Consider the following 144,179-nt stretch of genomic DNA (forward strand, 5'->3'; position numbering starts at 1 on the left):
CCTGTCTCTTCTGAATTCTCCTTAAAAGGCTTCCAGTGATCAGACTGAACATCAGTCATTGCAGAAGACACTCTCCTTAGTTGATTACAAATGGAATCAGCTGTGGATGCAGCTGACATGCTCATGATTTAATTCTATAAAATGTCCTCATTGCAACAGACAGGCCAGCACTTGCCCAACCAGACAAACAGGTACCACCACTTGGCCAAGTTGACATATGAACCTGACCATGACAATCAGGTGAAATCTTGAAGGAGGTAGTGGAAGGGTGTAGGGAATCCAGAGCACAGTAGGTAAGAAGGTGTCCCCTCCACTCTTACAGAAAGAAGGGAATATGGATACAGAGGTAAATAACATTGCAGTAGTTCCTATCTAAAAGCTTCTGTTTTTTTTCAGTGCAGTAGGAGGTGAGGTTATCTGCTTAGAGTGAGTAGGAGGTAGTGGGGTAGAAGATTTGAGAAGTATGGAGAAATTTGAAATAGCTGCTCTAAAGAGTGGGAGAGAACTAACTCAGGAAACTGAGAGTCACTTCTAGAAGTAGGAAGGCCCAAGATGAGGCTGGATACCTTGAGTTTTTAGTGGCACCAGTCTGAAAGCTTCTGAGATTTCCTCCTCTAGGGCTCCATAGCCCAGGCATGGACATGGAGAAGCCAGACAGCCTGGCCAACTAAATGTTGTGAACTTGGCTATGACAGAAGCACCGTGGACTCAACAAGTTGAAGCTATTAGCAACAAGGATAAGAAAGTCATGAATTTTAAGGTCCAAGTGATACAGAAATAGAAACAGGAGAAAGAGTTGAGAAGAAGGAAGCCAAGAAATTCAGGACCTGAGGACTTTTTGAGTCTAAAGAACAGATGTGGTAGAAGAAACCAATTGAGAGTCTTGGAAAGATTTGAGGTTGTATTCAGAAAGTAGCATGCTTGGGTATGAAATTTCTTCAGGGGAAGAGTTCTAGGTCATACAGAGGCCATGAGAGTGCCCTCATGGGCAAAGAGGACATTAAAGAAGGATGTTTGATGGTGGATATTGGATGGTGGTGTCCATATGGATGCTGGACTGATCCTTGACACCAGGAGGACTTTGGAGGAATGGAGAGGGAAAATGGGAAACAGAAACTTGAGTCCTTAGAGAGGACAGCATCGATGGGTGCATTGGGAGAGAACCAGCAATGAGGAAAGGGAAAGGACTACAGAGCCTCACTGTGTGAGGCTAAAGGCAAGGGGGGTTCATATTAGGTTGAGGAATGATGATCTAGAAGTGGGAGAGGGAGAAGAAGAAATGCCCAAGCTACTTTCTCATCTGTAGAATGGGTGTGTAGAAGAATGAGGAGGAGAAAGCCATGCCTCTACTAAGGAAGATGATGGAGTGAAGATTCAAGGAAGAGGCTGAAGGTGTATGGGGGATTATTTCCTCTGAAAGAAGAATCCAAGAAACATCTCTGAAGGATATGGCAAAGAGGAGAGCAGTGGAAATTTGGTTCAGGAGAGAAGAAACACAGAGAAGAATAGAATGATGACAATAAACACAACAGCAACAAAGCAATGATAACATCTAATACTCTTTATGAAGGTCCACTCACCAAGTGTTCGTACCTGTGTTCTAGGCATTGAGTTTACAGTGGTGCAAAAGGCAGATAATGTGCTCTCCCTCCTGGAGTTTCCTTTTAGTAATGGAAAATGACAATTAACAGATACACAAACATGTGTGTATATGTGTGTGCATGGTGATTTCAATGGAGATAAGTGTCATGAAGAAAGTAGCAAGTTAAAGATGATAGAGCATGAAGGACAATGCTATGAGTGAATTCTTAAGGAAGGATTCTCTGTGGAGGTGACATCTGTGCATATACCTTAATGAAGGGAGAGTTGAAAAAGGCAAATGAGGGGAAGAGCCTTCCAGGCAAGGGAAGCACAAGCGCAAAATCTCTGAGATGAGAAATGCTTGCTGTGTTCAGGGAAGAGCAAGGAGACTGATGTGACTGGAGAATGATGAACAAGGGGTAGTGAGAGAAAGGAAGTATTGCCAGAAATTATGTTAGTAAGGGACTATGAAGAGAGATGAAAAATGCTAGCTCCCTGAGAATATCACCAAACAACCTGTTGATAATACAAAGATGAATTTATTCTTTCTTACCCCAGTAAGGAAGAATAGCTCCTCCACAGTGTGAGGAGCTCTCCTCCATGCAGTGTTTCAGAGGAGCTCTCCTCTAGGCAGCATGTCAGGGACCCAGCCTCCTTCATCTGTGGTTCTGCCATCCCCCAGGACTTTGGAGTTCTTTGCTAGCCCATTTGGGCTAGGCCTGGAAGTGGCACATCTCACTTTTACCCAACATTTTATTGGTCTGAACTCAGTCCCATGGCCATGTCCAATGGCAAGGGGGCTGGGAAGGTTGAGCCCCCAGGAGGGAGAGGAAGGAAGTTTATGATCAATTAGTTGTTGTCTGCCACAAACTCATGAATACATGATACAGATTCGATTATTCCTATTTCATAGTTTGGAAACAGAGGCTCAGAGAGATTAAGTAACTTTCCCAAAGACATACAGCTTCTAAGAATAGTTTGAATTTGACTTCAGGTGGTCTGACCTTAGGCCCTCTCTTTTAATTGTTACATTATATTGCTAAAAACCATTGATTGAGTTGAAATTTGATTTTCCTTGGTGAAAATCAAAGCTGTGGTTCTGGGCTTATAGATATAAATTCTTTGCTTAGCTGGGTGATTCTGGCTCATGAGGTTGCATGCATTTAAGCTCTCAATTGGGGTTGCCGTCATCTGAAAGCTTGATTGGGGCTGAGAAATCTGCTTCCAGGCTCACTCACGTGGCTATTGACAGGAGGCTTTGATTTCTTGCCGTATGAGTTGTTCACAACATGGCAGCCTAGCTTCCCAGAGCCAGTGGTATGCCTGTCACCTTGGCTGGAAGGTTGGGCTTGGCTGAGCTTCTCTCTTTATCCATGTCAACTCTACCTAGCCTCTCTATGTAGTTTCTCCACATGGTCTATCTAGCAGCCTAGTAGCAAAGTAGCACGAGGTTAAAGATCGCTAAGCAATTTCTAGCTCCTTCTTTCTGGCAAACTTGACTCTCGTTATCTTTCTGTGTGGTTGGCCACTTGTCTGACTCAGAGAACAGCACCATTGTTCTCTCTGGATGTTCTCCATGTAGCTCAGGAATTGGCGTGCAAGAAGCTACTACGAATGGTAGCTGACTCATATGGGCATTTTTCAGGAGCCATATAATTCGTCCTCTAAACATTTGTGTTATTTAGGATAGTGTTAGCAGCTGTACCCAATCAACCCATGATCTCTGTGGCTTGACACATACAAGTTTATTTCCTGCTGCGTATGCCTGGTGGGCAGGGAGCTCTCCTCCATGCAGTGTTTCAGAGACCCAGGCTGCTTTCATCTGTGGCTCTGCCATCCCCCAGGACTTTGGAGTTCATTGCTAGCCTCTCTGAACTACATTGCTAGCCCCTCTGGACTAGGTCTGAAAGTGGCACATCTCACCTTTACTCATTGTTTTATTGTTCTGAAGTCAGTCACATGACCACATCTAACAGCAAGGGGGCTGGGAAAGCTGAGCCCCAGAGGGAAAAGGAAAGAAGTTTTATGATCAATTAGTTGTTGTCTGCTATAAACTCATTAATGCATAACACAGATTCTATTATCTATATTTTATAGTTCGGGAAACAGAGGCTCAGAGAGATTATGTAACTTTCCCAGAGATACCGATTCTAAGAATAGTTCGAATTTGACTTCAGGTGATCTGACCATAGGCCCTCTCTTTTAATAATTACATTATATTGCCAAAAACCACTGAGTGAGTTGAAATTTGATTTTCCTTGGTGAGAGTCAAAGCTGTGGTTCTGAGATTACAGATATAAATTCTATTTTCCTTTCTAAGCAGGGCCACAGCATCCCCTACCTCCAGGGCGGGGAACTACATGAATGTTCCCGGGGATTGTGCAGTGCAGTCTGTAGCGTCCTTGCTTCTAAGTGCCAGGTAACTTCAACACCCATTTCCTGTACATGTGCTATTTACCATGTACCAGGCTATGCACTTTCATGCAAGTATTTTAGCAGGGACTCCTAAAAATGAGTTTGATTAATGAGCCATGCTTTAAGAAGCGCTTCTTGTCATGGAATTTTCTGGTCAGCCGTATTTCACCCCAGTGGAAAAGGCTTTGCTCTTTTGAATACTTGACATCTCTCGGGAACTAGCCGAATTCCCTTTGGTACCTGCACCTGTACTCTTGCCTCCACCACAGGCTGGAACAAAGACACATTCCCTTCACATCTCAGTCTAACCGATCATGTTATGCACAAAAGAGGTTGACAATGCCATTTTGCCACTTTTCTCTCTTCTGTTTGGATAATTGCATTGTCAAGAATTACTTATCATACATTTAACACTTAATACCTATTTATTATGAGTTCATGTAACTGCTATTTAAAGAATAATCCGTGCTAACTCCCTTCTACCCCATTTGATGCAATCGTGATTCTGTAATTGCTGGTTTCTGCTATATTATGCCACAAAACCTGAAAGCATAATTGGTTGTTTCATTCCAGACAATACGTTTTCGAGATGCTTAAAGCTTAACTGGCAGATTTGAAGTGAGAGCAAAGGCAGTCAGGCAGGCGTGCTCGCGGCAGGATGGTGGTACAGAGTAATTAATGCAGAAACCATACAGGATGACAAGTAACATTGTTTCCAAAAACTAAAAGGGAGGGGGACGAAATCCTTTTGTGCAGACCCTTTGTTTTAAGTTTCTGGCTGCTGGCAGTGCTTTTTGTTGGAGCAAATCTGCTTCAAACATAAGAAGAGTGTAAAGTAATATGAAAAATGGGCACATCTCAGCAGCGAGAGGATTCCGGACAGAGAAATCATTGAGGCTTATGGGGCAGTCCCTCTGCAAAATGGAGGAGTGTCCCCAAATTGTCCTTTGTAGGTCTGCCTTTCTATGACCTGTAACTTGAGTTCTCTTAAGACTTCTTTCCCAGAGGCTCTTTAGGCTCATTTGCTCCAGGATTCTCGTTCCTTATTTCATCAAGTAATAGCACACTTATGTAAACTGAGGTGTTGAAATGTAATGCACGTGTCACTTCCTAACTCAAATAACTGGCTGCCTATTTCCTCCCTCGCTCTCTCCATCCTTCCTTCCCCTTTCCCCTCTTCCTTCCTTCCTTGTTGGGGAGGAGATGCAGCTTGCCCACTGACTCCTATCTACAAACCCCTTGGACCAGTGCCATGTGTGGGCATCAGTCCTGCCAGCCCTGGATCAAATCAGACTCAGCCTGAATTCAGAACACCACGCCCTAATTCACTCCCCCGGAGGTGTTATGATTTGCTTCAAGGGATGAGAGTTTCATTCTGCTGATCAATAAGTTGATACATCCGAAATTGTGTATTGAACCTCATGCCAGGCCCTGGGGCAGAAGCTGAGAGGGGCCCAAAAGATAAGACAGGGCCCTACTCTTAAAGCTTGCTTTTATCTTACATTTTGTCAAGACATACACTTAAACTGTTGACAGAATCTTTGTACAAACCTACTTTCTAGGAATAGTACCTTTTCACCCTTTGGGATGACTGTTTCAAGCTCAAGTGGTATTGTAGCCTAAAGTATCAAGGGAAAAAAACCAACATTCTAATGTAGCGGGTTTTTGACGTGTTTTTCCTTGGACCAGTAGCACAGGCATTCCCTCAGAAGTTCCGAGAAATTAAAACTCTCAGGCCCCACCCCATTCCTACTTAAACTCCGTGGTCAGGCCCAGAAATCTGTAACGAGCCCTCCAGGTGATGCTAATGTTATGCTCGAATTTAAGAACCACTGATTTAAACAGGGAGAACAAGCAAAACATGGAGCTGCCCACATATTGTGACTTAATGGTTCCACGAGAACCCACCCAAATTTTTCAATGGTTGCTGATATTCTGCTCAATGAGTTATTTCTTTTGGTTGCGGCATTGTGTTGATGTAGTAAATAATTTAAAAACGGCATCTGTGCATGTTATACATTATGCATTAATGATTTTTAGCATCTAGCTACTGGGTTTAGTAAAGACACTAATAAATAGAGAAAAAAGAAGACAGTGCTTAAGAGACTACAGATTTTGCTAACCAATCTCACCTATCTCACTGTTTTGCTGAAAATTACCTTAGTAAAAAAGCAAATTCTCTTCCTCTCCCATGATGGCAACAAACAATGGCTATTTTTTCTCTGTTCATCTTTATCAGCTATCCTAAACAAACAATAACATAGATATTGTGTGTTACTTGCAAACACAGACACAATAAGCCATTAAAAAAAAAAGCGTGTGTCCTGGATGCAGGTAAAAAATACCTGTGCCTTAGTTTTCTCACCTGTAGAAGGGAGCATAAAATGATATATTAAATGAAATAATAAGTATGAAGTAGAGTGCCTGTTCTAGTTTGCTAGCTGCCGGAATGCAATATACCAGAAAGGGAATGACCTTTTAAAAGGGGAATTTAATAAGTTGCTAGTTTACAGTTCTAAGGCCAAGAAAATGTCCCAATTAAAACAAGTCTATAGAAGTGTCCAATCTATGGCATCCATCCAGGGAAAGATACCTTGGTTCAAGAAGGCCGACGAAGTTCAGCATTTCTCTCTCAAGTGAGAAGGCACATGGTGAACATGGTCAGGGTTTCTCTCTTGGTTGGAAGGGCACATGGCGAACGCAGTGTCATCTGCTAGCTTTCTCTCCTGGCTTCTTGTTTCATGAAGCTTCCCAGGAGGTGTTTTCCTTCTTCTTTGCCAAAGGTCGCTGGCTGGTGGACTCTGCTTCTCGTGGCTATGTCATTCTGCTCTGCTCTCTCTGCATCTCTTCTATTCTCCAAAATGTTTCCACTTTTATAGGACTCCAATAAACCAATCAAGACCCACTCAAATGGGTGGAGACATGTCATCACCTAATCCAGTTTTGCAGCCACTCTTGACTAAATCACATAATCCAGGGAGATGATCTGATTACAGTTTCAAAATACAGTATTGAATGGGAACTACTCCACCTTTATGAAATGGGATTTTGATCAAAACGTGGCTTTTCTAGGGGGGATACTTCCTTTCAAACCAGCACAGTGCCTAACAAATAGTGAGGGCTAAATATTAATTTTTCTTATCATTGTTATTATCCTACTAAAATGCAGATAACCAAACGAAGTTGGGAAGGCCACAGGAATTGCACAGGGCCAGAGAGGTCCCTGCCCTTACATCTGTCAGACCCTCCTGCATGAGACCGGATGGGGGTTGCCCCAGAGCTATGCTCAGTGGAAGAGTTCCTGGGCCAGAAGGTTGTCCTGTGATGGTGGGCCAAGAAGGGCAAAGGAGATAGGTGTCTTAGTTTGTCAGAGCTGCTTGACAAATACCATACACTGGTTGGCTTAACAGCAGGAATTTATTGGCTCACAGTTTGGAGGCTAGAAGTAAAACATCAGGGTGTTGGCAGGGTCATGTGAGTCTGTACTGTCCGGGTGGTGGCTGCCCATAACCCTTGGGGTTCTTTGGGATGCATCTCTGCCTCTATCACCAGGTGAGCTCTTTCTCCTTCTCTGGCTTTGGCTTCCAAGACCCAGTTTTCTTTACTCTAGTCATATAAAGGCCCACTGTGCTGGTTTGAAAGGATGTATGTCCCCTAGAAAAGCCATGTTTTAATCAAAATCCCATTTTGTAAAGGCACAATTATCCCTATTCAATATATGTTCGAAACTGTAATCAGATCATCTCCCTGGAGATGTGATTTAATCAAGAGTGATTGTTCAGCTGGATTAGGTGATGACATGTCTCCACCCATTTGGGTGGGCCTTGATTAGTTTTTGGAAGTCCTATAAAACAGGAAACATTCTGGAGAATAGAAGAGATTCAGTGAGAGCAGAGAATGCTGCAGCACCACGAAGGAGAGAATGGATGAGCTGATGAGCTTTGGTGAAGAAGAAGGAAAACACCTCCCGAGGAGCTTCATGAAACAGGAAGCCAGGAGAGAAATCTAGCAGAGGACGCCATGTTCGCCATGTGCCCTTCCAGCTGAGAGAGAGAAGCCCTGACTGTGTTTGCCATGTGCCTTCTCACTTGAGAGAGAAACGCTGAACTTCATCGGCCTTCCTCCCAGGCTCAGTGGTATTTCAGCTGCTTGGCGATCCTTGGGTTTCTTGGCTTTCCCATCTCGTGGCCATGTCCTCTCCTTTTGATTCTAGGTTCCATTGACTTCCAGATTCCGGCCCTGCTCTGTGACTTTCTCTCTATGAAGCCTTGGGTAATAGGATTAAGACCCACCCTGATTCAGTTGGCCAATGGGTTCACACCCACAGAAATGGATTAAGATTAAAAATGCACATTTTCTTCTGGGGCGCATAACTCAATATGCCACAGGTGGCTGCCAGAAGAGTTAAAACCACACAACAGATAGCTCACATTATCTTTCTACCTGGTGGCACTGAACTAGAGGAATCTACCATGAACTGGTAGCGATAGCACAGAGAATAAGCTCCCTGTATCTCAATGAGGTGTTCCAACATTTTGAGTGGGACATGTCATCATTGGGAGGGTCTCCCCACTCACCACATGATTTTAACATGTGACGCTGATCACATTTCAAAGGCTCTATAGCCACATAGGGCTGGTGTGGTTATTGCATGAAGAGTAGTGGGGGCCACTGAGAAAAGGAAGGTGGCTCCTTTCAAGTACCAGGTGATCTATGAACAGGTCCCTGTCAGATGGACACATGTTTCCAGGCAGAGAAGGTGGAACAGGCATGGGGACAGGAGGAACTAAGTTAGGCAAGTATGGGGAAGAAAGAAAAGGAAATGGAATTGTCACACTGAGCCAGTTGCTCAGAGATGGGGAAGCACATTTAGTCCTTGGACCAGAGATGGGTAAGATTTTTGGTGTCCGAGAAAACGCAGGAATGAAATCTCCAAGTCTCCTTTTTCCATGCCATTTCCCTACCCAACCCCACCTAATTTTCGCAGGCTGGAGGCAGTGTCCTACCCTGGGTTACTTCCAAACATTTTGTCTGATGGCATCCATGGCAGCCCAACCCAGGGGGAGATGTTGAGGGATTCTTTAGTAGGAAGATACACAGGGTTTAAACTTCATCAAAGTTTAGGAATTATCCATCCCTCCCTCAATGAAGAGAGAAAACCTTCCAGTGAGTTCATGTTTCACATTAATTAGCAGCTCTTTATCTGAAATTCACAAAATAGGAGTGATGAAAAAAGGGAGTTGCTTCTGGACGGTTGATAAGAGACACAAAAAACATTAGAGGAAGGTTAGACAGGCATCTCTCCAATATAAGAAAGGCATCAACCTTGAAATACATAAGGGAAAAAAGAAATTATGACTGTTTGAGCTTTAGTCTCCTCCTAAAAATGCTTCCAGCTCTCAACTTCTGAGTGAGTGAATTTATTAGAACCTGAACTGTCACTTGCCACATGAGTCTTGACTTTGAGAGATGAACACAATATGAACTTTTTGGCAGTTCACAAAAGTTCACGTGGTTGTTTTCTTTGGAGTTTTTCGTGTGTGTGTGTGATGTGATGGCTCACTCGTGCTTTCACAATTTGGGGGCAAAGGGGCATCACATCTCTATGGAGAAGCTGTTTCCACTACACTCTCTTCCTAGCTCTGCACGTTTATGAGTTTCCAATACCCAGTGGATTCAGAGAGCAATGTTTGGTGGGGATCCTCGTGCTCAAAGGACTTTCTGTCCTTGAGCTACTGGGCAGCTCTGCAATCACCGAGCCTTAATTGGCGTTGAGTCCCTTTGATAGATATTCTTACTGTTTAAAGCTGTTTTTTTTTTTTTTTATCAAAGGAGCTTTAAACAGAAAACAGAAAAGCACATAGTAATTTTATTTATTCTTTAAAGTACACTTTGAGTTAAGTATGATTATGGCTCAGTTTTAAAGATGAGGAAATTGTGGTACTGAGAAGTTAATTCACTTGTTGGAGCTAGTGAGTGGTAAGCCCAAGATTCAAACCTAGGAGGCAAGGCTGGAACTCTCTCTTTTTTCTTTTTTAGAGATCAATGAACTTTTTTTCTTTATAATTGTAATTTTTATTACAGAGACAAAACAGTACTTTATACTACTAAGGAGACCTAAACATCTGTAAAACTGCAACTACTCTTGCCAATATCAGATTTGAAAGACAGTTTTGGCTCCCCTAGAATACTTGTATTTTCTTTTTTTGGTCTGATTTTAATATCTTTATTGTAAAAACAACATACAAATGTACAAACATTGCTGACATCCCAACATTCCTTACATGGTGTACAATCAATGGCTCACTATATCATCACATAGTTGTGTATTCATCACCAGGATCATTTTTATCACTCCAGCAAAAGAAATAAAAAAAAAAAAAAACTCATGCATACCATATCTCTCACCTCTCCCTCTCATTGACCACTGTATTTCAATTTACTCAATTTATTTTAACCTTTGTTCCCCTTATTATTTTGTTTATTTTTTTAAATTTATTTTATTTATTGAATGTACCAACATACAAACACATTCTTACCATACGATCATTCAATCTACATATATAATCAGTAACTCACAATGTCGTCACATAGTTGTATATTCATCATCATGATCATTTCTTAGAACATCTGTATCAATTCAGAAAAAGAAATAAAAAGAAAACAAAAAAATTCATGCATACCATACCCCTTGCCCCTTCCTTTCATTGATCACTAGCATTTCAAGCTACTAAGTTTATTTTAACATTTGTTCCCCTTATTATTTATTTTTAATTCATATGTTTTACTCATCTGTCCATAAGGTAGATAAAAGGAGTATCAGACACAAGGTTTTCACAATCACACAGTCACATTGTGAAAGCTATATCATTCTACAGTCATCTTCAAGAAACATGGGTACTGAAACACAGCTGTACATTTTCAGGCAGTTATCTCCAGCCTCTCTGTTGTGCCTTAACTAAAAAAGGGGATATCTATTTAATGCGTAAGAATAACCTCCAGGATAACCTCTCGACTCTGTTTGGAATCTCTCAGCCATTGACACTTTATTTTGTCTCATTTCTCTCCTCCCCCTTTTTTGTCAAGAAGGTTTTGTCAATCTCTTGGTGCTGAGTCCCAGCTCAGTCTAGGATTTCTGTCCCACATTGCCAGGAAGGTCCGTACCCCTGGGAGTCATGTCACCCGTAGACAGGGGGAAGGTGGTGAGTTTGCTTATCGTGTTGCCAAGACGGAACTCTTGATTGACATGTTGTGTTGCTTTAGGTTTCCAAGAGGAAAATACCTTTCATTTTGAGTGCCTCAGACAATCATCTCGTCTCAGAAGTGGCGCTGACAAATATTAAAATCTATTTTTGATGATAAAGTCACCATGGCCGCTGCTTTTTTTGTTTTTCTGAGAATGCTGTCTTGGTAAAATACTTCTTCCCCTTTCCTTCTTCCTCCCTCTCTTCCCCTCTCTTTCCTTCTCACTAAGCCTCACCTTCTTTTCTTCCTAACTCCTTTCCCTTCCCTCCTTCCTTCCTTTCTTCCTTCCCCCAGCTCCATTCTTATTCTCATTGATAAAATTACTGCTTCTGAACACTGAGAAGTGTTTTGAGTGAAGGCGGGTTGATGCCACTGAGAAAAGGGTGTGTCTTAGTTTTGTCAGTCTGCTATGACAAATACCATGCAATGGGTTGGCTTAATCACAGGAACTTACTGGCTCATGCTTTCGGAGACTTAAGTCCAGAATCAAGGTGTCGAAGAAAGCCATGTTTTCTCCCTGAAGTCAGATGTCCTGGTGCTGGCTTGCTTTGGTCCTTGATGTTCCTTGGCTCACATCTCTACCTTCTGTTATGTGGCCATCTCTCTCTCTGTGTCTACTCTTGTGATTTCCACTGACTTTCAGCTTTGGGTTCCCCTTTATAAGACCTCCAGTAGTACAAATTAAGACCCATCCAGATTTAGCTGGCCACACCTGAACTAAAAATAACCTCTTCAGAAGGTACAATAGGTCTATACCCACAGAAAAGGTGGATTAAAATTAAGAATATGCCTTTTTGGGGGGGGGGGTTCATAATTCAATCTACCGTAGGGTACAAGTCCAGGTCTGGCTCACCCATTACAAATGTCTGTTTGCTCTGTGGCAGTGAACATTGGCAGATGGGGCTCCAGAGCCTAGAAACCAGCAATTCAATTCTGAGCACTTCCACTGGTGAACACAAGAAGGCCTCTGTGCTCATCTGTGACCATCAGCACGTTAGTATAGCAGAGACCACATCAGTAATAATTAGAGCGCTAACAGAGGGATAAATGAGGATGAAGGCTGAACAAGCTCAGGCTGGCTGAGTTACTTGTGATTCACTTGGTCCTGAAGCTTCCAAGGGTTGCATTTCCCACCCAGTTATTTTGCTGTACAGGGAGAAGTGAGAAGGCGCTGTGTGCAGCTGGCTCCTGGGCTGCCTCGCCGCTTTGGGTCCCTCAAATGCTTTTGCAGGGTGAAATGGAAAAGAAAGCATGAGCCATGAGCAGCAGGCATAGCTGAACCTACAAGAAAGCTAGTGACCCTACTCCTTGGGATTCTCACTAGAACAGAAACGATTTCCCCGTCTCTGCTCTCCCCCAGCCCCGCACGACTGAAGGCCGATGTGCTTGTGGCAAGCAGTGGATCAGCTGGCGGATGGTAAGAAACGACTACATATTAATGTAGCTGTCAAAATACTGCTAAAAATAGTGTACTTGCTTCTCCATAGTGCTGCTCTGGAGCTTTGGGTTGCTAGAAGCTTGTAATTACCACCCGAGAAACAATGAAATGGCTTTCCTGCATATGGTGCAGGAAAAACCATGTGTCTCTGGGCTTAAACGTAGGGAACCTCTCTTAAATGTGGCTCGCTTCCATTTGCTGATGAAGCATGTAGTATTTTCAGGGGTCAGGAGAGGCTCTTCTAAATTCACCTCTTGTGTGGCTTTATCAGCATGTATTTATGTGTAGCTCTTCTTCGTGCTGAGATAGTGCTGGGGAGACAGAATTCTCAGCCTGGTGAATGATGATAAAAATGATAGCAATGAGTCCCCTAGGAACTGTTGTAAGGGTTTTTCATATATTAACTTGTGTAATTCCCATGACTAGGACCCAATGGGATAGGAAATTTGCCCGTGATCTCTCCTACTGTAAGTGGCAAAGCTGACATACAAACCCAGTCCATCTGACTCCTGAGCCTGAGGTCTTAAATATAATGCCATACAATAATCACAGGACATTGTCAATGCTTTAATAGAGAAATGTCCATGGTTCTGGGGCAGCTGTGAGATGGCTGATCGGCTTCCAAGAACCTATGAGTATTGCGCAAGGGTATCTGAATATTTTTTATCACATAGCACTATTAAGTAAAAAGAAAAAATTGAGCAGTTGTTTTTTTGTAGATATTTTACTTTACAAAGTATCTGTTTACACTACTGTACCAACATTTCATATTTTAAGAAACACACACACAAAGTAGAAATTTAAAAAGGAAGAGATAAATTTAATTCAAATAGAAGTTCTATGATGCTCCCCTGAACATCCCTGGGAGGTTACCCTCTTCCTTTTTAGAGTCTATGCATCAGAAGTCAGGTGTTTGCTTTGCTAATCCCTCTATTTCCAGGGTCTGTGGAGGTCCTAGAACATAGATCATCTTCAATGAACCTCTGTTGGTTGGATGGGTGATTGGATGGATGGTTGGATTGGTGAATGGGTGGATTTGAGAAAGGCGTTCTTCAGATGATGTTTGAAGCATAGATTGATATTTAACAAGTGGGGAGAATGGGGAAGGATATGCCAGAGAAAATAAACAGCTGTAATAAAAGGCTAGAAGCATGTTTCTGAGAGTTGAGAGAGTGGGACACAGAGTGTGCAGTGGGGATGGGGTGCTGGATTATAGAAGAACCTTGACAATCACACTCAGAGTTGACCCTTGTGGTGTAAGGGCAGAGGCTGTCAGAGGACAGTGGACGGGTCAGGATGGTCACTCCATCCACTGGAACTGATGGGTTGGAAGGAGAAGATGCTGGGCCAGTGAAGTAGTGGTTGTGGTATTTGGATGGCAAACTTTTCTAGAATAGAGAGTAGGAGACTTGCTGACCAACTGCATAATTGGGGCAGTAAGTAAGAGACAAGTGTCTGCTAGGTCTCTGAATGGGATAGATGGAGGCTGAGGCCAGTGACTCAGAAGGGAACTCAGAATGGACAGCAGATCTTATGGCAGATGGCAAGGACAACCACAGCTAATATTGTCTGAGTGCTGATTATGTCCTCGGCCCTACCCATACATCGACTCCTTCAATTCTCATGAGAATGTATTATAACTTATCATGATTTTATAGCTGAGAACCCTGAAGATCAGAGAAGGTAAGTAACTTGGGCTGATGTCCAGCCTAGGACCAATCTGTTTTGAACACAGAAGTGAGATCACGTGAAAAGATAGCCTAAGTAAAGGGAAGATTTCTAGGCAGATAACACCATGGAGACCCATCACATCTTCATTATAAAACTTACCATTCTCCACTGAAATGGTCTTTTTTTTTCCTAAATGGATGAATATTTTAAAAACTGTCTATTATTGCATTTTTTACTTTGTCCATCAACATCCTTTATTACTTTTTAATTAAACAAATCATGCATAGATGCACTTTCCACATAAGACATAATTCCACATTATAGATAAAGTTACCTTCATTTGAGCATCCCCTTGGTCCTACTCTCCTTCACCACTCATCAGAGAAAATGACTATTAACGCCTCGGCATGCATCCTTCCAAACCTTTTTCTATGCAACTGCTATCTATGTATGCCCATGGAAGATAGATAATATTGTTTTTGTGTGTATTTTTACATCACATATACTTATTCAAACATTTACTTGTGTCTACAATATGCCAGGTGTTATCCTAGAACAGGGTTTAGCAAGCTTTCTATAAAGGGCCTAATAGTAAATATTTCAGACTTTATGAGTCACACATGGTCTCTATGGCATAGTCTTCTTTGTTTTTTTATAGAACCTTTAAATGTGTAAAAAGCTTTTTTAGCTTGGAGGGGTGGGGTCAGATTTGGTCTATGGGCCTAGTTTGTTGACCCCTTCTCTAGGAGACTGGGGGGTACCAGTGAACGAAATAGATCAAAATTGCTTTTATGTAATATTATACCCTTAAAACATTTTCATTATATATCACGTAGTTCTATCTCATTCTTTTTTATTGTCACATGGTATTTCTTAGCATGGATTGTAATTATTTCTCAGGCCTAGATTTTTTTTTATTAGTCCTAACACCAGCTGCTTGAGATGGAAACCATGGGTAAGTCATCTTGATATTTTAAGTGCCCAATACAGGGCTTGGCACAGAGCAGTCACCCAAGGAATACTGTTTGGATTAATAAATACACAAATGAAAAATTTCATAAAATGCAGAATGATCAGCTGCATAGTAATCCCTGATGTTTTGGAATCAATTCCATGAAGAACACCATTTCCTGGCTGGAATGGACCACAGGGTTGACCCTTTTCTTATCTCTTAGGTCAGTTTGTGTCTTAGTTTGCCGGAGATACTATCACAAATGCTGCACACTGGTTTTGGCTTAACAGCAGGAATTTGTTGACTTACCATTTTGGCACTAGAAGAAGTCCAAAATCAAAGTATTGGCATGGCTTGCTTTCTCCCAAAGTCTGTAGTATTTTGGAGCTTGGCTTGCCCTTAACCCTTGGGGCCCCAAAGCTAAGACTGCCAGTTGCTTTGGGGGGAATGAGAAGCAGTGAGAAGGTGTGGTACTGTAGCTGAGCCACAGCAGAAAAGGCAGGGAGCCATCATGGTGGAGGATGATGGACTAGGTGGGGCATTTTAACATTTATGATAAAAGTCTAACATTAAAACAAGAGCTCATGGTTCTGACCACAGAGGGTCTAAAACAGAGGTCTAACAGGCTGAAACACTTGCTTATATTCTCTGCTCCATGTGGATTTGTAGCCTGAGTTCTGGGAAATGGGCCCTGGATCTTGGGAGGGCCTGAAAGCATGACAGGCACTAGTCTTAGTCTGTTAAACTCATCCAATTCCCTGACTCTCCCATGTGGTGCCCAAAGGTTCAGACCCCATGTTGAGTATTTCCCTAAGGGAAATTGGAATTGGAAGCTCCTAGAAAGTGAGACAACCCAAAGGACTCTCTTGACTTCTGTCTTGGGCTCCATTTCCTAGTCTAACATTTTCTTTCTGTGTATCTGTCCTATTTTCTTTTCTCTACCAACAGGGCCCTGTGAATTCATGTGGTGTCTCCACCTCTCAACTGGAGCTTGTACATGGCTTTGGTGGACCCCTGTCCTCTCTCCACCATCACCCATCAGCATTGGCTCCCTGAGGTTCTCTCTTTCGTGGCAGTTGCAAGCTCTGACTCCAATGTCTTACTTGCATTCTAATTGGCTCACTTATGGGCAGACTGGGTTCAGGTCAGGCGCCCACCCACCTCTGGGTGGTCCATCTGTTGGTCCAAGATGTTAACCTACCCTACTGCTAAATCAAGCTCCACTCCTGCACTACTGTTACATCCTCATACCCAGGGAAGAAAGTTTCAATTGCTTTCTTGGTGTTTCATTAAAATAAAAAGAAGATGCTAGAATTTATGTTTTCCTGTCTCCCATCTAACCCTAAATGAAGTTAAAAAAATCAAAAGCCTGAGAATTATTTAGGACCCTTATACATAATTTGGAAACTAACAAATCTGAGCTTGAATCCTGGCTCTACCATTTACCAACTGGGGACCAATGTCCTCATCTTTAAAATGGGGTTACAAATATATATCTAGAAAGTCTAATTGTTGGGGACAAATTTGATAAAGTTGTATTATGAAGGCTCTTTGAGTTGTAAGCAAAAGGAAGTTAATTCAAACTCCTTAAGCTGGTGAAACTATGACTCACATAATGGGAAGATCCAATGAGTCTAAATAGAATCATTGCCATCTTGCTTCTTGACTCACTGCAACCAAGTTTCATTCTGAGACAGACTTTCTTCACACTGTGTTAGGATAGTTACAGGTAGCAGAAGGCCTGTGTAATAGGTAATCTCAGAGAAAGTCATAGAATCTTTGCTGAAAGCTCCCGAATGCATCCCAAAGGAGATTCTGATTGTCTTTGAAGAAGTAGTGCCTTAATTTCTTTAAATTTTTTTCCTTAGCCAGTTTTTTACTAGAGAAGAATTTTATTACAGACCAATCATGCATAAAATTCAGGATTCCATATACCACTCCACCATTCACACCTTGCATTGGTGTGGAACATTTGTTACAATTGATGATAACACTTTTTTTATAATTATCCTAATTTTTTTAACGTTAGTTACTTTTTTTTACAGTTGATGAAAGATGATTAAAATCATACTATTAACTAGAGTCCATAGTTTTAATTACATGTATTTTTTCCATATACCTTATTGTTAGCACCTTGTATTAGTGTCATACATTTGTTAAAATTTATGAAAGAACATTCTTATAATTATACTATAAACTATACAGTCCATCATCAACAATAAGAATTTATCATTAGGACTGTGTTAGATAGTAATATATGTTATATTTAATTTTTTTTAGTAACATATATGACCTAGAGTTTCCCTTTTAATGACATTCTCTTATATAATTCAGTGCTGTTAGTTACATTCACGATATTGTGCTACCATCACCTCCATCCATTTCCAAACCTTTGTGATCAACCTAAATAGAAATTCTGTACAAATTAATAATCAACTCCTCCTTCTCTAGTCACTGTCTATCTCCTGGTAACCTATATTCTTGATTCTAACTCAATGAGTTTGTCTGTTATAACTACAACAGTTCGTATCAGTACGTAGGACCGTGAGGGAGAGACAGTGGACTAGTGAGTCTGGGCCTGAAGTTTCCTACCTGCTATTTTCCTTTTTTTCTTTGATTCAGTGTTTGTGGCTCAACCATCCTCCAGAGTTTTAAGGAGGTGGAATTTGTTCTTTTATTCATTGAATCACTGGAGACGTTGTTTTCAGGGATGCCTTATATCACCATATTGATAATGTTTGCTTAGTTCTTGTGGCTACCACAGCAAAGTGCCACAAATTGTATGGCTTAAAACAAGATAAATTTACTGTCTCACAGTTCTGGAGACTAGAAATCTAAAATTAATTTGCCAGTAGGGCTAGGATCCCTCTGAAGCCTGCAGGGGAGATTCTTTCCTTGCTTCTTTTAGCTTCTGGTGGTTTCCAGCTTTCCTTGGTGTTCCTTGGCCTATGGATTCATCAAACTCTACTTTCTGCCTCAGTCATCTCATGGTCTTCTCTCTGGGTCTATTTCTGTGTCCAGGTTTCCCTCTTCTTATAATGACACCAGTCATAATGGACCAGGGTCCAGCTTAATCCAGTTTGGACTCATTTTAACTAATTACATCTTCAGAGATGCTGTTTACAAACAGAATCACAGTCACAAGATATGGGGTTAGGACTTAGTCATCTATCCTTTTTGGGAGACACAATCTAATCCATAACAAGGACTAAAACACATGATATAAGATCCCCAGTTTCTCCCTTGCCTTATACTTTTGCTTCCTTTTCCCCTTCTTTTGTTACTTCTCTAGCCCTTCAACCTTAACTAGCTGAAAAACTGCAAGGCTTTCAAAAGCAGCTTTTTGCAAATTCTTACAGTTAAGGAGATTGCCTTTCACATGGGCTCCTGCATGAAAACAGCAGTAACCTCCAAATACAACTTGAGTCAACTTGCAGGCTCTTTCTCCTTCTCATCCTGTAAAACTCTAGCCCTGCTTTGACTTAGCAAGTTACCCAGTCATAAGGGGTTCCCTGGTACGCTTGGGTGGATAAAGGCTTGAACTTCTATGTAGTTGCAGAATTTTTTTTTTTTGAAATCCTTACATTGACAACGTGATTCTCCCCCAAACAGTGGACTTTGGCTGGTGTATCTGTGTGGGTTTGGAGACAGAGATTGGAATCCTTGGGTAGGCCAAACAGGCTGGAAGTGGGTCAACCACATGGACTGAAAAGGATAGAATGGGGGTGGCTTGTTCCCCAAAAGAAGGAATGCAGGCAAGAGAGTAGATGTTCCCCCTCCCAGCACTTAGAAAGAGCTCAATAACAGGCACCAGTTCTGTCTTCTTTCCGGTATTTTGTGAAAAAGCAGATGCTAAGGTTTAGGAGCATTTGAGAAGCTCACTTCCCTGCTAACCACCATAGGCAGGAATTTGAACCAAATGAAGCTCCAGATCAGCTAACACTCCTAATTTGATACACAGGGAATCACACCCAGATATTACTTCACACCTAGTTGAAAATGAAGAGCAGGTATTTTGGGGAGTTAGAGACCACTTCAAAATGCAGAATATTTCGGAGTCTTTTGAACTGGAAGAGAGTAAGAGCTTCAAAGGAGTTGGTGGACCGAACTGTGGGAGGTATTGCAGAATGCATGGATGCTGGTTTTCAGGAATGTCCCTTCCTCTAGTTCAGAGAAAAAAATAAGCAGGAGAGAGATACTAATAAACTTGATTTGATGGATATAAAACCTCAGCTGGGAACTGTAGTTGGGAATATATTAAATGATGCTGCATAATTTAGTCAATTAATTAATGAATGAAATTTTAATAACCCTAAGAGTTTGGTATTGTATCTGCATTTTATAGCTGAGAAACTTGAGATTCACGACTTTTAAATAACTTGTCTAAATTTATGCCGTTACTGCTGTAAATGGGTTTCAAATCCATGCCTTAATAATCTGTTTTTTAAAAAAATTCTCCTTTTCAAACGTGTTCCTCTGACATCTTAAAAGAGCTACTGATCTTTGTTTTATTTAACTTCAAAAAGAGGCAGAGGCAACCCTAGCTTGAACCTAGCCTAAAACCAGACAAACCTGGATTTAAATCTCAGTTACATCCTTGCAGATGAGGGATCCAGACAAGTCACCATAGTAGAAGTTCCCCAAGGATTTATGGAGACATTCCCCATGGGTTCTCCTTAGGAATCAGGAATTCCTCCACTGTCACTGCTGTCTGAGGGCAGGGTTGGTGCAGAAGTTCTTAGTGTAGGTGAGCAGTTTTGTAGTCCCTGGCATAGGTCAGGCTCAAGGTACCTGAGACCTGAAAGTATCAGGGTCCAAGTTTTAGGGCTGGGGTTGAAATAATGACTAAATTTCATAGGCATGGGATGTACCCTGGTTTCCTCCAAGCTGGAGAATGATGGTTCCCCCAAACAGAACAGAAGGACATAAGGGTATCATAAAATCCCTTTTCCCTCTTTTTGGGATTAAATCATGCCCATCATAAAAGACACTTTCAGGTCGTAACTCACATTTCTGTGGCTATGAATCCATTTTGTAAATAGAATCTCTGAATATGTTAAGGCCAGTCAGGGTGTTAGCTCATTTGTGAATAAGTTCTTTGAAGAGCCTATTTAGATGAAGCCAAATTGAATCAGGGTGCCCCTTATTCCATATTACTGGAGCCCTTAGAAGAAAAAAAGAAATTGGACAAGAAGGTGGAAGCCAGAAACCAGCTGAAAGAAGAGAAACAGACCCAAAGAGAGATGGAGGCAGAGCTGTGAGTCAAGACACCCAAAAACTATGGCAAGCCAGCACCAGGACACTACAGACTCTGGGAGAAAGCATTGCCTGTGGAGACCTTGATATTGGATGTCTAGCCTCCAGAATTGTGAGACAAAAATTCCTGGTACTTAAGCCAGCCAGTGTGTGGTTTTTGTCATTAGCAGCCCTCCGTTTAGACTCCCTCCTTTACTCTCTTCCTGTATCTTATCAGTGAGAGAAGCCTAGAAAGTCATAGTGGGGAGACCCAAAGGGATTTTAAACTTTTTTTAATGAAAAAAATATATAAAATACAGAGATAAGTGCATAAAGATGAAATGTACACTATAACAAGTGGTTACTAAGCAAACACCTACATAATCAGCACCCAGGTCAGGAAAGAGAAAATGACAGCCCAACAGAGCGCTGGGTTTCCCTCCAGATCACAATTTTGTCCTTCCCTTCTGGTGTCAATCAAGATATTGACTTTAATGGTAATAATCTTCTTGTTTTTATTTTCTTTCATTTACAACTTGCAAATGCATTGAAAAAACAGCGCAGCTTCTATTTCCTTGGGTTGAAGCTCTATATAAATGAGACTGAGCTATATGTATTATTTCGTATCTTGCTTTTCTGCTCAACTATATGCATACATTGACGCACAGCTTCCAGGATATGAATCTACCGTTGGGTGCTGAATTGAAACTGTTAGGTACCCCAGAAAACCATGTTCTTCTGATCCAGTCTTGTAGATGCAGACCAATTATGGGTGGGACCTTTTGATTAGGTTGTTTCCATGGAGATGCGACCCACCCAATTCAAGGTGGGTCTTGATCCTTCACTGGAGTCCTTTATGAGAGAACACAGATAGCTCAGAGCTCAGAGACATTTAGAGATGGAGGAAAAAAATGCCCCCAGAGAAGCTAAGAGAGAAAGAAACACCCAGAGACATTTTGGAGCCAGGCATTGAAACCAGGAGAAAAGGATCAGCAAACATCACCATGTGCCTTCCCATGTGACAGAGGAACCTCAGATGCCATCAGTTTTTCTTCAGTAAAGGTATCTTCTTTTTGATGCCTTAGTTGGGACATTTTCATGGCCTTAGGTGTAAATGTATAATCTAATAAATCCCATTTGTAAAAGCCAATCCATTTCTGGTATATTGCATTCTGGCAGCTTTAGCAAACTGAAATACATTGCAACATATTTATACATTCCATCATTCATGGGAATTTGAGCTGTTTCTAGTTTATATACAGTGCAGTTACAAACAATGCTAATAAAAGCATCCTTGTAGATTATCCTGTGGCATGTATACATTTCTTTGGGGTATATACCAAAGGGCGGAATTGCTAAATCATTGGGCTCTTGCTTCCTCACCTTTACCGCATAATGCCACACTGTTTTCTAAAGCAGTTTTTCCAATTTACACTTCCTACAGAGATTGGCAAACTTCTTAAATTTTTCAAATTGCACAGGAGTTGTGGTTTTAACTACTATTTCCCTGATTACTGGTGAGGTTGGACACACTTTAATCGGTATATTGGCCATCAGATTTTTTTCTTTTGTGAAGTGCTTGTTCAAATCTCCTGTGCATTTCCTCATTTGATAACCCTGCCTTTTTCTTATGGATTTGTATGGGTTTTTCATATATTCATATATTTTTGTCAATCATCTATATTGCATGTACTCATTATCAGTTTATGGTTTGCCTTTTGGCTCTTTAAAAAAATAGTGAATTTGATAAATAGGAATCCTTATTTTAATGGAGTTCAATTTCTCTACTTTACTTTCATGATTGTCCGTATTTGTTTGCTGAGAAATCTACCACCCTCTGAGATTATGAGGATAGTATTCGTTATTTTCTTTCATAAGCTGTATGATTTTGCCTCTCACAATTGGTTCCACTTAAAATTCATTTGCTACATAGTATAAAGATAGGTACAATTTATTTTCTTTCTTTCTTTTATCTTAATGGAAAGTTAATTGTCCTAAGACCAAATATGGTTGCTCAGATTGTCTATAACCTTATTAAATTTTTTGGTCTGTTCCAGCATTACATAAAGGAGTCTATTAAAATTGCCCACTGTGTTTGCAGATTTGTCTATTTCACCATTTGCTTCTATAAATTTTTGTTTTGTTTTGGTTTTCTACTTCTGTAAATTTTTGCTGTATTTGTTTTAAGGTTATGTTACTATGACTTCGCTAATCTTTAAATTAGGCCTTCTTGATGAATTGAAACTTTTATCAGTATTAAGTGACTTTCTTTTCTAGTAGGGCATTTTGTCTTTAAGTCTACTTATTTCATAATAAATATCTATAGCATCTTCCTTTCAGTATTTGTATCATATGCCTCTTTCCATCCATTTGCTTTCCACCTCATTATATTCCTTTGTTTTAAAAGCATGTTTCGCTTGTAAATAGTACAGAGATAGATTTGGGTTTTTTATGTTTAAATTGACAATTTTTGTCCTTTGAATGAAGTGTTTAGTCCATTTACATTTAATATATCTAATGATATACCATATGTTATTGGTTCTTAGGTGCAAGTTTTTCATATCTTAACATTTCTGACACTAATATCCATTTCACTGTTGTACACTGGGCAGTTGTAATGTTGTTGTCATTGTCTTAGCATGTGCATTAAAATATAGACTGGGTATCAGAAGCTTAAAGGAAAATTTCTAAGACAAGAATGGAACCTTCTTTTATGAAATGCTGCATCACCCAAGCTCTTACAGCACAGAGTTTGACGTTGTATGAAAAAGCACAGACATCTATAAAATGATTTAGGAAAGATAGATTCTGAGCATGAAGAAATTTTAGAAATATCATAACCCATTTATTTCATTTACGATATCCTCTTTCTGTGTACAGAAGAGTAATATAGGCTAAAAACTTGCATCTAAATATCCTTGAAAAAGCTCTTTCAATAAATATAAAGTAAGAAGTCTAAGTGATAAGAAAGCATTCTAACAATTTAAATGGCAAGTTTTTTTCTTTACTAATGGTACACAAAGTAATATTGGATCTTACAATTAATTCTCCTTAGAGTTTATGAAATACAGTTCCTTGGATGTTTTATACCATCTTATTTTGGAATTTCTATTTTTCTTCTGTTCTCCTTTTGTTTTCCTTCTTACCCTTACATTTGAACTCTCTACAAGTTTGGAAGTAAGATACTCTGGTTTTTTTTTTTATATATATATATTCATTGTTTATTTGAATAATTATCACATGCATAACTAACTTATTAAAGTTGAAATTAATCAGTACCTTTACTTTTTTTCCAAAAAATATACAAACCTTAGTGCTATTTCCATTTACCCACTTCTTGATGTAAATGCTATCGAGCTTGTTTTTTTATTCTAACTTTAAAATTCTGATATTATTAGATGTAAGTACAACTTTGAATATGAAGATTCTTAATTTCCATTTACCCATTCATATAACAGTTTCCTTGATCTTTAATTGCTTCTTACACCTCACACTCTCCATTTGGAGGCACTTCCTTTTTACCTACAGTTAATCCTTTTAGGATTTCCTTCCATGAGGTTATACTGGTGACTAAGCTCTCTCTCTCTCTCTGTTTTTTTTCTTTAATGTTTTTACTTTTGCTGAGTCTAGAAGTCTAAATTGGCTCCTATATTCTTTCAGCATATTTAAAATACAATTCTACTGCTTTTCTATGGTTGCTATTGAGGAGTGAGTTATGTTTTCATTTTTCCTTTAAAATAAAATTTTTCCTTGGCTGCTTTTAAGACTTTTCCCTATTCTCTGTTTTTTTGGAAAGCTTCACCATGCTGTGTCTAAGTCTAGATGTCCAGATTTCTTTTTGGTATATTTTGCTTGAGAATTTCCTGGACTTCTAAAATCGATGCATAAATGACTTTTTATCAGTTCTGGAAAATTTTCTCTTCATGTAGTGCCTCTGCCTTACTGTCTTCCTGCTCTTCTTCTGGAGCTTTGAACAAATGTGTGTTGGACCTTCTGAAAGTATCCCTTTTACTCATTATCCTTCTGTTTTACTTCTTTTTCTATCTTAAAGTCTACTTGCTTCGTAATTTTACATTATGCATTCCAGATAATTTGTTCTCTAATTCTCTTTCTGTGTCCAATCTGCTGCCAAACATGCCCAATGAGTTTTTATTTTAAAAATTGTTTTATTTTATTTTATTTTAAAATATTTTATTTTATTTTATTTTAAATAAAATAAAAATTTTTATTTATTTTATTTTATTTATTTTATAATAAAATAAATAAATAGATAATAAATAAAAATATTTTATTTAAAAATTATTAAAAATAATAATAATAAATAATAATATTTTTATTAAAAATAATAAAAATATTTTATTAAATAAATAAATAAATTTTATTTATTTTATTTTATTTATTTTATTTTATTTATTTTAAAATATTTTAAAATATTTTATTTTATTTTAAAAATTGTTTTAAAATCTGAAGCCTGTTTCCAGTCTCTGTTAGCTTTCCTTCATATCCTTTATTTCTCTGTCTGCCTGGTTATCTTTGATGGCTTGTTGTTCATTGACCTTGAGCAATTATTTGTGGAGTTCCCAGTGTCCTAGAAAGGACTTGTCCCTTTGCAGAGGTGTCCTGCCTTTGCTTCTTCTAGATGCCTGGTGGTACTGGCAGTCAGAACCTTCTCATGCCAAATTCACAGCTTAAGGTTCCTGGGCTTATCCAGCATCCTAGGATGCAAATCTGTATGACACCTAGTCTACAACTGTCATTTCTCAGGATCATTTTCCCCTCTTTCATTTCCTTCCCTTCTTCTTTGTTCTATGCCACAGTACTATTCTACTGTGACTTTAGATCTGCTTTCCATTATCCCGAAGGTTGAGCCCTTTGGACACACATTTCAAGGTGGGGAGGGTGGCCTCTAAGTATTCTCACTTTGGTTCTTGCTCTCTGACCCTCCTTGCCTTTCACAACCAGTTTATGAAATCCCAGGACAAATGCTCTCAAGGATAGGTGACGTTGGTGCTTTTAAATCCCCTTACCTCTCTTGTTATAGCTAGCATGCAGGAAAAGACAAGCTCATTGCCTTTTCAACCATCATTCTTTCTAAATTGGTATGTTTTTTAGATATTATGCAGTATTTTCTGCTGTTGTCAGTGGGAGGATTGACCCAAATAATGTAGCTTCTCATTGTTGAAACCCAGAGGGGACATTTAGAATTTATTAAGATTAGCATTTCAACATGAAACATGAGGGCGGACTGTGATATAGATTTCTCAGCCTCAGCATACTACATCTTGGGGAGATTCCATTTCCCCTCTAGAAAAGATGAAATCCTTATGCCACTGGGCTTTTGTGAGGATTAAATGAAATAGCATATGAAATGGCTAATTGAGGTTCCACAGGTGCTCTAGAGATGTTTAAGTATGAAATGTAACCAAAACCTGAGAATTTAATTTTTCCTCCCACTATTAATCCTCGGGACAGTCACTAAGGGGTTAAAAAAAAATGATATGCCGTGTACTTGAGCAAATCATTAGAAAGACTCCCATCCCACCCCTTAGCCTTTGGGGAGTTTCCATCAGAAAGGATCAGAGTGGGAGCTCTGAGCTCTCCCAGAGTGGCAGACCTGGAGGAAAAGTCAAGCTGAAATGCCTAGGGGATTAAAATAAATAAAATGCCTCAGTAGAAATTAGGATTCAAGTATCGGTTTGATTTAATGATTCCAGAAGGTTAATGCACATCCCAGACAGGCAGCCAATTGCACTCAGCTGGTTTGGAGCCAACAGAATTATGGTAAGGGATGATGGGGTCTCTTTGGCCAGTCTGACTCATCTGAGAAACTGAAAGAAACCAGGGTGAACGGAGAACAGGGAGTGAGATGAGGTCTGACAGGTGTGCAGAGGTCAGGTCATCAAGACCTCAGGGGCCATTGCAGGGGCTTATGTTTGATTCTAGGTGCAATGGGAAGCTAACAACAGCTTTTCAGCAATGCATGGATATTCATACAATCTTTATTTATAATAACCCCCAAATGGGAATAGGCTAAATTGTCCCTCAACAGGCAGATGGATAAATAAATGTGGTGCATCTGCACAAGATAAAATAGTCATAGAAAAGAGTGAATGACTGATACGCACAACCACAGGAATCTCAGAAACACTGTGCTTAGAAAAAGACACCAGACACAGAAGAGCACATATAATATCGGACTCCAACATGTTGCTGTTTTGACAACAGTCAAAACTAATCTATAGTGGCATAAAGTAGATCAGTGGTTGCCAGGGGCTTGAGATGGGAGGGGAATCGACTGTAAAGGGGCATGAGGGGACGTCCTGGACTGGGGGTGGGGTGGTGGGAATGGAAATGTCTATATCTTGATTTGGCGATGGCTACATGGGTGCATATATTTGTCAAAACTCATCCATCTGTGCACTTTAAATGGGTGCTTTTTATTTTACATGTCATACCTTAGTAAAGTTAATTTAAAAAAATCACCAGCAGGTAAAGCATGGATAACATTGACCATATGTTGAGTCACTGTGATAGTTCAAGGGTGATGGAAAGAATGAATTCACACACATTCAAGCCACAGGGCCCTTCAAATATGAACGTTACCAGGAGAATATTGGTGGTAACTAAGAGGATGTTTGTCTTCTTGCTGCAGCGTACATGGGTACAAAATGAATGGGTTTTGGCATAAACTCCCTACACCATCATGGGAAAATGATGCCCTTGGCTGAGAGGGGTGAAAGAGGAGGCACTGAGCAAAGAGGCAGTGGGCAGAGAGTGGGTCTGAGGTCAGTGGTAATATTCATCATCCTGAGAAAATACTTTGGAAGCCCGGGGAGATCTTTAAATACTCTCACTGTTGACCCAGCACAAGGCAGCTATTGGGGACACTGCAGTGATGTAGGAACAGATCCCTGCAGATCTGCCCAGAGGGCCAGACCAGGTGAGGTTGATTCTGCTATCAGATGGAATTTTGCTATACTCCTTGTCCCCTACTATTTTCTGACAGCTGCTGGGACAAAGTTTCTCAGCTGAGCCCTATTATTGGCATTTGGGAGGAGCAAGTTTTTATGAGGGACCATCCTGCAAAGTGTTCTGTCTTCCTGGTCTCTGGTCACTAAAGTCTAACAATAGCCCTCCCCCAGCATTTTACAATGCCAAACACCCCTTCCCCTATGTGACCACATGATTCCTAGAGCAGCAGAGCACTCCTAAGCTATGGAAGAACAAAGAGGTGCTTTTTTTGGGGGGGGGTGGGGATGTGAGTGTAGCAAGAACTACTGTTTTATAAGCTTTGTCAACCCAAGCACTCAATGAGTGCTATTACCTTTATATCAGAGATCAGAGGTCAGCATAGCTGACCCAAATCTGTAGGCCAAAATCAGCCCACCACTTGTCTTTGTAAATAAAGTTTTATTGGAACCCAGCCATATATTGTCTATGCCTGCTTTCATGCCACAGTGCAATTGTTGAGTCCCCATGGGGGAGACCATATGAACTACAGAGCTGAAGACATTCACTGTCTGGTCCTTTAGAGAAAAATCTTGCCAACTTGTCATAGACAATAGATTTGAAAAGGGGCCTGGCCTTCTCATGTTTCTGAAGTAGATCAGGGCTCTCCTACTTGGGGAACAGGGGTTAGAGGGGAAGCAAAAAACACAAGTTCTCATCAGTATGTATTCCCCACAGTTCACAACTGGTAGGGGTAGGGGTGATAGACCCCAAAACAGTCAAGAACAAGGGAATTTAAATCTTATTTCTCAGGTGAAGCTTGGGGCACTGCATGCCTATTAGAGTTCTCCACTTCCCAATGTAAGGTGGGAAAGAAAGGTGGCTTCAGAATGTGTATGGGTAGTGGGTCTAGACTAGCCTCATAGTGTCCCCATTTGGCCCTCATGTGGTGTGGGACATGAGAGAATGACTTTCCCTGAATCTGGGGTAGCATGGAGGTAGGGAAGCCCTTAAGCAGTTTCTCCAAGCTTCCTGTAGCTCTAGAGGACATGAGAAAGTTGGGAGGATAGTCCAGGTCTGGTGAGGTTCATGTTCAGGATGAAGAGGGCACTGGAGAAGCCAGCAAGGACTGGCTGTGGAATCTAGCTGGGAATGTGGATAGAGAGTGACGTCCAGTGTCCACACTCCCTCTCCCATGATGCCTTGCATTGTGAAGCACCAGCCCCTGCCCCAGCCTGGCTGTGACCTCATGTGAATATCACTTAATGAGCTTTAGTTTACACCTCCAGGTGGAATGGATGCACAAATTAAAATTGTTTGCTGTTTAAAAGATAAAGTTATTTCACTGTCCACCCAAGTTTGTAGTGACTAAGAATTGTACCTACAAAATCTCATTCTTACATTTCTTTTGCATTGATTTGTGCTGGGGGCTTAGAAATGAACAAGGTAAGGCACCTGCCCTCCATGAGCTCTCAGGCGTGGTGTGGAAGCAGCTAAACCCGTTTCCATCACCAGACTGAGTGATAACTTCTCGTGGCTTTTCCATGTGTGATGATAGTTCATTGTGGTACAGTGAGTGGGAGGTGAAGTTGAAGGGGTATATGTCTTGATTTTGTTACTTGAACAGTTAGGTATATAGTGAGATCTTTTACTAAGATGGCAAAAGACTGAGGGGCAGGTTCAGTCTAAGTTCAGTTTTGTTCCCCATTATACATTGCTTTGGAGGTGCCCATCAGGTGCTCTCAGGTTCTAGATAAAGGCCAGAGCTGGAGCTAGAGATCTTGGAGTCACTGGAATTAGTTGGAGTCATTGGAATTAGTAGGAAATTGGATGGGTTCTCCACGGAGAGTGCATCAATAGAGAAGATGGTCCAGAAGAGAGCCCTAGATTATTCCAAATAAACTCTGGAGGCCTAGAAAAAAGGAGCAGTCAGCTAGGAGGCTGAGAAGGAACGGCCAGGGAGACAGAAGAACAGCAGGAGAACAGTGTTCAGTGGCAAGAGTGTTCATGGAGTGTTAGGAAGTTTGAAGGAGAAAACAGATCTGGAAAATACTTTGAAACACAAATACCATAGCCCCAAATCACATAGGAGTAAGAGGTAAGGCCAAAACCTCAAGCCAAAGTCCTTAAACCCAACTAGGGGATGAGATAAATTGGGGACTAGCATTGAGGTGCTTTGCCCTCTTTTGTCATCCTATAAGGTAGATATGATGCTCATTCCCATTTTACAGATGAGAACTATGAGGTCCAGAGGGATGAAGCATCCTGCCTCAGGGTGAACTGTGGGTGTTCCTTAGGGCTTCATCCTGAGTTCTTTTCCCTTCTCTATCCACTGTCTTTCCTTAGATGATCTCGCCCAGTCCCAAGGCTTTGAACAGCTCATTAAGCTGTTAACTACTAACATTATATCTTCAATCTACACCTTTCTTTTGAGCTCAGGCTCATTTACCATGGTGTTTTGGACTGCTAAAGCTGACAAAATGCAAAGCACCAGAAATGGACTAGCTTTTAACAATGGGAATTCCCTAGCTTACAAATGTACACTTTTAAGGCCGTGAAAATGTCACTATTAAATGGTCATCAACAGGATGATGCCTTCTCTGAAGACCAGTTAACTGGTGAGCTTGGGCTTCTCTGTCAGATATCAAGGCCCACGACAATGTCTGCTGGTCCTTCTCTCCCAGGTTTCTGTGCTTCAGCTTCTGGCTTCTGTCTGCAACTTTTTCTCTAAATTTCTCTGGGTGTTTCGCTCTGAACTGCTCTTTTTTATTTTCTTTAATTGTATATTTATATATATATTTTAACTTATCCTAGAAAAAAGGTTCTTAGCATTAATAGAATTAATGACAGTATATAAATAATACCATTACAAAGAAAATAACATTGCAAGAAGAAAATGATTGCTAAATCTAGTTTAAATCGCTTACAATCAACTAAAATGTAGTTTGTTCATTCGTGTGTACTTCATATTCAGCCACTTTATTATATTCTCCTTTCATTTAGTCATCTGTTAAATTTCAAGTCATTTCATTTAACACACAACATGGATTTTGATGCGGTTCTGGACATTCAGAGTTACTAAAATGGTTTAAGGCCATTTATGGGATGGATGTATTTTTCATGTAGGAAGAACATGACTTTGGGGAATCTAGAGGACAGACTGTAGTGGATGGAATCATGTGCCCACAAGGACAAGTTCAAATCCTAACCCCTGTCCTGTGGGTGTAAACTCATTGGCAAATGGGATCTGTGCAGATTCTGTTTGGGTGAGGCCAATCTGAATCAGGCTGGGCATTAATTCATTGTGACTGGAGTTCTTATAAGAACAGGAGTAGAAACCACAGAAGAAGACAGAAAAACATGTCAATGTCACCTTGTGATGTGGACATAGATTGGGCCACCAGCCCCGCATGATGGACTTCAGAGAAAACATGTCTGTGAATACCTCGATGTTGGGCTTGTAGCCTCCAAAACTGTGAAAAGAAATTCCTGCTGTTTAAGCCAACCAGTTTGTAGGATGTCTCAACACATTCGGTTTCACTGATTTTTATAAAATTGATTTTCCATTTCCAGTTTCATTGATATCTGTTTTTGTCTTTATGACTTTTTCTTTCTACTTGTTTTGAGTTTAATTTGGTGTTGTTTCCCAGTGTCTTAAAGTGTCAATGTATTCATTCATTTTAGACCTTTCTTTTTTGTCATGTTAAGTATTTAATGCTATAAAATTTACTCCTAGCTCTGTTTTAGTTTCATTCTACTTTGATGGTCTGTGTTTTCATTTTCATTGAAATTAAAGTATTTTCCTCCTTTTATTTTGACTTTTTCTTCACCCATGGATTATTTAGATGTGCATTGTTGACTTTTTAATGCAATTTTATATATTCACACACCCAGTAATCTATCCAAAGTATACAATTAATGCCTCACAGCATCATCATAGAGTTGTGCATTCATCACTGCAATCACTTTTAGAATATTTTCATTACTCCAAGAAAAAATAAAAATAAAAATACAAAAGAACACCCCAAATACCCCATACCCCTTATCCACCCCCATTATTTATTTATTTATTTTTGCCCAAACTTCTCTTAATTTCATCTCTTTATAAAGGACTCCAGTAAAAGGATTTAGACACACCTTAGAACAACTCCTCAATTGAAAATATAACCTCATCAAAAGGTCCCACTGCAATAGATCTATACCCATAGGAATGAATTTTTAAAACATGGTCTTTTCTGGGGTACATCATAGCTTCAAACTACTACACACAGTTTGCTTGCCTTTTTCACCTGGCTGTTTCTACAACTCATGTGCAAAACTGAACCTTGGCTCTCTCCCCAGTACACTCTTTTCTTCCCAACTTGTTTTTCCTTCTAGTTTCCTCCCTCTTGGAAAATAGCACCAAATCCATCCATTTGTGTCCTTTTAGATGCTTTCCTCTTTTTAGCCCTCAGAGCTCATCTATCACCCAGACCAATTAATTTTTTCTGCACCCTAAATTCCTCTTGATTATATTGACATCTCTCCATCCGTCCTGCCACCACCCTGCCCAAGCCACCATCCCTGTCTCCTGAGTGCCCACAGTAGCCTTTTAAGTTGTTCTTTCAGCCTCCACTCTCACCCTCCCCCCACATAATTGACCAGCAGCGAGAGTGACCTTTAAAAAAAAGGTAAAAATGAATTATGTAATTCCTTCGCCTTAAAAAAACCTTCACCTTATTACAAGGACAAAATTCCAAAGTCTAATGTTCATGTATCCTGGTCCTGCCTGCCTCGTTACCTTTATCTTGTGCAAACTACTTGCTCCCTACCTTGGCACTCTCTTCCAGCCACCTACTTTGATTTGTTGGTCCTGCCAAGCTCTTTTTTGCCTCTAGACCTTTGTTTGTGCCAGACCCTCTGCCTGGAATTCCTTCCTTCCTGCTCTTCATGTGGCTGGCTATCATCCTCTAGCTCTTCTTTCATATCTCTATGGAAAGGCATGTCCTCACCATTCTCCCTAAGGACAGTCCCCTTCCCATTGTTTCATCTCATACCGTCATTCTTCTCTATCTTGACACTTATTGTATTGTTATAATCTATAATTATACACTTCTTTGTTTGTTGACTTAGTAATTAACAATCTTTCCTACTACTAGATGATAAGTTCCATGAGGACAGGTTTTTAAGATTTTTTTTTCAGTGTCATCATCATTGTATTCCTGGTGCCTTGCACACTGTCCAGCACACAGTAGGAGCTCAACAACACTTACTGAAGTGAAGTCACAGATCCAGTAAATGGCAAAGCTGTGATTAGCATGTCTCCATGTTGTCTTCCATTGCTCTATTCAGATTCACGCTCGGTAGTTGCCTTGAAAATATGCCAGTATTTATAAATATCCCTTTGAGTCTGTGTAGCCTGACCCAGAGTGAGAATCTCCTCCCAGCACTGACTGTCTGTTCAGTCTCCTCACAGAAGGCCCATGCTTGGTATTCTGGGCTCTGGAATGCCTTCTGGCATTTTCTGCTCAGTGAGCCCATCCATTCCCATTTTCTTCAGAGCAGCTGAAGATAAAAATTGTGAAAGACTGTCATGCAAATCGCTGGGAGAGGGCATGCTCCTGACCAGGAAGTCCTCTGGCTGCTTCTGCATGGGGTGGAGGCAAGCTCCAAAAGGGGGTGCTTTGTCTATACAGTATGACATCACTCTGGAAAATTCGGGAGCTTTGGCAGCTGCCAGGCTTGGCTCTGGGGACGTCAGGAATGGATGGGTGAAGGAAAACCAGGATCTGGGACACAACACACCGAGCTGAAATGCAAGATTGGTGCCCGTACACCTTCAATTCAGCAGTTGGGACCCTGTGGGGTTGACTGTGAGCTGTGGTCAGTGCCAGCCAGATGGGGCATTCATCACCTAGAGATGAATCTATCTAAGAATATAGGATTCCTTATAGGAATCTGGCCAGAGCCTGGTGGTCCTTGAGCACTGGCTAAACTCAGGAGACTGACGAGAGGTAATTGGGTACCAAAGTCCCATACAACCACATAGGGTTCAGAGGAAGGGTCTCTGAGATGTCAGAATGATCTTGAGTTTTGGAATCAGAGAAGCCTGAATAAAAGTCTTCATTCTTGCCCTTACAAGATGTGTGACGGTAGGCAAGTCACTGCACCTCTCTGAGCCTAGTTTTCTTTTTCTTTTTTAAAAACATTTTTGTTGAAAAAGCGTCACACATATTCAGTCCATACCATAGCATACAATCAATGGGTCACAATATCCTCATTTAGCTGTATATTCATCATCATGATCATTTTTAGTAATAAAAAGAAAAAGCTCATCCATCCCATACCCCTTACTCTTCCTTCTCATTGACCACTGGTATTTTGATGCACCCAATGTTTTACCCTTTATCCCCTATCCCATTATTTATCTTTATTTTTTATTCATCTGTCCATACCCTGGATAAAAGGAGCATCAGACACAAGGTTTACTACAATCACCCAGTAACATGTAAAAGCTATAGTTATACAATCATCTTCAAGGGTCAAGGCTAGTGAAATCCAATTCAACAATTTCAGGTACTTCCCTCCAGCCTCTCCAATACACCACAAACTAAAAAGGGATTTCTATATAAGGCATAAGAATAATCTCCAGGATAATGTCTCAACTCTGTTTTAAATCTCTCAGCCACTAAAACTTTATTTTGTCTCATTTTCCTCTTCCCCCTTTTAGTCAAGAAGTCTTTCTCAATCCCACGATACTGGGTTCCTCACATTGCCAGGGAGATTTACACCTCTGGGAATCATGTCCCACATGGGGGTGGGCAGTGAGTTCACCTGCCAAGTTGGCTTAGAGAGAGATGAGCCCTGGTTTTCTTAACTATGACATGGAGAGAAGTATTCTGACCCCAAAGGGTGTAACAATGACTGGAGACAATGCATGGAAAGCAGCCATTGTGTAATCTGGTACTCAGAAGGCCCTCAGTCCTTGGTAGCTATTTTTATAGCAGGGCCATGGATTGAAACTCAAGAGGAACTGGTGAGGTGAGTGTGACAAGAGCCAGGCCCCTGGAATTAATAGGGTGGTGGGGAGCAAGGGAGTGGAATCACCTCAGGGACACCTCAGGTCCCAGATTTTATTGGTAGCACTTTGGCTGGGGGCAGGGGAGGGGCAACTTGAATGTCCTGAAGGTGCAGCTGGGTCCCAGGACTATTCTGTACTTGGAATTCAATAGATGGTGTTGGGGTGGTATGCCAGTTTGAGTCTGTTGTATACCCCAGAAAAGCCATATTCTTTAATCCTCATTCAATATTGCTGGATGCAATCTCTTTCATTGTTTCCATGGAAATGTGACTCACTCAATTGTGGGTGGTCCCTTTTGATTAGGTGATGTCCATAGAAATGCATCTCTACCCATTCAAGGTGGGGTTGCTTACTAGCGTCCTTTAAAAGGAAACCATTTTGACAAGAGCCAACAGTGCCGACAGAATCTACACAGCCAGAGACCTTTGGAGATGCAGAAGGTAAATGCCTCCAGGGAAGCCTTAGGAAATAAGGAAGAGAAAGCTAGCAGAAGTAGCCATGTGTCTTCCCAGCTGACAGAGGTATTCCGGACCCATCAGCCTTTCTTGAGTGAAGGTAACCCTCTTGTTGGTGCCTTAATTTGGACATTTTCATGGCCTTAGAATTGTAAATTTGCAATTTAATAAATTTCCTTGTTAAAAGCTGTTCCATTTCTGGTATATCACATTCTGGCAGATTTGACAAACAAAAACAGGTGGAATGGCCAGAAAAGACAATGACATGATCCTGGATCTGTTGTGGGGGGTCAGGATGAGCAATGGGGAGTAAGTTTTAGGGACCCACAGTTGGAAGGTCATATCCATTTTTCTATTGTGGTCTATTTTATTCAATAAATACTCATACAGCCACTTCTATATGCTGATTCCTTTATTCAGAACTGCTTTAGGGTAGCTCACATGTCTAAACAAATCATGTATCCATTCATTCATTCAGATAAACATGTCTACCCTGTGGATGGCCCCTCACTGAGGCCAGGAACAGAAGGGTGAAGGAGACAGTCCCACCTTGGGGGGCTCATGGTCTGGTATGAGAAGGAGTGCTAGAGAGTGGCTCTGGGTGGCAGTCCAGAGCCCACTCCTCAGAGATACAGACCTGGGCTTGCTGTGCTACCTCTACCACATACAGACACGTGACCTTGGCTGACACCTCATCTCACTGGCCTTGGTATTCTCATGGGATTGTTGTGCGCAATGAGTGCGAAGTGTCTGAGCAAGTCCTGAACGATATTAAACTCTCAATAAATGTTAATGATGGTGGTGATGATGGTGATGATGGTGATGATGGTGATGATGGTGATGGTGGTGACGATGGTGATGATGGTGATGATGGTGATGGTGGTGACGATGGTGATGATGGTGATGGTGGTGACGATGGTGATGGTGGTGACGATGGTGATGATGGTGATGATGGTGATGGTGGTGATGATGGTGATGGTGGTGACGATGGTGATGATGGTGATGATGGTGATGGTGGTGATGATGGTGATGGTGGTGACGATGGTGATGATGGTGATGATGGTGATGATGAGCAGAGGAAGCAAAGAGAAAAGAAGAAAGCCCTTGGAATGATCCAGAGAAGATCTCCTAGTCTCACCTTCCTAAGAGGATTAAAAAGTGAGTAAAGGCAGCTCTGGCAGAATGGCACGTGCAAAGACCTGGAGATATGATGACGCAGCCTAAAGGACTAGTTGAGTAAAAGACACCTAACTCCATCATCACTTCCTTTTGAAAAGCCAACCTTTTGCTCTCCTGGCAAGCTGCACAGAAGGAGGATTAATCTTTAAGGTCAAATCTTCTAGACAGAACATCATTCACTGAGTCCTGCACAGAAGGACAGATTTTTAGATTTGCTCCCACATAGCTTGAAGCTCACATTCCATCCTCCTCTTGGACTGGGAATGTGGATGAGCCTCCAGCAAATATTGATGCTGCGATATTTGGAGACTGCACAGGATTTTCAGATATTTTCATAATCTTTTTCACGGTTTACACATCGTGCCACCTGTCTTCATCTCCTGAAAAGAAAAAAAAGTTTTTAAAGAAAATGGGGTGGGATGAGGGGAAAGAAAGTCACCCAGCATATTCGTCTGACAGAGATTTACCGCTGAGAAATGGAAATTGAACCCATGCAGAACAGGAAGAATAAATTCTAAGTGTAATAACAGAACTTTGTGTAGATGGCCTGCTTTACAGTGTCCCCAGCACTTCCACATTCCTTGTCTCTTATAAGCCTCACAAGAATCCAATCTTTATATTACAAATGAAGAAAACTGAAGCTCAGAGGGGCTGTGGAAGCTGCACATAACAAAATGATTAAGTGACAGTTCTGTCTCTGAAGGAGAGGAGACCGTGGTTTTACAAAACTCTGGCTTTAGAGCAAGCAAAATATGAATTGTATTAAGTTATTTTATTAAAAGTTTACCTGAGCACCAAAAAATCGTACGGTAGGAGGATGGATCTCTTGTGCCACCCAAAGGAAGCATGGGGTGACCAGGCCCCACATTTCAGCCTTCTGTGGGTACCCCACATGTGTACTTTCTTATTTCTGGACTTCATCTTCCTAATCCCATCTGTTGGCTGGATGACATCAAGGAAGTACTGAAGCCACAATGATGGTAGACACATGGGATAGACACAGCCTGGGGTCTTATGTCACCAGTCAGAAAATAATTAACTTGACCTGAGTTGGATTGGGATAGGAATGGGAAATAAACTTTTATGGTACTTAGCCACTGAAATGTTGAGTTTTATTTGTTACTGCAGCATAGCATAAATTATCCTGGCTAATATATCCCTTTATTGTTCAGAATTTCTCCCTATTTCCAAGGGAAACTCTACTCCTTATGACATGAGGAAAGAAAGACCCAGTAATCATATTCTCCTTGACTCATGCACATTTTACTACTTCTGGCTTCATCTGGGCATTAGAGGGTGTTAGTTCTGCCCGGGCTCTGAGTGAGGGAAAGGTGACGGCTCTACAGTTAAGTTTCTGCATCATCCAAGGCTGTGGTCAGGTTTCTCCTGAACATTGTAGATAGAACACACTCACACAAGTTCTTTCAGAACCATACACTCTGGTCTCATGTGAGGAAAGCACACTTCTCCAACTAATGTGATTCTGACCCACCTTCTTGAGAAAGAACCACTCTGCCATCATTATATTAAAGAATGCTTTTCATCAGAACCACCTGGGGAAGGCAAGCAAAAATGTGAACAAGCACTCTTGGGAATAGTTTACACTTCTCTCATTTATAGGTGGGAACCAAAAGCCCAGAGAAGGGAAGGAAGCTGCCTAAGGACACATAGCCCAGAAGAGAAAAGTAGAATCAAGATTTTTTTTTGTTTTACTTTTAACATACTTCTCTTTATTCTCTACCCCCAAGGGAAGCCCCCAAAGATAGATTTGTCCTAGGAGTTTAATGGTTCATCTAACCTTGATATGGCAAAACAGAATATCCATATTTATTTTTCTATTAAGAACATTGAAACCAACATGGTTTTTGGAATCAACTTGAGGTAGGTTCAAAGTCAAAACATCGTTCTGGAAATGGCAAGTTGTATGACCTTGAATAGGTTCCTTTTCCTCTCTGAACCTCATTTTCCTCATCTGAAGATGGGAGTAATAATTCCTGCTTAGCTGAATTAAATAGCCCATGAAAAAAGTGCCCATCACATTGTAAGGGCTCAAAATATGTGACTTTTTCCACTATATGCAAATCCCTGTGCTCAGGGTTATAGGAAATCACAGAGAGTCATCCTCTCAAGGCATGAGGACAGCAACCCTTAAGAGACAGCACAGGATGGTGGCAAGCGTGGGAGCTCTGGTTCCAGATTATATGGTTTCAAAGCTTGGCTGTGACATTAGGCACATTAATGAAACTTTTTGTGCCTTAGTTTTTGCTCACTTGTCATAACAATAATACCATAAGGCTGTTGAGGGAGATTAAAAGAGTGAGCACATCTGAATCACTTAGCACAGTGCCTGGTATACAGTAAGACCTCCATCTGTGTTATTTTTATCAGCTTTTATTGCATGCTTCTTCTGTGTCAGGCACTGTTTCTTTTCATCTGGTAAATGACATTGTGATAATGCTAGGAAGGTGACATTGTCCTCATTTAGCACATGAAGAAACTTCTAATCACTGTCCAAGGTCATACACCCGGTATGGGAACCATGGGCAGGATTTGAACCCAGGTTTTCCTGGCTCCAAAGCCTGTGCTCTCATTTACTCTGTTAAGCTGCTTTTCTTCAGACCAATGTACATTCCAGATGCACAGGGATACCAGCAAATGAATCAGACATGCTCCTGTGATGCTCTCTGGGGATTCAAACAGCCAAGAAATAGCAAGCATGTCGGGTGCCTGGGGTGAGAAGAGCAAAGGTGGCAGGAAGGAAATCGATGGCAGGCTGGGAAGGGCCTTACGGTCTTGCTGAAGCATTTTACTTTAATCGGAAGGCAAAGGGGAGACCCCAAAGATGATTAAACAAGACAAAACTGGGGCAAATACTTAGTGGAGAACTTCAAAGAAATGCCCCGAAGAACAGCCATGTTAGCTGATTGACAGCCTGTTTGGATTTGAAGCAAGGAAGAGTGGCCTGGACGCCAATGGATAATTGGGGATCCAGGGTTGAAAACACCTTGTTAACATTAAGAGGGGGGATCAGAGAAGTTTAGTGGAGATTAAAGTGAATGTCAGGGTGGATGTGATGCAGGCTGCCTCTTGCTCTCCCTTGAGCACCCTCTGACCCCCACATGTGCCTTTGATAAAGACGTCAAAGAGGAAGACGGAAATCCCTTGATACTGCAAAAAAGGAAAACAAAATGGAAAAAAAATATGTGTATGATAGTTTGAAGCTGTTATGTATCCCAAAGAAGACCATGTTCTCTTCATCTACTCTTGCTGGTATGGACCTGTTGTGGATGGGTTGTTTTGATTAGGGCATTTCAGTTGAGTAGTGCCCCAGGGTGGGTTTTAATCCTCTTACTGGAGTCCTTTACTTTTTCTTTCTTTCTTTTTTTTGCATGGGCAGCCACCAGGAATCCAACCCAGGTCTCCGGCATGATTGGTGAGAACTCTGCCACTGAGCCACCGTTGCACTGCCCTGGAGTCCTTTAAATGAGGATAAAGTACACCTAGAAAACCCAGAGATGCGAAGAAACAAAGATACACCCCAAAAAGCTAAGAGAGACAGAAGCTAAAAGAGAGAAACATGCAGAAGCTCAGAGAGGAAGCCACCGAAGCCAGAAGCTGGAAGCAACACAATCCAGGAGAGAAGGACCAGCAGACACCAGCCATGTGTTTTACCATACGACAGATGTGTCCATGATGCTGGCAGGTATCAGATGCTGGAGAAGGTATCGTCCTGTTGATGCCTTAATTAGGACATTTTTCATGGCTTCAGAACTGTAAACTTGAAAGTTAATAAATTCCTATTATAAAAACCAATCCACTTCTGATATACTGCATTTTGGAAGTTTTAGCAAACCAAAACAACATGGGAATTACATTTCTAACATGAATTGGCATTTTATGTCCTAAAGCTCTTTTGGAGAATAAAGAATTAAAAGTCAGGTCTTTGGGCTTCTTTATTTTTGTAAACACTCCTATTACAACTGTGCTTCTTGTCTGCCTTAGATTCATCCAGTCCCAGAGACAGGTTAGAATGGGCCCTGCGGTTGTGTTGTTATGTCAGTGACACAACAGGAGTTTGGACCCTCCTGGGAAGAACCCAGCTGCCATGTAGACTTGCATTCCTGTCTCCTTGCTGCATCTCACTTTGGTCCGAGCAGGACACTGAATTGGCAGTCCTGCCCCAGAGAGCTCAGACCCAGGACATTGGGGTATTTCCCTGGAGTAGACAAAGCCATGGAACCACGAAAGAACCTACATCATGGTTCAGGAGTGCAGCCAGAGATGTAGAAGCAGCAGATACAAGTAGAGAGACTTGTTATAAACAGGCATTCATCCCCATGTCAGAAGCCAGAAAGGTGAGATAACAAAGCACAGAATGAAAGGGTAGGTCAGAGTTACAAAAGGGTATCATGGGCTGGTTAAGTGCTTCTAAGGCCTTTCTTCGCTATTTCAATCAGCTGTTACTGTGTTAAAAACCACCTCAAAACTCAGTGGCTTAAGATAATAATTACTTAACTGTTTCTCATGCCTGTAGGTGTACTAGAGGTTCGCTCTTCTAGGTTAGGCTTGGTTGGGGTGTCTCTGCTCTTCACAGGGCAGTGGCAGAGATGCAAGAGGACATGCCCTGATGCACGAACACATTCCAAGCCATTGACTGTGTCATGTCTATTAACATTCCATTGGCCAAAGTAAGTCATGACATGACCAAGCCCAAGGTCAAAGGAGTGGAGAAGGACATTTCCCTTCACTGGGAGACTGTAAATTCATATGGCAGAGGGTATGGAGACAGGAGGGGTGAACAATTGGGGCCGAACTACCAGCATGGCCTCGGATAGGACCTGCAGGTCTAGGGACCTGGCAGACTTCTGAAAACACAACAACAACAACGCATATATATATTGCTTTACTTTTTGTTTGTTTATCAATTGTACTAGTTTCCTAGGGCTGCCATAAAAATTATCACAAACAGAGTGGCTTAAAACAATAGAAATTTATTTTCTCATCGTTTTAGAGTCTGGAAGTCCAAAAATCAAAGCGTTGTAAGAGCCATGCCTCCTCCAGAGGGTCTAGGGGAGAAACTTCCTTTGCCTCTTCCTGCTGGTGGTGGCTGGCAGTGCTTGTATCCCATGGCTTATAGCTGCGCAACTCCAGTCTCTATCTTTGTCTTCACATGGCCTTCTCCTCTGTGTGTCTATGTCCTAATTTCCCTCTTTTTGTGAGGACACCACCAGCCATATTGGATTAGGCCCCATCTCTATCCAGTTTGACCTCACCTTAACTTGTTTATGTCTGCACAGAGCCTATTCCAAATGAATTCACATTCACAAGTTCTGGGAGTTAGGATTTCAATATATCTTTGGGGAGACAATTCAACCTGCAACACCAATCTACCCTGGTGATTTCACCCATCCTTGAATAGAATGCATTTACTCAGATTTTGATTATCAGCCTCCACTGAACTTTATTTTTGTGTTGTCTTCACGTGATGTTATTTGTGGAGTGTGGTCAGGATGAAGGAAATTATCACCTGACCCTTTAGGTATAGGGTGTGTAACTAAGTAATTAGAATTTAAGGGATAATTTTGATTACTGAATCATGATATAAGTATTCCTTTTTGCTTTCCTTTATATTGGAGTGGACAGAGGGGAATACCTGAAATCCCTAAACTAGAATTCAGCTGCTGTGATATCTGAAATGACTGTAAAAGGCCTTATCCTGTGCCTTTGTGATTGTGAGAGCTGTTATTCCCTTTATCTGGTCATTTTCTTGTAGGGCAAAGGCCCTAATGCTAAAGTAGAATTTGAAGTCAGCCATTAACTAGTTCCAGCCCCTTAGATTTGTGCATTGTGTCAGCTAGACTCTGCAATTGAAAGGATAATTTGTCTCCCTTCCTTTCAGTTTATACCTTTAGTTTTGAAATGATAATTTGCCTACCCTCTTTTCTGCCTAATGTTTTCCTATTAAAGTGATAACTCTGTCTCCTTTTCTGCTTAGAATTTGTTATTTGAAATTATAGTGACCACATCTCCCCTTGCTAAAACCCATAAAAACCTTCAACCCCCTAAACTCAGGGAGATAGATTTTGGGCCATTAGCCATCTGCCCTCCTACTACATGCCTAGTAATAAACTCTTTCTCTCTTTGAAATGCCAGTGCCTCAGGAATTGGTCATTAGAGCACATTGGGCAAAAGAATCCCCAACTTTGTCTGGTAACAGCTGCAGAGATCAGAAAAAAGCTCCAGTTCATGGCATCCCCATCACCCGCCACAACTCCAGGGAATATTGCCCAGACAGATCCCCAGAAGTGAGGTACTCATCCATGTGTGTATTCATTCATTCCCTCACTTGGTCAAGCCATCATTTTCTGTTGCAGGCACTCTTCTAGAGGCTGGGTATGGCAGGGAACCAGGCACAGTCTCTATCTCATGCAGTGCATATTCTAATGGAGGGAGAGAGACAAAAAAATAAACATGTAAACAAATACACAAAGAATCGGATCTCAGATTCTGGCAAGTGCTATGAATTTTTGAAAAGGAGGGAAGTATAATAGAGAATGTATGTCCATGGGGGTGCATGGGGTAGTGCTACTTTGGATGTGGGCAAGGCCAGGTCTTACAAGGAGACATTTGAAATGAGGCCTAGAAGCAGCCAAACAAGCCAGCCTGGGGAAAGGCTGCCCCAGAAAAGGACTAGTGAGCAAACTTATGAAGTGGGAATGAGTATATTGTGTCTGAGGAATAAAAGATGGTTAGGGTAGCCAAAGAGCAATAATAAAAGAGAGAGTGATGAGAAGTAGAGTTTGAGGCACAGGCCAGATGCACAAAGGAGTGTCTTTCAAAGGTATCCAGCAGGGGTAAGACATGGTGATTTACATTCGTAAAGGGCATCTCTGCTAGGTTAAAAATGAATTGAAATGAAGCCTTTAGTGTAACTGCAGAAACCAGCTTGGGGAGTATTATAGCAATCCAGGTTTATTACAGCAAACTCCAAAATTTCAGTGGTTTAACAAAAAGTCTAATTGATGGTGATGGGAGCTCTGTTCCATTCCATCATTTACGGCCCAAGCTAATGGAGCTGTTGTTTTTTAATCTCCAACTTGTTTTTTCCAAGGCACCGTGATAGTCAACAATCAGCAGCCGACATGGAGAGAGAGAACCAGAGACCCTGTGCAGGAGGCTTTAGTAGCCCACATTCAATTGGTCAGAGCTCAGTACTCTGGCCATACCTAACTGCAAGGGAAACTGGAAAATGTAGTCCCTGGTGGGGCAGTCACTCCCCAGAAATAACTAACTTTGGAAAGGGAGTATGAATCTTTGGTGAACAGTTACTATCTCTGCTGCAAGTTGCCCTTCTGGTGAGCAAATATATCCACGTACTGTGCAGCCCTCTCCATCAGGCTCAGATGTGGATATTTTGCATATTGGCCCATGAACCTTAATTCAGTTTATCTGCCTTTACCCACCATACCCAATATATAATAATGGAAGGGGCACTGGGGAAGCATTTATTTATTTATTTACAGTCTGTAGCAATTATGATATCCCATTGGGTAGGCAACATGCGTCCCTACAGTCTGGCAGTGGTGGAAATTCCTTGTCTAAAACCTAATTCTGCTCTGGGGAGAATGCCCTTGTCCACTGTCCTCCTTAGCCCTTGCCTATTATCCCCCTTGGCCATATCTGAAGTGGGCATTGGTGAGAATATGCTTCTTGGAGACTGGCCAGTTTTTCAGTCCACTTCCTGCCCATGCACTCCGGGGAGCCCCAGGGACTTTTGCTGTTGTTGTTCTTTGCAAAGACCAAACCTTCACAGATTGCTTTTTGTTTGCTTTGATTTGTTGTTTCTTGTTGATTTAGTCTCATTTCTTTGGCATTACAGTTCCATCAAAAACGCAGCAGGGAGCAGTGCAACGGTGGCTAGCTGGCAGAATTCTTGCCTCTCATGCCAGAGACCTGGGTTCAATTCCTGGAGCTTGCCCATGTCAAATCCCACCCCACCCCCCAAAACAAACAAAAAACAGTAGGTTTCTATGATGGTTAGGTTCTGGCGTCAGCTTGGCCAAATGATGATGCCCAGTTTTCTGGTCAGTCACATACTGGCCTGACTGTTGTTACAAGGATAATCTGTGGCTGTTTGGTAAACAGGAAGGCTGCTGTATTAAGTCATCAGTCAGCTGATTGCATCTGTGGCTGATTACACCTCATTACATTCTGTTACTAAGTGTGTCCCCCACAATGAGATAATCCAATCAGTTGAAGGCTTTTAAGGAAGAAGAGAGATTCTTTCACTACTTCTTCAGCCAGAAAACCTCTCCTATGGATTTCCTTCAGACCCTTCCTCAGAGCCACCAGCTTCACAGCCTGGCCTACGGATTTTGGATTCTTACATTCCCACGGTTGCATGAGACACCCTTATAAATCTCATATTTACAGATCTTTCCTGTTGGTTCTATTTCTCTAGAGAACCCTGACTAACACAGCTTCTAAGCCATTTTCTTCCATTCAGTTCCATATCCCAGTTGACACACCCAAAGTTTTCTTAGATGTAATTCTCAACCCTGACTTATTTCATTGTTGCCTCACCTCCATTCTTTCTTCTCCCAATTTAAAGGCAACTACCTTGAGGCCTTCAAGCTTGGATGGGAAGACCATGCCCTTAATCTTCTCTTTTGCCCTTGATGGCTCTGTTGCAGAATAAGGGAGTTGGATGAGAGCTGTGGTTTCCAACTTTTTGGCATAGACCACTTCTGTAGGAGACAAAAAGTGTAATCACAGCTGTAAAAGGGAAAGCAGGAGACTGCAGTACCCAGGAATTCAAGATGGAAGAGAGCTTCTTGAAGGATATAGAGCCAATGGAGTTAAATACTCCCAAGCCAATCTTTGGCTTCTTTGGGGGGAACAGAGCTGGCATATGATGGAAGGGGATGTTAGAGTATCACTGAGGCAGTAGATCTGAGGACCAAGCATTGTGGTTCCTCAACCTCTAAGAGTATGTCCTAAATGTGGCTTGGAGACCCTTGTGGTGGCAAGCCAATTTTAGGTGGTATGCTTGGAAGAGTGGTGGGGCTCAATGAAGTCTGGCAAGATTTATGGCATGACCTGAAATGTTATTTCAGAAGCAGCCTCTACATTGATACAAAGCAGAGAACTGGGAAAGCTTAGAAGAAGGGAGAGACTTTAAGGGAATGAGAGACAAGGGAAAGATTCTTTTGAGCATCTCTTTGACTCAGCAGTGTGAAGAAATCTTTCAGAAGTGGAAGATGGAGAATCTGGGACCAAGGATATTAATGTATTTTCTTTTCTAATTATCTTTGATGCAGATGTGAAGAGATGGCTAAGATTTGTACTTCCTTCTCATGGTGTACTGCTGTTGTTGGGAAGTGACTGCCCAGCCAAGAATGACATTTACCCAACCCCTTGAATGTAGGAAGGACCATACAGCTATTTGGAACCCAATTGTTGAGATGATCGTGTGTAAAGAAAGAGGGGAAGTGCTTGGAATGGCCATGCCTAGTCAGGAACATCTCTATTGGACTTTGCATGAACAACAATTTAAGAAATAAAATAAACTTTCATTGTGTGTAGTTACTGAAGTTTGAAGGTTATTTGTTACAGCAGCTAGTATTACTTAGCCTGACAAATGCAGCAAGTGATGCTGCCTCTCCATTTTCCATGGTGGTGTTAAGAGTCCTTAAAAATTGTTTTAATGAAAAGATAATCATATTTAGAAAATAATGGTAAATGAATAATAGTACACATGTACACAATAATACAAAAATTGTTCTTAAGTGGCCAAGTGTGGGAAACACTTGTCTGTAGCAAGCACAGATGATCTCACGTCAACTCCAAGGAAATGGGAGAGAATTAGAGATTAGAGAATTACGAGAAGGAAACAGTAATAAATAGTATGAAATCCCACTAAATATTCCTTGGCACCCGATAGCAGGAAATGCAGGTGGTGCAAGATCAGGAGGATGTTCCAACAATATGGTGATAATTAATCTCAGGATTTCACAGCTTATAGGAAAAGTCACATACCACCAATGTTCCTGTTTCTCCACAAATTCTCTAACACTTGTAATTTTCCAGTGCATTCATAGTAGTAGTCATTCTAGTAGGCAGTGGTTTCTCACTGCAGTTTTTATTTGCATTTCCCTAATGCCTAATTATGTTGAGAATCATTTCATGTGCTTTTTGTCCATTTATATATTTTTTGAGAAAAATCTATTCAAGACTTTTACCCATTTTATAATTGTTCATTTTTTTCCTTTTCGTTGTTGAGTTGAAGGATTTCTTTATATATTCTAGATATTAAATCCTTGTTGGATATGTGGTTTCACATTGTGTAAGCTATAGTTTTACTTTAATGATAAGGTCCTTTGAGGCACAAAAGTTTTTAATTATTAGGAGGTCTCACATATATATATATATATATATATATATATATATATTTCTTTTGTTGCTAATACTTTGGGTATAAAATCTAAGAAATCATTGCCTAAAATCTAAGAAATGTAAGACTTTTTAAATATTTTGTCCTAGACATTATATAGTTCTGGCTCTTACGCTTAAGTCTTTGATACATTTTGAGTCTATTTTTATAATATGGTGTGAGGTAGGCATCCAACTTGGAGATCCAGTTTCTTCAGTAGTCTTTGTTGAAGAGTCCATTCCTTTCTAATTGAATGGGATTGGCACCCTCATCACAAATCAGTTAGCCATTAATGTGAGGATTGACTTTTGAACTCTCGGCTTGATCCATTGGTCTGTATGTCTGTTTCCGTGCCACTATCAAAGCTTTTTTCTTTATTACTCTAGCTTTATTATAAGTTTTAAGATCAGGAGGTGTGAGTCCTCCAACTTTCTTCTTTTTTTAAAGATGGATTTGACTGTTTGTGGCTCCTTATGATTCCATATGAATTTGGTGATAGGTTTTTCCATTTCTGTAAAGAAGCTGTTGGAATTTCTATTGAAGCTATAAATTTCTTTGGGTAGAACTGACATTTTAACAATATGTGGCCTTCCAATTATATGAACATGGAATACTCTTCCATTTATTTAAGTCTTTGATTTCTTTTAGCAATGTTTTGTAGTTTTCTCTGCATAAGACCTTTGCATCCTTGATTTAATTTATTCATAGATTCTTTTAGTTGCTATTGCAAATGGATTTTTTACTTGATTTCTTCTTCTGATTGTTTTTTGCTCGTGTATAGAAACACTACTGATTTTGCGGTATTGATTTTGTATCCTGTTACTTTGATGCATTCATTTATTTATTCTAGGAGCTTCACTGTGGATTTTTCAGGGTTTACTGTATATAATATCATATTGTCTGCAAATACAGAGAATTTTACGTCTTCCCTCCCAAATCGGATGTTTTTTCTTCCTTTTTCTTGCCTGATTGCTCTGGCTAGAACTTCTCATACAATGTTTAATTACTGTAGTGACAGTGGGCATCCTTGTTTTGTCCCTGATCTTGGCAATCTTTCAGTCTTTCACCATTAAGTATGACACTAGCTGTGGGTTTTTCTTATATGTATCATGTTGAGGAAGTTTCCTTTTATTCCTAGTTTTCTAAGTGTTTTTTTTTAAATCAAGAAAGTGTGTTGGATTTTGTCAAATGCATCAGTTGAGATGATCATGTGTTTTTCCTTTTTTAATCTGTTGTAGTGTATTGCATTAGTTGTTTTTCTTATGTTGGACTACCTTTGCATCCCACTAATAATTCTCACTTGATCATGGTGTATAGTTCTTTTAATGTACTGTGGATTTAACTTGCTCATATATTTTTGAGGATTTTTGTAACTATATTCATAACAGATGTTACTTTGTAATTTTCTTTTCTTGTGGTATCTTTACCTGGCTTTATTATAATGGTGATGCTGGTCTCATAGAATGAGTTAGGAAGTGTTCCTTTCCCTTTTTTTAATTTTTTGCAAGAGTTTGAGCAGGATTTAATTAGTTTTTCTTGGAATATTTGGTAAAATTCTCCTGTGAATCCTCTGGTTATGGACTTTTCTTCATAGAATTTTTTTGCTTGCTGATCCACTTTCTTTATCAGTTATTGGTTTGCTGACTTTTTAAAATTTCTTCTTGAGTTAGTGTAGTTTGTTTGTGTCTAGAAATTTATCAATTTCATCAAGTTATCTAATTTGTTGGTGTACAGTTGCTCACATTATCCTTATACAGTCTTTTTCATTTCAGTAGGATTGGTAGTGATGCCCTCCTTTTCATTTCCAGTTTTAGCTATTTGCGTCCTCTCTCTGTTTCTCTTCATCAGTTTCTAGTAAAGATTTGTAGATTTTATTGATTTTTTAAAGAACCAAATGTTTTTTACTCTCTATTGCATTTATCTCCAATCTAATCTTATTTATTTACTTCCTTCTGCTTGCTTTGAATTTAGTATGCTCTTCTTTTTCTAGTTCTTCCAGTTTTGAAGTCAGATCTCTGATTTGAAATATTTCTTCTTCTTTAATGTGAACATCTAGTGCTATAAATTTCCCTGTCAGTATTGCCTTTGAGACATCCACTAAGTTTTTGTTTACTTTATTTCCATTTTCATTTGCCTCAAGATATGTCCTAGTTTCCCTTGTGATTTACTCCTTGACCCACTGGTTTTTTTAAGAGTATGTTGTTGAATTCCCACATATTTGTGGATTTTCCATTTCTCCCTGTTATTTATTTATTTGACTGGGTACAGTAGACTTTATCGATGGCGCATGACATGGTAGGGATCTCAGCCCCTCTCCTTCCTCAGGGGGCCTCGGATGGAAATGTGGAGGATTGGCGATTCTCAGTATCGGTGGACTGATTTGGGGCTAGGGCTCCCCAGCAGCTGATGCCTTTCTCTTCCTCTCATGACATTGCTGGGACTCCCTTACAACATGTTGATTTTCTCTTGCAACTGTCAGAGCTCTTTCCTTGTTCTTTGCTGTCAACAGTTTGATCCATATGTGATGGGGTGTACTTCTCTTCAAGTTTATCCTGTTTGGTGTTCTCTGGGCTTCTTGCATAGCCATATTCATGTCTTTGCTAAGTTTGTAACTTTTTGGCATTATTTTTTGGAATAGTCCTTCTTCCCCTTTCTTTTTCTCCTTCCGGGACTCTTGTAGTGTATATATCGGTGTCCTTGATGGTGTCCCAGGGGTCACTTGGGGCATTTTATATAAAAATATTCTTTCTGCTCCTCAGCCTGACTCATTTGGAAGTGCTTATCTTCAAGTTTATGGATTCTTTCTTCTTCCAGCTCCAATCTGCTCTTGAAATTCTCCTGGGCATTTTTCATTTCAGTTACTGCGGTCTTCAACTCCGGTAGTTCTGTTTGGTTCCTTTTGAAGATGGATCTCTTTGTTGAGAGGCTCATCTTGTTCCTTCATTGTTTTCCTGAAACAATGACTTTCTCTGAATTTTCTTACTCCTTTACCATATTGACTGTTTTCCTGACATCCTTTAGCTCTTTCTCTGTATATTCTTTTATTTCCATTTTTTAAAATGATCTTTGTCCAATATCTTCACAATCTGGTCTTCATTGTTTTCTGGACTTCCTTTGGATGTACCATCATTTTCTGTTTCTTTGTTGTTCTGCAATCTTTGTTTGCATGCTGTGCCTGTTGGTATTTTAAAATGTTACCTCAAGGATTTATTCCCTGAGATGTCTGTTTCTTGAGTTTTTATCCAGCTAATGATAATACAGAGATATTCTTTTGTGTTAGGAGCTAACAAAACCAAGCAAACCTAAGTAAAAAAACACCTTTCACAGTCTTTGCAAATCAGTTTGGCATTGGCTGATGCTTTCCTTCAGAGGTCAGCCTTCCTATCAGCAAGGTCAGCACAAAGCAAATGCAAAAGTCAGGACCCTCCCCGACTTCTCTGGGCCTGGTTCTTTTCCTGGACTTGTGTTTGCTAGTTGCTTAGGAGCTCCTCTATTTACACAAATTTGAATGCCCCCTCTACTTCCCAGGAAATAGAACTTCTCCGTTTCCAAGATGTTCCACTGCAGATTTAGAGCAGCGGGCAGCTCTTTACCCCAGGCCTCCCACTTCAGTTGTGTCTTGCACTGCTTTCATAGTCTCAAGCTGCTTTTGTCTGGCGGACAAATTATGGTGGGAGTGGGGATGCGGGTGGGGTGCATGCTGGAGAGGAGTTTTCCAGGTTAGCCATTCCCACCTGGTACAGAGCCAGGGCACCACAAAGACGGTGACGGCTGGCTCCAGACTGCCCCAGTGAGGGAGTGAGGGAGGGGCCTGGAAGGATACCAGGAGCCTTTTCCCCAGCTCTTCAAAGCCAGGCTTTCTTCAACTGTCCTCTGCAGCTCTGAGGAAGGATAGCGCCTTTAAGTCTCTTCTGCTGCCTTTGTCCAGGGCATGTTGGAGCCACGTCCACCCTCAAAGCCAGGCGGCTAGTGATCCGAAGTAGTTGATCAAGAGCAGCCATCAGCAATTGCACAATTATTACCACCACCGCCGACCCCACCCACCCCCACCTGGCCAGAACTAAATTTTTAAATGTCTCTTTCTGGCTATGTCAGGGGCGGGACCACAATGTTGCCTGTAACAAGAGTGGAAGAAGGTCGGCTGTTACTGTAGAGAGTGTAATTCACCAGTATTTACTGTAAATTACCTGCTTCTTGCTCCTGAGCTTCCCTGGATGTTACGTCATGTTCTACTCCACTTCAGAGTTTTGAAATTGTTGATTCAGAAACTACTGATAAAGGGATTGATTTCTGGAGCCTCCTACTCCACCATCTTCCCCCAATTCCCCTAATGCATGTACTCCAATTCCCTAAGCCTATGCTTTCAAGTACATCTGCCTCCTCAAACGTCATCCTGCAGGGCACTAGTCCCCTTTCTGGTCTCTCCACCCTCTTTCTCTGCCCCAACAAAACTCCAGTCCTCAGTAGATTACCCAGGGGCCCCTATCTCTGGTGCATCTGACCTGTGGCTTGTCTACACCTCGACAGTTCTCTCTGTCTTGAGTTCCTGTCTGTCTTACTGCTGACGAGGAAGTTATAAGAATGCACAGAGCCTGGTATATTACAAACACCTAGTGCATCCTAATCCCCTTTTCCTCTGACCTTCTTATCTCAAAGTAGTGAAAAGCTCTTTAACCTAATCATAAAAAGCATGCCTTTGAGACCTGTAAGCCTTTATTATTTTTTCTCTTGTCAGAGCTTTAGCTTATTTGACATAACATTTTGGCAATCAAATGCTACACATAATCTGTCTTGTGCATGAAGTCTGTATCCCCTGAAGCCTGAGGAGGGAAAAATGCCATCGTATGATCATTTCATTATGTAACGATTCACACAATACCCCGGAGGAAAGGGCTCGAGGAGAAAGATAAAAATACATTCTGAGATAAAAACTGCTGCTGTCTCCTTTTTCTCCATTATTTCCAATCTAGACATGCCAAAGTGAGTAATTAAAAGAAAAATCTGGCTTTATTTAAAGTTGAACTTGAATAACAACCAAGAAGTACCAATTTTAATAGCATGACATGCAAGTGGATGTGTTAGATTCTGTCACCAAGTGCCTCATATTCCAAACGACTTCCCCACAAATTCTAGACTTAGTATTTAGGCATGTGCAAGTTGTTTTTAGTTTTCTCTTTCTTCTTTGTGCCAAAAGGATGAAAAAAAATCTAGCTTGGCTTATAAACTGTCTTTCACCTTCTCCACTATGCAAACAGCCTTAGATGACACACAAAGTCAAGCACTAGCTGATTTTGTGAGCTAGAGTGAGAGTCAGGTATGTATACACATGGACAGACGCCCAGATATGCCTCTGTAGGTAGTAGGTGTGTGTGTGTGCATGAGAGAAATATAGACAGACAGACACACAGAAAGAGAGAAACATAGCCTCAGAGCCAGAATCACTGCTGCAACATTATCTAATGGATAAATAATGCATTAAAAAAGGGCATACTGCTCTTGAAGGTATGCTGGTTTGGAACTATTATGTACCCCACAAAAGGCTATGTTCCTTTAATTCATCCCCATGAGGGCCGACCTATTATGGGACTTTTTGGCTCAATTGAGAAATGACCCAGCCCATTCAAGGTGGATATCAATCCCCTTATTGGGGTCCTTTGTGAGGAGTAAAGAGAGAAATGCCCAGAGACATTTGGAGAGAGCTTTTGAAACCAAAACTCAGGAGAGAAGTATAAGCAAACATTGTCATTGCCTTCCCTAATGACAGGAGCCTCAGAGGCCTTTCCTCAGAGAATGTATCTTCCTCTTACAATTAATTTGGACAATTTCTTGTCCTTAGAACTATATGTTTGTAACCTAATAAATCCCCACCGTAAGAGCCAACCCATTGCTGGTATATTGCATTCTATGGTTAGGTCAGCGTATTCAGGATGGCTGAAGAGGGCATACTTTTAGAGATTGTGTTCCAACAACTTCCCTTGTTTCTTGTTTATATGTGTATGTGTGTGTGCCTATTAAGTACACCTTCTGTAACGGATGCAGGTGGGTGATAAGCATTAAGAAAAACATAATTCCACCCTCTAGAAGTTACCAGTCTAGGGGAGTAGAAGACAGGCGTAAAAACAAGTCACTATATTTCAGACATTGCCAACTCAACTTTCAAAGGGACCAAGCAGGTTGGTGTGAGGGGATGAAGTGAACTGAGTGGAGCCACCTGAAAAATCAGAGTACACGTATTTCATCTAAAAGGGGAACCAGAACTTGGCTCTACCTGATTGTTGGCTTGCAATAAAGCAGCCTAGGCTTGCCAGATCTTCAGACTTCCAAAGAGCAATCCAAATGTTGTTTGTATGTGTATAACATTTCCTAATATTGACACTTTTTAAATACTTCCATTTAAAAAATTCAGTGCTCAGGCCAAATGTAATGTAAGTGAGGCCAGATTCAGTTGATGTTGTCAACTCTGATAGCATAAAATGTGAAAAGCAGAAAAAAAGGGTAGAAGAGAAAGAGAGAGAGGAGAGAGAATGAGAGAATCTATAGGGAGAAGGAGAATTTCATAGAGTGGGTGATATCTAAATTGGATTCTTGAAAAATGAATTTGCAAAGCAGAAAAGTAGAGAGAAAGGCATTTCTGTTACTAGAAACAGTGAAGCAAAATGATATCTGTGTTTGAGGAAGAGTCACAATTATTCCGAGACTGAAGCAGAAAATATGTGGATTTTCTGGATATAAGACTGAAGTTGTATGTTGAAACTAAAATGTTATGAGTCTTGAATGTCTGGGCAAGGATGTTGTTTTTAAGGCAGTGGGAAGACCTCCTGTATTTGTAATTAGAGGGGAGATGATAAGGGTCTGGATTAAGTGGGTATGAAGTAGAAGAAATGTGTTGACAGAAATTTGGAATGAAGAACTGGTGGGACTTTTTATTTGTAAGAAAAGGCTAGGTTTTGCTGTAGCCACAGACAACCCACCAAATCTCAGTGACTTAAGATAACTGAGATTTAATTACTACTCACTCTGCAGTCCATCTCAGGAATTCAGGGGATTTTCTTCCGCATCACATTCATTTAGGGACATAAGCCAATAGAGTTTCCATCATCTGACATGTAACCAATCCAAGCACAGGGGATGGGAACATAGTATAATGAACACTGGCTCTTAAAATCTTCCACACAGAAGGGACACACGCCACTTTTGATTAGTCAAGGAAAATAACATGATCATGACCAATGGAAATGGAGATGTATAATCCTACTTGTACCCTACAGGTGGGGAACCAAAAATATTGGTAAAAAGCTCTAATGACTTACAGAGATTTAGTGACTGATCGAATATAGGGATTAAGAAGAAGAGGAGGAAACTTCCACATCTGGCCATGACAGAATAACTGATACTGAACTTGACTTCTTACTATTAGCAAGCATTAAGTTGTATAAACCATACAAAGAGAATGTTTTCAGGTATTAGACTATAAGAAGCACAAGACCGTGATCTTTGAGAAAAGAAAAACATGAGGGATGAACCGTAAATTTGCCCTGTTTTTCCCTGGGATCAATTTCTGGGATACGGTGCAAGGTGGGGGAGCCAAAAGAGCAAGACAATCTCACTCAGCTAAGGAGGTGGGAATCAGAGTTTAGGGCTACAGAAGTAACAACTGGCAGTCCAGGGTACCAGAGGGAAGGCAATTGCACTGAGGAAGGGTCCCAAAAGTTTGTGTGAGTATTCCCTGCTGGCCGAGGACTGTATTGCACATGCCCAGGAAGAATCCGACAAAGCCTGTTACAGAGTGGCTCCTCCAGGGCTGAGAGCAGAGTGGAGATATTAGAGCTCACGCATGCTGGAAGATGTTGAAATTCTGACCTAGTCAGAGTGATGAGAACTCATGGAGAGTCTCACACATTTGGTTGGGATCCTAGAAAGGACATGTCTTAGGAGTAAAGATCATGCTTTAAAGTAAGAGTGGCACATTAGGACCATGGACAAAGCCAAAATAGATCCACCCTAACAAATAATGAAATTAAACCTGATGCGTTATAGGAATTTGTAAGTATTTTAACTGCATGCCAAAACAAAACTCAACATCCCTTAAAGAAAGATAACAATAAAATTCAAGCTTCCTATAATCAATTAAATGATCAGAAAATAGTAAAAGTTTGCTAGAATGCAAAAATGCAAGAGCATGTCACTCATCATCTAGAAGAAAAAACAGTCAGTTGAGACAGACACTGAGATGAGCTAGGTATTGGAATTAGCAGACCAAGACTTTAAAATAGCTAATACAAATAAGTTTAAGGACATATAAAATATGGCCAGAATGAACATATGAGGGAATTGCAGAGAAATGGAAACTATATAAAAGAAACAAATGAAACTTCCAGAATTGAAAAATTCAATATCTGAAATGAATAATTCACTGTATGGATATTATGGTTTGGTGAACTTCAAAACTTAGCAATGGTAATTGTCCAATACAAAGAATAGTAAGTATAATATTTAAAAACTAATGAGCAGAGCCTCAGTGACCTGTATGACAATACCAAGTGGTCTAACATATGTATAATTGGATTCCTAATGGACGAAGAAAAAAAAAGGGAAAATAGGGAGGAAAAATTACTTCATGAAGTTCTGAATTCACCAATTCCCAAATTTGGTGGAAACACAAGCCAACAGATTACACAATCTTATAAATTCCAAGTGGTACAAAAACAAATAAAAGCATGCCTAAGTACACCACATGAAATGACTGAAAACAAAAGATGAAAAGAAAATCATAAAAATAACCCAGAGAAAAGAAGATATATTACATATAGAGAAATAACAAGTGAATGATGACTGGTTTCTATCAGAAACAGTGGAAGACAGAAGACAAAGTAAAAGCATTATTAAAGTAGTCAAAGAAAAATAAAGTTAACTCAGAATGCTAAATCCAGTTAAAATATCTTTCAAAATAAAGATGAAATAAAGACACTTTTTGATAAACAAACTAAAAGAACTTGTCACTACAGGAAAGTCCAAATCGAGTTCTCCAGAATGAAGGGAACTAGTACTAGATGGAAACTCAGAGCTTAGTTTCTTTAAAAGACAATTAAATGTTTAAAGGAAAGCAACAGTGTTGATATTTGTGGAGTTTACAGTGAATGTGGAAAAATATTCAAAATAGCCCAAAGGTTAGGGGGAGTAAATAGAGTTGTACAGTTGTAAGATTCTTACATTTTAATGAAGTGGTGCAAAATGTTGAGTAGATTGTGAAAATCTAAAGGGGGCATCTTGAAATCCTTAAAATACCCACTAAATAAATGTCACAGAGAGGCATGGCCAATTGCTGCCACTACCCCACATATTTCTGGACATCAAAAAAAAAAGTCAGGGTCAGAAAAGGGCAGCACAAATAAAGCATATATTCTCAGGAAGCATCCACCACAGCCTTGGAATGGGGAGAGTGTGCCACCTGAGCGTATGTTAAAGGCAGGTAGGGAGCAGTTTCAAAAGTTTCACTAATCCCATGACTCTCAATATCTGTTTTTGCAGTGAGATTCCTAAAAGTTCTACCTTTAAAAGATGTGGCTGCATGGATGCATTCACTCTATCAACATCTCTTAATCAGCTTCAATTTGCTTGGGCCTCTGCTAATTGCAGAGTTGAGCCTCATACAAATTAATGACACAAGCCCACCTTAGATATTGACCGTTCTGAAGAATTGCATTCCTTCCAAAGTAAGCTGAGAAAATGGACAGCAGTTTTCCTCATTATCTAATGCAAAAACACTTTTGCTCATTCAATTCAGTCATTCAACATTTACCGAGAGCCAGGCACTGAGCCCTGTGCTGGGAATGCAGACATAAATATCAACCTTTCCTTCAAAGAGCTCCCACTTCAGTTCATTGACTTGCTGCCTATGAGCAAATGTTTGGACACTAGATTCAGTTCCAAAATTATTGCCTGTAGTGCTCTTGTGATTTCCTCTCCCTTCCTTTTAGAACTTTAGTGCATTTAAAAGCCTCCATGCCAGACAATGTTCTGTTATTTCATTCTGAACAGTTAAGATATTGCCATGCCACTGTCCTGCTTAACTTTCAGCAAGATAGAGGTCCAGGCTTTGGGTGTGGAGGGTAAGGTTCTTTGCAGTCTGCCCCATCCCTCCATGACAGCCTCTGCTACCTGCCACCCTACAATTTCAGCCACACTAGGTCATTTGTTGAGTAAATGAACATTTGTGCATATTGTCAAAAGACAAATATTAGAAGGCTATGTTGAGTATCTTACAGAAGATAAGTTTTAGAAGACAACTGCCTTTCTATCAATTTATTCTAAAAGTCTCTTAATAGTGAGAGAGTACTTGTGCTATATTCTTAGAACCAGAGTGAGACCAACTGAGCCAAATAGTTGATCCAAATTAATACCCGGCGATACTTGACATGTTTAGAGTTTGCAACCATTATGTTTTTTTTACTCTCCATCTCATACCCACCAGAGGCCTGGGAGTTAGGGATTATTTCCATTTTACAGAATAAAATGCTGAGACTTCTCTGAGAACCCAAACAGCTAGTTCATGCCAGAGTCAAGTCCAGGACCCCTGTTTTCTGGCTCCCAGTTCGATGATGCTCTTTCTTCTCCATCAGTGGTTCTCAAACTTGAACAAGCAGCAGAATCTCCTGAAGGGCTTGTTAAACACAAGTTGCTAATGTCTACCCCAAAGTTTCTGATTCAGTAGGTCTGGGGTTGAACCAGTAAGCCTGCTTTTCTAACAAGTTTCCAGGGGATGCTGATGCTTTTGACTTCGGTGCCACACTTTGAGAATGTCTGGGCTGCTCCAAAATAATCTCATCCTCTAACCAACGGACATTTCCAAGTGATTGTCTTTGTCTTCTGGGGAACATGCTCCCATTAGGGAAGACTTGGGGTTTTATAGGAAATCAATGTGTAACACCTTTCTCTTTCTTTTGGAGTTAGGAACCAATTGAGAACTAAAGCACAGGAAAGACAGATAAAAATTTATCAATTTTTTTTTAACTGATAAAGATGATTGAAAGCAGGGCTTTAGATTGTGGCCACCATAATTTTCCATAGTTATCTTTAAATTGAAACCTATCCACCCAAATTGGTAGTCTTACACTTTCTGGGGAAGAGGCCTGTGTTGATAAACTCATCACATGGTGGAGAACTGGTATGAAAGGACCTTCTCTAGGGAGAGGTACATTCAAAACATAGAACCCAGAACTTGTCTGGTTGAAGATTTTCAGTTCCTTTTCCCTAGGAGACAAGCATCTCCCAACACCCAAGAGCCAAACTGATGCCATCAGCTGGGCTGGGTGTTCTCCTGTTGAACAGAAACAATCTCTTAGAGCCTCAAGATCAGAAAGGACACTTCAACCATGACAGATGAAGAAAAAAGCAAGTCCACTCTATAATCAGGTTTCAACACAGATGAAAACAAGAACATTTTCCAATTCACAAACTACAGAACATCTCCATCCTTGACTAATATGAGTATCTGCTACTTCTTCTGCTACCTTAGCTTCACAGTAGTCTGCCCTTCATATAAATAAAATTTATTGAGATATCCAATCATAGAATACCCACATTTCCTGGCAGCATCTAATTTAGAGCCAAGTCCATTTCTTTAAATTCTACCCCAAGTCAACTAACTCAAGCCCAAATCCTTACTCTTTTTGGACACCCTCTTATGGAGAAACCCTTCAGTTCCCCACGACATGTATTGTCTCTCATTACAAAGTAATAAAACCACTGTGTTTACCTGCAGATGTGTTCCTCGTGGACTTTAGCTTCAAGGCATTGGCGTTCCGAACTCATCGATCTGTGGAGAAGTAAGGGAGAGATGTGGTCATGTCCCCCTGCACTTTTTCTCTTCCCTCTACAGAGACTTGGAAAGAGGGGAATAAGTTTCACCCCCACCAACAGTTACCTGCCCAACCCAGCTAGTACTGGAGGCCTTTCTATACCTACCTGCTATCTGGTTCCCAGCTTCAGCTTGAACCTGGGGTGTTGGGGAATTTTCGGCTTCCTCTTTCAGCTCATTAGCTCTCCAGGCAACGTCATCTGCTTGATGTCCTTGTCTGATCTGTTGTTGACATCCAGTCTCCTGGCAACAGCAAATTACAATCTGCAATATAAAGGTTCCTAATAAACAGAGGTGCTGACTCATTATAACAATGACCAAAACAGCCATGACCAGCATAACCTACCTTTTACCCAGAGGAAGAAGTGAGTAAAAGAAAGGGGATGGTAGAGGATGGTTCACAAGGCTAGTATTGTGTCAATCATCTGCGTTGCTGATCCTCACATGGTGTAGAAGTCAGATATGGAAAAATTAAATGTAAGGTGAATACTTCAGGAAAGGCTACCTTTTTCATAGCAACCATTCATGGACTCTCTCATAGGTGCCATGTGCCAAGTAGGCACTTCATCCACCAAGTCTCATGTAATCCCCAGAATAAAAAAACTTTGCAGGGGATATGGGAAGAATGAGACTCAAGGATATTAAGGAATTGTCTGAAGTCACACAAGAGGCAAGGTCTGTCTGCCATCAAATCCCATGCAATAAGCATGGCATGCGATGTTTCACCATCTCCTGAAAATTAAACTGCTTTAAATACTCTGGCTAACCACCTAATCACCACATTTTTTTTTTCAAAAAGAACATTTTATTATGTTAACCAAACCTCTACTCTGCAATTAACCTTAATTACACAGCAATTAAATTGAGAGTAAGATTATTTTGCAGTTTCAAGCTATTTATGCTGACACTAGACTTTTCTCTATTTAATTAATTCTTATGTCTTGGTTATAATTGTTGTTTAATTAACAGATTTTCTGACTCTACACATACATTTTTAAAGCACTAATTTGTCTCTATGCTCATGCACCTTAGCAAATCTTATCTGTCTACTTGATGGAGGGTCCGAAAGAGGGGAAAGAAGAATCAGCCAAATCTGGTGAGCTGCTTGGAGGCAAAGCTTGGCTTGATTCCTTTGTTATCATAAAGTAGGGCAGTAATAATTCTAAGACATGGAGTTTGTTAACATAATTTGTAACATATTCAGTGCTTATCTAGTTAATGACCTGATAACTAAAAGGAAATTTGGGTCCTTAGTGGAACCACCCAAGATCCCAGAACTACCTCCATTGTTTAACAAATACCAATAGGACTGTACTGTCTGTGAACCCATAGTTAGCTGAGGCTGCCTCGATTTGCTTCTGGCTGTAATAATACCAATTAAGTGTATTTCTGTCAACAATGCATTATCATCAATGGTTGAGTCATCCTGATCAGAAACTCTGATCAAAAGTCAATGAAATCATAGAGCTAGGTGCTGATTAGAGTGTAAAAGTAATGGAGAAAATGTTTATAACATGAAGAAAATGTTTATAGCAGTTCCTTGGATGCAATAAGTTTGGGAATCATTGACTTAACCATACATCAGCATTTTTTCAGAACTTCATCTTACAAACATTAGCTCACCCAACTACGCGATTTTCTTCTCTCTTTAGTCTTCTTCTGCATGGATGGACCCTCTGAGGCTTACCACACCCTCATCTGGGACAAGGTCCTTTTGACCCTCACCCACAAATCCCCTTCAGGGCCCAACTCTAGGGTTGCCAGAGATTGCAAATATTGCATGCACATACTTTCACAAAAGATCTAACTTGTTGTTTATCTGGAATTGAGATTTAACTAGGCCTCCTGTATCTTTACTTGCTAAATCTGGCAACTTTAGCCATCATGGTTTAGGAGGCTTACTCTGTTGAAAGAGAAGATCTTTTACCAAAGCACCTTTCCAGGTGGCTTCATTATGTTTCCAATAATTAATTATTATTTATTAAATAATAAGGCATATGCATATTAAAACATAGGTTCTCAACTTTTCCTTTACTATATATATAAATATTGTAGAATCCTATATAATAACTAGTTGGCTGATAAAAAATATATAATGAAAAAATTATTTGGTGTATTTAGGGAAATCTTTCATAGTAGAATTTTGTCTTGAAACGCTAACTATTTGTGCTCAGGCCTTTCTCCTGGCTCAAGGGGGACCCTTAGATTTCTGCTTTCTCATGGAAGCAAAGCTATGACAGAAAGAGAATAAGTCATTACTTCACTATTGAGAGGAGAGGCTTTTGAGTTTCTAAAGCCCAGGATTTGAGCTTTGCAAACCATAACTCTGAGTACAAGTGCAAAAATTGACCCTCAAGAGACATTATGCTGAGTGAGATTAGCTAGAAACAAAAGGATAAATACTGTAAGGTCTCCCTGATAAGAACTAACATTAATGAATGAACTTGGAGAATTTCAGTTAAGAACAGAGGTCATTTGTTCAGAAATGGATAGCACAATACTACCTATGGTAGTACAATAATGTTAGTATGCTGAATGAAGCTGAATGTGAGAAGGATAGAGGGAGGAGGGCTGGATGTATAAATGAAACCAGAAGGAAAGATAGACGATAAAGACTGAGATGGTATAATCTAGGAATGCCTAGAGTGTACAGTGATAGTGACTAAATGTACAAATTAAAAAATGTTTTTGCATGCAGAAGAACAAAGGAATGTCAGTATTGCAGGGTGTTGAAAACACATGATTATTCATATTTTAAAACTTTAACTTATGTGTGAGACTAAAGAACAAAATGTTTATTTGGTACAAAATTTTAATTTTGAGTAGTGCATGTCCTAATATAACTTATATGGACAGTTTAATTGAACACCATAAGTACATGAAACCTTGAATAGGGCATGAGATTTTGCAGGTTTGTCTGGAGTGATGTCCCAATAAACCCCAGAGTGATTTGAACAGTGAATAAAAAAGTATTTGTGAAAAAGGGAGAATATTCAACTTCCCGGTTTGGAGAATCCCTGATATTCTTGCAAGCAGTGAGGACAACCAGATCAATAGGCCAAGCCCTCAATCTTGGGGTTTATTCCTATGAAGCTTATCCCCAGAAAGGATAGACTAATCCTACTTAAAATTAGGCCTAAGAGTCACCCCCAGAGAACATCTTTTGTTGCTCAAATGTGGCCTCTCTCTCTCTCTCAGCCAAGCAAACTCACTGCTCTTCCTTCTCTGTGTGGGACATGACTCCCAGAGCTATAAACCTCCCTGGCAACATGGGACAGAAATCCTAGAATGAACTGGGACTCAGCATCAAGAGATTAGAAAACCTTCTTGAGCTAAAGAGGAAAGAGAGAAATAGACAAGATAAAATGTCAGTGGCTCAGAGATTTCAAACACAGTCAAGGGGTTATCCTGGAGTTTATTCTTACGCATTTTATAGATATCCCCTTTTTAGTTTAAGGTGTATTAGAGAGGCTAGAGGGAAGAGCCTGAAACTGTAGAGCTGTGTTCCAGTAGCCATGTTTCTTGAAGATGATTGTATAATGATATCGCTTTCACAATGTGACTGTGTGATTGTGCAAACCTTGTGTCTGAGGCTTCTTTTATCTACGATATGGACAGATGAGCAAAAATAAGTATTAAAAATAAATAATAGGGGGAACAAATGTCAAAATAAATTGAAGATTGAAATACTAGTGAACAATGAAAGGGACTGGTAAGGGGTATAGAAAAAAATAGTGGGAACAAAGGTTAAAATCTATTGAGTAGACTGGAAATACTAGTGGTCAATGAGAGGGAGAAGCAAGGGGCATGGAATGTGTGAGTGTTTTCTTTTTTCTTTTTCTTTTTTTTCTGGAGTGATGCAAATGTTCTAAACATTGATCATGGCTGAGAAGAAATGATCATGGTAATGAATATACTACTGTGTGATGATATTGTGAGCCATTGGCGGCACACCATACCCAGAATGTTTGTATGTTAAGAATGTTAATGTTTGTATGTTGTTTTGGCTTGAGAATGCAAAATAAATTAAATTTTAAAAATGACCCCCAAGAGAAGTGGATTAAATACGATATTATAGGAAATGTTCCCTTTATTCCTGCCAGCATAAGAAGCAATAGGGAGCAACGGTGAGGACTGTACGTGCTGAACTCTAAAAGACTTGCATTCATCCCTCCTCTATCGTTTACTGGACTGAGACCTTAAACCTCAGTTTCTGCATCAGTAAAATGGAAATAATAATAGTCCCTACCTCCTAAGGTTGACATGAATGAAACAAGAAATTGAATGAGTTTTTTTCTCCATTGCTTTGTTGCTCAGCAGAGCCCAAATACAATAGATTGCAAGTACCCCACATCCTAAAGCAAGGTCTCTGATGCTACGCAAGGCTCATTAACAGATTAGGAAATGGTCTTTGTGATCCTGACCTCGTGACGCATCTTCAGAGCATAAAAGAGAAGAACTGGAAGCCGAAGGATCCCACATAAGGACTTCTCTAGAAAGAATCTCCAGAGTACTGTGTCCTTCACCACTTCCATAGCTTCTCACCTCAAGCCAAGCAACAGGGATGGGCAAGAAAACTACTGGGCTAACTTGCTGCATGCCCATTGGATTTTGAGGACTGCAGAGACCAGTGTACAACTGAGGTCTGAGACATCCAGAATTGAGGCATCGTCAGATGCCCAGCAGAATAAAGAAACAGAACTAAAGGGGAGCGAACTCTCAACATGGGGAAGAGTGGGGATGTGCCACGTGAGCCAGATGGGGTCCCATGGAGCAAGACCAATAGGGAGTTTGTATTCTCATATAGCTCATAAAAAATACCTGGACCAGGTATTTTAAAACCTGAGAAAAGAGGCTATTTATCACCAGGGAGTGACAGGAAAAGCCATGAGACCTGTTAGAAATTTTACCCAGATGCTGAGAACCAGTCGAGAGGGTGTGTGTGGAGGGTGATAATGGGAAACAACAAAGCTGCTTTCTGTATGTACCACCTGAAGTCTCACTTGCTCAATAAGGCAATTAAGTGAGAAGGTGAGCATGACTTATGTGGCCCAGTTTTAGGCACAGAGCAAGTGCTTAATAAGTATTACAATTATCAGCACTATCGTCACCACCATCTCATCATCATCATCACCACAATCTTTTTCATTATCTGAACCATCACTATGGTGGAAAGGGGAGACTTAGAGAATCCCCTGGAAAGAGGTGAGATTTACTCCTTACAGAATTTGTTCTACTCTAACTGCTCTCTTCACCCCCATTTAAAGTTAGAGGCCCATGACTCCCACTCCAGTGCCCCTCCATCCTTGCATCCTACCCCCATAGCAAAGACCCTCTTGGAGAACTGAAGAACAGCTTCTCCCTGCCCCCTGCAAGAGACGGACCTTTCTCAGCTGAGGGTGGAGGCGGTGGCTTTTGGTCCCTACCCAGTTCTGCCATCCCTCCTCTCCTCAGCACAGAGCTGACATCCATGAGACACAGTAGGTGCACCGCCCAGGGCCCATGATGCATTCAAGGGCCCATGAAAATATTTCAATTCCTTTTAAAACTAGAAGGAAAAACTGAAATTTTAGATAGAAGAAATGTTTTAATAAATAATATTAATACGTTTGTCTTCATACATAATATGTAGTCATAAAATATAATTGTAAGTATGGTTTTATGAATGAAGGGACCCACAAAGGTAAAAGCGGCCAGGGTCAATGGAAAACATAATGCAGCCTGCCTCTATGAACAAACGCTTTTTAGAAATGTCAGCATAGGCCTGGGGATAAGGTGCCAGGGACTGTTGTCAGTCATGCAAGAGAGAGAATCAACCTTGCACTTATTCCCCTGTTTTTATCTCATCTCAAAATGCTTGAGATATTCTGCTTTGTTTTTTGTTTTGTTTTGTTTTTAAAAGGAGTGTGGTGGGACCAAAAAAGCTAAGGAGATAAGATGATAGAAAAATAAGAAAGAAGATAAAATTGAGCCAGAGATGGAATTATGGTAGAAAAAACTGTGTACCTTAGTGCCCTACATCCAGCTCTGAGCTTCCTAGCAGCCAAAAAGAAGAAGGAATTCTATTCTATTACAAGAGACACAGTGTGTATAAGGACACATAACAGTGCTTAGCGGAAAACATGTCATGACTTTGGGTTTGCACCATCATCATTGTGACCACCACCAGCATACCGCGTTCTGAGGAACAGCATCAGACTTCTTCACTCAGCCTGCCAGGTCATGATTTGGTTCCTGCTTGTCTCTCTTACTGCATCTCTTACTGCATGCTCTCTCTCTCTAGATTTCAGCTACCAAGCTTGCTTCAGCCTCTGAGCTTTAGCAGCCGCAGTTTCTACTATCTGAAAAGCCATTTCCTCTTGGTCTTCTTGATATTCAGGTCTCATTTCCAAGGTCAAATCTTCCACAATGCCTCCCCTGACCTCCAAGCTGGTGTCTCCCCAACAATCTTTTCTTACTCCAGCATTGCCTTGTTTTATTCTTTGTAACATTTATTGCAATCCGAAATTGCTTATTGATGGATCGATGGATTGTTTGTCTATCTCTCACGCTTGAATGCAAACTCCCTGAGACCTTGCTCTCTTACTGACTTCTGCAAAAGCCAATACCTGGAATGCAGTAGTAGTTGCAACAGTAGTAGCGTACCAAATAATTATTGAGTGAATCAATTTAGGGAGGTGTGTCCTGGTAGTCCCAGGACACCTGGCTATCCTGTGGATTGGCTATGCCTGATGAGGGAGTGCAAGTTTGCAGGTGCAACTTTCAGGTTAGGAGCTGGCGCAGAGCAGAATTCTTCTGCATAACAATGCAGAAAGAATTTACAGTTCCCAGGAATCCTGGGGAGGGAGGAGAAAGAGGTTTGCCCATATTTTTTTGTTCTAATTACAGACAGTGGTCTCTCTCTACAACCAGAGAGAACATTTTTCATTGGGTCCTCTAAAAGGGTAGCTGTGCGATGAAGGGATGTTCTGGAAAAAAAAAATACATTTCTCTATCGAGCCTTGCCATTCTCAGGCAGGATTCTGCTGGTGACTTATCCAGGAGGACAAAACCAAGCGGCCCCCCATTTCCGCAGAAACCCCATTTTCCATGAGATACTTCCTCTTATTATAGTCTAAACTGCATAAAATATTGAAAACATTACTGGGTCTTGCTCAGCGCATTCGTTCCAAAGCCAAGTTCGAGGCAAGTTTCCGGCATGATGAATCGCCGGAATGCAGCTATATTTAGGGTTCTGCATGCTAATGTTTCTATTTGTTTCAAGCCCCAAGGAGCAATTCCAGAAAGCATTTCTAGTGTCCCGATCTCCATGGAAACGATTCTCTAGCTTTGTGTGCCAGTCCCAAGAACGAGGAATGTCTGTGTCACTTCCTTTCTGCCACTGACACAAAAATCCAAGTTTTGTTACATTAAACAAACCTGCTCTGATCTCTGGACCCCGCTCTTTTTGAAAGGTGTGTCAGTTTGACTCCGGATAGGTCAGGGTGAAACAAGCTTTCCAAACATCTCCTTACCTCCTTCCAGTTTTCACACTTTGTCTTTTATCTCCACATCCTTAATTAGTGCACTCCTTAAAATTGGGATAATCAGGAGCACAGAAAATGTGCACTCTAAATAAGGCATCTGATAGGAAAAAAGGACGTGGTGATAGACACCAGATTATGACGTCTAGGAAGTTTGGAGGGCTTGGGACAAGCGGCAGAGACATTCACTTCTGTTTCTCTATTGTTTGAATGTCTTAACAATGAGCCTGTATACTTTGTAATTAATAAGTAAAGCAAAAAGATTTCATTTTTTATTCAATGCTTCTGTGTGGTTGCTACAAATGTGTTACCTTCCATCCATTTGAACGAATTCCGTTTCAGCTCAGTTCTCGGAATCTTAAAGAAATCATAGTAGCTATGGATAGAATTAAAGCATATTTTCAAAATTGGAAATGAAATCAACTGCTTTTGCTTCCAGAACCTCACTGCTCCACTCTCCACAACCTCAAGTCCGGCCACCCCACACCCATGCCGATTTTTACATTTAATTTTTGTTTTCATCAGGGTTACTAATCTGCATAGTTTAATATGGCAAACAGCACCGTAAGATTTATGGAAAAAAAATAATTAATAAATAAAATAAAATTTATAAAGTATGTAAAATAAAATAAACAAAATAAAATAAGATAAATAGCATATATAAAATGAAAAATATAACATAAAAATTTAAAAAACAAAACAAAACATTTCATTACTTTACCCTCTTCACCCCTAATTTCTGCTTCCCAGGGAAAAAAGCTTTTTTTCTTCTGGCACCTACTTCCAGATTTCTAAGGAATACATTTCTATGACTATCTTTTGAAATTCAAATTTTAAATCCTGTCCATGGGCTTTCTCCTGTGGAAGAATATGTGGATTTAACTTTCTTCTATATAAAAATTTTTAGTAAGAGTAAATATTCTGTTCATAATTATTATGTCCATACAAATATTTTGCACTGCTAAACCTCATATGATTGCATTTCCTTTCTTTAATAGCTATTTGATTTTCCCTGGAATTTTATCATTTTTTCATGTGCTTAGTTTTTTTATAATGTCTAGCATTAATTTATTCCTGACCTCTCTGTCAGAGGCATAAATCTCCTCTTAGTGAGAAATTCCCACGAGCCAGATAATTTGTTGATTTCAGCTTTTCATTTAGAAATCTCTCTAGAAAGACTCCACTTTCTGCTCATCTGGACCCATTGCCATCTCATTCTGCCGTGTAGCTGCATCCTCAATTCTCATCCTGGAAATTCCCTTCCCCTTTCTATTATGCTGGGTCCCAAGTTTTGGGAATTTCATGTCTTCTTCTGTCTTGATTTTGTCTCTTGTTTTAGCAGAGCACACTATCTATTTAATTCTTCAAAACCATAGCAAAGCCAAACAAAACAGATGCATGATAGCTGGCTGTTGGATTGATTGTTGTATGTGTATAGGATTCTGGCATGGAAGCGATTTTGTGCAAAATTTTGAGGATAATGCTCTGCTTTTAGTGCTGCTATTAAGAGTCCAGTGGCATTCTAATTTCCAGTTCCCTGTAGATAACCGACAAATTTCCCTCCTCCCCTGACTCCCACATTTCAGAATCCATCCCCCATACTCCAGGAGTCTTACATTTTCTAATACGGTGATTTGTCCTTTTTCACGTTTATAGTGGATACTTACTGGCCCTACCAATTTGGAATTCAGTTTTAGAAACTTTTTTGTATTATCTCTATGGCAAATTCTCCCCCCTCGCCCACCCCGCTATTTTGAATCTTCTTTACTTCTGAAACTTTTTTGTTGTTGTTGTTAAATATTGGGCTCCTAGACTCATCCGTTAAGTTTCATATTGATTCTCTTCTATTTTTTCATTACCTTTTCTTTGTTCTGTATTCTGAGAGACACTCTTTACTTTATTTTCCCAAACCTTCTTGTGATTTAAAATTTCTCCCGTCAAATTTTTAATTTCTGAGAACTCTTCATTTTTCCCTGGACATTGCTGTTTTATATCCTTTTCTTCTTGTTTCACAAATGTTATCTCTCTTTCATTTTGGTGAAGATGGTTTACTTAAACACTTTTAAGATATTTTCTTCTGCTCCCCAGTCCTGGTTTTCGTTGTTGACTGTTGGTTGGTTTGGTTTCTCTCTGTAATTGCTCAAATGCCTTTATGATACCTGGCAGTCCATTCATAACAAACAATGAGGCATAGAAAGAAAACTGTAGGATTCTGGCATATGGCAAGACTGTGGTTGGATGTCACTGTGGGCGATTTGGCCAAGATAATTCATGGAGGGCAGGACTCCCCATTCCTGTAGTTCTTATAGATATTTTCACTTAGGTGTGTCTGTTTCCCAGAAATTAACCCTCCAATTTCTTACTTGGGGGCCCGGATGTCAGTGTTCTTAAGCACTGAGATGGGAAAGACTGGGGCAGGGAGAGGGGCTATTGCTTACCATTTGGCATCTGCACTTTTCTTTTATCCCTGTGATCTGACAGCCTGGACCTCGGCTGTGTCTAGAATCCCGTAGTTCAGTGATCACCAGCTCACCATCTTCAGGGACTAAAACCTGTCTCCTGCAAGAAGGAGGAAGTGTCACATCTTTGACCACATCTGATGAATCAGGAGTCTGAGCTTACTTTCTTCTAATGCAAACTCAAAGCTCATCCTTTGGTCTTCAGCTTCACCTGCACACCTCCTTTCAAATACGTAACCTTTGGAAGGCTCTGTATTGCAAGTCACATTGCTTTTAGGTGTTCTCTGCTATTAGCTTAGGTTTCAGCTTTCTCTTTTGCTAGTTCAATTATCTCCTGACCTTTTGTCTTCAAACCTTCAATTTTTCATTGCTACTCTGTTTTCCTAATCTCTTTATCCTTGTAGATTTATGTCTGTTTTTAAATCCCTTTACTCACATTTGTGTGGGATTTCAGGAGAAATTGGAAATAAAAACACATTTGAATTCTAGTTCAAGTAGAAGCCCTCATATTGACATTTTCTATGTGCCCTGGGCACACTATGAAAGTATCTTTGCTTCTCAAATCCCTGGAATTATATGCAAACCTCTCCTGATTTCTAACAAACCCCTGTGCATTTATCAAAAGCTGATTGAAACGGCATTTCAGCACTCTAAGCAGAATCTTTCACTCACTCTTTTGGATTCCCATGGTACTTTGCTCATGTCTTCACATTGGTATTATGTGTATAAAAAGAGTGAATAAGGAAGACACTCTTACGTTTGCTGGTGTCACTGATCATAGCCATTTTTTCATACCTTCATGATAGAATGTTATAGTTTATTTCTAAGTTAACTACATTATAACTAGTGTTTTCCTTTTTTTCTGAATTTTTGCTTGTATAACAATTTCTTCTCTTGGACTCCCACGAATGCTTCTCAAGCTAGATAATTATCCTGGGATCAGAACAGAGGCAGCCTTTTATGAGAAAGAAGAAAGGTGGTTACTTATGTGCAAGAGTGTCTTTTATGGTTTGCTCTTGTGGCCAACCCTTTTCTCTAGTTGTAGATGCCCAGAGTGGGCAGGGATGGGCATGAACAAATGAAGCCTGAGATTGTCAGCCTCCAGGGAAAGCAACAGAATCAATGTTCCTTACTGCCAGACTCCAGAGAGCCCAGCCAGGTTGAACGACTTCTTCCAAACAGCCTTTCCCTAAATAACCTGGAACAGGTCCAGCAGGGTAGTATAACTTTCAAGTCTTGAACCACAGGATGGTAGCTCAGAAGCCACTCACATTGCTTGTACGTTCTTCTTAGATGGACTTCATTCTTTGTGCTTCTATTGACCTGCTCATCTCAGTATCCACTGCCCCAAACTGAAATTTTGGATAGGAGATAGGGGATACTCTTCAGTTAACAGTAATTGTGTTTTATTAGCGTTACATGGATTTTCCCCATTATTGTACCTCTTTGGCAAGTTTTGGTGGAAATTTTGAAGGAGTGGAGAATTAAATGCATGGCTCACTAAGGTGATCATTTTGGTCTGGTGGTTGAAGAGGTAACTTTGATCTTTCTGTCCCCAGATAGGCTTCACAAATGCACAAGCCAGATGCTAACTCATGTTCCTAGTTCCATGTCTGCCTTAAGAGCTACACAACCTTTTCATTTAAGCTCTTCATATTCACACATGGAGAACAGGTTTTAAGCATCATCAGTGTTGTCCCAAATACCTCTTTTTCTTGGGATGGGCTCTGCTCTGTTTTTAGTATGTTTTGACTGAAACTCCAAATGCTTGAGTGACACACACATAATGTGATGATATGTTGGCAGGTAAAGGCTTCTGCCTCTCCAGGTCTGTCCTATCGCATTTTCATTGGGAAAAGATATGATGTGATCCAAACAGAAGTCTAGACCAGATCTTTCACAGTTGGTTAGGGTGAGCTGAGAGAGGTGCAGGCTCCCATCACCCTTTCAGGGTGACAATTGGGGAACTGTGCAATTTGGAAAGGCAGAGATTTTGAGGTCAAAGTCTCCTGCTCTCACCACAGATTCTTGAAGCTCAAATGATTATATGAATAGGGACTCTTCGAGGCGCAGTTGACAGAATCAAAAGGAGAGGCACTGATGTCTTTTTGCAAGTCAGGACTTGGTTGGAGTGGCTAGATATTTTCTCAAGAGTGGAGGTTTTAGGTGACAGATATCATCAGCATCATCTCCATCTTAATAGATCCTATGAGCCCCACACAAACATGGCTTCATTTAATTCTTATACTCATTCTGTAAGGCAGAATACAAATGTGTAAACTGAAGGAATGATGTTTGCCACACAGGTAGCAAATGAATAACTCCTGAAGCAATGAATGAATGAATGATATGACTTGCACAAGTGCCCTACAGCAAGTAAGTGGAGTACTGTAGGGAAAATTCTGAGAGATGGGCTATGGCTTTTTTCTTAAGTCAGTAGGTTCTTCCACATGTGCCTTCCATGCATCTAGGATATTCCTGAATTTCAGTATGTCCAGTGAATCCATCCCTTATGCCTCAGCACCTCTCTAAGCCAATGTCTTTCAAAAGAAGATATTGTAGCTTATATGAAAAACTGACCATGTCATTCATTAATTCATTTATGCATGAATTTAGTCATGCATTAATTGAACAAATATATAAGGAATGTCAGGCCTTTATAGGCTAAGCAACAGATGGACCGAGAGCTCAATGATATACAATTCCTGTTCTCAAAATACCCCATCCTCTAGAAAAATACACACATCTCTAGTGAGGAATATGTGTGATGAGTTCCTTACAGTGAATTGACTGAGGAAGAGAAAACTCAGGCCTGGTTTACAGACAGGCCAGCACTGGCCCAGCCAGACAAGCAGGTACCACCACTTGGCCACGTTGACACATGAACCTACCATGACAGTCAGGAAGAAAGAGAAGAACATTAATCAAAGAGATGGTAGCAGGTGTGTGTGGGTTTGAGCAGTGGAGTGAGGACCCCCAAAACTTTGAGCTGGATTAAAAATCAGGGGGACAGGGGGACATCCTCCAGCCAGCCAATCTGGCTCACATGGTGTTCACATGCCTACACATCCCAGCTCTGTCCTTCCCGGCCACAAGACCTTGAAGAAATCACTTTTCTATGAACTTTGGGTTTTTCAGTTACACAAAGGGGTTAGTGATCCTTTGGTTTGATTTTTGCCAAAATTAAATGACTAAAACACATGAAGTACTCAGCAAGAAGACTTACCCCTGATAGGAACTCAAGAGTTGCGAGTAACTTCAATTTTCTCGAGTTTTTTTTCTGTTGCAACAAGCAAAAAATCCATTTAAGCCAACTAACAAATGAAAAGCAAGTTATTGGCTCCTGAAAGTAGGTGTTTTCCTTTGCTAAAGCTGACAAAATACAATGTATCAGAAATGAGTTGGCTTTTACAATGGGGATTTATTAACTTATAAGTTTACAGTTCTTAGGCCATGAAAATGTCCAAGTCAAAGCATCAACAGGATGGTACTTGGACTCTGAAGACTGGCTACTGGCAAGCTTGGGCTCCTCTGCCAGTTAGCAAAGCACATGGCAATGCCTGCTTGTCCTTCTCCCTCAGGTTTCATTGCTTCCGTCTTCTGGCTTCAGTGATTTCCTCCCTGAGCTTCTGCATGTATCTCTCTTTTAGCTTCTTGTCTCTCAGCTTTTGTGTATCCTTCTCTCTGAACTTTTCTGGAGCTTTTTTCTGTCTTTTATTCTCTTATAAAGGATTCCAGTAAGAGAATTAAAACTCACCTTAAATTGTGGGGGGGGTCACTTTGCAATTGAAATAATCTGATCAAATGGTTCCACCTACAATAGGTCTGTACCCACAAGAATGGATTAAAAGAACACGATCTTTTCTGGGTTCAAACCATCACACCAGGTGCTTCAAGGCTCCAGCCTGGTTGTATAGAGGGAGGGAGTCTCTACTGGATTGAGACTGAGCCAGGCAACCTGAGATGTGTGTTGACTCTCCTGTTACCCAAAGAAAGAGAATCGGGAAAAACCTACAGATAGGGAAATATATCTGCCATGCCTAAGAGATACACACACACACACAAATTTATTTATTTCAATGACCTTGGTAGATTTATTTGGAATAAGGTATTCTGTTCCCAAGTTCAAAGCCTCTGAAAACATTTGTCTTGCATCCTTGACAGAGACAGTGATTTTTCCAGTACAGTGTCTTTCAAATCTTTGGGTAATTATACAATGATCAAACTGACTTTATGACCCTTATTCTTGATGTTTATGTTCAGTTATCACTGCAAGACTTCTCAGTACTGGGGACGACCCAAGGCCCAGGAGCACAGCCCCAGGCCTCCTTGCCCTGCCATTAGCGTGTCTCAGCTGATGGGATTCCAGCACTGAAGAGCTGCAGTAAACATTTGGAGGCAAAATGTTCAGCATCCTTCCCGAGATGCTGGAAGAAGGTTTTGCTCCACAGGAGACCCCTTTTTCTCTGCTCTCCACCAGGTCTACAGTGTATTTGAGGTGTTAGGAGCAAGGCTTTAAATGCACGCAATCTGGGGCTTGAAGCTCATAGAATGCCATAAGTCCAGTCTCTAACCTCAGTCAGTCTCATATGCCATATCTGTAAAATGGGAATGATAGCATGTTTCAAAAATGCTTTTGGCAGATAATAAGCATGCAACTGATGGCAAATGATAAAATTTCCTACTCCTATGAGGCAAAACTCATCCATTGCCGATGCTTCCTCTCCCTTCTTCAGCAGTTATTCATGCTCTGAATCTTTACTACTTTTCCAAACAGCCCCTGCCAGACTTGGTTTCCTCATTTGTTCTGGGTAACTGGAGTCATAATGGTTATCTCCCAGCCCATGCCATTTCCAGTTAGCATCCAGACCAGACAATTCCCCCAAAATGCCACTAGAGATGCTAGCTGTGAGCTGGAGCTGGGATAACAAATGAACCCTTCAAGAGGAACTTGGAGATGGTCTCAGTGTGTCTAAAATTGCCTCTGGAGTTTCTGAACTTATTGTCTGTGCTTCATTGACTCATTTTATTTCTTCCCTTACCTCTACAAACTTCTTTTTCCTCTTTTACCTGTCAGCTCATCCCCTGTTTTTCTTCCTCTTCTCTGGGATAATAATGGTGATAGTTAGCCTGAGCATTTACTCAGTGCCAGGCACTAAATCTTTATTCACTCATAGCAGTCTTATAAGGTAGCTACTTCCATCGTGTCATTGAACCGTGGGGAAAATGATCACAGAAAAGCAAAGTTCAGGCAGACTGGCTCCAGAGCCCTCAGACTTACCTGTATTGAATAGCCTCGTACCACATCAAAGTATATTGGTGAATGGTAGATAACTGTATAATTTTAAGAAATGTAGTACAAAACATGTTTTTTTCTTTCAATTAGCATCTATGAACATTAGTCACTGATCTGCACCTTAACCATACTGGGATGACGATGAAATCACTCTGCCTCAGGCAGCTCATAGACTCCTTGAAAAGACAGATATAGGAAGATAAGAAAATTCTACATACACAGGAAGGTGGTTGTAATGGTGAAGTTCATGCATCGACTTGGATAGGTTATGGTGTCCTGTTGCTTGGCCTGATCAATCAAGCACTGACCTGATTGTTGTTTTGAGAGGATTTTCTGAACTTGCATCATCAATCATTTATTACATCTATGACTGATTACATCTACAATCAACAAAGGAGACTGCCTTCAGCAATGAGAGCAGTCTCATCCAATCAGTCGAAGGCCTTAAAGGGAAAGCTGATGATTTCTATTTCTATTTCAGCCAGCCAGCTTCTCCTGGGGAGATATAACCTTCATCAGAGGTCCCAACATGCGTTCTGCCATACAGAATTGGGACTTGCCAATCTCCACAGTCATGTGAGTCAATTCCTATAATAATTTCTTAATATTTACATATAAAAATATATATACATATATCCTCTTGGTTCTGTTTCCTGGGACAGATCTGACTCCTGACTAATGCAGAGGTATTGAAGAGAGAAACTCCAGAAGAAAGCAGGAAAGCTGCTAAGTGTGAAAAATGTCGCATGTTCGGCCAAGAATAATGTGTTCCAATTAATCTGATTCTCTAGTTAACAGGTACCAATGGACTCAGGGTAAGGTAATTTTGCAGAAACTTAATACTATTCACATATCTTTGGTTCATAAAGCAGAGCAAGTTCTTACAGAGAATCAAAGTCAATATTATGATTAGAGTTGCCTGGCTCTGCAGAAAGAGCACGAACTTTAGAGTGAAACAAAGCAAGCAGAGTGGAGTTTCAGCCAGCTCTGCTACCTGCAAGCTGTGGACTAGTGGACAAAGTCCTTGAGCTGGCTAAGCCTCAGCCTGCTTATTTATACAATGGGAATAATCATTCCCATAACCCTATGGGCTATTTCCAGTTTGGGGCAGTTTGAAATAAAGCTGCTATGAACATTTGTGCATATGTTTTTGTGCAAACATAAATTTCCATTTCTCTAGAATAAATGCTTAAAGGGTAGTTGTTGGGTCACATGGCAGTTGAATGTTTTGTTTTATAAGAAGCAATCAAAGTGTTTTCCAAAGAGACTGTACCATTTTACTTTCCTAGCAGCAACACATAAGAGGTCTGATTTCTCTGTATGCTCACCATTGGTGGCATTTGCATATTGTCACTATTTTTTATTTTCATCCTAATAGGTGCGTAGTGATGTTTGGTAGTTTTAATGTGTGTTTCCCTCTTGGTTAAGGGGGTTGAATTATACTGTGGAATACTACTCAGTAATTAAAAAGGAAGAAACTATTGATACACGAAACACTTGGATAACTCTACAGAGAATCAGGCTGAGTGAAAAAAGCCAATCCCCAGAGGTTACATATTGTATGACTGTAGTTATTCAACATCCTTGAAATGGCAGTGTTATCCAAACAGAGGACAGATTGGGGGTTGCCAGTAGTTAAGGAGATGTGGGTAGGAAGGAAGTAGATACAGTTACAAAAGAGTAACAGAAGAGATCTTTATTGTGATGATGGAGCTGTTCTGTATCTGGATGAGGCGATGGATGCATGAACCTATCCATGCAATAAAATTACAGAGAACCAAATACACACACATACATGTGAAATGTGGAAAATTACAAAGAAAATTAAACATCCTGCCTTCGTAAAATATTCAGACTTTTCTAAGAAATAGCTTGTGGCAGGAAACCAACCCGAATTTGGTAACACCAACAGCATAATTTTAGCTTCTGTGATATCTGCTTGCTTGCCACACATCGCACTCTGCCTGATGGGACCAGTCTATGCACACCTACCTCTACCTCGGGTTTGAGTAAAATGCAGCCAGTCATAATTCTGTCAATACAATTTGCACAACATTGTGGTTTTTTGCTTTAAAACCTGCTGCCTGAGGGCTTCACAGAGGTTTCTGAGGCAGTCGCTGGTCAGCTAATAAAGACTCCTAACTGGCTTGCAAATTGAAATTGTGTGGTCTCTCTTTTGGTGCGCCCCACAACAATACACACACACAAATGAGTGCAAGTAGAACTTGGGGATTCTGAACAAGATTGGTGGATTTATTAACGTCAATATCCCGGTTGTGATGTTGTACTACAGTTTTGCAAAATGTTATTTATCATTGAGGGGAAATGGGTAAAACATACATGGGATCTCTTTTTATTTCAGTTTTCATAGCTGCATGGGAATCTACAGTTATCTCAAGATAAAAAGTTTAATTAAAATGGGAAAAGTCGTCTTTACATCACCAAGATAAGTTAAAGTTGAAATGACATGGCAGGCAGAGAAACACATAGCTAAGAGTCTGACCCAGGCCGTGGTCTTCAGTACATGCCAGGTATTATTTCTTTCATAACAGAGAGTTCTGGTTAGTGCAGTGTCACATAACATTTACAGGAGATGAAAAGAAAAGTTCTGCTTCAAGTTGAAATAGGAGGCAAGTGGATGGAAATTAGTTAAAAAGAAAGCAGAATGCTTGTTAAAAAAAGAGACATGTCGTATTACTAAATTTCAAATTATATGTATGTATAATTAGACAATATTGGAAGAAAGTAGACAAGTGGCTGTTAACTAACGGCCTGCTGTTGTCCTCTTGTATGCCACGTTCTGCTTTAAATCTTCATAAATATTGATTTGCCTCCGAGCTGTGGAGTAATTTTAAACGCATACATAGGCCCCAGGAACTTTGATGAGTGCCTTTGATCAATCTAGTTTCTTAAAATCAAGGCCTAAACCCACCTCCCCCAACGAGGCCCATGTGGAGTTGATTGCTTTCCACAGGAAGAATGACAGATTTTTTCACTTGCATTTAGTATTGTGCATTTGGTATTCCCTTTTGTGGTGGGGCTGACTTGTCCCCCCACCCCCAACCCCCTTCTCCTTCTCTGCCACTTGGCTTCATTAATAAGTTCTTTGATTGCACAGAGGAGGCAGGAAGGAATTCTTCTCATTTCCTGGGTTTTATTCGAGACACACTGTGTCAAAAGAATCTGACAGTGCCTTGGGCTGGTTCTTGTGAGGCAAGCTAAGCTAGCCTCCTGATCCAATATTTCTCGAGCACTATGATGAGAATTCAGGGAGCGAATTGAGAGAGGACAGAGGCACGTTGAGAGTGCCCTGACTCAGAAGTAAGCAGAAACCATGTCTGCCAGGGTTCTCCTCCCCTTTCAGCCTCGTGTCCTGGGACTGACCAGCGCATGGCTTCAGGGCCAATGTCATGGCTCTGAGACCTGGACAGCTGCTCTCTGCACAACCCCTCACTCAGCTGGGCCCCAGGCTTGGTTTAATGCTCTGTTATTACCGTCTTGAAACCCTTAAAATTTTGTCTTTGAACTTGTATTTTGTAAATGAAGTTCAATGGGACATTAAGACATGCTCGTGCACAGAGGAGAGATGTGCAATATGTGTGCCTGCTGTTCCTTGTTGGCTCATTTGTAGGTACCGTTTATGATGCTTGTTACGTGGCTGCCGTAACACGCTCCTTACGGTTGTTTTGAGTCTCACTGAACTCCAACACAACCTGTCCACTTCAATTCCAGGTTCATGCGCCAAAACAATGTGCTGATGACCTGCTCCTTTTAGGTAACCCTGATGGGCCACATGTTTCATTCGGACCAGAGCTTTATTTGAAGGCAAAGGAAGGGAGTGGCATATTGAGAAATGAGGACAAATAAGGAACCCTATCACATCCTTTCTCGTTGGTGCTACTTCCCTGCATCAGTCAACCACTCACACAAACTGAAGATGACAACATAGAAGGTAAGGGAAAGATGGGGCAAACCATCATTCCTTTTTCTTCCAGACTTTCTTACTTACCGTTAAGCCAAAGACAGTAAAGGAAGAAAGAATGCACACATCTCAAGTACTGAAATAAAAACAGGTGAGTTAGTCTTATGCAGCATTTCCACCATTTGGGTAAAAATACACACATATGTACATATAACCTTCAGAATACAAATTCTATAATTTTGGTGAATGCGCATGTAAGTTAAATGCTGTTTTGTTTGCATTGAAAACTGTCATTTCACAATATAAAGATGAATGATAAATTCATGTTAATGGTTTAAAATTTTACGTTTTCCTTCTTTAGAGTAACATTAAATAGCAAATAAAAAACACCACAATAGAGTAGCTTGAAATTAGCCCTGCTCTGCGGAAAAGTTAGAGAAGGGACAGGAGGGCTACTGAGGCAGCAATTCAGGAGTGCGGCTGACCTGGGAGAGGCTTCTGTACCATGTACAGCAGCCCTGGTTGCAGAGGCCGAGGAACTGAGAGGCAGAAAGCTGGAGCATGGCGCGGAGGCGTGGTGGTGTGGAGGTGTGGAGCCCACATGACAGCATGGATGGGAGCACAGGACTAGGAAGGAAGTCAGGCCACATTCTTTGAGTGTGCTGCCGTCACCAGTGCAGCCCCGTGACCAGTGACTCACCCCATACCCACGCACCTGAGCCCCTCACCCACTACCGTTCCGCGCACTTCAGGCGCTCCCACCTCATCAGCCCCCAGTGCACATAACTGCCCCCCCACCTCCACCCCAAGTGCAGCCCAACCCACCTCTCCTGCACCCTTCACGAACACTACCTCCCTTTCTCTGTTCCCTGCAGGTTATTGCCAGCACATAAAGCTTGCAGGCACTAACCTTCATACCTAGGCTACCCCTGCCCCCTGCCCATATTGTTGCACAGCCTCACCCCATCCTCCCTGAGTTCCGCACATCTGTTTACGGCACTTCCAGGCTCATGCGTGCACACAGGCTCACAATCACGTCATTCAGCTTTGGAAACTGCACTTTACAGCAGTCCTAGAACCATGCATGTGCACAATCTTCAGTCTCACTTCCCAACTCTGAGAAAGTGCTGACCTGTGCAGCTGGGTCACATCTGCCCCAATCCTTGAAGGCATAATGCTGACCTGCTGCGATTGCTCTATGCATGTGCACAAGGGCCTGGTGCCTTAGACCAGTGCACACCAGGGTTACGCCCCCCAGACTGCTGTGCCCACACAACTACATCCTCCCTGGCTACTGGGCACCCACGTTCACAATCATCAGTGTAACATCCCCAACTTGCACCCACACCTACCCTGAAACAAATCACTGCACTGAGTGCTCCACCCCATGCCCTGATCCCTGCTGTACAACCATCCCACAAACACAAGGCCTTAGACTGCAGAAAAAAATCAACTCCCAAAGTAAATCAATCAAGATATTTACATGCCATGAAGACAGCAGAAGATCACTAAGCATATTACAAGGCAGACAGATATAGTCCTACCTAACAACCAAATTAAAACACCAGAGGAGACACAGACGTTGGAACAAATAATCAAAGATGTTCATACAACTCTACTTAGTAAAATAAATGGGATAGCAAGTGACATAAGGGAGATCAAGAAGACAGCAGAAGAGCACAAAGAGGAATTTGAAAGAATACATAGAAAAATAGCAGAAATCACAGAAATAAAAGACTTTGTTGACCAAATAAAAAACACACTAGAGGTCTACAACACCAGATCTGAAGAGACAGAAGAAAGAATAAGTGATATAGAGGACAGGATAATTGACTTCAAAGACTCAAAACAGCAAATGACAAAAAAAAGATGGAAAAAAATGAATGGGAACTCAAAGAAATGATAGGCAAAACAAAGTGCACAAATATAAGAATTATTGGTGTTCCAGAAGGAGACGAGAGGAGTAAAGGGCTAAGAAGAGTAGTTGAGTATATAATGGGGGAAAACTTCCCAACCTTCATAAAGGACATAAATAAACAAGTCAAAGAAGCCCAAAGAACTCCAAACAGAATAAATCCAAATATGCCTTCCCCAAGGTACACACTAATCAGTCCATCAAATGTTGAAGAGAAGCAGAAAATCTTGAAAGCAGCAAGGTAAAAACAATCTACTACATACAAGGGAAATCAAATAAGACTGAGCTCAGACTACTCAACTAGCACCCTGGAGGTGAGAAAGCAGTGGTATGATATATTCCAGATCCTGAAAGAGAAAGACTTCCAGCTGAGAATTCTATACCCAGCCAAATCATCCTTCAAAATTGAGGGAGAGATTTAAATTTTCACAAAGAAGCCCTGAAAAAATTTCTTAACAAGAGACTGGCCCTACAAGAAATACTAAAAGGAGTTCTGCTGACTGAAAAAAAAAAAAAAAAAAGATAGGAGAAGGAGGTCTGGAGGAGGGCCCAGAATTGAAGAGTGCCACTAAGGGTAATTTAAAGAATACAAAGAGAAAGAAGGAATAGAATATATAGATCTAATAAATAACATAAAAAAGATAATATGATGGAATTAAAAAATGCATTTTCAGTAATAATTTTAAATGTTAAGGGACTAAACTTATCAATTAAAAGATATAGATTGGAAGAATGAATTAAGAAACACAATTCAGCTATATGTTGCTTACCAGAGACTCATCTTAGACACAAGGATACAAATAGATTGAAAGTGAAAGGATGGAAAAAGATTTTCCATACAAGTTGTAACCAAAAGAAGGCAGGAGTAGTTATATTAGTACTGGACAAAATAGACTTTAAATGTAAAGACATCATAAGAGACAAAGAAGAACACTATATACTAAAGGGTCAATTCACTAAGAAGATATAACAATCATAAATATTTATGCTTCCAATCAAGGAGCTCCAAAGTACATAAGACAGACATTGGCAAAACAAAGGAATGATAGATGTTTCAACAATAATAGTAGGAGACTTCAATACACTACTCTCCTCTATAGACAGAACAACCAGACAGAAGACCAACAAGGAAATAGAAAAGTTAAATAACTTGATAAATGAATTAGCTCTAACAAACATATATAGGCCATTGCACCCCAAACCACAAGGTTATACATTGTTCGCTAGTGTTCATGGTACATTCTCCAGAATAGATCATATGCTGGGACACAAAATAGGTCTTTATAAATTTAAAAATATTGAAATTATGCAAAGCACTTTCTCTGATCATAATGGGATGAAGCTAGATCTCAATAACCACCAAAAAAATGAGAACATTCACTAATATATGGAGATTAAATAACACATTCTTAAACAACCAGTGGGTCAAAGAAGAAATTGCTAGAGAAATCAGTACCTATGTGGAGATGAATGAAATTGAGAATACAACTTATCAGAACTTATGGGATGTGGCAAAGGCTGTGCTGAGAGGGATATTTATTGCCCTAAATGCCTATATTAAAAAACGAGAAAGAGCAAAAATTGAGGACTTAACAGCAAATTTGGAGGAACTTGAGAAAGAACGGTAAACAAGCCCCAAAGCAAATAGGAAAAGAGAAATAACAAAGATTAAAGCAGAGACAAATGAATGGGAGAACAAAAGAACAATAGAAAGAAACAATAAATCCAAAAGTTGGTTCTCTGAGAAAATCAGTACAATTGATGGGCCACTAGCAAGACTGATAAAGGAAAAAAAGAGAGAGGATACAATTAAGCAAAATCAGAAATGAGAAGGGGTGCATTACCACAGACCCTAAAGAAATAAAAGAAATCATAAGAGGATACTATGAACAACTATATGCCAACAAACTAGACAACTTAGATGAAATGGACAAATTCCTGGAGAGATACAAACAAGCTACACCAACTCAGGAAGAAATAGAAGATCTTGGCAAACCAATCACAAGTAAAAAGATTCAATCAGTTATCAAAAATCTTCCTACAAAGAAAAGCCCAGGGACAGATGGCTTCACAGGGAAATTTTATCAAACATTTCAGAAAGAACTGACACCAACACTGCTCAAACTTTTCCAAAAAATTGTGGAAAAAGGAACTCTACCTAACTCATTTTATGATGCTAATATCATTTTAATACCAAAACAGAAAAGATGCTATAAAAAAAGAAAACTATAGGCCAATCTCCCTAATGAACATAGATGTGAAAATTCTCAATAAAATATTAGCAAATCAATTCTAACAGCACATTAAAAGAATTATACACCATGACCAAGTGGGGTTTATACCAGGAATGCAAGGATGGTTCAACACAAGGAAATCAATTAATGTAATTCAGCATATTAACAAATCAAAAGGGAAAAATCATACGACGGTCTTGATTGATGCTGAAAAATCATTCGACAAAATTCAGCATTCTTTTCTGATTTCCTATTTGATGAGTGTGTGTTTATTGGTTTTCAGTCTCTTGGTCACAATGAAATTATCTAAAATTGAGAATGTTGATGGACTGTGGACTTTGGCCCCTCTACATGATGCCTGATGAATGCAGGTGGCTGAAGGATGCACTGATGGAGAAGTAAATTGGCGAAAGATGGTATATACTTATGAACAAAGGTTGTGCTGCTACAAAAAAGGAACAATGTCGTGAGGCATGCAACAACGTGAATGAACATGTGGGATATTTGGTGAAACAAAATAAGCCAGGAACAAAAAAAAATCACAATGGTATAATCACTTTTAGAAAATGCTTATAAGAAAACAGGGGCCTAGATTGTAAGCTTTTAGAGCAGACACATTAACTCTGCAGTGGTGATTATTATTTCTGGATTTTGAGTGGCTGTTTTCTATATATAACCTGATGTTTAGAGATAAGAATGAAGCTGAACAGGTTGGGGTTAAAATAATTCAAAACATAGGGGTAAGAAAGACAGTGTCTATATTTTAGAACCATACATACTCTTTGAGACCAATGGAAGAAAGGTTTATTTGATCTGGAACTGAAATTTTCTGTAGTGCATAATCTAATTCAACCTATCTGTATAGCTCATTTGAACAACTGAAGCACAAAGAGCACAGAATGAGAAAGAGGTCCTTTAATACTGTATAGATTATTGTAATGTCTAGAAACATTCTAGAGTATATTAAGTAGATAATCAAAAAGTATTGACGAAGTCCCTTGAAGGAGGGGAGAAAGGCTATGGAACTATTAAACCTTACCATCAGGGAATTCCACGCTACTGTGTCAAACCTTAGGGATACCCAAATCAATAGGCCATGTCCTGGATCATGAGGCTTACTCTTGTTAAGCTTTTGTAGGTACAGAGATGCTTAGACTACCTATAGGTATGCCTAAGAGTTACTTCTGGAGGACCTCTGTTGTTGCTCAGATGTGGCCTCAGTCTCTCTAAGCCCAACTCTGCAAGTGAAATCATTGCCCTCCCCACTACATGGGACATGACAGCCAGGGGTGAAAGTTTCCCTGGCAATGTGGGAGAGGACTCCTAGGGATGGATCCAGACCTGGCACTGTGGGATCAACAATTACATCCTGACCAAAAGGGGGGAAAGAAATGTAATTAATAGAGTATCAGTGGCAGAGAGAGTTCAAATAGAGTCGAGAGGCTATTCTGGAGGTTGCTCTTATTCAAGCTTCAGGTAGACCTTGCTACCTATCATAACCTGCCAACCCCCAACCAGGACCATTTCAGCCAATCCTAAAGAACAACTAGGACAATATATAAGATTCCACAAGGGTTCCAGGCACTACAGTAATTTTCCAAAAACCTACAACCTCCAGATGGGTCCCTGGTCCAGATAAGTCCTGAAACCTAGCCCAGCCTCTCCAGAACATCAGATGGTTCCATCTTCCTACCCCATATTAGTGACAGAATCTTCTAATACCAAAACTTTAGAGTTGTCATAGCCCAAACAACCCCATAGAGAGGGATGGAAAGATCAAAGGTGATGGTGGAATTATACATAGAAGATAGGATTTATCAAATGAATATGAATGCTGAATCATTAAATTGATATCTGTTTTAGTCTCCAGTATTTTAGAGCAACTGGAAGTAAAAACTTAAAATTGTGAAATTGTAACCCATGTCAAACTCTGAAATATGTTCTGCAACTAATTGTGGTGCTGTGCTTTGAAATTTATAGCTTTTTTGTGTATATGCTATTGTTCACCAAAAAAAGAAGGAAAAAAGTCAATTGTGATGATAAAAAAAGTACTTAAGCCCTCTAGCCTCTTATGTTCTGGAGTAGCTAGAAGGAAAAATATGAGAGGATTGTGTGGTAGCCCAAGAGGAACTCTGGAATCTGTCCTGTAACTACTTTTTGAAGAGTTCTTTGAAAACTATTGCTTTTCTATTTCTTTGCTGTGTATATATGTTATATTATACAATTTTTAAAAAAGCTAAAAAAAAAAAGTGAAATGGAAGAATTGAAAAATGAGATAAAATTTTTAAAAATGTGTCCTTGGCTGTGAATGGGTTCAAACTGTAATAGTTCACACTCAAAAAAAATACCTCACACTCACATGGGGCTTTGCAATTAAAAAAACAAAAACAAAAATACAAAAGAACACTACTGTCAGTCGAAAGAGACAGTGCAAGAAAGGAAAAAGCTTTGCATTTTGGTAGCTTTGATGGAACTTCTTGGTGCTTTTTGAATAAAGAAGGGCCTTGCATTTTCATTTGGTTCTGGGATCCACGAATTGTGTTACTGGCCCTGGGTGGCTTGCTGGACTTCTTAGCCTCTTTGAGGACAAGGACGGGCATTAAGGACCTCTTTGGACCCTGGGTACTGGGTTCAGTTAAGGACTGTAGCTGGAAAGTTACATTGTTCACTATTTGCACACCCAGAGTATTTGGAGAAATTTACCTTTTAGCCTATAGGAAATAGATTTAATTAGTGAGTGAGTGATACACACACACACACATACACACACACAGAGTCATGATCCACCCACCTCCCTGTTTCAGCTTATTCCCTGCTGAAGGAAGGCACTTGATGGACGTAACTCCACAGTGAGAGGAGTACTCTGCCTAATTATGGGGTGATTAAAAAAAATGTTTCTCTTTACAGTGTTCCACTGATGAGAAAGAAGTTTCATTCCTAAACGAGCAAAAGAATAACCCAGTCACACTGTGAGATAGTTTTAAAAGAAACCTGCACTATCTGGTACTCTCAGGCCCAAGGAAACTTGACCAAGAATCTCTACCATTGCTGCCTGGTCAGATGTACACTCCCTCCCACCAATCATGCCACAAGTTCTGCCTTGCCTGGCTGCTCCTACAGGGATTCAATTCCACCTGCTAAGACTTCTAGTATGAGTGAATCTTCTTGCTGGATGCAGGTAGCAGATAGAACCTTAGCTGGGGAGTCTGGGATATATAGTTTACAGCGTCTCTACCTTCACAATAGAGAAAGGCTTGTGAATTAGTCGGGGTTCAGAACCAGCAGGAGATATCTGTAAATGGTATGAGATTGAGTATAGGAATTGGCTCACATGACTGTAGGATTAGGCAAGTTCCAATTCCACAGGGTAGGCCATAAATTGGGGACTCTGATGAATTCTTCAGGAGAGAAAATAAAAATTCTTCCAACTGTTGAACTTATTAATTCTCCCTTTGTCTTCAGTTGATTGGATGAGACTTCTCTCATTGCTGAGGGCAATCTCCCGTGTTCACTGTAGATGCAATCGGCCATTGATGCAATCAACTGACTCAGGATGTAAATCCATCTATGAAATATGCTCTCAGTAATAATTAGGCCAGTATTTGCTTGACCAAGCAACTGGACACCTTAACTGAGTCAAGTTGACACATGAACTTACCCATCACAACATGCTAGAAGAGGGTTGAAGGAATCAGTCTGTAGAATCTGCCCCACTGGTGAGGCTGGATCCAGAAGTGGAATCTGTTGGTTGATTGACTGATTTGTGGCTTCAGGTTATATATTGATCCCCTCAAACACCTGACATGGGATTGGCTGCTCAGGGCTCACTCTCCCCTGGATGTTTGCAAGGCTTCCTTGTTCAATTTTTGAGTCTGTCAGGGTTTTTTTTGTTGTTGTTGTTCTTTCTTGGTCTTTGAATCACTTTCCATTTTTATGGTAATTATGAGCCGTGCTCATTCATTGTCATTTATGTGGTGAAACTCTTTGAGGTGGGGGCGGGGAGTCATATTTACCTTGCTTTCAGATTCTTACTAGACTTCTTGCATTTACCTCCCAGATCCCACGCAGAAAGGAGTGTGCTTGGAGAAGTGGAGGGAGCGTCTCTGTCTGCATCTTCAAAGGACCTTCAGGCACTCAACATTCTCAGCAAGGTGGTGCCATGCCCACTTTGCTTTACCCTGAAGCAGTATGTTGGAGAGCCACGTTTTGGAGTTAGACCACTGGGCTCAAAATCTGCCTCTGCCACTTTCTAGCTGTACAAGCTTGAGTAATGATTTAACCTTTCTGGGTCTCAGTTTTCTCTACTAAATGGGGTTGAGGGTAGCTTCCCCCTATCGAGTGGCGATGGGAATAACTGAGTTACTTCACACAGAGCCTGGCCCGTAGTAAGAGATCCATGGGTGGTAGTGGTTATGGTGAGAATTCCATGGAACAAACCTAAATGTACTGCTATCATATTTTAAAGTATTTTGTTGTGGTTGTTAGTAATGATTGTGCTTTATTACCTCTCCCTTCCTTCCCCACCCAAGGTGATTTTATAATGTTTTCTGCATTGGGAGTTGCATTTTTACATTTTCAGAACACACCTTTGATTTTATGATGAGGGCCAATGGCCAATGTGAATTAGAAATGTCAACATCCACATTCTAGGAGACATTTGAGGAGTAAACCTCTTCCCTGGTGTGGAGCTATGGAGAAGCAGATGCACTTGAGCCCAAATCCTAAGCGGTTGCAGTTTCAAGAGAGCATAAAGAGGTCAGAGAAGGAAACAAAATGTGGGGAGGTGCTCAGTGCAGATGCCCGAGAATGAGAAAGAAGGACACCTCTTGAGTGGGAGCTGGCTGTGAACCCAACGGCTCTGCCCTTGGGTTGGGTCAGTGATATACGGATCCTAACTTCTATTAAGAGGGGGAGCATGGTCAAGTGCATTGTGCACAGGACTTGGAGCTTTGCAAGTCCTGACCCAATCCATTCACAGAGAAGACATGTCGGGTGGTTCTCCTTTCCTCCACCTGCTCCACAAGAGTCTCAGCTGCCTTCAGATGCAAAATCAGAGTCTCAGCGTCAACCCTCACGAGGCTGTCTTGAGGGTTAACTGACAATAACAGAATGAAAGCACGGCTCAGTACCTGGCATGTAATAGGTGCTCTAAAAATGTTAAGCAAATTGGAATTTGTATTTTTTACTCTAGAAGGAAAGGAATTCTATTGAATAGAAAATTGCTCTTCATAAGTTTTGCCAATAGCAGTAATTGTGGAGGGGTGGGGAGGGGAGAGAAGAAAAAGACAAAAATCCCCAAACGGTTTCATCTCCAGCTTTTGAATCTTCAAAGTGAACTCTGCAATTTGGCGTCTTTCAGTCCTTCTGAAGAATGAAAGCCTTTGCAGATAGAGGGAGCCAAGGACACCCGGCCTCTTCCATTGTGGCTTCTGATTTATCATTCATGGCAGCAGGAGACATCTGCTTGGTGAATTCTTTGAGGGTATGACAGAAAGGCATCTCTTTTGAATTCAGTGGAATTTGCAGTCACTCAGATCTCCATGGGAAACAACTGTGAAGTGGCCCAGGGTGAGGAAGTTCGCATGCATTTTTCATGCATGACGTCTTTAGCATCATGGCAAGATGTACCATCCCACATTTGCAATAAGAAAACAGAGAGTAAGGGGCTCCTTGGTCTGCCCTAGTGCTTGCGGGGAGGTGGACAAGAGATTCTCAGGCAGCTCATGGTGTCACTGCCCCCACCAGGATCCATTCCAGCAATGAGAGTGTACCCTGCCCTGCTGTCCAAGAACTGGGTTTGCTCTCAGGTGGCCACCATTTTGTAGTGCTCTTGCTGTACCCCACATGCTGTGCTGCTGTCTCCCCTGCACTATTTACTTCTGTTTTGTTTTTTTTTTTGTTTTTTGGCTCCAGAAATCAAACCCAGGTCTCAGGCATGGCGGGTGAGAATTCTGCCATGGAGCCACCGTTGCACCCTCCCCGGCACTATTTAATCCTCACATGAAGGAGGAATTCACTACCAATGTCCTGAGAAAGAGACTGATGTTCAAAGAGGGAATTAGGTTGGCCCAAGCTTCCAACAACAAAGAAAAGGCAGAGCTGGACTTTGAACTGAGGGCATTCTGGCTCCAAGCCCATGCCTTTTCTACCACGTTGGTGGGTCATGCTGCTTTTGATAGGATGGGAGGGGGAAAGAGAAAAGAAGCTTTAACAAGTGCTTTCCCTGCTCTATCGCCACCTACAGCAGGGGTTCCCTGCCTTGATTCTGGGACCTCTTGGGGTATCTCTACTTATCTAAGAGAGTTGGATAATTTTCAATGTCATTTTAATTCACTTTAATTTACTAAATGAATATGTATGTGTGTCAGGAAGAGGGTTCAGGGCTGGAAAAGGGAAACTGTGTTATGATATCAAATAAAATCATAGGAACTAGCATCACAATACCTATGGTATTAGGTATTTCTTACCTAATACCATAGTGTATGACAATGTGGGCTCACAGTGATTTAAACAAACAAAATCCTAGAACACTTAGTATTGGTACCGCATCTTAGCATTGAATTGCCTCCTGTTCATTCCACTTTCTCCAGGGTGGGGAGACCTTCCTTGAGGAAAGTATTGTGGGTCTACTTCAGCGCCCCCCACAGCACCTAACACTTAGCATGTGATCTGATTATTGAATGAACCACTCCTTCCTTCAAATGTGAAGTGACCTTGTGACATGGGACAAGGTGCAGGTCCACTAAGAAGATATTTGCAGCAGGATGGAGGGCATTTGAGAGTGGAGGGGGCATTCATGTATCCAACAGACATGTCCTTCATGCCGAGCTAGGGGTTAGCTCTGTAGATGGGAGGTGATGGGACACACTTCAGCCCTGGTATCCAGCTCTAGCGGAAAGAGACAGACCCTCGATCACACTCAGGTGCTCAGTCTGATTGATACTGTTTCCCGAACTTCTTCCCACTGTGACCCATGGTGATTCTGCTATTTAGCTGCTTAGAGCCAGAGGCGACCTACCCTGGGGCTCTGCTGACCAGATCCTGATAGCCCCACTTCGCTGTGCACACATCAGGGCTGTTTGCAGCCTTCGGTGAGGGCAGAGGAGCAGTGCAGCAGGTTGTCTAATGAGAGACGCAGAAGTTTCCCTGGCAATACAAAGGAGGGACGGGTTTTTGCTCGCTTGCGAGAGCCCCAAAACATTTTGCAGGAGGGAGCTCTCTGAATTGGGTCTTGCGGAGTGGGTAGAAGTTTTCCAAGGGTGGTGGGAAGGAAGGGTCTTCTAGTTGGAGGACACGATGAGTGACTCAGGGTGGCTGGGGCACAGGGCAGGTAAGAGCAGAAGGGCCAGAAGCAAGAGGTAGGGGTGGAAAATGGCAAACCATTTGGGCTTTTGTTAAGGAGATTGGATGCTTTTTTGAAGGCGTTTTTTTAAAGTAGAGAACCATATGGTTACATTTATTCTTTTGAAAGATTCCTCTGGTAACTGTGGGGCGGCCAAATCAGAGGAAGATAGGAAGCAGGAGATCAACAGATTTAACTATTAAACTGAAATTCAGAGTGATTTCTCATGGTTGCCATGAGTAAGGATCAAGTGTGGGAGCTTTTCATTTTTTTCCAATTTTGCTTGGGATAGAAATTTAGATTCAGAATTTCTTGAGGATTGTCACTGAACAGTTAATAACACATAAGACCCCAGACATTGCAGTATAGGATTTTGTCCAGTGTCCAGCCTCAATGGCAGACTCCCTCCTCCACCCCACCCCACTTGATATAACCCCCATATGACTCTTTGGATAAACCTTTATGTTTCTCCTTTCTATGTCTCAATCCATCCCACCCCTCATTATTCCTGTGCGCCATCTTAGACCATGTCATTTCTCACTTGAAATTGAAGCATTTCTTCTTAACTGGCTTCCCTGCATGCACTCTTGACCAACCTCCATATCCACCCCGCCTAGAAGGATCTTTCTGTAGGAAAGAGCCATGGAAATATAAGCTTGGCAAGACACTGGAGTGCACATTCTGTGTCCTGACAGTTAGACCTATGCCTGGCATGTATTCAATAAAAATTTGTTGTGTGACTTATGAGTGATCCCATTAAAACTTTTTTCCAACCAAGGTTGTTTTCATGTTATGCTTAATCAGTTTGTTATTTAGGTTCCTGACATCCATGCAGATGAGCCGTGAGACCTTCTACAGATTTATGACTACAACTAAAGCATACCATCTTCTCTATAAAATGCCTGATTTTAACTGACTTCCCAGACTCTACCTAGGAATTATTGTACCTATAACGGTGGGTGACAAATTACAGGACCATGCCAAGATTTCAGTTACTGGGCGATGAACTGAATTTACATGTGAAGGGAAGGACCAAATATTATGTTCAAGAAAGACAAGGTTCTACTGTGATTCCAAATTACTGAATACTTCAGATGACAAGTGAAAATTACAGCAATGACAAGCATTTAATGAATGTGCCTGGTAATGGACCGAAAGAGTCTTGTGAGTATGATAACTTTAATCCTAAAATTTTAATAGGCAGATATTACTACCTTTACAGGGGAGAAAAGGGAAGCTTGGAGAGTAGATATGATTGGTTCCATGGTACAGATCTTGTTAGCTGGGATCCCACTTACTCTGGCCTGACTCCGACCTGCCTTTGCTACCATCTCCTTCCTGCCCACAGCATGGAATGTTTGTCTCATATCCAGTCTTGACATACTTGGCATCCTGGGACCTCTGCTGATGCTCCACTTTCCTACCATGTCAGCCAGAGGCTGCTGAGATCACACTGAGAAGAAAGGCAAAAACTCCCAGTAGCAAGGGATTTTCTTTCCTTGAAAGAGACACAAATAATTATGAGCAATGCAGCCTTTAAAAAAAAAGCCTAAGTAGAAAGCTGGGGAAGACACTTCTGAAGCCATTAACACCAGTGTTTCTTCAGACAGGTTGAAAGGCTGCCTGTCTCAGACAATTTGGGTTCAGTTGGTTGTGCGGTTGGAGATGTCAGATAGATTTGCAGGGCTGTGTGCATCCCAGTATTATCTCCTATGGCATTGCATGCCTCACATTGCTTTGTGATTATCTCTTTACTCTGTCTCCCCGCTGAAGCACGAGTTCTTCAAGGGTAGCACACATAGAGCTGATGTAGTATAGATGTTAAGAGTCCGAGCTTTAAGTTAGACCACCAAGTTTTCAACTCTAGTTTCTCTGCTTACAAGCTGTGTGATATTGGGCATGTTACTCAACCTCTCATTGCCTCTATTCCTTCATGAATGGAGAGGACGTGGTAATAACTAGTTCACAGGGTTTTTCTTTTAATTAAATAAGTCAAATATGAAAAGTTTTAGAGGAATGTTTGGCAAATAGGAAAACACTCTGCAAATGTGAGCAGTTGTTGTCATTCCTGCTGCCACTGGCTCCTAAGGTACTGAACCAAGCCTCACCTGAACCTACTATTTCTGTATCTTTTCTGTTGTGAGCGTCAATACATACTCTTTGTTATTTAAGTCACGTTGAGGTTTTACTCCTATTTACTCAACCAAAAGCACCCTAAACAGATACTAGATGGAAGTGAATGGCGATAGATAGTTTTCTTCTTTGGCCAGGATTAGAGAGCTGAGCCTCTCTATGGTTTCTGTTCAGAGGGAGCTGAAGGAAGAGGGTTAGGTCTGGGCTGGACAGGATGTAGGTGGCCCATTACCATGGGTGTGCTGTTCTTTGTCAGACACTGACCGTTCAGGCCACCGTCCCACCGTCAAGTCCATCAGAAGTTTGTCTCACTCCCACAACCCCCCACAAGGGGAAATCAGCAAAGGCACAACTCGGTCCTCTTCAGAGGCCAGATGTTTTCCCTCGGAGTAGAGGCCAACGAAGTGCATCATCAGTTTCACTCAATTTCTGCCAGATGTGCTTGATGGTCTTAATTTATTGTCTTAGTCTGCCAACACTGCTGTAACAAATACCACAAACTGTTTTGGCTTAACAGCAAGAATTTACTGGCTCACAACTTTGAGACTGTAAATTCAAAGTCAAGATATCAACAAAGCTTGTTTTTCTCCCCTAAATCTGTGGCATTCTGTTGCTGGCTGCTGGTTATCTTTCACGTTTCTTGGCTTTTTTCTCTGCCTCCTGTCACATAGGAAAATCCTCTCCCTTTTGACCTCTGTGACTCTGGGTCCTCTTTGTAGACCTCCAGTAATCCAGGTTAAGACCCACCCTCATTCAGTTGGACTAAAACTAACATCTTCAAGGGGTTCTATTTACAACGGATTCAAACCCACAAGGATGCGAATGTAAATTAAGTTTCAGAACAAGTATATGTTAAGGTGCATAATTCAACCTACCAAAAACCATCTGGAATTCAGTCCTTATCAAAGGTTTTGTCCCTCTGCTAAACTTGTGCACTTTCCCCAATGCTTTGGAATTCTGGTGGCCAAACAGGAAGGTGGATTGCTAGTACAGTTTTGTAAAATGTTGAGACTTATCAGTGCCTCTGCTTCCTTACTTATAAGCCTTGGGGATATTTTCCTGAAGCAATCAATGTTGAAACTTTGATCTAAAAAAAAAAAAGCCTAAATTCTTGTTTTCAGAGAGCAGTGGGGAGGGGTGACTAGGGAGCTGGGGTCCACACTGCAGCCAGCCTCCCAAGAAGAGAAGCTACTGTTGGAAACAATTAGGACTTCTTTAGAAAAGACACCCAGGGAGAGTTTCCTAATAATAATTGGCTGAATCTTTCAATTCTGTAATTGAAAGACCTCCTTCTGTAAAAATAGATACTGCCCTGGCCTTTAGTTAAGAAGGGACCATTGGCAAATTTCCCAGGAGCGATTCCAGCAGCCCCCAACTCTGTTCAAAGCAGCCAGAAAAAATTGAGTTCTTGACAGCTCTTTCCCCCTCACAAGATAATAAGGCAGGTCACATTTCAGATTTAACCCACTTGACATTTTAATGTTCTTCTAATGTACTTTATGATCTGCACAAATGAAGCACCGTGTAGGTGCAAGTTGCTATTTATATAGTCCTGGCAAGTGGATTCCATCAGTCTCAGCTTCTTGGTTCACTTGGGTACTTTAGGCTTGTGAGAACTTCAAGTTTTCAACTCCCCAATAGTTTCTTCTTCCCAAAGTCTTAAAGAAGAATAAGAGAACAGTTACTCTGGATTTCTCCCCTTTTGGAAAGAGGACTTGTAATCTATTATTAAAAATCCTGAATTTGGACAGGAAAGACTAAGTGCTTAACATGTACCCCTTAGAGCTAGAATAGGAGTGAGGGGTTCTGTGCAATGTTTTTTTTTTTTTTTTTTTTTTTTTTTTTTTTTTTTAAAGGAAAGACAGAGAGAAGGAAGGAAGGATAGAAGGAAGGAAGGAAGGAAGAAAGGGAAACATTTTTAAACATTTTCTTGTTTTATTGTATTCTGTTTCTCCGTTTTTGTTACATGGGCTGGGGCCGGGAATCGAACCGAGGTCCTCCGGCATAGCAGGCAAGCACTTTGCCCGCTGAGCCACCGCGGCCCGCCCATGTGCAATGTTCTTAACAGAGATTGGTCCAGCACCCAAGCTCCGAAAAAGATAGCTATTACCTTTACTTGCTAATATCATTACCACCTTCCTCCTCCTCATCATCCTTGTCGTTATTATAGTCCTCATCACCATCAACATCAACATGGTCATTGTTTGCATCTTCATCATCACCATCACCATCATCATCATTTTCTGGGCTCCTCCACTTACTACCCAGTGGCCTTGGGCAAGTCACTGTCTCTCTAGAATTCTCATTTTCCTTTTTGTAAAACTGGATAATAATTACTACCTCTTAGGGTCATTGGGAGGCATTAAGGTGGCAGAGTGAAGATTGGTAAGATTTGGACGCATTCAGAACTCTCCATTCTATCTTGGCTGACACTTGCTGCACATGACTTTTTGTTTCTTTACCTATTCCCATCTTTCCGTCTTTGTACTTGTTAATTCTCCCAAACCAAGAATTTAAGATTCTCTGTCCCCAGAGCCCTGGGCTAAACTGATCAAGAACCCTAGTCTGAGACTCAAGAGAATTGACAATTTGCAATTCAGCCCCCATTTTTAGCTCATTCTCTGGCTTTGAATAATTTTTCCCATCAACAAAATAAGCGAATTGCATCAGATGGGCATTATCTCAAAGTGGTCAAGAGTCCATTAGTATCAGAATGACCTGGTGTGCTTGTTAAGAATGCATGTTTCTGAGGTGCCACCTCACACTCACTAAATTAAACTCTGGTGGTGGGCTCTGTGCTCCACAGTTTAACAAGCTTCCCAGGAGCTCCTCCAGGCACTGGAGGCTGATGTGACAACTTCTTGAAACTCTCTTTCATTTCAGATATTCTCTAGGGGCAAGGGGAAGTCACTGGCTAGGCAGGGAGAAGACTTCTTTCCGTCATCACTCTATATCAAGAGCGTGCCCACAGGGGAATGGTCAAGCTGAAAGAGAGGAGTCCGTGGAGCCCACACAGTCCTTGTTGATCTCAATCTCAGTCACCTTCCAAACAGCAGCACCCTGAAAATGTTCCAGATTTCAGCTCTCCTTCCAATCACCAGAGCTGTCATCAACCTATCTCAGGGTCGGGACCTCTAGCTACGAGCTGTGAAACCTCCAGTACCACAGAAAATAACAGAAATATTTAGGATATGAAAGATCTAGTCAGAATAGACACTGGCTCCCAGCAAGTTATTATCATCAAGATACTATCATGCAATGCCAATTGGCTGGTCATCATTACTGCCTAAAACTCTAATATGCGTTTGCAGTCACCTCAGATGGATGCTGGGACAGGTACAAAGTCACACCCCAATGTTGGCTGTCCTTCCCTTCATCCCACCTGCAATGGTTTGAAATTGAACATACCCCAGAAAAGGCCAGGTTCTTTTAATCCATTCCTGTAGGTGTACACCTATTGTAGGTGGGATCTTTTGATTATGTTATTTCAAATGAGAGGTGACATAGCTCATTCAAGGTAGGTCTGAATCCTCTAATACTGGACTCCTTTATAAGAGGATAAGAGACAGAAAAAAGCCCCACAGATGCTAAGAGAGACGGAAGCCAAAAGAGAGAAACATGCAAAAGCTCCAAGAGGAAGCCACTGGAGCCAGAAGCTGGAAGCAGCGAAACGTAGGAGTGAAGTACCAGAAGACATCACAGTGTGCCTTGCTATCTGACAGAGGGGCCCAAGCTCACAGGTTGCTGGACTTGAGTCCGGGTATCATCCTGTTGGTGCCTTACTTTGGACTTTTTCACATTACACATTTAGAATTTTAAACTTGTAAGTGAATAAATTCCCATTGTAAAAGCCAACCCTTTTTTGGTATATTATATTTCGTTAGCTTTAGCAAATCAAAATACCTTCCTAAAGGTATTTTGGTGCCTTGGGACAAAAGTGAAAAAACCTTTCAAGAATAACAATAAAGGTCTTAAATGGGGCATTGGTGTCTCAGAAAATAATGGCAAATAAACCAATGTTTTTAACTTTGACTTGCACTGTTTTTGCTTTTTTTGTGGGGGGAGTGCATGATCTGGGAATGGAACCCAGGTCTCCCCACATGCAAGGCAAGCATTCTACCACTGAAGACTTGCCCTGCTTTAACCAGTAGAGATGACAATTTAAAGAGAAGTTCAAAGTTTACTTCTGCATCCTGTATTTTCCTCCTTGATAAATATGATTCAGATCTCTCTCTCTCTGTCGTTTACATATCAATTAATATTATTTTCTTATTTATTACATACTTCTTAGCACATACCAGCATTGTGTTTTCCTTTATATATATTATTCCATTTCACCCATCAATAACTATGCAACATAGGTATTACCATTATTTTAGAAGAGAAGCTCAATGAGATTAAATAGTTGGCCCAAAGTCACACAGTAGATTAGTATCCATTATCCTAACCCTGAGGCTATGCTTCCTGCTTGTGGTTAGGTGGCCCTGTGGAAGTGAGTTCACCTGAGTGCAAAGGCAGAAAGCAATGGAAGGGAAGGTGAGGGTGGGACATTTGTGTCCTGATGAAAGGGGACTGATATAGAAGGGATTTTTAAGATAAGACTTTGTCATCCTTAAGTCATATCCTTTCTTGTCCTTTTCTTTACAGGCATAAATGGCCTCATCTCTTTCTGTCTTTCTCCCTTACAGATCTTCTGGCCTTTGATCAAGTTTGATGTTTCTCTTTCATGATCTCACCATGATTAGCTCCACAGTCCCAAAATGACATGGGTCTAAATATGCTGGAGAATTGAACTCTATTCAATAATGTCCCTCCTCCATACTTATCCCTGAATTCCCTTCAAATATAGGAATGACATGTTTTTTAACTTGTTTATACTTTACCTTCCCTCTCTCTTTTTCTTGCTTTCTGTTTGTTTTTCTTTGTCTTTGCCCATTTTTTTCTTGTAATTATTCAATCTCCCTTGGGCAGATGAAATTTGGCACGGGAAACCTAAATTTTGCATCCATAGCATCTGTGGAAGAGCCATTTCATCCTGAAACAGAAAGCTTCTGCTGGGTTTGCTAACACAGCAGCCAACTCTACGGTGTGCTTATTTTCCTCCTCTCTCATTTTGAGAGTTCTTGATCTAGGGAAACTAGGGAAAGAATGAGGCTTCCACACTAGAATTCCTAACTTACCACTCTGTCCTTTCACTTTCCACATGCATTAGAAAGGCACAATTCTCATCTGAGTCACAATGCTTGTGCTGCTTTACAGATGAGGGCTGAAAGGTAATGTGACCAAGGTCACACAGCTGGCTAAGGGCTCTGTGCCAGTTTGAAGCTATTATGTACCCCAGAAAAGCCATGTCCTTTAATCCTCATTCAATATTGCTAGGTGGAACCTTTTTGATGGTTTCATGGAGATATGACCCACCCAATTGTGGGGAGTAATTTTTATTAGATGTTTTACGTTGAGATGTGTCTCCACCCATTCAAAGTGGGGTTGCTTACTGGAGCCTTTTAAGAGGGAACCATTTTGGAAAAACCTTTAGAGCTACCAGAACCAACAAAGCCTTTGGAGCAGAAGGAAAATGCTCCCGGGGAAGTCTTATGGAATGAGGAGGGAAAGCTAGCAGACGTTGCCATGTCCCTTTCCAGCTGAGAGAGAAATTCTGAATGTCATTGGCCTTCTTGAACCAAGGCATCTTTCCCTGGATGCCTTGGTTTGGACATTTTCATAGCTTTGTCTTAATTTGGACATTATCACACACTTAGAACTGCAAATTTGCAACTTAATAAATTCCCCTTTCTAAAAGTCATTCCGTTTCAGGCATATCACATTTCGACAGCTTGCAAGCTAACATGGGCTCTAAAGCACAGTTTTATGGGCTCTGAATCCATCTTATTTCTACTTTCTTTCTGCTTCTTATTTAACTTATTTCTCTGCCTAGTGATGTTACTTGAACTATTGCCTCCAAAAGAGTTTTTTCCTAATTTGGACTTCAACAACCACCCACACCCCCAAATAAGCCTTAATTCATTATTCACAGTGGAACTGGTGTTCTTATTCTCTTTAATTCCATCTCCTTCACATCCCCTCAAAGAGTTATTGAGCAGGGGAGGAAAATTGAGCTTTGCCTTAACCATAATCCGTGGCTAATGAAATTGAAATCATTCTTCTAGAGTGGACCAATATGGGGATTTAGCAAGCTAATTGAGAGTCTTAAAATAGTTTAGTGGAGGGCAAAATACTGATAAATTCAAAGCACAGGTGTAAGAATGTAGGTTTTTCTTAAAACCTCTATTTATGAGTCTTCTAAGGAAAATGTTATCTGATAATGTAGATTTACTGGTTAAAGTGCCCTACTTTCAAGTACTTCTGATGCTGATAAGTTAAAAATTAAAATGTGATGCATTCTTCGTTTTTCTTTTAGGAATAGTAATAGTTTTCACTTCTGAGCACCTACTACGTGCCAATCCCTCTGCTAAACACTTCACATATATTATTTCATTATCTCATTATAGCTAACAATACTATTTTATAGTAAGTTGGTAAACACTATTTTCCCCATTTAAAGTCAAAGGAATTGAGGCTCAGAAATTTTAAGGAAGTTGGCAAACATTACGCAGTAAATGGTACCATGGGATTCAAATCCAGTCTGACAATGAAGCTGGGCATTTAAACCCATTGAGTTTCATGTTCAGGCAATTCAGCTAAAATGAGAATAACCATGAGCATTTGGTTCACCAACTCTTTATAAATGGAGACAAAGAATGGCTAATTATGTGGTAGGCAGCCTCTGAGATGGCCTCTAATGACCCTTGCTTCTGGTATTTGGGGTCCTTGTGTCATCCTTTTCCTTTAAGTCTGGGATGGGCTTATGGTCTTATTTCTAGTTAATATAATACACGGAAGCAATGGCATAGCACATCCAAAGTTAGGATATAAGAAAATAGTGGCTTCCATCTTGGGTGTACACTTTCTCTCCCTCTTTTGGATCATTTGTGTTGGGAGAAGCAAGTTGCCATGTTGTTAGCAGTCCAATGGAGAACTATTTGGTGTGGCAATGATATGAGGCCCAGCGTTCAACAGCCTGTGAGGAACTGCGGCTCTTAGTCCAATAGTCTAAGGAGAGCTAAAGCCTGTCAACAACCATGAGTAAGATCTTGGAAGTGGATCCTTTAGCTCTTGTCAAATCTTCAGATGACACTGCAACCCTAGCTAATGATTTGACTGTAACATCTCATTGGAAACCTTGAGCACTCAACCACGCCTTGCCCAGATTCCTGATCCACAGAAATCATGAATAAATGATTGCTGTTTAAAGCACTAAGCTTTGGGTTAATATCTTATTCAGCAGTATATAAATAAAACAGGTTATGAGCTCATTACCTTTCTATTTCAATAGCTATATTGACTGTGAAAATCAGTAGGGGGGTTATAAACAGGAATTAATGAAGAATCTCAGAACTGTACACATACCAGTTACAAGTTCAGTTGGTCTGCGTGGAGGCTAGATCTTACTGGTTTTCTATCATGTGTTTTCTCCCACATGTCCCCATCTTTGCCTGGAATGCCCTTTCCTCAATTTCATTCTTGATAAATCCATACTCATCCAAAGTCTCAGCTTTGAAACTTTTTCCTAACCTTTCAGACTGATTTTGGCTCCCTTCCCCAGAGTCCCCGCCAAATTCTGGGTACTTCTCCATTGCAACCTTATCATGGCATTTTATAATCATTACTTTCTGTAACTGCACTCAATTCTGCAACCCTTGACAGAGTTTTTAGGAGATCCCGGAGCAAGCTTGGTGTCCAAATGAATGAAATCACTTTAAATCCAAAACATGTACCAAAAATTTCTTATGAAAATAAATTGTTCTATTTACTAACAAACTGTGTTGAATTTAAACTCAGATACGCTGATTTCCAAGCTCAGTAATTTACTTTATGATTTTTGCCATACCCGCATAGAAATGCATTTTTATTTGCTTAAAATTTTCCTTTAAATTGAATCATTTGACTTAAAAAATAAATGTTCTCCAAGGAATAAAAAACATCCCCATGGATAATGAAAGCATACCAGCAAGGCAGACCACAAAACAGATGAAAGCTGTTATATTTGAATATGAGTTAAACATGATTAAGAAAACAATCAAAGCTATGAAAGAACAACCTAAATTAGAACAAGAAATACTCAGAAATGAGGTGGTCGCATAAAAGGAAGGTATGAAAAGAAAGGTGAGGAAAGGTGGTAAAAAACTGGAAATGAAAGAAATCGTTTCAGAAATGAAGATAAACCTGAAAGAATACAAGAGCAAATAATGACAATCGGAAATGCTTCAAGGGAAACAAAAGATGGAAAGAAGAAAATTGTAGAACTCAAAAAGAAAGAAAAAAGGAGTTTAAAAGGATTGAGAGAAATTAATAGATGTGCAAGAGAAGCAAATGTATATGGTTATTATTCCTAAAGAAGAAAATCAAAGCAATGAACTGAACAAATTCTAAGAACTATAATTCAAGAAAACAGTCCCCAAATAAAAGACCACTTACCACTAAATATAGAAAGGGAACACTTTTACCTAAAAAAGAAATCCACCCAGAATGATCAATATTGAGGCTTTTTCTAGTAAATGGTTACATTTTTTAAAATAATAAATGTATATTCTGGGTATCAAGGCCCCAAATTACTTATGAAGAAAAGAAAACCAAACGCTGTCAGATTTTTTTTGAGTTGCTTTATTCTAGAAGACATGGGCAAACATATTCAATGTAATCAAGGAAAAGAGTGGGAACCACAGTCTTCACATCCAGCTGTGCAGACTTTCACAGGCAGACAGTTTTGAGAAGGAGCTCAGGGTTACTGATTCCAGGAACTTGTATTATGGAATGACCTTCAGACAACTTTGAGGATTAGAGAAACACAGGCATTAAGGCTGGTGATGACTATTAAATATATTTCTACCATTAAAAAATATATGCATGCATTTTCTGATTTAAAATATCTGTTTCTATATTTCTCTACCATCTATTTATCTGTATATATTTTGCTACTGGTATAAATATTAAATGCTGATTGGAAGGGAGATAATTATTAAGAAATGAGGGAGAAGTTGGCAGGGGGGATTCAGTCCAAGAGAAGTAAACTCACTTATTGCCTTATAGGTATTAACAGGGAATAAAAGGATATTACTTAAAATGATATGTTGGGGAAGAGAGAGTGGAAGAGAAGTGGTTTCTAGTGTATTTCAATATTGTTCAAAGTAGACATTCAATAGACACTAACAAAAAAAGGCAGGGAATTGGGGTGGGGTGCAAAACTAAGGGAATTGCATAAATGTGTAAAGGCATCTGCTACAACAAAAATTAAAAAACAAATTTCCCTAAATAACATAAGATATACTAAAAGAGCAGGATTATATACATACTTATATACATATATATATATGCATATATATGACTTATAGACATATAAATATAACACAAAATAATATGACAAACCTAAGGGGATTCACATCAATGTATCAATAAATACGAATGGGCTTAACTCACTTATTAAAATAAATAGACTTTTTAGGTTGGTTACTAAAGCCAAATCCAATGCTATACTCCTTACAAGAGATACGTCTAAAGAAAAAAATAAATATGAAAGTTTAAAAAGCAAAGGAAGCAAAAAGATACACAGGTAACTGCAAATAAAAATAAAGTGGGGGAGGAGGGGCTCTGTGTAATAGCAAAAGATGGAAGCATCTCAAATGTCCACCAGTTGGATGTTGGTTGAATGAACTGGGTAGAGCCACTGGTGGAGTCCAGTGTGACCATGAAAAGGAAGGAGAGCGAGGTCCATTTACACCGATGGAGGGCCCTCTAGGGGGCGCTGTTATGTGAAAAGAGCAAGGAAGATAAAGTGTGTGGAGTAGATTATTAGTCTTCTAAGAATGAAAAGATGTGAATACACATATACATATGGATACTCACATGTATATAGTTTATTTATATTTAAAAAATGGAAAGCTAAGTCATAATTTTTTAATTATGATTTTAAAATCATTTAAAATTGGTGAAGGAATAGGGACTATATTTGATTATTACTATTTGACTATAACTTTTTTAACTATAGTCTACAATTCTATTTGATTATACCTTTTTTCAGAGGTTTAATGTTGGAAACATATACATATTTTGCATAATGATAAGGTGAAATTAAATAGAAAATAAATCCCTAAAAATCAAAGTAAAATGAAGCAAATGGACCTAACTATATCCAGTTGGCGTGGCAGGGGCACAACTACACAGAAAAAACATTTCAAGGGACTTCAAAAGACAATGATGTTTAGTTGGGACAGAATGTCTGCTTGGGGTGATAGAAGAGTTTTGCTAAAGGGTGGTGGCGATGGTAGCATCACATTGTGAATGCAGTGGACACCTCTGAATGGTACATTTGGAACTGGTGTATATGGGAAATTGTAGGTTGTATATATGTTACCAGAATAAAAATAAAAAAGAATAATACCCCTAGAACTGTACAACACAAAGAGTAAAACCATGGACTATAGTTAACAATATAATTATAATAATATTGTTCAGAGGTACCAGACTAATGCAAAGTGTTGATAATAAGGAAAACTGTGTAGTGTGTGGGTGTGTGGGTGTGTGCATGTGTGTGCAGGGCCGGGGGAGGGGTGGTATATGGTTATTTTGCACTTTCTGTGTGCTTTTTTTGCAAACCTACAACTGCTCTAAAAAAAAGGAAAAGGAATAAAAGAAACATGGTTATGTCACCTCTGTGGTTTTCCTCCCCAGACACCACAATATATCATAAGGAAACATCAAGCAAATGGGGCAGTCGCTTTCTCCCCCCTTTAAAGCATGGATCCGGCTCTCAGGTAATCCAGCTGTTACATGGCTGCTGGTCGAGCTCTGGGGTCAGGAACCCCCTGCACATTCCAGGTGGCCCTTACAGCACCGGCAAGGACAGGGTGGACAGCACCCGTCTGACAAAGAAACAAATGAATTGGTAAATACATTGATTTATGAAGGGGACTTTTTTAGCCTTTTGAAATCTGGGTATTTTCAAATTCAAAGCTAAGAGCTCATTTTGTGTTGGCAAGTTCATGAATCTTACTAATTAAAACTAAAGAGTTGAGAGCTTTCAAATTCTGGGGAAAGTCGGATCGTGGGAAAAAAGAACAAATTTTCAAGAGACTCCTACTTGCAGACTCACTTCTTGACACTCTCTGTCCCGGTGGATTCAGTCTGATCCAGACACACTCTTGCAAGGACAATTAATCAGAGAACTGGTGGAGAGATGGGAAGCACTTTGGACCAGTCCTTGGCCAGCTTTGTACTGATTTCACTCCCTTCTTTCCGAGGATGAGAAAGCAACTCATTCTGATTTATGAGATCAGAAAAATGCTTCCCAGAAGAAGGGGTCCTTGATTGTGTCAATGGAAGGGAGGTCAGGCTTGAGCCTTCCAGGCAGAGAGCCCAGCCTATGCAAAAGCCCGAGGACTTGATACGTTCAATGGGGGCTCTACTGGAGGTTAGTGCTGGATGGGAGTTGGAGAAGTGGTTGGGAATTAAAGCCACTGGTTACATCCTCCCCACCCCAACTCACCCCCGCCCCAGAGGAAAGTGTAAACTCTACACCTGGAAGTCAGGGACATTTAAAGAAGATAATTGTTTGTGGAACATCTGTCATTTGCCAGGGTTCTAGTTTGCTAGCTGCTGGAATGTGATATACCAGAAATGGAATGACCTTTAAAAGGGGGAATTAATTAAGTTGCAAGTTTACAGTTCCAAGGCCGTGAAAATGTCCCAATTAAAGCAAGTCTATAAAAAAATGTCCAAACTAAGGCACCAATAAGAGGTTATCTTCACACAAGAAAGGCCGATGAAGTTCAGGGTTTCTCTCTCACCTGCAAAGGCACATGGTGAACATGATGATGTCTCCAAGCTTTCTCTCCATGCTTCTTGCTTCATGAAGCTACCCCAGGGGTGTTTTCCTTCTACATCTCCAAAGGTCTCTGGCTGTGTGGGCTCTCGTGGCTCCTGTGGTTCTCAAGCTTTTTCCAAAATGTTTCCTCTTTTAAAGGATTCCAGTAAACTAATAGGTGGAGTCACATCTCCCTCTAATCAGAGGTTAATACTCATAATTGGGTGTGTCACATCTCCATGGAGATAGTTGAATTAAGTTTCCAACCTACAGTGCTCCACAAGATAGATCAGGATTAAAACATTGCTTTTCAAAAAAAAGAAAAGAAAAGAAAGAAAGAAACAAAAAGAAAAAATAAAAATAAAGTAAAACATGGCTTTTCTGGGGTGCATAATCCCTTCAAACCAGCACAGCCAGGTACTGTGCAAGGTGCTGCCTCCAGCTTCTCATTTAACCTTTGGAGCCCTGTAAGAAATGAATTCTTAACTCTGTTGTATAAATGACAAATCTGAAGCTGGATGATTGCCTAAAATGTGGCCAAGCTGGGACTTTAATTCCGGACACCAGTGCCAGTTCGTCCCTTGCCAGCAGGTAAGCCCAAGCAGGCCAATTCTGAGCCTCAGTTTCCTCATCTGTAAAATGGGGACCCGTGCACTCACAGGGAGGTGCTGTCAGGCTTACTAAACAAGACAAGATGCCTGACGCTCCACTCCCTTAACAAAACAGAACTGCTCCGTGCTCCAGGCCCGCAGGACACACCACCCGCTGCCATCTCTTCACCCTCAAGGTCAGGTTCTGTTACAGGCTGAGACGTGGGCAGACGAGGGTTAAGAGGAGAGCAGCGCCAGCCGGCAGTTCCCTCCCAGGAACCGGCTGATTAACAGCAATGAACAGACTGATCGGGGAGTGTTAGGGTGAGATGATTAATGAATCAAACTGGCTCCCAAATGTTAATGAAGCAATGTTTGCTTTCCTACCTCTGACTTCTCAAATCCAGCTCAGAGGAGTCTGGGCCATGCTCCCTATCAAGTTCTATCTGGAACACGACCTTTCTGTGTGACTGCAGGCAACTGACGGAACTGCTTAAAGCCTCAGTCTTCCCAGCTGTAAAATGGAAATCATGATAACACTTTTTACCTCGGGAAGTGATCGTGAGAATCATGTCATATAAGGTAGCTGAGTATTAATGCACCTGGCACATTGTCACTGTTGAATGAATGGCAATTTTTAGGAGACGAATTTAATAACCGAAAGCTGTATCTGCTCAAAGAAAGTACAGGGACGGTCCCAAGACCACTACTCAACACTAAAGGTGACATAAATATAGGTCAAACTATGGGTTTGTTGGGCCTTCTTCCAAGTTGGGGAGCCTCTTATAAAAAAATATAAAATTATAAATGCAAAATTAGGGGTGAAGGCAAATATTTACTTAGAAGGAACAAAAGAAATCACTACAAATTCCGGAATTGAGAAATATGGCAAATACTTCAAATGGCACGAATCCAGAATATAACATTTGTATTGACTGCCTGAGGCATCTCTATAGGTCTTTTTATTCATACAGTTTTCATTGCAACAATTATACCAATTTTCTAATATTTTCTATAGAGAGAATAGACAGATAAGTCAGTCTTTCCTATATCACGGTTGAGATCAAAGTTTGTTTTTCATTTCTGATGATTTAGAAAAGGGTTTGTTCAACTTCATAACTCATTATTACATAAATTTTAAAGGTTATTACCAAATTGGGGAGCACTTCTTTCCTTTTTTTTTTTTTCTTTTTTTAATATTTGGGCTGAAAGATTTGGAAGAATTTTCCAAAGACCAGCTTCTAACACTGTTCGTTTCATACCTTATTAGCTACCTATGTTGTCCTGGCTGAATACCATAGGACACTTATACTGCTTTAGTACCTACCATGATATAGTGATACAAAAATGCCCTATACTTGAGAATCACTATATTAGGGAGTCAGCATTCTGCAAGCCATTGGGACACTGTGGTAGCTCCCGACAACTACATGTAGAATTGACTATAGAAGTCAAAGTTAAAACCAACTACTGGATCCCATCTTCATTTCCTCTTTACTGGATTGAAAACATGACCTTGATGAATCCAATTATTCTGCCCAAGGGAAAAGGTGAGGGGAGGATTTGGGACTAGAAAGAGATAGTAGTCTTAAGTAATTGTGGTTTAAATATATCACTTTTCCAAATTGTACAAAAAAAGGGTGATCTTGTGAATTCACTACTATAGCCCTCCCCAAGCCTTAGAAGGGGCCCATGCCTGTGCAGGACCCCAAAGCTTAAACTCAGTGGTCTACAAGGAGTGGAAAGCAATGAGAACCATCCACCCCAACAGGGAGGAGCATTTTATCACTGACCTCATATAGAATTGCTAAAGCATAGAGATAATAAAAAGCAGACCAATTTTTAGTTGGTTTTATTATTTTTTTTAAATTCCCTGCAGACAACACTCTGTGTTCACCAATCCTATCCTGCCATGCTACAAACTTTGCCTGTCCCAAAGAATTTCCCACCTTGAAACTTAAATCACTTAAGCCCAGAGCCCCCAAGTCTATGAATGTATTCTGAACTCTCTCTTCCAAGACACCGCCAAGGATTTTCAAGGTGGTGTTCTCATTACTGCTGTAAGTTCTAATGAATTTCGCTTTGCTTTGCTAATAGGCTGTCTGGAATCTTGAAGCGTCAGCAACATGATAAGTCTTAAAATTCTCTCAAGCTGCTATATGGAGAATAAATTGGAAGGGGAAAAGGGTCAATGTGGGTGCTCACTTCAGTGGCAAATCTCAAAGCACATTTGTATAAATCGCAGCTAGAAGCTTCCACGAACTTGTCATGTGTTGCTGTTTCCTACTCTACCCTGCCCCACCATCTCTACCACTTAGAGAAGAGTGTTCCTCCAGGAGCTGCTGAATTACCTGGTTGAACATACAAAACCTGCCTCACATAGTCATCAAACACCACCTTCTCCAGACCACTCCCTCTTTCCTCAGCTGGAACCACTGACAACAAGTAATAGAATAAGGATGGAAGAACTGGTGAGGAACATGGGAATACATCAAGAAGGAGGAAACAGCTGGAAAGGAGCCTGAGAATCATTATCTGGGGGAAATCATTAATTCATTAATGCTTTCATTCATTCACTCAATTACCCAGCTATTTAGTGGGCAAAGACTTCTGAGCATCTCCTCTGTGCTATGCTGTTTTGATCCTGAGATTCCTAGGGATCTGGAGATGGATTTGGGACATGTTCCCTGATCCAAAGGCGCCTCCAGAGTAAGACCCATAAAGAGCTCACCTAACCCATGGCAGAAGTGCTCTGATGGGATGGGTCTGCACAGAGGCCGTAGCAGTGAGGAGAGGACAGTCCAGGAGGACATTCAGGGGTGGCATTGGATAGTATCCTGCAGGATGAGTAGAAGATTTCCCTGGGTAGTAAATGCCAGGAAACAGGGCAGCACATTCGTGCAAAAGCAGATGCTGAGTTTTAAACAGCAAATGTCTTCCCAGTCAGTTTAGCTCAGTCACAGCTTGTGCCAATCCCTGGAGGTGCAAAGATGAAGATGGCACAATTTATGTACTAGAAGGATACGGGATAGAGGTGGTGGGCAAGGTGGAAGGTGATCTTAGCAAGAAAGGGAACAGAATGAAACTATGAAAGTTTTTTTCCCTCCAGAGAGTGTGGGTATACCTACAGCCCCTGACGGGGCCAGGTGATAGCAAACCTGAAAATATATAACAGAGCGAATCATGACATAAACAGAAGAACCTGCCTTCTATTGTTATTTTCCTATTAGCTGAATAACAAGTAGGGCCTCATGCACATGATGCACTTCTGGAGCCATTTATCATGGATCAACATTTGATTCCCACTGCAAACCCTTTGGAGAATAAAGCAGGAATGATCTCACCCTGTTTATGGAAAAGAAGACTGAGACTCAAAGATGCTAAGTCACCTGCACAGGATTTCAGAATGAGTCTTACCAAAACCAGGGCTCATGTCCTGGATTCTGGAGGCCCCAGTGAGTACCCATCCCACCTCTGCAGGATACTTGCAACTGCATGTAAAGTCTGCTCAACAGTCCCTCTTCCTATCTTGGCTTGAAGGGCATGGTTGGATTTTGAGCCCAAAGCACACAGGCAAGTAGGCTTCTCCAAAGCAAGAAGCTGTGATGGAATGGAAAACCCATAAGGTGTAACAAGAGAAGTCCAGGATCAAGGCCCCAGCCTATGGCTTATGAAGTGGGCAACCAAAGGCAGGGCACTTAATCTCCCTGAATTCCAATGAAGAGTCTCACAAGAATCTTAATTGGGGAAGTCAGATTTCAAAACTCACAAGTTCTTGTAAGAATAAAATCAGTCAGTGGATCCGAGTCTCCTTGGGGATAATAATAAATGATACCAGAGAACATTTATTCAAAACTTAAAATATACCAAGCACTGGGTTACCCCTTTACCTCCATTATGTCATTGAATTCTTTCAACAACTTGGCAAGGTAGGTTCTATTGATTTTCTAATTTTAGAGATGAATAAGCTAAAATGGAGACACATGCAGTAACATGCTCAAAAGTCACACAGAAAGGGTCAGCACTGCATGAGATTCCAAAGCCTTAGGCAGCCCCAGTTGAGCTACAAAACCCTGTTCGCACAGATACTGTCGATTTGGATGAGAGAGATGGATCTGAATTTACAGCTTCAGTCTCCAGCTCTGCTTCTGTTTGCCGTTGTTTTGTTTTGTAAGTCATGGGGTATAATTCACCTTTTTAGACATACAGTTCTATTGGTTTTGGAAGAATGCATACACTCATGTGGTCATTGCCCCAGTCAAGATTATTTGCAACCCCCCAAATACTTCCTTCATGTTCATTTAGTGTCAGCCTTCTCTCCATTCTTGCCTCCCTTGGCAACCACGGATCTGAGTTTTATTCTTATAGTTTTGCATTTTTCCAAATTCTCATATAAATGGAATCATATAATTTGGAGCTTTGGAGTCTGGCTTCTTTCAGTTCTCATAAGGCACTTGCAGTTTGTGTGTTGCTGCAGGTCTCCATATTCATTCATTTCTTCAGGCTGAGGAATAGTCCCAGGTACAATGAACCTCCTTCTCCTTACAGAGTGATGAAACCTCCATATCCAATAGATACAAGTTCCCCGGTTTCAAGGACTGGGTCTCTTAGATGTTAACATGAACCCGGGTTGAGAGGAACCGTCTACATTAGAACCAAGAAATCTCCCTTTCCGCATCTTCTTACTTCTTCTAAGAGCCAGGGGACTCTTGAGCCCCAGCTGATCATCTGGAGGATAGAGAATGGAGACATTGGACTTGCTAAGGGGAAGGAACAGTACAGACAAAGGAATGAAGGGGGATGCACTAAGCTGTGTGTACAGAAGAACTCACATTTTATCTTCTTTCCCTCCCTTTCTCCTTTCCTACCCATTTGCTCCCCTGTCTCTGATAATTTCTCAGTCCGGGCAGGGCTGGAAAGGCAGGTCTCAAAAAGGCCATGGGATGTGACCTCATCACTAGATTAACCTCTCTGTCCTCCACAGATTTTACAAATCCTCAGACCCCTGGGTTCTGCAGTTGAGCTCTGGTCTCAGGGTGCTGCTGTGACAATAGATGCCACAGCCTCCAAATTGCAGCCACTAAAAATAAGCTGAAGTCACCTGGTCTCACTTCTTTAAGTGCACGGCTTCTGTGCTGAATAAAAAAAAATAACCCAAAACTTGAGCTAATTAGCTTTAAAAGCCTCATTTGCAAGAGGTGGGGAGGTGCGTGGGCTTCCTGTAGGAGGGAAGCACACAGATTAGAGGAGCTTGTTGAAAGGACAACGCGGTAAAGGAAATGGAGCAGGGAAGGGAGGAGAGAGGGAAAGAAAAGCAAAGGGATGAGCTTTGGGAGCACTAGGGGAGGAGGCATTTAAAATAGCAAAGCTATAGGAGGAGGCGAACAAGAGAGAGGCTGGGAGTGAGCAGGCAGCCCTTTCCCTGAGTGGACTGTTCGGAAGGTGGGCAGGAGGGAAAATGGCAGGTTGGAGATGTGGTGTGTAAAGAAGGTATGATGCTAACTATACTCCATTGCAACTGTTTTACCTGGCACCCTGGCACCCTGGCACCCAGGCTACCAGGCTGAAGTCAACCTTATTGCCTCTTTTTCCTTCTCTCCATTGCTCACCAAGTCTTCCCCATTCGGCCTCCTAAATTGCTGCATCCCCCCCTCCCATCCTCTCTATCCCCATGGCAGCTCTCCAGCAGCTATCGCTTATCAACTCTCATCTTGGATACTTCAAAAGCCTCCAAATGTCCCACCCTCTCGTCTCCCCACTCTCTCCATGTACGTTCTTCCTCTCCAGCTACAGAACTGCTGCTGCCATGTGCCTATTGAAAAAAACCAAGAGGCTACCAGCTACCCATAGAGTAAAAGCTCCACAGGGAGACATTCAAGGCACTTGCAAAGAGCATCCCCAGATTGCCATTCCAGCCTTGACCTTCCTCCAATTCCAATTATAGGGTCTGCCCTGGGGTTGCAAACTGGTGGCTCAGGAGCTGAACAGGATCTGGTCTGGGAGCATGTTCTATTTGGTCCTTGGACATTTCAAACCTCATACATTTCCCCGTCTAAATCAATATTTTTCACTTTTCTCAAAAAATTAGGAGACGCAGCCACACTGAACCCACCTTCCAATGTGGTTACACTCTCCAGCTGGACCCAATCCTCACTGCTGCTTAATGTCTTGTACTCATCTGCTTCACTCATCTCCATGACCATAAAGTTCTTTCTGGCCCTGCAGACATTAGATTTAGAGACCCCCCACTCCATAATAATTGCGGCAAGGCATTATGGAGTAAGGAGTTGGTGCCAGGGCCAGACTGGTCTCGGGGATACCTAGGGGAATAAGAAACAGTCCCTGCTTTAGGAAGCTGTGCTCCAGGCCAGCTGTGATATGAGATGCTGGGGGGCACAGAGATGGAAAAAGCAATGTCTTCTCCCTTTAGGCTTCAATCAGACCGTCTGGAGCTCCCATGTCTTTGTTCACAGAATTCCCTCTGCCCGAGATGCCCTTCTCTATCTTTTCTACCCAGTAAAGCAGCCTTCCTGAATGAGCCCAGCCTGAAGCTCTCTGTTAGAATTCATTCTGGGAACCATAACTTGCTCCATGGGTGACCTGTCATGCTTCAGTGTCACCTAATGCCACAAATATGCCTCGTATTCTATTAGATTCAAAACTTGTCAAGATTAGGTTCCACATCATCTTCATTGGCTTCCCCTACCCAACTTTTACACAGCTCCAAGATGCACTCCTTACACATAATAAGTGCTCAACAAAGTTTTTAAAGTGATGGATTTGGAAATTCCTAGAATAGTTCAACTATATATATATATTTTTTTACAGAAGTTAGAAAAAAGAATATAGGTTCCCAGTTATTACAGCCTTTCAGGGAGAACACGCATTAGAGAGATATCATGGAAGTCTGAGAAAAAAATTACAAGTACAATAAAATCTTTTTGATTTGAAATAGTTGAAGGGTGTGGAGGAGTGAGTATAAATGGATTATATTCTACATTTCAGACTATTTTAAGAGAAGAAATTATCTTTTGGGTTTAGGTGTGTCTGTTCACTTGAACTAAACTTGGATTTAAGAGCTTTGGGGTAGAATTTTCAAGTGGATTTTTTTTAAGTCCCCCAAATCCATCTTTCTCATGTGCCCCTCACTCTTAGAAGAAGCCAAATCAGCTGCTGCTTGGTGGTCCAGATAAATCTCCCCCTGCTTTACTAAGAGACAACTTGTTATCCAATAAACCCTTCTAGATGCTAAGACCCAAGGAGATCAGGCCTCCTTCATGCTTATTTCACTACAAATACACATGTCTGCTCAGTCCTTTGTAAATGGAGTGACTCAACAGGATAATGCCTCACTGAGATCTCCTTATCCACACTGACTTACCAAACATCGGCGATGTGTGATCTTCATGGGACAGATGGCCGAGTGATGGGGATTTCTGAAACCCAGGTGGATCAGGAGGGTCACTGTCTTCAGGCTTGGGTGCAGGTGTTGGGAATGGGATTGGAATGCCAGAGCCTGAGAGCAAGGTGGAAAAGAGCAGCGCAGGATGTTCCTTCGGTTTTGCTTTTTCAATATTCTAGCATGAGGAATACTGACCTTTCATTAAAGTTTTATTTTATATAAATTTATATAAATTGAATGAATTTATTTAAATTTATTTTTTCCTGCTTTTTTGTAGATCTGTGGCATGCCACATTTTACAGGATTATGTTCAATTCCATAATTGTTCTATTTCATACTCCTAAGGAAAGATTTGTCAAATTTTAATTAAAGTTATTATAAAATGTTTTTATAGCAATAATAGAAACATGTAAAAATCACCTATGATTCCACTGTTCTATCATAAGAATCATTTTCATTTTTCTGCATTTTCTTTCAGTTTTTGCACATAGGCATCATTTTATATATCCCAAATAGAAGCGTGTATTATGTATTGGTCTTTCAACACTGTGGCAGAAATATTTCTTTTACATGTTGCTAGGTCGATTTAATAATTATCTTTTGTAGCAGCTTTTGAGTATAATTTAATAAGATGATGTAAGTTATTAAACCAGTTCCCTATAGCTAGATATTAAAAAAAACTAAAATTTCCCTTCCATTAAATTATGTGTTTTTGTGCACTTGTTTTAGAATGTAGTTATTTATAGTATGATAGCAAGACATTTTATCTAATCTGAACATTCAACCTAATATACCTATATTGGTTTCCTAGGGCTGCTATCAGAATGTACCCCAAACTGAGTGGCTTCAAACAACAGAAATTTATTCTGTTCCAGTTCTTGATTTGAGGCTAGAAGTCTGAAATCAAGGTGTCAGCAAGGCCAAGTTCAAGGGCAGCGTCTTTCCTTGCCTCCTCCTAGCTTCCTATGGGTCCCAGCAATCCCTGGCGTTCTTTGGCTTGTTGCCGCATCCTTCCAACTGTTGCCTCCGTTGTCACTTTTTCTCTGTGTCTCTGTGCCCGTCAGTGGATTTAGGACCCAACCTACATCCAAGATGATTTAATCTTGAGATCCTTAACGAATTACACCTGCAAAGATCCTATTTCTAAGCATGGTCACCTTCACAGTACTGAGTGGGGGGGTGAGGGGTAAGACTTGGGCGTGTATTTTTGAGGGACACAGTTCAAGCCACTATAATATCTTCATCCAAAATCTTTTAAGATTCCTGGTATTAGAGAAGAGAACCTAGGAACACCACATTCTGCCCATTTAGTCATCACTCTTCCCCACAGAATCCCTGAGAGAGCTAGATACAAACAAACAGTAATCCAATGGAACACAGGTACAGCTTTCCTGCCAGCCAAAAAGAAACCTCTGAAAATGGTAGGTGGGCATGAGACTCCCAATACTGAGTTATTGCCATCCCCTGGCCAGCCATACAAAAGAAGTTCCAGAGAGGGAAGAGGGTGACCAGCCTGCCCCAACCTGCACCTACCCTCACATCCTCCTAGAAGAGACAAGTGGAAAAGAGAGGTAGCCAGGAACCAGGGGATCACCAACTCTGGCCACTATCCATGCCTCACAGAGGGCAACAGGGAAGGAACTTCAATGCACAGTGACTCTGTTCACTTGTGAACATGACCCAAGAAATATCTTGTAATATTGCTAAGTAGATTAGCATACTCTCCCCCCTTGGGTGAGAAGGGCACTAAGAAGGGGGTGGCAGCATAAGCAGGCAGATGTGTAGATGATTTTCTTTCTTAGAAAGACATCAATATGTTTATACAGTTGCCAACTGTGGGTGAACTAGTTAATGTGCATTTAAAAAGTATTCCATATGCACATTGTCTCTCTTAATAGCTGAGAAATTATAGCAATTTATTAAAGGAACAAAAACCAGATGATCATCTCCATGTCACCTGAAACATAGATGATGGAATCCAGCACTCTTTCCTGTTTTTAAATAATAATAATAAAATTGTAAGAAAATTAAGTTTCGCTTTCACATAAGATGGCACAGGAAGGGGCTGCTGGACAGCTCAAACCAGTCTGGCTGGCAGGGAAGGAGAGAGCGTCTGATGTAAGCCTAGAAACAAGTTGAAACAAATAAGTAGAAACAAGTTGAAATAAATAACAGCCTCAAAAATATGCTTCACTGAAATATGAAGCATAATCAAAAGCAGAAACCTTCGCAGGAAATTTGAATTAGTTGGACTATCCAGACAGGCTGTAACTTCTGGAGTATCCAATCAGTGGAGAAACGGGGAAACGGGAGGGGCCTGGGTGCTAGACACAGGCATAAAATCTGTGGCATTCTATTGTTTGGCGCACCAGCCACCATTTTTCAGCTGGGCACCTGTTCTTGCAAGATCGTAAATAAATTATTTTCCTTTCCACAATTGGGTGAGCATTTATTCTCATTCATGTATGGCTTTCTTTCTAACAAAAATAAAAATAAAACCTTGGGAAACTTGGAATAGCACGAAATTTTCCACAATCTGATAAAAGGCAGCTCACAGAACCCTACTCCATACCATCCCCCAAAATCACACTTTTTAAAAAAATACTAGATGCACAACAATTGAATACAGGACCAACACAGAGATATCTACCCTGACCAATGTTTCAAATAAGAATATAAATATTGGAAAGGAAAAGACCATCACAAATTTCAGGAAACTTGCTGTCTACTAACAAAATTCAAGAGAATCAACTGGAAAGCTGTAAGAACAATTGAAAAGATAGGATTTAACAATGATTATGACTATTGACTCATTATACAGATATTTCTTTTTAACTTTCTTGTGTATTAGAATGACCAGAAGGAAATGACAGAAATTGCTGAACTCTCATCCAGCTGCCCTGATCTCTGATAATTAACTCTATAGCCTTTATCTTGTGACCTTGCGATTGTAAAAACCTTGTGGCTGACATCCCCTTTCTCCAGTTTTTCAGCTTTGGAGACTTATAATCACAAAGGCAACCTCCTAATGTTAATGAAGGAATTCAGTCAGTTTAGGACTAACCATTGGCTTGTTCTCATAATGGTTAGCTTAGTTCTAGCATAACTCCACTCTCACATTTGCAAATTCTAGCTGCTTACACTTGGTTATACTTGTTTTTATAATGGTAACAACCCCGTCTTTAGGCCAGTAGACCATCTGATCTGCTGCTTTCACTTAGCAATAAACTTTTTCTCTCTGAAACCCGATGGCTCAGGAATTGGACATTTGAGCACATGGGCACATCGGGCAGAGAGCTCACCACTTTTGACCGGTGTCATAAGAACTAATAAGAGAATTCAGTAAGTTTGCCAGATTCATCCACTCAACAGATATCTATTGAGTACCTACTATGTGCCAGGCCCTTTTTGAAGAGTTGGTGATACAGTGGCAAACATAGTAACACTTCCCCCTGGTAGAGCTTGTATTCTAGTGTGTGCAGGGTTAAAATGAAAAACAACAAGCAGTAAGCAATTACAAATATAACGGGGAAATAAAAGGTTCCAATCCACAATTCCAAAAGCAACTTAAAGTCTCCAGAAATAAATCTATTGGGAAATGTACAAGATCTACATTCCTAGATGCACACTTTAAATGTCAATGTGCTCATAATATGAAATCAATACCATTTAATTTAGTCCTAATAGCAATGCAATGATACGATATTGTTATTATTTTTTTCCTGCCTTAAGATGAGGAAAGCAAGGCTAAATGATATCTGCCTAAGGACACAGCCACAGCATGACCCCTTTTAAGCTCTCCCTCAACCTTGAAAATGGCAATGCTTACAGCTCTCTCCAATCTTTGTTATGAATGAGATAACATAAGGTAAGTGATCGATAAATGCTAGTTCCTTCATTCTAACCAGGAGAGGAACTGAGCTCCCTGAATTTTTGCCAACACACTTTATGGCATAATGATGGGGTGAGAGAAGTCATTCCATCCTGATTAATCAATACAAGAAAAAGTAACTTCAAGAGACACGTGGGAGAAAGGTGGAGTTTTTAGATTGATAGAACTTTCTATTATTCTGACAATGATTCACTGAGCTGTTTGATTTGAAAGACAGCATTTCTGAGGGATGTAAGATGCCAATTTTTCTGAGCAGCAATTATTTGTGATTAAATCGTAGTGCTTTTTGAAGTAAGGAAGAAGGCACTTTGCCTCAGGAATGAGGTGACTCATGGAAAAGATAATTTCCCCGAGAGGAGAAAAAAAGCTCCAAGTGGAGTTTAGGAGAAGCAGGTTCCCAAATGGACTCTTAGGGAAGGCCTTCCCAGAAATAAACCTAAGGGCCTCATTTTATTCCTCTTTTACACCCATGGTCTCATATAACTCTCTGTGTACATTAAATACAATCAGGAAAATGCAGAAAAGAAGAAAAAACATTCCCAGTCTCAGTATCCTAATAGAATAGCATTCTGATTTACTACTTTCTAATCCTTTTCCCCCTCTACATAGATTTCTTTCTTGCATCATTATAATCTTCCAAAAGTATGCTAGAGCAAGAAGAGCAAAGGACTGGAAACCACAGCTTAAATTCGATTTCCCAGCTGAAGGACTTTGAAGAAGCTCTCTGTCATTCTTGAACTTCAGTTTCCTCATCCATGAATGAGATAATAGCTCCTGTTTCAAAGGGCTTTTGTCAGAATTGATAAAGTAATGTAGGTTAGTTACTGGCACATAGTAAGCACCCAACACAAACCCTATTCCATGCCCATGTGACTCAGAAAGGACTTTCTGGTTGCAAAGGGAAAGCTGAATTGTCTCTCTTTAGGAGGGCAGACCACGGGCCACTCCAAGGATCCCTGCACATCTTCAACCAATCAGGGGCATCTACCTAGGGGCCCAAACCACACTTACCTCCACGCCCCTTCCTTCTCGGAAGATCTTATTCCAGAGTTCCAGCTCCAGCATGAGAGAATCTGATCAGCCAGCTCAGCATGGGATTTGGCCCTGGGGTCACTCAGTCATGGCTGGAGACAGAGGTTAACAGGGTCATGGCTAAGCCAGTCTTTGGGAGTTGATAGCCAAATAGCCGGTCACCCTAATTTCGTTATTTCCACTCTGATAGTTTAATTCTTTATTATGTCATAGGCACTTTTAATGACCACTGTTCTTCATCACCAGGGTTTGTGATGTTTCAGCAGAGTCAGTCATGCCAATGGGCTGCTGTTTAATAGCACCTTTTCCATTGCTGGAGAGCTAAAGTACTTATTGAATGATACACTTTGCTGAATATAGTAATAGGTCTATTTTTAGCACCTAAGGGGTTTCCTGACGTGGTTGGGTCCTCAAAGAAATCACTCGCTGAATGAATTGGCCCATCCCTATATTCCCTGACTGGTTTGGCTTATCTTTCAGGGAGTTTGATTATTCTATTCCCTGAATGGACAGGCCCAAACCAGAGCATTTGAGTCCCCCGTTCCCCTAAATGGACTGGACTGCCCCTTAGTGTTTGCCCCCCTCCCCTGAAAATGGGCTTGCTCACCCCTCAGTGTTTCTGATTTTCCTATCCTGTGATCGTGCCAGTATTTTCATAGTGTTTTCTGATTTCTTGCCAGGCAGTCGATGGAATGATACACAGCATGCAACAGAACCAAAAAGGGACTCTGGAGAACATGAACTTGGCCTTGCCTACCAGTGATCTAAAATAATTCTGTTTTTAGATTCTTTTTAGATTCTTCTCAAAGCTGAGGATCAGATAACAAGAGCACACTTTGTATTGAAAGTTTGTGAAATTTCATTTTCTAAAGCCTGTTGAGTTTTGAGAGTGTAAAGAGACCCCTCAGGCAATTTCTTTTAATGAGGTAATTAATAGAAACAGTACCGTCCCTGAAATCAGACTCCACTTGCCAATGAAAGCATCATGCTTTCCTTTAGGCTAAAATTTGGTCTGCACTTGTTACCTCTCTCTAATCTGAATCTCCAATGGCATGGTGTAACATTGTTTTTAAACTGGCAATTACTATCTTTTTTCTTTTCATTATTTCTTGACTTCAAAACCCTGGCTGGATGGCAGGGATGCTGTTCAAAAACATAGGATGTCTCCACAGGGGAAGACATCCATGAAATTTTTTTTGATTGAAAGTTTGGAAATTGCAGATGAAAATTGTTCTATCAACCATTCATTCAAGAAATATTTGGTGAGCACTTACTGTGTGCACAAATCTGTGCTAGGTGCTGGGAAGACAGCAGTAAGTAGGACAAATCTCCGCCCCCATGGAGCTAATATTCCAGTTCAGACAGTTTAACTTAATCAAGGAGAACATTCATCCCATAAAAAGGAAAAAAGAGAGAATCTTAAGCTGGTTTATTGTCACCGGTGTGGCTGGGAAGACACAGGTTTGAGCAGACAGGGAAAGATGCTAACGTTACCATGGTTAACTTGTCCGTGGGTGGTCTGGCACAGGGATCCCTGTTCCAGCAGGGGAATCCCCCAGCTGTGATGTTGTTTTTATTATCATCGCTACTGTTTATCTGCCATTAAACAACTGCTATCTGTCACGCACTTTAGATACATTGTATATTTCATTTATTCCTATAGCATCCTCATGAGTTAAAGATTATTGTTTCCAACTTGTAGAGGAACTACCTGCAATCAGAGCAAGTTGTTGACTCGTGGTCACAAAGCTAGGAAGTGGCTAAATAGGCTTGGAATGGGTTTATTTGGCCACCATGTCACAGTCATTGGTAAAATCTCTCAGCACAAAAGTCTGCACTCTCTAAGTGACTCCAAAGTGGTGTGAAAGGCTTTCTTCACTCATATCCCGTGTCTTTTGACAACCGATGTTACTGACCTTTTATGATCTACTTTTGCAGAGTCTAACTCATGTACTCTGTAAAGGGAAGAAAAACGATGCAATGAAAATTAAACTTCTATTTCCAACAATACGGCAGAGTAGATGTCTATTTAAGACTCTCCCTAAGGAGCCGTCTGATGGGCAAGCCCTTTTCCAATCTATGGGCAGATGAGTAATAAAACAGAAATAAAAAATATAAATTAATAGGGCATAGGGATAAGGGGTATGGGATATTTTAGGTTTCTTTTTTTATTTCTGTTTTTTTCTTGGAGTAATAAAAATATTTTAAAATTGATTGTGGCGATTAATGCACTATTCTGTGATGATACTGTGAGCCACTGCTTGTATACTATGGATGGATTATTTGGTGTGTGCATATATCTCAGTAAAATGTCATTAAAAAATCTTCCTAAGGATGCACACCAAACAAATAAACAAAAACAGCTGAATTAAAGCAAACACATATATACTTTGATCAGTATATGTATATATGGCTGAGCTCTGAGAAAGTAAAGGAAATCCTTAGAGGTTGAAATTGATGTCAAGGTATGAATCCAGGGAAGATAAAGAAAACAGTGACTCAGAGTAATAATGCGCCATACATACGGGATAAGCCTCAAATCCTGGGGCCTAGATGAGGTGGGAAGTTGGATCAAAGACTTCTACTTAAAGCTAGAAGAATCAAAATGTCATAACCTCAAATGAGTGAGCTAGAGAAACAAATTAAAACTCCTGCCCTAGGGAGGGACATTGAAAATATACTTGTCTATTTCAAGCCTGAATATGGGTATAAAGAAGGAGGAAGAGGAGATGAAGAAAGAGGAGCAGGAAGACGGAAGAAAGAAAGGAAGGGAGGAAGGGAAGATGGGAGAAATAGAAGAAGGAAGAAATCTTTCTAATTTCTTCATGGATAAATTCTCACTTAGGCTTAGGGCCAGAATTCACACTGTCTCTGTGACTCCTTAACCTCAAATTAAAAATTAGTTTAACCTAGTTCAAGTAGAACTCTTGGGTGTTTTGCAAAAGTAAACACAATTCTCCTCTGAAAGAATGTATTTTAAAACCTGGCTTCAAAAATTTTTCAGAATTAAAATAAAAAATAAATGAGTTCACAATCAAATACTACCACATAAGGAAATAAGCCACTATAAGTGCAAGGTAGCTGACAAAATTGTGAAGATATAAGAATTAGAATGATAAGAAAAGAGTATACATAAGTAGTTATAATACGTTTAAGAGAGTTTTATATGTTTAGTAAGGTACAACAAATTATCAATAATGACCAGGAAGATTAAAAACAATAATCACACAGAACATCTAAAAACACAAGTGATTGAATGAATTAAGAAGCTCAATGAATTTGATTCATTTATTTATTGAATAAATGTCACTTGAGCATTTTCTATGAATCAGACAGTGTTCTACAGGCTGGACATATAGCAGTGATATGTCACAGTCTCTGCCTTAATGAAGGATGCTGTATTAGCTCGGGTTCTCTAAAGAAACAAAATCAGCAGAAGACATCCCTAAATAAAATTTATGAAAGTGTCTCACATAACCATGGGAACATAGAGTCCAAGGTCTGTAGGGCAGGTTGCAAGCTGGTAACTCCAATGAAGGTTCACAACGAACTCTCAGTAGAGGCTGGACAACCGTAGGAATGGAAGCATCCAAAATCTGTAGGGCAGGCTGTGAAGCCAGCAACTCCGATGAAGGGTCTGGACGAACTCCACAGGAGAAGTTCACCAGCCGAAGGAGGAAGAGAGCCTGCCTCTTCTGAATCCTCCTTAAAAGCCTTCCAGTGGAAAAAAAAAAGCCTTCCAGTGATTAGATTAGGCATCACTCATTGCAGAAGACACCTCCCTTAGCTGATTACAAATGCAATCAGCTATGGATGCAGCCAGTGTAATCATGACTTTAGTCCATGGAACGTCCTCCTAGCAACAGACAGGCCAGCACTTGCCTGACCAGATGACTGGGCAACACCACCTGGCCAAGTTCACACATGAACCTGACCATGACAGTGGAATCCCCACATAAGGGAAAGAGACATTAGATAAATAAGTAAATGTACATTTCAGATAGTGATGTGTGCTGTAGAAAAAAATAAAGATGGTAAGGGAGATGGGAAATGCCAGGAAGTGGGCTTCCATTTTCTGTAGGATTGTCAGAGACAGCCTCTAGTAAAATGATATTTGAGCAGAGAACCAAATGAAGTGAAGGAGCAGCAAAGTTTATATATGATAAAGTTAATAAAGTGGAGAATAAGTATTAATAAATGATGCAGAATGTGGCACAAAGAAACCAGGATATGTGTGTGTGTATGTGTGTGAACACTGACTCAATCCCTAATTAGGATTATTTGGGCTTCCTGTATTTGATGTGCAGTGTATTTCTTCAATTTGGGAGTGGGAGGAGCAAAGAATATTAAAGACAAAAAGATCTTAAAAGTATCAAGAGAGAAAAGAACACATTATTTAGAAAGGAAGAACAATTAGATCAATTAGATTGACAGTTCACATCTTCAAACAATAATATAAGCCCGAATATGGGGGGGGGGGGGAATATCTTCAAGGTGCTGACAGAAAAACAAGTCTCAAACTGAGTGTACATACTTAGCAAAAGTATACACAATCAGGAAAAAAACTAAGTATTTACTATCAATATCCTCTCAGTAAAATAACTTTTTTTTTTGTAGTTGAATAAAGAGGAAATATTTCAGTCATTTTCTGATATAGCTCATATACCTTACAATTTAGTGTGAGTTGACTAAATGGTGTGGGATTGCTTTTTGGGGTAATGAAAATATTCTAAACTTGTGGTGATGGATGCACGACTCTGTGCGTATACCAAAAAAGAACATTAAATTGTACACATTAAAATAACTTTTGAAGCTATACTTTGATCAGTAAGAATGGTTTCAGAAGGAAGATCTAAGATAATGGAAGAAATGAAGAGAAAAAAAAAGGTAAATGTTTGTAAATTTAAACAAACCCTGACTGTATAAGGTATTAAAAATAATGCCTAATTTGTGAGGTAAAAATTCAAGATGGAAATTTAAATACTGAATACCAACAGCATGTAAAGCAGGAACGGGTGGTGATTATGGTTGAAGTGCTCTAATATTCGTGTTTTGTACAGGAGAAGAGAAAAGCTATTTATAAATCTTAGACTTTGTGGAATAAAATATAAATGTTAACATTTCTTCATAACCACTAGTAAAGGAGAGTACAAATAGTGTATATAGTAGTCAAATTAGTAGATGGAAAACGCAGGAGGAGCAAAAGTGTTTCAATTCCAAAAGAAAACAAGAAAGAAATTTAAAAAGAAACAAAATAGTGAGGTGAATAACAAGTACAAATAAGATGAAAATGAATCCAAATATATTTATTGGATGTAATCAAATTAAATTTAAATAATCCAAAAATTATCCAGTAAGGAGACACAAATGGTTAGAATAGATATTTCAAAAATCCAACTCCATGCTGTATACAAAGATAAATCTAAAACATCAGGACATAGAAAGGTTGAAAATAAATGAATATTCCCAGGTCATGTTGTAAGGCCAGAATACCTCTGACACCAAAACTTGATAAGGACATTATACAAAAATAACATTACAGACAAACGTCCCTCATGATCATTGACTCAAAAATCCTAAACAAAATAATAGCAAAACTAATTCTAGAGATTTATAAAAAGGATAATACATCATGACTAGGTGATGTTTATTCCAGGAAAGCATGATTTTCTGAGCAAGTGAAAATCGAATGCAGTAATTATGGTAGTTTAGTACTGTATGAACCCCAGAAAATCATGTTCTTAAAGCCAACCCATTCCTGTGAGTGTAACTATTGTAAGTAGGCCCTTTTGATGAGGTTATTTCAGCTAAGGTATGGACGAGAGTGGGTCCTAATCCTTTCACTTGATTCCTTTATGAGAGAATGGAGTTCAGGCAAAGAGACTGAGAAAGTCACAGAAGCAAAAAGCTGAAAGCTGTGAAACCCAAAGAGAAGGGAGGGACCAGCAGACGCCACCATGTGCCTTGCCATGTGGCATAGGAGCCAAGGATCACCAGCAGCCAGTCTTCTGGAAGAAAGCATCGCCTTGAAGATGCCCTGCTCTGGACATTTTTCTCAGCCACAAAACTCTAAGCTAATAAATTCCCACTGTAAAGTCAACCCATGTCATGGTATCTGCTTTCAGCAGCCTAGCAAGTGAAGACAGTAATAAAGAAGAAAAAATATTGTCCAGTAGAAGCTGACAAAGTGTCTGATGAAATTCAACACACTTTTTTCATGATAAAAAATTTCAGAAAACTATGAATAGAAGAAAACATGCCCCATCTGATGAGGGTCTCTACAAAAAACTTATGTCTAACATCACGCTACTGGTAGATATTAACCCCTTTCCCCAAGGTGGGAAACATATAAGAATGATGTAATTCTCCCAAGATCCATTTAAGTTGCTGAGCATATCAACAATTTGTTTCTTCTGATTACTGGGTAGTATTCTTTCTGATGGATATACAGCAGTTTACGTATCCACCGATTGAAGGCCATTCGCGTTGTTTACAATGTGGAGCTTTTATGAATAAAACATTAAGAACATTCATATACAGTTTTTGCATGCACCTAAATTGTTATTTCTCTGGGATAAATGTCCATGGCTTGCAGCTGCTTTTCTCACTCCCTTTTCTTTTTACTTTATTTCTACTATTAGCATATCTAGTAATAATTTTGTTTTAATTTTTAGTGGTTTTGCTATACATTTTTGGTGTATATAACAATCCAACTATGAGCAATATTATGCCTTTTTTAATGCAGTTTTAGAATCTTATACAAGTGTTTCCATTTCCCGCTTCTGTCTTTTCTGGTGTTCTTTATAGAGTCGGACATGCATCCTCTGAAAGATATATGTATTATTTTATTTTTCAAAAAATGGACAAACCAATTCTACTTTTTAAAGGGAAATCAGAGAATCTAGGGTACAGATAACATTGAAGGAGAAAGAGGAGGAGGAGGAGGAGGGAAAAGAGGAACAAAAACAACGAAATTTGAGGACTCACACCACCTGATTTCAAAACATATTATAAAGCTACAGTAATTAGACTTATGCTACTCGTATAAGGATAGATGCATGGATCAATATAAAATCCAGGAATAAACCCACATACATGGTCACTTGAATTTTGGCAAAGGTGCCAGTGCAATTCAATGGGGGAGGAGAGAGGTATTTTCAATAAATGGTGTTGAAGCAGCAGCATACCGTATGGGAAAAGCACGCAAACCTTGACTCCTACGTCACACCATATATAAAAGTTAATTTTAAATGGGTCATAGATTTCAATGTAAAAACTACAAGTTTAGAATGCCTAGAGGAAAACATGGGAGAACATCCTCTCAATAATGGGGTGAGCAAATATTCATTACATAGACAAAAAAGAGCAATGCACATAAAATAACAATAAGCTATATTTCATCAAAATTGAAAACTGCTGCTGATCAAAATATACCACTAATAAAATAATCTCCAAGTTAATATTTATCGAACATTCTATCCAACAGTTATAAAGTGCACATTCTTTTCAAGTACACATGACACAGTCACTAAGACAGATCATATACTGACTGGGTCATAAAATAAGTGTCAATAATTTTAAGGGATTGACACAATACTAAATATGTTCTCTGAATCACAATGGAATTAAACTAGAAATAAATCACAGAAAGATAAATGGGAAATGCCCAAATTCTTGGAAATTAAGCCACATATTTCCAAATAATTCGTGGGCCAAAAAAGAAATCATAAGGAAAATTAGAAAATAATTTCAACTGAATGAAAAAAATACCACATATCAGAATTGCGAGATGATGCTAAGGCGGTTGTTAGAGGGAATTTTATAGCATTAAATGCATATATTAGAAAGGAAGGGATCTCAAATCAATAATCTAAACTTGCATGTTATGAAACGAGACAAGGAAGAAAAATTTAAATCTGAAGTGAGAAGAAAAAAGAAACTAACGGAGATAAAACCATGAATCAATAAAATTGGAAACAAAACAAAAACAATAGAGAAAATTAGTGAAACCAAAAGCCAATTTTTAAGAGATTGTTAGAGCTCAGTCACACTGTTCAAGAAGCAAAAAAAAGAAAGAGCACTCAAATTTCAATATCATAGCTGGAAAAGGAGATGTTACTAAAGATTCTACAACACTAAAAAGAATAACAAGAAAAGACAATGAGTTTATGTGAGTAAATTTGACAACTTGGATGACACAGGCAGTTTATATGAAAGATATAGAGTGCATAAAGACTAAAACTTATTCAAGGAAAACTGTTCAACAAGCTTATAAGGGGAAATAATGTATTCTTTAAAACATTTGATGGATGTAAAAAAGTCAAGGAGAAACAAAAGGGACATAAAACAGCCTGGACAAGTGGAATATAATAATGAGATGTTAGAAATTGTATTAGTTAGGGTTCTCTAGAGAAAAAAAATCAACAGGGAACACTCACAAATATAAAACCTATAAAAGTATCTCACATGACTGCAAAAACGCAGAGTCCAAAATCCGCAGGGCAGGCTGTGAAGTCCACGATTCCGATGGAGGGTCTGGACAAACTCCACAGGAGAGGCTCACCAGCCGAAGCAGGAAGAGACTGTCTCTTCTGAATCCTCCTTAAAAGGCTTCCAGTGATTAGATTGAGCATCACTCATTGCAGAAGACATGCCCCTTGGCTGATTACAAATGGAATCAGCTGTGGATGCAGCTGATGTGATCATGATCTAATTCTATGAAATGTCCTCATTGCAACAGACAAGCCAGCACTTGCCCAACCAGACAAGCAGGTACCACCGCTTGGCCAAGTGAATACATGTGCCTGACCATGACAGAAATAAATCCAACTATATCAGTAATTTCACTGACTGTAAATGATCTAAAATTTGAATTAAAAAAAAGCAAAGATCGTCCCACTGAACAAAAAACACCCTTACCTATATGTTATTTACAAGAGACACACTTTATATATAAGTGTGTCTCCCAACTCAGGGTTACCAGATAATATACTGAATGTCCAGTTAAATTTGACTCTCAGATAGACAAGAAATAATTTTGTAGCCTAACTATGCCCCAAATGTTCCATAGAACATATACTAAAAAATATTTTTTTGTTTAAACTCAAATTTTACTGGATGTCCGACATTTTTTATTTGCTAAACCTGACAATTCTAAATTCGAGGATTTGGCAAAGTCTAGAGACATTTAGTTTATCACAACTTGGTGCAAGGGGGTACCACTGCGCAGCACAGCCCCCCACCACAAAGAGTTTGTGAGCTTCAAATGGCAATAGCGACATTATGAGGAAATCTCGGTATGGATTAAGGACTAAATGTGAAAGGCAAAACTTTAAAACTTCTATATCTTAATGAACAAAAATTTGAAAGAAAGTATAGGAGGATATAGTCATGATTTAAGGGGAAAAAGGAACATTCTAAAAGACATCAAAAGTAAAAACCCCAAAAGAAAAAGATTTATAAGTTCAACTACATTAAAACGAGGAATTACTGATCATCCAACAATTTCAAGAAAGAGGGGAAGTTAAGCGACCAGGTTGGAGAATATCTTAGCAACACATAATACTGACAAGAATTTGGATTTGGTTATGTCAAGATTCTTATGAGCCAATAAGAAAATGCCACAATTCAACAAAGCAAGAGGGAACAGTTCTGAAAGATATTTCCCAGGACAGTGAACTCACACAACCCATAAGCATGCAAAAACATTCTTAACATCAGTAGCAATTAGGAAAGTACTAGTCACAAGCATGTCTCTATATTGGCAAACATTTTTAAAAGTCTGGAAAGTTAACAAGAAGAAATATGAACTCTCCCAAAAAACTGATGGCAGTGCAAATACAACCATTTTGGAAAGCAATTGGATGCTGCCCAGCAATTTGAAGACTCGTGTAACTCATAACCTTTTTAATTCCATTCTTTGGCATATAATGTCAAGAAACTCCTGCAAATGTATCAGCTTATAGTAGCAGCATTTTGTGTGCATGTGTAAAAAATTGTAAAAAAACCTATCATGAAAATGAAATGCAAAAGCTAATTATGGTTTAAACTCAAGCTAAAATAGTTTATGCTGTGAAAATGAATAAATTATAGATATTATAGATACTTGCATTAATGTGGCTTAATCACCAAAGCAAGTCATAGCAGAAAATATACACAATGAGTCCATGTATGTGTCAGCATAGGTAAAATTAGGAAACATATTATTGAAGGATACATTTTATGGGGTAAAAACTACAAAGCAAAACAAGGGAATTATTATAACAAAACTCAGGGCATCTCTGGAAGATGAATAGAGGGGCCTGGGTATGAGAAGGGTCACACAGAGACTGTGAAAATGTTGAAAGTGGTTAAAATGTGAAATTTTAAGTTGTATAAATGTTAGTAGAATAAAATTGTTAAAAGAAAAAAGCACATAGAGCTGTATAACATGAACACTGAACCCTAATATAAACCATGAACTACAGCTCGTATAATTATAATAACATTGTTTCATCCACTGTAACAAAAATACAACATAAATGCAAAGTGTTAATAATGGGGCTGGTTTATGGGAACTTTGTGCTTTCTGCATGATTTTTCTGTAAATCTACAACTTCCTCAATTAAATAAAAGCATCAATAATCTAGATCTGAAGCTGAGGGTAGGTTTTTGCCTGATCACTGTATTATTTTCTTTTACAGTGTGCATAATGATTATATATGTTCTTGAATACATGGATACATTTCATAATATTAGAAATATAAAAGCAGCATCTCCATACAAAAAAAAAAGAGTATTGGTATCTTCAAGAGAAAAAATTCTCTCTTTCTAAGCCATGCTCAGATTTCTCTGGAAATGTTTGAACCTCTCCAGAACGATATAGAAAATCATTCCTAAAATACAGAAGTCTGCCTTGCACCTTTCCTGCCTCTCCTTGCTCCTGTGAGGTCCTGCCCCACATGAGCTCCATCATTCGGCCGTCACATCTTCCAACGGATGGGGGGAAAGAAGGGAGAATCCGCTACGCATCGCTTGTGTCCAATTTCTCTGGGCGTTGACTGACCTAAAAACCGCATTACAGGTCTCCCCTGTAGTTTTCCTCCCAGTGTCAGGGAATCGGGTCGGCCGTGTAATAAGCACCAGGTCTGACTTCCCACTGGCTGAACATCAATAGGAACCAGATTCCCCGTGTCGCGCAGAGCACTCATTCCTAAAACCGGGTTAACGGCAGCTTCCTGCCTTGCCAGTAGGCTATTTCCAGCTTAACTAATTAATATGAAATCATATTGGAGACTTTGCTGGGAATGCTTCCACCCTCACACTAGACAGAGCCATTGAAAAGATGTGCATGAGTGCATCGCTTTAATTTGTTTAATTACAAATAACTTTTGCTTGTTGTCTTGTTCCTATGATCCAACAGCAAAAGGTCAATGTTAAGAGGATGCAAATGCGGATCTGAACAAAGTAGAATCTACAAATGCCTAGTTAACACCACGACACGTGTCATCCCATTCATATTTCCATGAATACATATTCGTACACCTGCACATTTAAGCAAAACAAGATTCATTCATTTTGTACACAGTTTTTAACTGATTTTTAAAACTTACCATTATTGTGGATTTATTGCCACATCCCCAATTCATCTTTTGCAGCACCATCTTAATGTCTATACAATATGCTTATGGCAAAGCCTATTTGTTTGCTTATTGTAGGACATTGGTTACTTCTCATTTTTCCACTAATGTATATCAGGTTGAAACAGTCATTTTTTTCACCAAAACTTTGTGCACAGATTTTGTCAGTTCCTCTGGAAAAATTCCTAGAAGTGGAATTTCTCTCACTTGTTTATTAAACTATTCTCAGGTGATTCTGATTCTTCTTAAGTGAGCAAATACATGTAAAACACCTAGCCTGGTGTTAATCAATAGCAAGTTATAGATGATATTTTAGCTATGTACCAGATACTGCCCATGGAAATGTTCACATACTGCCTTTAATATGTGTGCACAACTCTCCAAGGTGGAGATTATCATCTCTGTATTTAGATGGAGAAATCAACTCAGAAAGGTTTAGTGACTTGCTCCACATTGCCCAGCTGCAGGATCAGGATTCAAACTCAGGTCTCTCAAGACAGAGGGCAGGTCCTGCACCCTGGGCCATCTTACCCACGGGTTCCAGACGTGCACCCAACCTCCCCAGAACCTTCTTGAGCCTGGCATTTGGAGATGTCCAGAGCTCAATTCTTTTTACATGTCTTGGTCAAAAAAGACACAAAAGAGATGCCAGCCAGCCCCATACAGGTGTCAGGATTGGATGAGAAGTGAAGCCACAACCAAATGTAATATCCACAATCTAAGTTCATTGGGGGAAATCTGCATGTTGTCATGAAGTCCTGTTATGGAAGCCAAGTACAACCTTGAGAAGGTCAGACTCACATAGAGAACATTTGCTCATGTAGAGAAGAGAGAGAGCAAGGTCAGCTTCAGACATGGCATTGGTTGCACATGACCAGTGGGTCTTAATACCCTCTTGAGCAGGCAGGAGGTCTAAGCATATCTCTTTTGTGCTTGTTTCATACTGGAAGGACACCTCTCTCTCTCTCCACCAGGGTCAGACACAGCAACAGGGATGGGCCAGTTGCCATAAAACTTGCACACTCAGTCTGGGAATGTTTATGTGGGCTCAGGACAAAGGGAGAAGGAATGTGCGGGCAAACCACTATCTGTTTGAGATATCAAGGTAACCCAAAAAGAGAATCAGCTCACATTCTCATCTCATCCCAGGAGTCGGATTAACACATCTAGTCCCCCAGCACAGGGTTTATTTGTGGATCACAGGGAAAGGTGGCAGGTCATACGCAGCTTCCACAACTGGACTTCGTGAAATCATGCAAATTTACCCCAATGCAACTGGGATTGTGGGTATTACATTTGGCTGTGGCCTTCACTTCTCATGGGATGGTAGTGGCAACTCCCTTCTGGCCCCTTGTCCTTGCTGCTTTCCGAGCTACAAGTCTGAGCTGGTCTTGACATTTGTGAAAAGCCAGAGAATATCCAGGGGACCTGTGGCTGGCACATGAAAATCTTACAAAGCCACAAAAGAGACAAATGAGTTGGAAGATTATGCCCTGCCATCTCCATGCCCTGTAACTGCAGATAAGCAAAGCCATGTCCTGAGTTTAAATTGAGTTAAGTGCCAGGTCTTGGCTTTCTGGAATACAATAGCATTTTCTATATCTGACTTAAGGACGAGGCTGCTGCTTCAATAACACAGCTTTGCTGCCCTGAAATTAGCTATAGAAAGCATATCGAGGACAAAGCTAAAAAAAAAATGGTGGTTATGTGCTTGCTATTCTTGCAAGCTCCATCTCATTCACAGACTCATTCATTCAAACTTATTAAGCATCTGCCTCTGGCTCGGCTCCATGCTGCACACTGGGGAAGCAGAAATGAGCCAGACTACACTGCCCATAAGAAGGTCACATGCTAGTGAGATGCCAGAAGAGTAAGTTATACTGAAGTGGAGCTATAAACAAGATATTGTGCAAATGCAGAGAATGACCTTGCGAAGTCTATGAAGGCTTCATATAAGGCAAAACTCTTGGAGTGGATCTTCAAGTATGAATAGGAGTTTGTCTCCTCGAGGTGGGTAGACATTCCAAGCAGAATATAGAAAGCCTCAGAGATTTGCGTCAGGGTGTGGTTGATGGTGAGGAAGGCAAATTAGAAATGGTTTGTATGGGTACTCAAATGCCAGCCCAAGAAATTTGGCTCTATCTTGAAGAATGGTTATGATCAAATGAAAGAACCAAGCACAGGGCCTGAAGTAATGAATGGTGCTAATAAAGAGGGAAGAGGATGGAAGCAGGGAAGCCTGTGAGGACTCTACTATAATAATCTGAGCAGAAATGATGAAACCAGGATTGGATGGTGGCAGAGGGAATTGAAAGGAGAAGACAGGTCTAAGAGTTGCAAATTAACCTGAGTGGACTTGGTGACTGGATTTGGCTGGTAGCGGTGGAGTGGGAGCACAGTGAAGAGGGAAGATGACTCTGTAGTCCCCAGTGGCTCCATGACATGGGGCCACAGGCTTTGCCTGGGGCTCATGTGGCTCCTAGCCTAGGCACAGTTCATGGCACCCTCCGAGCAGAGGGGGTCTTTATTCTGTGTGGTCATCTCTTTATTTCCTTCTCTCCTGAGTAGTAACTATCGTCTTCCATAACTGGACTTTTTAACAGGCTTACCTCAGTAAGGTGCAGTCAGGAAATAGCTTTTATTTTTCCTTCCAACCAGATCTCTCAGGCAGCTCTCTCTCTGCTTTTTTTTTTTTAATAGTCATGTTGTCATATTAGAACAGTCTAATTTGCAGATATTCTAGCATTCTGTAGAATCTAAGTCAAGCTTCAATTTCTTATCCAATTCACAGCTAGTTCTCAAGTCTGATCCAGGACTTTCTATACTAATGGTGTTTTGGGGTGTCCTAGGGGCCAGATGATGGGAGGAAGTAACAGAGACAAAGTTGAAGTCCTGTTTAATTAACTGATACTCTCTGGGATCTCCGTGTTGACCCAAGGCCCTCTGTCATGGAGCACACTCTCTCTTCTCTCTCATTATCTATTTCTTTTTCTCTCTCTATTGGGCTATTTGTGTGGTTCTTTCAAGAACCCCTGTAGGAAACTTCCACCCACATCATTCTTTAATGTAAAAGCTGTGCTCTTCAGCTGACCTCTCCACCCCACCTCTTAGACTCTGTCCTCAGAGGTTCATGTCCAGTGTTTCTGCTGGGAACCCCTTCCCCCTGGCAGGCAGTGTCTTTTCAAGATGGCTTTAGGCTGGAAGACTGAGGCTTCCACCTGGCTTATGGGACAACTTCTCTCCTAGTCCTTTGTAAGAAGAGCTCTCACCTTCTCACTCCCCACCCCTGCCTCCCAGCCTCCTGCCTTGAAACTTCTCTGGGTGAGTCTGTCACTGGTCTCCTCGCTGCCAACACCAGGGGACATGCATCCATTTCTTTCTAGCACTTGCTTATGCAACCTCTGGTAGCAGCACAGGATTGTCCTGGAATATCCTGCCATTGAGCAAAAGCCCAGCTGGAGAGGTGGTGCTAGATTTCCCTTTTGGCAAGTAACCAGAATTTAATTCTGTTGAACACCTCTAATCATTTTAATAAACGGTCATTGCCAAGATGAGTCACTGAGGGATTGTATCTAGTTCCTCTCTTTAGAAGGTGAGGCACTTAACTAGTCATTTCTCTAAGCTTTGAGGCATTAGCTGAAATTCTGAGTCAAGAGTTTTTAAATCCATTTACTATTCCGTCATGCATTTTCAGTTTTTTCTTTGAAGCCAACAACTATCCATTAACAACAAATATTCTTTCTGGCTCTCACACAGGAAGATGCCTGGCTTCACTGATGACTGTGTCCCTTGCATTTGCTATGTGGCAGAACCATTATTTCATCAAAGGCTCACTGGTCCACCCACCCACAGGCATGACACACAATGTGGTGGGAAGCACGAGATTCTCACACTAATTGATCAAAGTAGAAATTGGAGTGAACCTTTTGGAGAGCAGCCCAGCAGTTTTGCGATATAGTAAATGCACATAACCTTCCACTTGCCAATCCCTCTTCCACATTCGTACTCTGAGATGTACGATAACCATGTGACATGAATAATAGAAATCATGAGAAAATCAGAATCACAATCAATAAGACTTAACCAAAATTATTAGCATCATCCCTGAACGTACAAACAGAAAAGAAAGCAGGTCTGCAGATAGGAGAGTCTGAGTGCAGCAAATTGTTAAGATTAAGATGAAAAACTGTCTCCGTGCCCCTGGGAAGCCCTTAGCACATGGTTGTAATATTTTGAAATATGAATCTATATTATTTTTCTTCCTACATTTACTTCTCTTCTTTCCCTTCATCAGGAATGTAATGAGTTGTGTGCGCATTGCCTTGGGGAAGGTATGTTTCAGGGCAGAAAGCAAAAGTAGGACTGCATTCCCAATGCCTGCCCATGCGAAAAAAAAAGTGGACTGCAGATCTCCCTAAGTATTGTGTCCAAAAGACTTTAAAAGATCTAGGAGAGTCTGGGTTATGAATAGAGGCGATAGTAGCACACAATTGTGAATATTATTAATGCCACTGAAATATACACATAAATTGTTAAAATGGGAAATTTTGTGCTATACATATAAATTAAAACTAAGTGTTGGAAATAAAAAATGTAACAGAAGTTTAAAAATTAAAAATTCAGTCAATAGTTTGGAGACATTATAACAACAACTATCGGGCAAAGAGATGAAAATTACAGAAGAAAGGTAAGAAAATGAAGGGATCTGGTATAATATCCAAATAATAGAAGTTCCATAAAGCATAGAAGAGACAGCAATAAAATAATTTTTAAAAAGTGGGACATCTACAGGAGAGTTTTGCAGAAGACATAAAAGGAAGCATAATCTTACTTTCTTGCCCAGAGAAGGGGTGACAGGGGGGCTTCCCTCATCTCGTATTAGAAAGAGATGCCCCCAGGCTTAGGAGAATGAGAGAGAAATCTGTGGGTTCTGGAAACCAAGGGACTTGGACTCTGCTTCCCAGATAGATGTAACAGGAGGAAGGTAGCAAAGACCCTACAGAAAAGACCAAAAAGGAACCTCACACAACACCCCCATACCAGAATGAAGCAAAAATAGCAAGAAGCCACCGGATCTAAAGGAACCATGTAGCCAGAGCTAGAGATTACTTAGTACCTGTATGGACTGCTGACCAAGGACCAGAAGCCCTGTCCTCCTTCCCCACAAACTTCCTACCGCAAGCAATCAAGACTGTAGCCCAAGAAAGGTGCTGTCGGTCAGATTGGAGGTATAGATCAGAAATTAAATTGCACTATAGAAAAGAAAGTGCTATTTCTTACACTCCTAGGTCTTTGGACTGAGATTTCTACCTACCACTCATCCTTTTTTTGTATATTGGACCCTAGAGAGAAGATGCTATTTTGTAGAAGATCAAGAACCAAACAAGCAGTGATGAACACAGCCTGAATAGGGTGAGGGAGGAATTGGCTGATGCGTTCATTTTCCATGCTGCTGTGCTGGTAAATTCTACACAAGCCTGAAACTGCCACCTCAAATTAGTTATATCGTTTGCTCTAAATGGTGCTTAAAGTTCTACAGACACAACTAAATTTAGTTCCCCAGTATAAGCACAGTTGTCTGGTTGATGGGAGAAAACTCAAGCATAAGAGTATGTTTTCAGAAGTGTTTGAATAATATACGTAGAGGAAGTAAAGCAGAAGTTCTAAAAAGATGGGACTTTACAGGGGGCCAGATTTCAGGTTGAATTTCAGAGAAAAATAAATATAGAATTTCCTGATAATAGGGAAGGAGGGAAGGATCCTTTTAGTTCAATATTCCCACCAAAAAGCAGTGAACAGAACAAGAAAGAAGACAGGGAAGATGATGAAGAGGTTCTTGGAGTCTGAACTCAACTTTCATCTTACTGAGATGCCCTAGGGATGCAAAGATGAGCTCATCAGCCCCTCCTCCAAAGGGTTCATGGCTCCATGGGGAAGTGATAAGCTACAACTACATCCTACACTGTGACAGGTGCTCTAACAGGGGCTGCTGCAAGAGCACAGAGCAGAGATGACGATTGTTGTTTTCTTCCCCAAAAGGTTCAGGGAAGCTGCATCTACAAACACCCATTTGAGTTGGGATTGGAATGTTGAGCAACGGATTGCCTGGTGGACAAAGGGAGAAGGGAAATCAGGATAAAAGGGAGAAGATTTGGAGATATGAAGGCGCATGATGAGTTCCTGGAAGAAGACTTTGGGGTGATGAGGACACGGTGTGCAGAAGGCTGTGGCAGGAGAGGGAGGAAGGAAGAAAGGCAGGGACCAGAAGGAGCATTGCTTGACCTGCAGGCTTCACTGGCCACCTCCCCTGGGTTTTGTTCTGGTTTTCAAAGCTGGGGCCTCTTCAAAGCAGAAACTGACATGGTGGATGTCTTAGAGGCCTAAAAAAAAAAAAGCATGTTAATGGCTCCACAATACTGGGAAATCAAAGTTTATAATAATATTGATTTTTTTTTGCTTTTTTCCAACTGAAAAAACTAAAAATGAAATATGGGTATATTTTAATTATTTCATTCATTCACTCAATAAGTATTTATTATTTATTATGCACTCTGCAGTGGTGTTTCAGCAAAGAACCAGAGATAAAGTCTCGGCTCTCATGGAGTCTCAAATATAATGATAGGAGATACAAATAACTGAAAATAAGCTAATACACATATACTAAAATGCCAAGCTGTGATAGGTGCTGGAGGAAAGTACATTTGCTATGATGGGGCACCAAAGGTAACCAAGCCTTTTTAAAAAGTCTGCCAGACTTCTGGTGTCAGCTGTGACATCTAAAGAGCTTATAAGTCATTACTCCTGTCCTCATAAGAAAAGGCTGAACAAGCTGATAATCAAAGATTTTCTTGGATTGTGGGAAACAAGTCTGCAGAGCAAGCTGTTCCTTTAAAATCTAGAGACAAGTGAATCCAGATAGTCACAATGAAGAGCTGCCTAGCTGGAGCAGAAGCCTCTGGAGCTGAGAACTGGCAGGAAGACACAAAGGTAATCTTGTGGAATTGATAGGGATTGAGTTTGGTACTAAAATGAGAGTGAGAAATTCCTGGGTGCCAGTTTCAGGGGCACTGCATGCCTCCGTGGATTTTTGCCTCTAATTTCTGATGGTGAAGAGTCAAGAGAAATCTCCTCGTGGCTCTGGTAGGAAAGAAGGGAAGAATATTCCCAATAAAACAAGCCTTATAAAACATGATCCATAAGAAAGGTCTGCTCTTGAGGGGAGGAGACTATACTAGAGCCTATTGCTCCCAGGGCAGCAGCTCCTTTGCCTTCTGACCTCACCCAGGGTGGGGGGAGTCAGACCACTGGATCAGTGTGAAGTCACAGCCCCAAGAAAAAGGCCCACTGGAAGACCAATAATTAATCTTATAATCTTAGAATGTTTTCCATACACATATCTTATCACCATACCGAAAGAGATCTGGTATAATCCAGTGGGTTATGGCTGAAAAGAGCTACAAGACACAGACTCTCTCTAAGGAGGAATACTTGGAGAAATCCAAGGTCAAGAAGAGAGATGCAAATGAGGACGCTGGAAGAATTTGAGGTCTCTGTCACCTACAGCTACAGCAAACATTAAATACAGCCCAACTCCTTTCCAGGTTAGCATAAACTCCCACACTAAAGGCCTATTTACTTCTATTACCCAATATAACATTGTTTGACTTTCAACAAAGTCAAGGTGTTCTAAAATGCAAGAAAAAAGATATGAAGAAACAAGTTGGTATTCAAATGAAACTCAGATATGATACAGATATTAATATTATATACGGAGTATCAAATAAATATGATTCATATGCTAAGGGCTCTGATGTGGAAAGTAGAAACTATGAAGGAATGGATGGGTAATGAGAGCAGAGAGGTGGAAATTCTAAGAAAAAAAATCAAATGAAATGCTAAAATTCAAAGGCACTGCAACAGAAATGACGAATGCCTTTGATAGGCTTATTAAACTGGGTAGAGCTGAGAGAAGAATCAATGAGCTTGAAGATAAGTCAACAGAAATTTCCCAAACTGAAATGCAAAGAGAATGAAAGAAAGTATAACAGAACGTCCAAGAGCTGTGGGACAATTTCAGTGGTGTAACATACACATAATTAGGCTATCATAATAAAAAAAGAGAGAGAATGGAGCAGTCTTTATTCATAGATGATATTATTATCCGTGTAGAAAATCCCAATGAATCAACAAAAAAGTTCTTGCAACTAATAAGAGATTATAGCAATTTTGTAGTTAATAGTGATGTATTGATACTGGTTCATTAATTTTTAACAAAATGTATTATATTAATAAAAGATGTTAACAATGAGGGAAACTGGGTGTGGGGCATATGGAATCTCTCTGTGTGAGCCTCACAATTTTTCAGTATATCTAAAACTACACTAAATTTTTTTTTATTGTGAAAAGTTATGGAAGGGGCGGTAACAAGGGTAGTTCAGTGGTAGAATTCTCACTTGCCATCTGGGAGACCCAGGTTCGATTCCTGGATCATGCACTCCCCCCTTCCCTCCCCCCCAAAAAAGAAATCTTGGATTTTAGAGGGTTTTTTATTTTAATTTCTAAATAATTTTCCTTAAAGAAATTGTAATGACTATCTTTCCCCCAAGATATCACTCTCTTTAAATAAAATTTATTTTCACGTAAAGTTTTGTAGGTGCACGTGTGATTCAGTGGTAGAATGCTCTCCTGCCATATGGGAGACCAGGGTTTGATCCCCTGCCCATGAACAAAAAGAAAAAAAAAATTGTAAGATACAAAGTTAACATACACATGTCAGTTGTTTTCCTATATACCAACAATGAACAATTGGAATTTGAAATATAAAAAAAACATCATTTTACAATAGCACCAAAAATAGTTACCAAGCTAATTAAGTATGTACAGGATCTATGTACAGAAACCTGTAAAACGCCAATGAATGAAATCAAAGAAGATCTAAATAAATGAAGAGATACTCCATGTTCATGTATTGGATGGCTCACTATTGATGTACCTTTTTTCCAACCTTGATCTATAGATTCAACCCAATCACAATAAAAATCCCAGCAAAATATTCTGTAGAAATTTACAAACTGATTCTAAAGTTCACAGCAAAGGCAAAGGACCTATTCCAGGCAACATGATACAGACGAACAAAGTTGGAGGAAGCAGCCTACCCAGTTTCAAGACATATAAAGTCGCATATTAGTAAAGACATGTCATCAAGGCACCAAATAGGCACATAGGTCAGTGAAATCAAAGAGATGGCCCAGAAATAGTGCCACACTAATATATTCAAATGATCTTTGACAAAGGGGCAAAGGCAATTCAGTAGAGGAAAGATAGACTATTCAACAAATGGGGCAAGAACGATTGGATGTCCATATGCAAAAATAATGAACCTGGATGTAGATTTTACTTTTTGCAATAATTAAACTCAAAATGGATCATAGACCAACATGTAAAATGCAAAACTATAAAATGTGTAGAAGAAAACAAAAAAAATCTATATGACCTAGGGTTTAGTGAAGAGTTTTTAGATACAATGCCAAAAACATGGTCCATGAGAGAAAAAAAATTGATGTTTGACTTTATTAAGCTAAAAATTTCCCTGTGAAAGATGCTGTTAAGAGAATGAAAAGACGAGCCACAGACTGAGAAAAATATTCACAAAATATGTATCTGATAAAGGCTTTGCATCCAAATTTTAAAAAGAACACTTAAAATTCCACTGCAAGAAAACAAATAACCCACTCTTAAAAGGTGGGCAAGAGACCTCAACAGACACCTCACCAAAGAATATATAGAGATGACAAATAAGCACCTGAAAAGATGTTCAATATCATATGTCATTAGGAAATCGAAACAACAATGGGATACCATTACGCATCTATTAGAATGGCTAAAATACAAAATAACTGACAACATCAAATGCTGACAAGGGTTCAAAGCAACTGGTGCTCTCATTCTTTGTTGTGGAAATGCAAAATGGCAAAGCCCCTTTGGAAGATGGTTTGAAGTTTCTTGCAAAGCTAAACATAAACTTACCATATGATTCAACAATTGCATTATTACGTATTTACCTAATTGACTCAAAAACTGTGCTCTACAAAAGCTTGCATGCAGACACTTACAGCAGCTTTCTTATAATAGCCCCAAACTGGAAGCAAACATTCATACTGTGGTGCATCCATACAAGGGAATAATATTCAGTGATGACAAGAAGTGAGCAAAGAAGCCACAGAAAGATGGGTGAATCTTAAAAGCATATTGACAACTGCAAGAAGCCAGTCTGAAAGACTACATACCATACTATTCCAATAACACAAAATATTGGAAAAGGCAGAACTATAGAGATGGTAAAAAATATACATATATATATATGATTCATGTTTATCAGGGATTTGGGAGAAAGCAGAAGGGTTGAATTGGTGGAGCTTAAGGAATTTTTTAGGACAGTGAAACTATTCTGTATGATACCATAGGAGTGGACACATGACACTATGCACTTGTCAAAATCCATACAACTTTATAACGCAAAGAATGAATGCAAATTTTGAAAAATCATTTAGGCGGTTGAGGTATCCTAGGCTGTGTTACAAATGTATGCAACAGCCTCACTGATGGGTTTAGAGGGAAAAGGCTCTGATCTAGATAACTATGGAAATGAATGAGTCTGTAAGAACAAATGCAAGAGAAACTATTTGATAAAATTGTTTCCCTTGAAGTCACAGGTTAACAATTTTGAAACAATCATATGTGTATCCTAGAATTGAACAACTAAAAAAATGAATGGCAGATGACTGAGAGATTTCTCATCATTGAACAGGAGTTTACAGGTAAGCAAAGGAAGGAGGCTAGAATGATTCATGTGGTATCAGGTAGTAATGGATTAGAATTGGGGGCATCAATATGAACTCATGTTTATCTTGATATTGATACAGATGGTTACACGTAGAAATATTTATAGATATGTTCATAGATATGCATGTATAAATATGGTTAGTATACAAACATATTTTCTTTCTCTGGAAGTTAAGGGACCTCCAGCAATGAAACCCCAGCAGCAGTGAACACTAACATAGAGTCCAAACCTTGGTTTCTAATATCATTCTTCAATAAAAGGACCTAAGGCTCTCTGGAGAAATGGCTGACTATAGGATTGGGGCAGGAGATACACAAACTGACTCTGGAGAATTGTAGAACCAAAAAGAAAGAAAAGTTAAACACACACACACTCACACATGCACATACTCACATACACACAAGCTCAACGATGATGGAGCTACGTCAAAGGAACACAGGAACCAACTGCAAGAACTCCCAGTGGCCAAATACAAGGTCCATGCAATCTTCCGGCCAAGCCATGCCCCCTTAGGTCAAGGTAAAGGACCACGGGACCTATGACCTGCCCCACCCCAACCCCTCAAGCAAAGTAAAGTAAACTTTCTTTGTCCAAACACCTGATGTTGTTATAGGGGAAATCATTGAGTTCCTCTTCTCTCATGTTACCCTTGATAACACATTGGCCTAACCACAAACGTTTTTCCTACTCCCACTGAAAATTTAACTTCAACTTACACAAATGAGATCCAATATAAGGTCCGTCATTGGTTATGCCAACTCTTGTGGTTATGGGAGCCTCTGACCAAGTCTTCTGAATCACTGCTTTCTCCCTCTCTGGTATGAGATATTCCGAATGCCTTCCACTTACTGAAGTTTATCTGCTGTCTTTTATCTCCAGAAACTTTGAAAGTTCTGATCCATTTACCTGTCTCACTCTTCCTTCCATCTCATCTATGTTTAGCTAACTTCTATTTTCCCTTTTATTCTCAGTTTGGGATTTAATTTCCCTGAGAAGCCTTCCTTAACTGCCCCAGGTCAGTAAGTTCCTGCTTTTCTCTCCATCAGCCTCTTGAGCTTCTGCCTATAGAACATTTATCATACACTCTGGTAGCTGTATTTTTTTTAATTTTCTCACCACAGACTGTGAAATCCTTGAGGATAGAGCTATCTCTTCCTATTCAAGTATCCTTGACACAGTTTTAAATACATAGAAAACGGCTCAAATAAACATTGTTCAAATGAATGAACAGAAGATGAAATATATAATTAGGAGATTAAAAACAAGTACTAGGAATTAATTAGTCTTTTAAATGACCAAGCATTTCTAAAAGGGTTGGAGAATTAATGGCATTGTGAATTTTAAGAGCCATTATCATGATAATCATTTTCCGAACAGCACACAATTATACTTTCTACTACTGACCTTGCATTGATTAAATCACTCCCAAGATCACTAAATGGTTTCAGCTCCTTGTCTGAAATTTGGGGTTTTAAATTTCCTGCAGCAAGTAACATCAGAACAGAGAGTTGATAGAGTAAACAAGTCACTCAGTGGAAGGCTTAAAATACAACTTTCACACACACATATACACAGTCACAAAGAAGCCCAGTATGGCAGGCAGGATAACGAAGTTGGGTTCAGTAGAATTGGGTTGGAATTCTAGTCTTGCCATTTCTCAGCCATGTGGTTTGCTGCTAGCAAAAGGTAGAGGAACTATGGAAAGAGCTCGTAATTATGTGTCAAAAAGCCAGCTGCCCAGTTACTTTTTAGCTGAGTGACTGCAGGCAAGGTAAACTGTTTGAAAATCTGTTTAAAATAAGACTGATGGGCCTCATCTCTTATCTCTGCAGAAGAGTGTTGTTATATACAAATGAGAAAATGCATGGGAAAGGGCTTTATAAACTGAAAAGTGCTAAAATAATGTTTCTTAGACATCTCCCCAAAGGGGGCTCCAACAAGAAAATATTCCCTGGTCAAATAAATGTGGGAAATACTGTCCATGCTAATCCCTCTTCTACATTCGCCAAGTGGATTCCCACATTAAAGGCTCTGAAATAACTTGCAGCAATAACAGAAAAACCCTGCTTGATTGTATTTGATACAATGCTTTCCAAACCTCTTTGATACAGGGAAACGTATGGTTTGGGGAGTGTGTGTGTTTCTAAAACACTTTTTCTAATATGAGATCCAGAAAACACGCTTTGGGAACTGTTTCCATAAAGCAATCCAGGGAAAGTGTTTAATTCAGGATGCTATATAATTAATATGTTTCATAACCTCTTCCTGAAAATGATCACAGATGAGTTTCTCATAATCATAATTGTTTGTTAAGTTATTCCACGTCAATCACTGTGCAGGGAGGTTTGTAGACAACATCTTAGGAACTCCTCACACCACCCCATGAATCAAAGACAGTTATCCTTCTCTTACTGTTGGAGAAGCAGAGAGGGTGAGGAGGCCCCATCATTTGCACAGCTTGTGATGGCAGAACTGGAATTTGAAGCTAGGCTTGTCTGACTCCTAAGCCAAAGACATTCTGCATTAAGCCTACATTAGAATACAAAATGCTCTGAGCTGTTTGGAGTACATTGATTCTTTATTCAATATGAAACTTCATAGCTTTTAAGATATTCCAACAGGAAGATTGGTGGGCTTGCTAGGGTTCGTCCTCCCCAGTAGACTCAGAATCCCAGGTTCTGTGCAGCTGACTCTTCGAAAGTGTGAAAAGCTCTGCTCTCCTCCTCTGCAGGCAGATTAGCCTGCTGCCACATGCACCTGGGCGAATAACAGGCAGGGCCTCTGAAGGAACACACTACAGGAGTGCGTGCAAAACAGAAATAGACCAGTCCTCACAAGGATGGAAATACAGCTTTCAAACAGCTCAACCCCAGATTGGGTTGAAGATATCTTCCTCAGACTAACTACCCACCAAAAACAAAAACAAATCCCCTCTGGAGGAAGAGAATATTATCCAGAACCTCAAAGTGCCTTTGAGATTTTTCATATACCATGACTGTTATTAGGCATTCCAGAAGACAAAAGAATGAATGACAGAAATAAAAAGGAAATAAAAAACATAGAAAGATACCTGCAGAATATATTGAGATTATCACACATGGACATTAAAATTACAGAAGTTGGGTGCAGGGTGGTTCAGTGGTAGAATGCTTGCCTTCCATGTGGGAGACCCGGGTTCGATTTCCAGACCATGCACCCCTCCCCCACCCCCCCAAAAAATATTACACTGGTTATATTTCAGGTAAAGATATGACAAGTTGATGAGTTTCGCCAGACAACTGAAATCTCTACAAGATGGAACGTATAGGGGGTGCAAGTGTAGTTCAGCGATAGAATTCTCACCTGCCATGTGGGAGACCTGGGTTCGAGTTCCAGTCCATGCACTTCCCAAAACAAATATAAACAAACAAAAACCGAAACAGATTCAACAAATGGTGCTGCAATGGTATACTCACGTGGAAAAATAATGAAATGACACCACCATTCAGCATTCAAAAAAAAAAGTATAGATGCAGCAAATATTATGATTAAAATTGATACCTATTTATTTGCTTATTTATTGATTGATCAGCAGTGTAGATAAGGTTAAAGAGATGATTAGTAAAAAGAGAACAAGTCAATAGAGAATTTTCAGATTTAAGCATAAAGAGAAAACAAATTTTAAAGGTGTAGGAGACGTGAGAGACATGGCAAAAAACTAACTATACATGCCTAAAAGTCCAGAAGAAAAGGAGAGATATAATGGGGCAAAGATAATTACCAAGAATTTTCCAAAATTTATTTGGGAGGCTCAGTGAAGAAAACTACACCTGGGCAATCATAATCAGACTACTGAAAAACCAAAGACAAAAATAATATTAAAAGTAGGTATAGAATAAAAGGAACTTTATCTTCAAAGGAGAACAATTAGATGAAAAGATGAATGAATAATAAAGTATGTTTGATTCAATGCCCCCTTCCCTTTGTAAACCTCTCTGGCACTATTGCTCTCTGCCCCTTGGAGATACACACTATTCTGAAATTCTTGTGTGACCCAACCATTTGTGTGGCTCAACCTTGACTACACAGATCACTATCCATAAACAACATAAAATGAATGCTATTGTACCTGTTTATAGAATTTAAATATACAGTATCATTGAAAGGTATTCCGCAATTTGCCCTTTTACCTAATATCATGTTATTCATTATAACTATCTAATTTTTCATTATAAAAAATTTTACCATTATATAATGATATAATAACCCATATCATTACTGACATTTAGGTTGTTTCTAATTGTTTTGTTATTGCACATTTGCTACTACCTGCCTCCTTATGCATATGTATATAGCATTTATCTGATGCACTAATTTCCAAAATGGGCTACATACATTGCAAGTCAATCAGTACGGGCACAGGAAAAAATAATAGAAATTCTATTTCTATAAAATGCCTACTTTTGTATATGTTTAATAGCACTCATATGAGAATAGTATGGTGGTATGTGCATTTAATTTAAAAATAAAAACTATAATTATACCGACTACGCACTAAAAATTTGTACTGCTAAGCTACATGATTAAGATTTCTGGAGACCATAGCACTAAAGAATGCAGCTAGAGATGGAAGTTCTGAGTGTATGCACTGTCAACTTTATTAGATACTCCCAAATTGTTCTTCCTGGCAGCTGTTCTAATTCATCCTCACACCTGCAATTCATATGAAGGTTATATTTTCTGATAATCACCTGAATTACAAGGTTTCTGTGTTCTCTAGGCATCTAAGGGTTGACTCTCCTATGAATCACTACTGCTCAGAAACAGTATCCTCTACAGCTCTATCATCAGCCATACTACCAATAACAATTGCTCATCAGTGTATTTAAACTCATGGAAAGTATCAAATCCCAATGGCACAGATCAAATTGTATGAACAGTTGGCATTATTATTATGAAGTGTTCTCAGATTCCCAAAGAATACATTTCTGTCCATGACACTGCCACTATTTCTAAGCGCACTTATCTTTTTTTTTTCTTTTTCCGGAAAACTCTGACTTATCAGTGCACAAAGCAGCAGCTGTCATATCATGATATTTTTGTGATGTGTTCGTTTGTATTTAAAATTCCCTAGGATGTGGTAGAAAAGACAATAAAATCTAAAGTCAAATTATGAAAAGGAAATAAGAGATTTCAGAATCCCATAAGCTGTGACTGTCAAGGTTCTGCTAGACCACTGGCCTGCAAAGGATTCGTGCAGAAGGAAAGGTGCCATATACAAAGCCCTGGGCTTCTGATTGACAGAGAAAACCGTCAACATGCTCACATTTGGGCACTATTAAAAGTAATAAAAATACTTGGGTATTTCAGGTACTTCTCTGAATTCTCACCATTTCATGCAATGAATGTTTGTGTAACTAATATTAGTTGACCACCTACTATGTGCCAGGAGGCATGCTAGGTACTGTAAGTGACAACAATTCCATCAAAATAGCTGACATTTTTAAGCATTTTCTATGATCCAGGCACATTGCCTACTCCCCCATGATCTCTTCACGAGATTGATACTAAAAGCATCATTACTTGCAAAATCTGAAGGTAAATCCAATTAAGT

At 40.2% G+C, this 144,179-nt stretch overlaps 1 protein-coding gene and 1 long non-coding RNA gene across 10 annotated transcripts; one reads left to right on the plus strand and one right to left on the minus strand.

The window, feature by feature from the left end:
• Positions 1-35,408: 35,408 nt before the first annotated feature.
• Positions 35,409-116,416, minus strand: LOC143664137 (uncharacterized). Of its 8 annotated transcripts, none has more exons than XR_013166339.1 (6): positions 116,105-116,333; positions 111,181-111,315; positions 58,576-58,732; positions 58,367-58,426; positions 36,967-37,224; positions 35,409-36,559 (listed from the first exon to the last, which is right to left on the minus strand). XR_013166339.1 is itself a non-coding variant. In XM_077137684.1 (5 exons), the coding sequence occupies exons 1-5, from the start codon at positions 116,156-116,158 to the stop codon at positions 36,553-36,555; spliced, it is 417 nt and encodes a 138-aa protein (XP_076993799.1). In that variant the 5' UTR covers positions 116,159-116,333; the 3' UTR covers positions 35,409-36,552. The 8 variants fall into 8 exon arrangements, 2 of the variants coding, with proteins under 2 accessions (XP_076993799.1, XP_076993798.1); XR_013166337.1 differs by having other exon boundaries at positions 58,572-58,732; XR_013166340.1 differs by lacking the exon at positions 36,967-37,224.
• On the plus strand, positions 73,920-102,117 carry LOC143664139 (uncharacterized). 2 transcript variants are annotated; one of them, XR_013166344.1, is made up of 3 exons: positions 73,920-74,322; positions 77,522-77,698; positions 102,078-102,117. It is a non-coding gene; the product is annotated as an uncharacterized LOC143664139 (long non-coding RNA). The 2 variants fall into 2 exon arrangements; XR_013166343.1 differs by lacking the exon at positions 102,078-102,117 and adding an exon at positions 84,725-85,627.
• Positions 116,417-144,179: the final 27,763 nt, after the last annotated feature.

The sequence above is a fragment of the Tamandua tetradactyla genome, chromosome 20, assembly GCF_023851605.1.
Source record: "Tamandua tetradactyla isolate mTamTet1 chromosome 20, mTamTet1.pri, whole genome shotgun sequence".
Classification (NCBI taxonomy): domain Eukaryota; kingdom Metazoa; phylum Chordata; class Mammalia; order Pilosa; family Myrmecophagidae; genus Tamandua; species Tamandua tetradactyla.

Coding starts and splice junctions, on each gene's coding strand:
- LOC143664137 (XM_077137683.1), bottom strand. CDS start 116,158: ATGCTGGAGCTGGAACTCTGGAATAAGATCTTCCGAGAAGGAAGGGGC. Junction 111,316..116,104: donor GAGAAGGAAGGGGCGTGGAG/GTAAGTGTGGTT, acceptor CCTTGCTCTCAG/GCTCTGGCATTCCAATCCCA. Junction 58,733..111,180: donor TCACACATCGCCGATGTTTG/GTAAGTCAGTGT, acceptor TTTATATTGCAG/ATTGTAATTTGCTGTTGCCA.